Here is a 103,087-nt window from a genome sequence, read left to right as displayed (position 1 = left end):
CTACTTGTATTGCTGTAAAGGAAAGAGTTGCATCTATAAAATTTACTGGTGGATAGTTAAAACTATTTTCTTTTAAATCATATTTTATAAGATTAAATTGCAAAATAGTCTGTGGAAAGAGTACTGAACATCTGTAAAAGTACGGTTCCATCACTGAAATATTACTCTGTTACAAGTAAAACTACTGGTATTAAAATAATAATAATAAAAATATGAAGTATTCTTCTTGAGCAGTCCTATGAAATACACATGAAATGTGTTGCATTTTTGTGTTTTGTGAAAACATTCACAAAACACAAAATAAGAATTCAGATATGCAACAGAATAAACAAGTGAAACACTAAAATATCCCATTATCCCTGACTAGTTTTGAGTAGTGTATCATGTGTACATGTCAATATACAATGTGTATTTAGTTAGATTTATGCTCTCCCACTTGAACTTGCTGCTTGTTAAAACAGTTAAAGGTGCACTATGTAGTTTTGGAAAAGAAGTTCAAATTTAGAATTTGAACATTTACAATAATAATGACGTAAATACTACAAACTCAGAAATATTTATCTTTTCCATGATTGAATAAACAAGCTGTTCTCAGAGGAAAATAAGGTCCCCAGAACACTGTTTGAAGCTAGAAAGGTGGCAGGGTCCGCCACATAAAAACAAAGTAAACCAGTATGAAACTGTGTTGTCCTTTAAGGGTTTGTCAGTCATGAAGAGGGAAGGGTTTCAGTCATGAAACGAACAGAGTTTGTTTGGGCATACACAATCAGTCATGAAGATCTTTCTCTTCTGATTAAAATCTCTTCTCCAAAACTACACAGTGCGCCTTTAACGAAGTTCTTACATTTGCGGCGACCCGTGAAGGCAACAGATGAGTAACTCGTGATGACGCATTACGTCGCTCCGCCCCGCGTCGCGGACGCCGCTCTCATCATTCACAGCAGCTTTTTCCATTTTGTGTCAGAAAAGGCTTCAGTGTGAGCGTATTCACTTCGCATGAGCAGAGTTGGTGCTGTGGACGGTGTGTTGACCCGGGTAAAGAAGAGAAATGGAAACCGGTCTATCCTCAACCGGTGACACGAAGCTCGACCAGGCTGTCAGAGAGTGGCTGCAGTATGACAAGGTGAGCTGACAGCTAGCGAGCTAGCTTAATGTGGTGTAGCTGTCCTGGAGTTTGTCAGCCAGATACTTCAGATGTTACCTGGCGTTACTCTTATGTAACTGACTCAAGTCAGGTCAAACCAGGACTTCATGTGACTATTAAGATGCCTTACGAATATCAAAATATGTAGCGTTAACTCTCTGAAAAATAATGAATTAAAGGATTGTTTATAATATAAGAACAACTTGGAAGGATATCATGTAGACACGTCAAACTGCAGATGATAAGAATACAGGTCCCTATCCAGTCCAGTAGTTGATGTTAATTAGTTTTTAGTTTAACCTTTTAGTCAGTTCATTTGAAGACATTTGTCATCAGGCACACAAATAATTCACATGTAGAGGATCAAGTCTCCAATAATACATGATAATGAATGATGTCTGACTTGAACAACTGCTCCAAGATTCATTTTGTCCCCTGTAATTACTTCTGAATCGCAAACTAGAAACTTCTCATCAGAATATTTGGAAAAGGGTTTCAACTACCTGTTATTTTCATTGTCTATTAATTTGTTGATCATTTCAGGATTTGTCAATTAGTTGTATGGTCTATAAAATGGTGAAAAGTGTTGTTTTGTTTTGTCCACAACCCAAAGATATTCAGTTTACTGTCATAGAGGCATAAAGTAACCAGAAAATATTTACATGTAAGAAGCTGGAATCAGAGAATTTTGACTTCTTTTTGTTAATATTAATGTCACGATTGTCCTAAATAATTGTGATTCAAGAAATGTTAATGAAAAACACTTATTTTTAAAGCATCACAGATAAGACATAAATCTGTTTGGAGTTAAAATCCCTTTTAGTAAAAAACAAACAATCTTAAATTAGATAATAAATAATCATTTCTTGATCATTAATCAAGTCACTCATGATGATATTCATGTTTCATGTTTTTTATCATGTTCCATCATGAAAAAAATCTTATATTCTCCCATCTCTTAGTTGCCAAGGAGGAAAATCCTATTATTTTGTGCTGTAAATAAATTAAACAAAAGTAAAAGCTTGAGATGCCACATTTCCTTTCCCTCTCTCCTGTCCTTATCGCGAGGTCAACAGACTTCCTCCACACAGACTGATATACTGTTCTTTAGTAATTTCACAGAGAAAAGGCTCGGGTCACACATGACGTAAAAGAGCACAGACACACGTGTAATCACACTAACATGCATCCGGACATCTGACCAACACAAACAGAGTCATTCATGGTCTTAAAGAGACATGCGATGATACCAATCAGGTCACATTGGAAAAGGGAGCCTCGTTCATTAGTTTTAAGATAATTGCATTAGGGAACTCTTCCTCAGTTCTCCATTTGATTATGAAGCATATGTTTAGAAAATGGACACATTCATTCACAACAAATTGTTTAAAAGAGACCTGCATTTTAAATCACTTCTAAATCACTTGACAGAAAATGTATTGGTGACTTGCTTGATAACTTCATTTTCCTCATTTTATAAGCAGAACAGACTTAAATTAACATTTCTGTGTAATTTAGTGACTCTAAAACATATTGCCAAAGATTTTTACTGCCAGTATTTGTTAAAATACCTTTTATTAAAGTAAAACAGGCAAAACTTAACTGGTCCTAGCTTCTCAAATGTGAATAGTTGCCTTCTTTCTTTGTCTCCCATGATGGTGAACTGAAAACCTTGCAGTTTTGGACTGCAGGTTTGAGACTTGAGGACTTTTTAGTGTACTGGCATCATAGGGAACAAAAAACAAACAAATTGAAGAACGTTACATTGCAGATAGACTGTAGATACATGTAGATAATCAATGTGAGATTTATTCCTGTGCATAACAAAATGTGTTTGTCTTCCCCAGAACCCCAAGACAGTGTCCATGGTGCAGGACCTGGTGAAGGAAGGAGCGGTGGAGGCTCTGAGGAAATGTTTCTCCTCCAGGATGGAGTTTGGTACGGCAGGCCTGAGAGCTGCCATGGGCCCCGGCATTTCCTGTATGAATGACCTCACTATCATCCAGACCACACAGGTTGGTTAATGGATAAACTGCTACCGCACATCAAGTCACATGCAAAGTCAGACATCCACATTATTGATTCTGCTGTTTGAAGCAGTCGAGACTCTCGTGGTCGACTGCATAGCTCACATGCCACCATCCTGTTACTGGTCATTGTACGGGGGCTCCAGAGTAAAGGTTTTCACTGGTGCTGCTGATGATCCCTACAAAGTAATTTCAGAGTATCAGTACAAAATTTGTGCACCACTGTAATTGCAACACAACAAATGGCTTCATAAATACTGATAAAAACATACGTACCATAGACTGATACTGAAATCATCCTTGGAACATTTGCATGGTGGACTTGTGGCCCAACTCAAAACAGGATCGGTGCATCTTACATTGTTTGTTTGACACATCAGTGCATCAACTGTGAAGGACAGATAACACTTATCTTTTCACTCGTCTTCTTTCAATGAATCTGCGATATGACCAGAGCAAATGCTGTGTCGTTGCTGTAAGTTGGACTTACTTGAACTCCGTTTTTTTGGAACAACTCAGTGTGACCCTTGAGTCAAGTGTAGTGAACGGCAGCTCTTTCTCTGCAACTTAATAGGCTGTATTGAATTTTATTGTCATTTTATCCTCTTCTGCAGATCAGTAGATTCCTGCCTTTGAAATGCTGTTGGCAGAGACACTGCATCATCAGGGCATCTCTTCCTGCTTGGTTTATGATTCTGTTGTTCTTTACGAGTGTTTTTAGTTTAAAGTGTGCAGTCAAGTGTGGTAACTTGTATTTTAGTTTATTTGACTGGGATGATACTTTTGGCATTGAATTTCAATGCAACCGATGTAGTGTATAGAGGGCCTCTAGCCATAGCTAATATGCAGTCCTTGTCCCTGGTCAGGCTTTTGAGGAATAAAATACAGCGCTCTAAAACAGGTATAAAAACAAACAATAAACAGCCACTACAAACAGTGACTGAAACAACAATGAGGAACAATGACTGAAAATTAAGACTAAGAACTAAAAAAGGGAAAGATAAAGAAGTATATAAAATATGTATGATAATTGTTTAAAATATGGTACAGTAGGGCTCCATTTCCTGTTGGAAAGCACAGGTCTTTGCCTTTTTGAGCACAAAATCACATACCGATTCCTCGTCTGAAATGTGACACCGAGCGTTTCATTGTCAACAAAGGACCGTGCAAGAGCAAATACAGACACACGTAAAGACATCATGTGGAATTGATGATGATGTGAGCCTAGGGTTTACTTTCCCACCCTAATCTCTCTCTCACAAACACGCACCAATTCTTGCTTCCTCCTGGTGTTTCACATGATATACTATAATAATGATTAACGATTAAAAAAAAAATGAAACGAAAACAAAGAAATGCGACGAAAGCTGCTTTAATCATGACTTCCTGTTGCTGTTTTAAACCCTTTTCTTCGAGCTGTCTCTTATTTCATCAAGACTTTTCCCTCTGACAGGGTTTCTGTCACTACCTGGAGGAGAGCTTCGGGAACCTTAAGGAGCGAGGGGTGGTGATTGGTTATGACGCCCGTTCCCACCCTCCCAGTGGGGGCAACAGCAAGCGCTTCGCCAGTCTGGCTGCAGCTGTGTTCATCAGCCGAGGGGTTCCTGTCCACCTCTTTTCTGACATCACTCCTACACCCTTTGTGGTAATCACTTGAACTTCTGCAATTTCTTCATTTAGGGTTTTTGGACATTTTAGTCACAGATGATGTAACGCCTTAAAACGCCCAAAGTATCAGTTACTCATCGTCTTACTATTTTACATTTTACTCATGCTTAACATCGTGTCTGTAGGTTACATTTGTGAAAGAAACCAAATTCCTTGACCAGTTTGTCCGGTGGCAGGTTTGCTTGTGGAGCAAGTGACAGTGGGGGAGAAGCTACAGGGCAAATTCCATTCAAAAAGCACACTTTGCCTTCAAATGCTACAGGTTGCATAAGCATGTATGATTCACTCGGTTATACTCAGTTTAAACATGTGAAGGGGAACAATTCACATGACCCTGTGGTCATGCTACCCTACATGTTTGTATTGACCAAGAAACCATACACAACATACTATACTATAAAACATAAATATATTGCAGCCCACACATAGGTTTTATGTTGACACCAGGGTTTTCATGCTCTCTAAGGTCTCCCATATGTGAAATGTATTCTAGTTTAAATTTTATTTACTGCAAAAGTGGTTAAAATAACAGATATTGTGACACACCCCATAAGTAAAGAAGTGAAGAATAAAGCCAGGCCAGATGGGAAACAATACACCTCAAGAACTCAAGCAGGATCATAATGCAAGCTTTGATGATGACACGTTTGGTGTGACACTCCTCTGCATGTTGAAAGAACAGAATGTGGACATCATGATGCATTGAGTGAAAACATTAACACAAACACAGAAGTACCATAAGTAGAAATATTAGATATAACGGTCAATGATGGATTTATTGTCAGGTCAGTTTGACCTACACACCTACAAACATGTAAACTAACTAAGAGGAGGCAGAAGAGAGATGATATGAGATAAAAGTTACTGCCAAAAAATAGAATGATACTTTCATTGTACTTACATGTTTTTAGTGCTGCATCCTCATAGTGCATCATGATATTCACAATCTGTTTTTCAAACATGTGATGAACCTGTTTGATGAACCTCTTGCCCACTGTCACACCAAATGTGGAATCAATCAAAGTTTCAATTTGGAAATAACATGAGTTCAGGTGTATGATCACAGACAACACTTCAGACATTAATAACTTTTGGGCGTCTTCCCATTAGCATCAGAATCAGGATCATGCTCACTTTACATGACTCATCTTCTTTGTATAATAGTGGAGACAATAAGTGAAACACTTTTGATCTGTTTTCACTCACAAATACACAGTTTGTAAATCAGTTTAAAATGATGTTTTATTTCACCTGGATATTAAGTCCACATAAATGTCCTGCTGCAAGAAGTTTATAGTAAAGTAAAATGTTTTATAGGAAGGAAGTAGTGCAGTAGTAGTAGGTTTATGTTAAGGAGGGTTTGTGGGCAGCAGGAGAAAGATGCACATGAGCTGCTGTTTCTCACTTGAGTCCTTCAAAGTAATTGTTGGCTCATAGACTGAAGTGATCTACAAAAAGAAACATTTTTCAGAAATGCCACTTGATTACTAGAAACCACCTCCATTTCAACAGAAAAAAACAGGTTTAACTCTTTGGCTTTTGCTATACATGAAATGACTGCTGTTATATTTCTTACATCTGTCAACATTTCTTTGTCCTTTTTTCTCACATTGTGTGCAGTATACTGTATACTCTACATGGGCTAGTATGATGTTTAAGTGTTTTGGGAAAGTTAACACATTTCTCCCCTGTGTTTTCTGCAGCCTTTCACAGTTTCTCACCTGGGTCTGTGTGCTGGTATCATGGTGACCGCCTCTCACAACCCTAAACAGGACAATGGCTACAAGGTAGCACTTTTTAGTTACTCGTTTACTGCATGTTTGTCTGTTCTTTTTTTAATATATATGTATATATCGTGTTCAGTGAAACTAAGACCATAATTTTCAATTAGTTGATCAGGTAAAAGTAATCACCAACTAAAATAAAACTGACCAGTCATTTGCCAAAGTTCCAAACTTTTCCTGGTTGTTACCTTCAAATCTGAGAGTTTTCCTGGTTTTCTTTTTCTTTTTCTTTTATGTCCTCTATACAATAATGAGCTGATTTTGAAATCGGCTCATTATTTTCATTCAACCCTCATTGCTGTCCTCATTGCTGTCCTCATCGCTGTCCTTATCTGTCCTCTGCTGCTGTGTGCGTGTCTCAGGTGTACTGGGAGAACGGAGCCCAGATAGTGTCTCCTCATGACAAAGGCATCGCCAAGGCCATAGAGGAGAACCTGGAGCCGTGGCCTGAATCCTGGAACACAGAGGAGGCCCTGAAGAGCCCCCTGCTCAAAGATCCCTACCAGGACATCAACACACAATACTTCAAAGCCATCCAGAAACACTGTCATCACAGGTGCTCCATTGATAACTACCTATTCAGCAGTATATCTTTCAAAACACCCGAGGAAGAGACAGGCATGACGTACAACTGGACAAACTATATTCCACTGAAGATTGTAATCATTATATATGTTGTTGTTTTACTTTAAATGCATGCTTGAGATGCCATTGTAGGTCATTCTAGGACACACAGACACGCACACACTACAAAGTTGAAATTAGGACAAAACAAGGACAAAACGGACAGAAGAAAAATGCTTTGACTTAGGCTTCTTTTTTCACAGGGACATAAACAAGAGTTCAGAGGTGAAAATTGTGCACACGTCTGTGCACGGTGTCGGCCACGCATTTGTCCAGTCGGCTTTCAAGGCCTTTGACCTTCACCCTCCATATGCTGTCGAGGAACAGAAAGATCCAGACCCTGAATTCCCCACCGTCAAATATCCCAATCCTGAGGAGGGGGAGGGAGTCCTGGTATGTTCTCAATATTCACATCACATGCAGTCATATGCAGCATACACGGTGTGATTGGCTGAAGGTGTAATGTGTATATGTTTTGCAGATACTGTCGTTTGCACTGGCAGAGAGGAAGGGGGCCACGGTTGTGTTGGCGAATGACCCTGACGCTGATCGACTGGCCATCGCTGAGAAGCAGGAGAGGTAATAATACGATGCTGATTTCATCCTTTAACATGCCAACAGTGTAGAAGAAAGTAGATATGTGCCTTGTCATGTTTTCTGGCTCTCCTTTCCACTCTGAACTTGGAACACATACATATTTGATTGAGTTAATGAGGCATGTTTATGGAAACAGACTTCACCAAAAGAACAAATTGGACCCAGAGCAGTTGTTGGAGTTTAGAAATTTCACAACCTCTCCTTCCTCTCTCCCTCTCTCCCTCTGTGTCAGTGGTCAGTGGCGAGTGTTCAGTGGTAATGAGTTGGGAGCGTTGCTCGGCTGGTGGATGTTCCGCTGCTGGAAACAGCAAAACTCTGATGCTGCTGCTGTGAAAAGCCTCTACATGCTGGCGAGCACCGTCTCATCCAAGATACTGCGCGCCATCGCTCTCAAGGAAGGTTTCCACTTCGAGGTAACCAACTCAAGTTCAAGACTGCAATGTGTTACGAATGTGAAACTTGGAAGAAGCAAGATATGAAACACAGAACATGAAATGGGCAACATTCAAAGTCAAATGCACTGTGTGGATGACTTGATAAATATGGCTCACTTTCTCCTGGATTTTATGTCCTTGCGCGTCCAAACATTGCTGTGTTTCCTGCTACAATAAGCTGCCTTCAAATGCTTTCAGTAATAGTGATTCAAGAGAAAATGTCACCACTTTTTAAACAGGAAACGCTAACGGGGTTCAAGTGGATGGGAAACAGAGCCAGAGACCTTCTGGACCAGGGCAAGACTGTTCTGTTTGCCTTTGAGGAGGCCATAGGTATGCACACACTCACACAAACACACACAGAAACACACACATGGATGTTGTCCAGGGGCACAGTCTTAGGAATTTCTGTTAGTAATTAATTGTTCGTGGCATCATATTAAAAGAGTTTGGTCCTGTAATAATCTCCATGAGGTCACGAGCTGGGTTAATTTGATCTGCCTGATCTAATGTAAATTGACCTGAGATCAGGTAAAGGGCAACTTACAGTTTAAGTGAAAAAAAAGATTCTTTTGCCAGCTCACAAGATCTAAACTGGGGTGAGGGCCATTCAGACACATGGCTTCATAGAAACAGGCTAAGAAGAGCATGCGTGGAAAAAAATTCTGCCCTCCTAGAGCGACCAACCTGTATAAGAGCTGCATTATCACAGTATATGATATCAGTATATGTCATTTGAACAAATTTGTTGATTGTACACATTTTTAATTAAAATATGTAGAATTGTAACAATTATTTAAAGCAATAAATATGCAGAATACTCTAATCTATCTGAAAACATGTCTTGCCACTGTCTCCTCAAACAGTGGTATTAGCTGTATAGAAAGAATCATGCCAGGCATCATGGATCCTCGTAGTATAACGAGTGTAACCAGTCGTACCTTGTGGTTGAGCCACATCCCAAAGCCAAAACATTCTTCTGCTTCTTCAGAAGCGTTGTTTGTGGCCTCCTTCAGCAGCCTGAGGATGAATGTAGCAGCAACACTGATTATGTGACTCACGGTGTTGTAACCATGACGAACAGCCTTGGTTACGTTTTAAATGAATACATGAATCATTAAAATGCATGAGAATGCCACATGTAAACTGAGGATCCTGCTCTTGGGTGACCACACACTCGGTTAAAGGTCGTTTGGGGATAATATGACAGATAGTCACCCACAAAGAACATCACATCGTTTAGAGCATTCCCATATAACATGATTATGATGCCATAATTGGAATCGCGTGCCCTTGCTCGTACTGTTAGTATATCAGCAAGTGACCACAGAAGCTGGAATTTATACGTACCAGGGGTTAACTGAAAGTGTGTGTGCTTGTCTGTTTGTTTGTTTGTTTGTTTGTGTGTTTATGTTGCAGGGTATATGTGTAGTCCCTCTGTATTGGACAAGGATGGAGTCAGTGCTGCAGCCATCGCAGGAGAGATGATTTCTTATCTGGCCACGAAAAAAACAAGCCTTTCTCAACAACTCACTGCCATCTACACAGAGTAAGACACAAATATATACATGACACTCATTTGGCTATGATTTCTATTACTGAGATACATTAACTACAGACTCTCTCTCTCTCTCCCTCTTTCTACTCCTCACTGTCAGGTATGGCTACCACATCAGCAAGAACTCCTATTTCATCTGCCACGACCAGGACGTGATCCGCAGCTTGTTTGAGCGCCTGCGCAATTACAGCGGCAAGACGGACTCGTATCCCACTGAATGCGGTCGCTTCCCCATCTCTGCCGTACGAGACTTGACCACTGGCTACGACAGCAACCAGCCCGATAACAAGGCTGTAAGTAATCATATATATCCACTCAAACGATGGCAAATCCTCTGGCATTTTTGCTGTTTTTGTGCAGTTTTGATCCAATGTTTTGAGTATAGCAAGAATGTTATGTTGTCTCCAAATAGATATAACGAATATGAAAATAACCAGAATAATAAGTTGGTAGAATTGTTCTGCGTTCGGGGCCCTTTTCCCTTCAATGGCACCTTCACATTTCACAAAGAAGTTTTTGCAAATAGCGCATCGCTTTGTGACACCTACAGGGCTCTCACATGCTTAATTTGATGAAAAGAGGCCAAGGTTTACACTGTGAGCTCCTTGCTATCATAATTGTATCTGTTCCACACTCTTGTTCTATTTTAAAGCAACTCCAATTGATACGTTTACAATGTGAAAGCAATGTGAGAGTATGAGATGGGTCAGAGTAGTGATGAATCTACAGAGAATTATTACCTGAATTTGCAGCTCCCCACGGCTTTAGTGTCATTTATACTGATTTTCAGCTCACTGGCACACAGCTGTTTTGATCCACTCTCATCACATTCATAGTGATGTTCTGCTTTAGAAACCCACTGTACACTAACTGCTCAGCACCAAATGAAAGACCGACACATCTGGCAACTTGCTGGTAAACATATTGGAGCATTTAGCAGCTAAAGAGCCAGATATTTCCCTCAGGAGTTGGTAGAGACAAAAACAGAGATAAAAGAGAGTGAATATTGAACTTAATCGAGCGGCCAAAAACATGATTGCAAATAATGTTTGCAACTGTTTGCTTACTTAAAAGTTGATAATATCTCAGTGCTGTATTAAACAAAATGTTATTGTAGGAGTAACCCTGACATGTGGTGGTGTTAAGTTTAAAAAAGAGCGCTAAGAATGTATTGAGCAATGTGAAAAATGTTCAGTAACCCACATTTCCAGGTTCAGCTTTTTAAGTTACTTCTTGAAAAGGGCAGTCATTTTAAAAGTATACACAAAAACAAAATAATATGAGCTATATACTTGTATGCAAACGTATTTATGGAGAACTTAAGCTGTCCCAGAGCTTTCTTTTAGTTCTTGTTTTCCACCTAGCCATCAATCACATCTTCCTCTTGTGTCCCAGGTTCTTCCCACCTCCAAATCCAGTCAGATGATCACTTTCAGCTTCTCCAATGGGGGCGTGGCCACCATGAGGACCAGTGGCACCGAGCCAAAAATCAAATATTACACTGAGCTCTGTGCTGCTCCTGGTAACAGGTGAGTCACTGTTATTTAATTATAGAGACATCATTTATGCTGTAAAACGTCAGAAAGTCTTATTTAGTCAAACCAACTATCCGAAACCCAAAGATATTCAATTTACAATGATGAGAAACAGAGAAAAGCTGCATATCCTCATCTTGGATAAGCTTGAACAAAGAAAACATTCAATATTTACTTTAAAAAATATTTCCTATGGACTTCATTATATCATTTATTTCTTTGTCTCTGTTAAACAGTGATGTGACGCAGCTGAAGAAGGAGCTTGATGACTTGGTCGATGCCATTGTCAAAAACTTCTTCGAGCCAGAGAAGAATAAGTTGCAGCCCAAACCGGAGTAGCACTGATAACACATACAGTCGGGACCAGTTGTGACTAATATCTCTGACCAGCATTTCACATAATGTCTTAATTACTCCAGAAGGGATAAATGATTTCAGGACAGGCTTCATTGTGATTTACAACTAATTGAATGCACATTTTGGCACTTTGTGTTTTTTCCCAGTTTGGACCGGACATACTGCTCCTTTGATTTAATCTGTCTTTATTGTAACCATCTGCAGGGTTGACTACAACATCTAACTTCCACTTTGTCTGTTTTTGGGTTTAGGTTTTGCATCCAGACCCAGTTTTACACCCAGTAGTCACAATATATCACAGCTTCATGCTTTGAATTCAGTTTACCTCTGTGCTGGAGATTTTAAGTCACAACTGACTTTGTGTTTGTTTGAAATTCAACAGCCAGAGTCATACTTGTTGTCCGACTGTAGTGTTTAAATACACACACTGCTGTATATTCACTTGTAATAATTATGCATTCCACACTGCTTCAGCATCAACTGCAGTGCTGCTGATGTGAGGAGTTACACAAGAGTGTATTTGAGAACTGCTGATGTTGTAACTTGAATGGATTTTGTAAACTGCTGATAAACTTTGAATATGTAATATCTTAGTTAACAGTAAGGTATAACAATGAAAGTGACAGTTGAATATATGATGTCTGATGTGAAAATCCAGTCAATGCAGAGTTGCTAGATTGTAAAATGTCCAAGCCTAAAAGCTTAGAGCACCACCAAGTGGAGACATTGTGAATTAATTGTTTAAATGCACCCACAGCTTATTACTTGATATGAATAGTTGTTAACAATCAAAGGGACTTTTGACACCACAATTACAATTCAGACCTTTTTTTTCTTCCCAGTATTTAAGTCATCCTGACCATACTCAAGAAATGTGTAATTAGCAGCTCACCTATGTGCCTCGTATTCCAAAATACTGTGCTGAAAATACAATTTTACTCAATAAAAAACGGTTCCTAACGGTGTATGTGGAGACAAGTGAGGAAGGATGAAACACACACACACATGAGTTTGTGCAGCTATCCTTGTTAGGACACTGCGTTGACTTCCATTCATTAACCCTAACCTTAAATGAACAATTCATCCATCTACTCACCCTCATGTTGATGGGAGGTTAGGTGAAGTCTCATAGTCCACAAACATTTCTGGAGCTTCACAGCAAATGGCGTTACAGTATTCTCCGATCCCTGAATTAGATGGGGACTTGTTTTAAAACGTAAATAAAAAAGATTTTAAACTGTTATTTACACCACGACATACAGTCAAGCCCTTGCATCTACTTCAGGCAAGCTGCGCGCTAACAGTATTAGCTTAGCAGCTACAAAAATCCTGTCAACGCAGGAGTTTTGATCTGAAAAATCAATCAGACAAGCTGTCTGGAGCCATTTTAAGGTTTTTGGTGGTCTTTTTACATTTTAGTCCCCATCTACTTCAGTTGTTTAGGAGAACACAGTTTTGCTGTGAAGATCCAGAAATGTTTTGTGGACTACGAAGCTTCACCCGACTTTCCATCAACATGAGGCTGAGTAGATAATGACTGAATCTTCATTTTTGGGTGAACTGTTCCTTTAACCAAACCTCAATTCACATCTTTTACCTTAAACCAAACCAGGACCTCTGACATGATATTTTGCCTCATTTGGTCCCCATGAGGACTACAGGTCCTGACAAGGTCGGTGTTTATAAAGTCCGCAATAGGTTTAAAAACGCACACACATACACACCCTTGCATCTTCCGGCAGCGCATGCATGCAGCATGCACTTGTCATGCCGCATGTGGTTATAGAGAGGAGGGAGGTAGGGTCTGCCCTGTCTTCTATATTTAACTCTAAAGACAGCTCGGGCTGTGTGAAGCTCCCTCTCTTCATGTCTATGTGTTCGTGTGCGTTTGCTCTGATAAACACCACAACCTCCCTCGGTTGCACTTCAGCGCTGCACACATCGGACGGGACTACAGTGAGCAGGTAAGGAGACCGCCTGGATGAGGAGCAGAGGGATCATTCTGAGCGGATTCAAATATCTGGTGCACTTTGGTGTCTGCGCAATCTCGTGCGTAAAAATAACTTGATCCGTGCGTAAAATTGCAATAACCGGTAAAAAATGTGGCATGTGGGACTGTGTTTCTCGGAAATAAAATCTCACTCTTAACTTCCGCTGCTGCTCTGGTGCAGTGGACCGACCTATATTGTACGCTGCACTGGCCCAGCTGGGTTAAGTTGTGGATTTATTTATACAGCAAGGTCACAAATGAGGTACGTCAGCAGCCGCTTGTCGATTTATTCTGGATCCATAGCTGGTGCGATCTGTTTATCATCATACTGTAAACATGTCCCGCTTTAATGTTTCGATGGTGTTGTACTCTTTCCCTGCTAATTTTATATGCAAACTGTAATGCCACACCTCAGTATTAGTCATCATTGTCATTAGAATGTGTTTAGGTTCGTTGGTTACAGTATGGAGGCGAGGTGAGGTCAGCTGGACTCCCTTCTGGCTAAATATGATCTTCATACTTTAAGTGTCATGTGTTTGTGTGTCCTTGAGGCTGTAAAAGTCTAGGTCAGTGGTCAAGCCATGTGCTTCTGGCTGGGTAAACAACACCAGGTGGTCATTCTGTAGTATCCTCCAAATGACCCTGTGACTGCTTCACTGCGCTGTCTTTACAGATGATAAAGTGAAGCATACATCCAGGACGAACATCGAATCCTTAAAATAAATGTTTGCTTATTCCTGTTTTATTGATATCTTAATAAGATAAATGCAGCCCAAACATTCCTGTGGCCGCCTTTCTCATATTGGTGTAAGAAATATCCTGAAACTGATGTTTTGCAGGTAAAAGCAGAGGCACACAGCTGCCTCCGGCCACACCAGCCATGGAGGGACTCTACTTTGAAGTGAAGCCCAGAAGAGATGAACCCCCCAGGCCAGGAAGCTCTGACAAACCCTGTCCTAAATTAACCTCAAACCCCCGCTCATGCCCCTCACTTTCACATCTCACCTCCCCTAAGAAACTCCCCTCTGCTAGAAAGAGGGTTGCAGCATGGGGGGACAAGGTAGCGGAAGAAGGAGAGGACGAGAAGGAGGAGGAGGTACGATACAAACTGACATTGATCGGTTCTCTGCCGGTCCACCACCTCACCACCATGGCCATGCTGCCCTGGGTGGTGGCTGAGATCAGCAGGGCTCAGCCTGCAGAGGAGAAACTGGGTGCTGGGTTGCGTTCTGGAGGTCGTGGAGGTGGACAGTTGGACCCTTCTACCTGTAATCAGACTGTTTTTCTGTGTGCGTCGGCGTCATGGGTACGATGTGCGTCAGTTCTGGGAGAAGGAGTTGTCTGGGACCCTCTGACGCACACACTCTTGTTTGAATGTCGTCCTCACCAGCTGACTAAGCTGATTCACAACAGCCAGGAACCCAACAGCTTCGGCTGCCTGGTCAGGGACGCACCAAACTGTGCCTGCTATGTCTTCCAGTGCCAGGACAGCACCAAGGTATGTGTGTGTAATTAGTTGATATTATCTGGTTTCTTACTCCTCTATGACAGTAAACGAGACATTGGACGTCACATTGAGCTTTGGGAAACACTGATTGGCATTTTCCCCCATTTTCTGACATTTCATAGACCGAACAACAACACATTAATTAATCAAGAAAACAATGTAACATCGACAATGAAAATAATCAGTAGTTGGAGCCCTAATATACAGGTATGTAAAGGCACAAACAATAATGGAACAGATACACTCAACAATAACTTGGCTACAAAGGTGAAATAAATCAGCCAAATTGGAGCTCAGCAGAAAGGAGCTGTAGAGATAAGGTCTTTTAAATTAAGTGCACATTATGAAAAAGCTCTGTGCTCTGGCCCTCATCACTCCATGAGAAAATATTGAATATTAATTAGAAAGATTTTGTAGCAAAAAGAAATGAAGAAGAAGAAGAAGAAGACGTCCTGATCACGACAAGACAGGGGACAACTAAAAGAGCTCCATGAAGACTAATCCTCTGTTCTCCAATGGCGGATGAACTGTTCCAATAATGTAAAATGAATTCATAAATCAAGGGGAACGGTCTGTCAGGGGCCTCATTTACAAAAACAGACTTCTAATGAATTTTAATCTCGAGTATGACTGAAGCAGAAAACCAAGTATAAGTAGTTATTTATGAAACCTAATTTTGATGTGGAAATCATCGTATCTCCAAGCAAAGTCAAGACAGATTTATACTTGAACTTAGTCTCAAGATTATTTCAGACAGGTAACATTTGACTCATAAAACAAAAAACCCTAGGAGATCAAGAGATTAAATTGTGGGTTAACAAGCAAAGTGTGTCCCCACAGAACATTGTTCATAAAGCTCATGCAAAGTTCACCACAGGCTTTGACATGTATGCATCCAAAACTGCAATACCCATGCATAACCAGCAGGAAAATCACTTACGTCAACTCTTGTCTTTACTTAGAGATAAGATCATTTCTACGTCAAAGTAAGGTTTCATAAATAACTACATACACAGTACATGGCTTTCTACTGAAGTCATACATAAGATCAAAACTGATGATAAGTCAGTTTTATAAATGAGGCCCCAGGTCACTTCAAAACAAGAGACAACTTAAAGAGCTCCAAACAGTCACCAGAAAACCGCCTTTAAGTAGTTATTTATAAAAACCTTACTTTGACGTGGAAATGATCTTATCCCTAAGCAAAGTCAAGACTTGACGTAAGTGATGATCCTGCTGGCTATGTAAGGGTATAAATCATTTTTTAAAAGTTTCTCCTCTTGAGCAGAAGGTAAACATGAGAAACAGAGACCAGCCCAAAAACAATCTCCTCATCAGTATTTGTTATGACATCCCACCAAGAGACTGGATCTTGCACTGGCGTTATGGACGTCCTTGTACACTGTACTCCCTTTAACAACATGACCGCTAACAAACATAGAAATCCACACACTCTGCTGACCAACACGCTCCTGACCTCCAAACCTTTCAACTCTCCTCCACATGGTGTGCTCTGCCAGCAGCCTCTGTGCACACAAGTTGCAGCTGGTGTCCGAGCCAGGCCGGAGACATTTGATATCATCTTCATTGCACGCCATGCCCAACATACCAGAGACTTCAAACGGTTAGATTAAATTAGAGAGATGGAGACAAAGCAGGACACCAAACGGGAAACTGAATGAATCCAAGTCAAAAGACAGAACGTCAGCTTGAACTTGATCGAGGACTGTTTTTCTTGCTCTTCACATATAGGCTCACATAATAAACACCTGCATAGGCCAGCATGTACTGTAAATACAGTATGTGTACATACAGTACGTATCACTGCATCTACTGTAGGGGGTGTGAATGCACACATGCATCTTAACTTGAACTTGAGCATGTACACGCAAGGCTGTTTTATTTGTTGTGAGAACTGTGCAGGTATTTGTTCGGTGTGAACTCGCTTTACATTAACCAAGCAGGATGTAGAGCCATGTTACTATGGCAACCACTTCCTGTGGCCCAGCGCCTGTTGTGATGTGCTTGTCGTGTGTGTGTGTGTGTGTGTGTGTGTGTGTGTGTGTGCTCTTTCTCTCTGTCTGTTCAGCCCTTTTAAGAATGTGAGGATGATGTCAGGCCGACCACCTGTCTCTCTAGCTCTGTCACACTGGGCTTTGACACACACACACACACACACACTGACATGCTCAATGATTAAGTGTGCAAGCTTTGGGCAACACTTGTTATATACTTATTCAATGTTGTGAGTTCTTATTTAATACAATAAAGACGCAGGAAGGACAATAAACTAGAACGTTGTTCGAATACAGAACTAAAACCACACACACACCGCCAGATCTGTAAACATTTTACACAGGAAACACTGAACCGCACACACACACACACACACAAAATCACACTCCGCACCCGTGATCACTGTCACTTTAAAGCGGGGGAGGTGATGGGACAGTTAGCAGCAGCTTCATTTAGATCACAATTTCATCAAAAATGGGGCAGAAGGCGATGCAGGAGGAGTAAATCTTCATTCCTAAAATTACATTTCTCTGTATTGTATCGTAACAGGCACATTATGAGCCCATGTGAAATGAAATGTGTATGTTTAATCGTCCATGAAATTAAAAGTAGTTTACCAAAGTTATACAAATTTGTGCCAGTACAGCTTGATCTTAAAGGCACAGTAGCATTCGTCCAGCATAGAGGAGATATGGTACGAGACTATGACGATTCTTTGGGCTGTGTCATATTTTGAAAGGTGTTCTCAAGCTTAAAAGCATCAACGTGTTACAATTCTGGCCTTCTGAGTTTTAAGATTTCATCTCATGTCAGTGTTATTTGAATGTAGTGTCAGTGTGGTGCATATGAAAAACCAGACAGCCACCACTGCAGAGACCTGAATTAATCTCCAGCCTCACAATCTGCATTTTTGCAGGATTTGTACTTGTTGCTGCACTATTGATCCCAGTCACCCTTTTTATTGTAACCTCACCATTTTATTTTTATTAAAACCTTTATTTTACAAGGAATATTCCCAGTGAGATTCAAAATTTCTTGAACAAGGGAGTCCTGGCCAAGTCAGCAGCATAAAAATTTGAGCGTTACTGTGATTTCTGAAGTCTGCTAAAAAAACAACATTTGTTTGTGGTTTGGAAAAAAAAAAAAGTCATTACGGGAAAATGTATCATTATTGAGTTAATTTCAACCCTGCAGAGATGAAGAGATACTTCCTCTTCTGCGTCAGGGGACAGAAACCGTCTCAGGGTCTCTGTGGCTTCCCTGCTGCTTCTGGAGTAACAAAGTAACCACTGGGTGTCACCACAGAAGTGGACAAAGTTCACACTGTCGCACTGTGAACCCATTATGCATTCATTTGTGTTTGTTGCAGTGGTTTTCAATTTTGCTGCCAATATGTGTTTTACAAGCCAACTAATACTTAACTATGTAATTATTTGTTTATTAATTATTTGATTAATTATTCTAATTCTAAGTTTTATTATAACTACTTGATCACTATTCTGTGAGCAACCAGTCAGTAATGACTAAGGATATTTTAGTATCACTTTTTCCTATTTTATTGTTATCCAGACATTTAAAAGGGTCTGGTTCATTCAGTTGCACTTACAGTATAATACTTGGCCTAACATTAATCTGGCAATGAAAAGGCATTATTCACAAACAAAACAAACCTCTTATTTCCTTATGAGTCAGTGTTTACAAGTTGACCTCAGATTAATTGCTGGTTTGACTCGAGATTCATTTGACTGGTTGTGGTGAGTGAATGACTCATATCATGACTATTCTTATTTGGGTTAGGGTTATTACACACTTATTTTCCAACAATGTTAGATTTTTCCATATATGTGCAAAATTAGTTAAGACTGAAAAGTTCTGAGGAATTTGACAATTAAGTCTAATTTGATGTAAGCTAATCTTTCAACAGGCCACTGCTCCAACCTCATTATATATGTGAATATAAAGACTGTGATACTCCATTCTTCACTACTAACTGTTATATATATCACTATTTTTACTTGTTCTGAAATACTTTACGTTTTTCATTGTGGCTTTTGATTGAGTCCTACAACTGTTTAATCAGCATGTGGGACTGACTCACTGATTGATTCATTCAGTACTCTTGTACTTAAAGAAATAGAGGTAAATAACCTGAATCACTCTTCAATAGATTACAGGTGTCTGGCCTGATCAAAGAGGGAATGTAACTAAATACATTTAATCAATAATGTCATCTTGAGGTACTTGTACGTTACTTGAGTACTTCTGTTTTCCTGCTACTTCATACTTCCACTCCACTACATTTTGGAGGCACATATTGTACTTTTTACTTCACTACATTTGTTTGATAACTTCTTGCTAGTTACTTTGCAGATTGTATGCTGCATTAAAGCCAAAGTAGTGCATTTTTTTTTCATTAAGTTATTTTATTAGCATTCAGATTAAAAAAACAAACACTGATTTGAATAATCTGAAAAATCTGATCTATTTATCTGATATTTGGTTGACCCATAGTGTAGTATCTTACAGTACTAAAATGTAAATATACGTATATATTACTTTTCCCTTTTTTCGATTGCCAGAAGATTACTGATACTTTGTTTCAGTTAACCTTCACCTATATAATATTTTAACACAATATCTTTACTTTCACTTAAGTTGTTGGTACTTTTGGGTACTTTTATAACACTGGGCCTAGTTACAGTTTCCCTATTATTTCATTTGAAGACATTGAATCAGACAGTCAGTGCAACAGTCTATTGAATACAATATTCATTAGAAACTCCCACCATTCATGCACTTTGGTTGTGGAGTTTAAGACAAATCCCAGTTAGAAACTTCTGGGTCATTAACTATACCTTCCCAGAGCATCCCAGGGGCATTCATTCCTACTTGAATGAGCCTACTCATTCTGCAACAGGAAGTACTGTTTATGTTCAGATTCTGTCTACGGAGACAGTCACAATCTGAATCATGTTACCACCCACAAGTCTACCGCCTAAAGTTTGACTGACCCCGGACAGGAACTGTGTTTCCCCCCTTCTCCCAACACATTGATGGATCCAGCTGCATCAAGCTAGCCACAGTTAGCTGGAATAAAGTCGGAAGTTGTTCGTAGCCTTCAAAACAAAAGCATAAAATTGAAGTGTGTAGAGGATATCCATATGAAGTGATTGGAATTATCTTACTTTGAAATGGTTTTATGTTGTTTTGTGTTGGGCATGTTGACGCTTAACCGCAGGATCCTCGGCTTCAGGGAGCAAAATGAACTTTCCAATGAAATGATATTGAAGTGTCCCACACTGTCAGAAGAAGCGAGTTTCGGAGAAGCAGCCGCTCAGGTCTTGTTTGTGGAAAGTTTATGGCGGATGGGATGAAAGCGCGACTCCAGCGACTCAACCTGTTCAACGTCAAACAAGAACAGAAAGATGTAAGTGGAGTTTTGAAGCTGTGTCGGCGGGGTTTTGTTTAGTTTGCGTGCCATGCTAAGTGGACACCAAGCTAACGTCAACCGAGGTGGTTAGCGAGCATTAATGTTAGCCAAATTAGCGCAACCTGTTGTTAGCCAAGTTCAACAAGTTAGCTGTCGTTGGTCGCAACGTTAGCTACAGTACACGGCTCCAGCAGGAGAGTCGTTACACGTCTAATAACGTGTTGTTCACTCTTTATTGACGAAGAATTATGTTTTCACTGTAAAGTATGACACCACCCCTTCTTTAACTAGCTACCTGATGCACCCTGTGTCAAATGTGGTTGTTTGTTTGTCAGTGTAAGGTTAAATATCAAGTGAACTTCAACACAGACTGCTGCTCTTCTTCTTCCTATGAGCTGGATGTCGTGCCCGGTTACTGCAGCAGTTGGTCAAGAACCATAACGTGACCATAACTGGTCAAGACAGCATGGGTGGAAAATGTCATCACTGAATGGCTGCTGGTTGTTAATACTGAGGCTTTCTGAGGTTGCTACAGTTGACAACAGTATGATTTGAAGCCTCATGTAGTGTAGGCAGCTAGACAAAGTGTATTTATATCAGATAATGAGGAAAGTGTGCTTGAATGCTTAAAAAATATTGAAAAATATGGGTTTTAATTTGACAGGTAACTGGACATTGGTACTAGTATACTGTAAATAAGGTTTATTATTGATTATCAGCTTGTTTATGTGCTGCAAACCCTATTTTGTGTGTGCGTGTGTTTGTGGTTGAGGTTGAAGCAATATTGTCACATCTTCACTAGGGGCAGACTGATTATCTGCCCTGGCCGATTATCAGAGCCAATATTCAGCCTTTTTCTGATTATCTGTATTGGTGATTCTTCTGTCAGATTGCCATGAAATAAGCATATAAAAATAAGTGCTACTTTGGCTCTGATGCAGCATCCTCTCACATGATGTCCCGTCCACAGCAATCGGTAACACGTCACAATTAATAGCCTATAAATACAAAATATTCTGAATCTACAAAGTAACTAGTAACTAAATGTATCGAATACATTTTGTGGAGAGAAAGTATAAAGTAGCAGAAGATTGTACTTAAGAACAGTACTTCAGTAAATTCTCACATTTAGCTTGAACCAGCAAATGTTTGACATTTTTACTTAATAATGAATGAAAGGTTCAATTGATTGTTGGTGATTTATTTTCTTTCCATCCACTAATCCACTAGTCAATTAATAGTCTAATTGTTGCAGCTCTATAATTGAGAATGAAAAACATTTAGAACAGTCTCATTTGTATCATAGAAACCTACACATCCTCCTACCTCACAGTGTTGCTCAACATGGTTTCTGATACAGCGCCTTATCATTCTAGTCATTTGATATGTTTTATTTCCTTGACTGGATGGTGTTAAAGCTGCCGGTATCTTACTGACTGTCAGACTTTAATAAGTCTGAGTACATGAAAATCCAGTCTGCTTAGCTGTTGTAAGCCAAATGTAGGTTAATGTGACTGACTGAGTGAGCGAGCGTGCGAGTGAGTCATGGCGATATCACCTCCAGAGCCATTGTGTTTATGCCAGGATTTCACCCTTGGAATAGGAGGCAAGTCGTTTTGTTAGTCACATAGTCTGTCTCGAGCTGTCGCTTCAGCAGTTTCTCTCTTATCGTTAGTTTCACACACATGTCACCGTAAAGCCATGTTCACATTTCCAAGTCAAGGACAAAATACTCACATCTCACGTGTTTATTTAGCTCACATCACAATAGATGAACACTAACTCGTTTCAGCATTTTTTAAGTTTCTTTTTGGTTCTCTGATTAAGTGATTATGATATAGCTTGTGACAAGTGTTGGTAGTTTTTCAGCATGCTTTGACTTGTGGACTTGAGCTCATGTTGACTCAAGTCAGTGTTTTTATAATTTGCAACTTGACTTGATGAAAAAAAAAATTGATTTGAGAGTGACACCCTACTTGGACTCAAAAGTTAAAGACTCATGGCTTTACCTAACTTGAGACATGATGACTCGATGACTTGTCTATGTTTATTTTATCTTTTTGGTTTAGTTTCTTACTTTTATTTTTAAGTCTGGCTGTCAGTATTTCACTGTGTAAAAGTAATGGGGAAGGAGTATATTTTGTATAAGAAGAAATTAAGAAATAAATCGGCCTTTATAAAGTTATTTGTTATTTTTCAATTAGATTTATTTTACCCAAAATCAGTAATAATGATATAATGATACAAAGTCAATTAATTACATACAGGTTAGATAAATTGGCCATTTCTATCATTATTAGACAGGTATTGATAACTTGTCATTTCATGGTAGAAGCACAAAAATCAAGGAAAAATTACAAAATGACCTAAATCTGAGCAAGTAAACAATATCAGGAAGGCATTACGTTGCGTTTCTGAATTGGTCCCGGTGAGATATGAAATCGCGTGGAGGACAGAACAAAACAATGTGCAAATACAAGGTCACAGAGACGTGCACGGTGGAATCAAGGCGTAAGGACTCGACTCGACCTGACTTACTGTACCACAACTTGTGACTTGACTGGACTTCCCCAAGAAAAAATGACCGGTGACTTCCTTGAGACTTAGACCTAATGACTCAAGTCACATTTGTGCTAAAGACTGATAATTGCTTGTTTGAATAAAAGATGTTGCTTGACAGAAATGTTCCACCATCTCCAGATTTCCTTGTTAATAGAGTTGACATATGACTTCCTCAGATGAAACAACTGCCATCTGTTTTAACTTGGAAAGTACCCTTGTAGGCAGCATGTTGATTTGGACAAAAAACATTTTTTTAAAAGTGATTGGGGTTAATAATCACCCAACTTGTCCAAGCGAGACTGGTGCTTGGAATTGGAATTTTTCCTTTTCAGCCATACCCTCTTCTTGTAATCCCTTGGTCTCACATGCTTTCCCCTCCCTCTTCATGTGACACACTCTGTAGTAAAAACAAGCCCGTAAACTGGAGGTACCTTCCTGTCTCTATATAACTGACAGTCTGTCCCTCTCAGTTGTCAATCTGCTTTTTGTCTATTTGTCTAGCAGGCTGTCTTTTACCTTGTTCATTCAATTGCTTCATCTGTCATCCTGTCAGTCGTAGAGCTACAACTAACACTTAACCTCCACACTCTTTCAATCTGAGGTGAGAACATTGGGGTTATCTGTGAACCTCAGTGGCCTACTTTATTCTCAGCCAAGAGTTCATTCTGACTCAGCACAGCACAAAGACAACAAGCCCCTACATTGTGTCCCTGTTATCACATTTGAATGAGTTTATCATCTCTGCCTCACTTGTCTTTGTGCTGTGAAGTAGGTCCTTAGTCCTAATTGAGTGATGTCAGAGTGTTGGACACCCTTGTGGTTAACCAGTGACACTTCCTGCTCTACAACTGTCCCCCACCCTTCAAAAATGTTCCCTTTTCTCTCCTTTGCGCTCCATTTTCTGTCAGTGATGCTTATCATCTGTTTTATGGATTGGACTTTGAGCATCTGTGAGGCCTGGCTGTGCTCCATAAGGCACGAGATCCAGGCACATGATCGTGGGAAGTGCAGAAGCGGAACTTTTCGCTAGTTCATCATCATCGTTGTTGTTGTAGGCTGGCCGGTGTGTCACTGGGTTTTCAGGGACATTCCTCTGTAACTTCTCACTTGTACCTCCTAGAAGGCTTACTCCTATAAAAGTGCAATAGTCTGGATTTTACAAGTAAAATATCCATGTAGGCTAGTATGACCCATTTCAAATAGAGTGTTTCAAATAAGTATTTTTGATTTAAGTGGTGTGTGAGAAGTATTTTTCTTAAGGTGCAGTTTTTGTCCATTTTTTACTCATTTACTCTCCACATTCAGTTCAAAGTAGATACTAACTTACTTAATAATTCTAAGATTTCTTTACACTTTGATAGATCACTGGAGAAGCATTGATGTGTTTTATCTTGGGCTTTTTCATTTTTACATTGTTTTCATTGTTGATTAATCTGTTGGTTACTTTATCGAGTTGTTTAGTCTATAAAATTACAGAAAATAGTGAAAAAAGATCAGTGTTTCCCAATATAAATCCTCAATTGTTTTCTTAAAAAATACTCAAACCAATTAATCGATTATCAAAACAGTGATTTCTTTAATAGTTGATAACTAATCAACTAATTGATTAAATGTTGCTGATTCTTTCATCTGAGTCCCTCATCTTTATACACTAGATAGATGAGAAATGATCCAGATGTAGCCAAAGAGTAGAGAAAGCTGCACTGATGTAGGCAAATGTAAAGAATACATTTGTGTGTTTGGTTTTAATTTCACTAGTAGTTTTGTCCCTTATGGTCCGGGTTAGAGACTATGCCCTTCATATAATATCCTCACCTTTGGCCTCTTTGCTCTACTTGACAAACACAGAAAAGTTTATTTTGTTTATTGCTCTGAATTGCAGCTTCTCTTTTCCTGCAGGTACTTGTGTAACTTCCCTCTTTTTGAGGTCAGTACTACAGTAGTTCTATTTAATTCTTGCTCGGTGAGAGACACCATGCTTTTTCAGTGTTGTTCTTCTGTAAGAGGCCAAGTCTGTGGGTCACAGCCTGAGGCTGTGTCCAAGTGCCTTCCTGTCTGAGATCAGCCTCATGTAAGTGTTTCACTGAACAAGATACTGTGTGCTGCTGTGTGTTGCTGTGTGTCTACGGCAAAGGCTGCAAACCCTCTCTGCTCCCCTTCAATCCTTCTAATCCACCACTCCAAATCAGATGTTTCAGCCTTCGACAAATAGTCTAAAAAAGGAAGGAACTTGTGAGAAGGCATCTGAAAAGGAGAAGTATTGGAATAAAAAATCCAGGAATGGGTGCTGCTGGTTAGCTCAGTTGGTAGAGCACGCATCCCATGTACAGAGGCCCTGTCCTCGCTGCAGCGGCCCAGGGTTCAAGTCCGACCTGTGGCCCTTTGCCGCGTGTTGTGCCCCCTCTCTCTCATGCCATTTCCATACAATGATGGACTAATTTAATTAACCAAGAAAAATAATCAGCAAGCATATTAATTAATGATTGATAATTAATGGTTATGAAAATAATTGTTGCTTGCGGCCTTAAAGGAACATATACTGTTTCTATCCGTTTCTGCAGGAGAGATAAACAATCAACTGTTTATTTATTTTTTCAGAAAAGATGGCTGTGTTCTCTAGAGCCTGACCGATACTGCTTGTTTTGTCTTACCAACAGACCAAATCCTAAACAAATTAAAAGCAGAGATTTCGCATAATCAAGGAGCTGGCACTAGCAATAGTTCAATTATCAACGTAGTTGCCAATCAATTTTCTGTTGATTGATCCAACTATTATTTTACTAATTGTTGCTGCTCTATTTTCCTTTCAGTTTAACCCTTCACAAATTAAAATTAGAATTTTAACTATTGGATATTTTTGTATGGTGAATTGTGTGATATTATCTGTTATGTGGAATTATTTTATACAGGCAGGTTTCAACTGAAAAATGCATTTAGGACGGGTGTGACTGAATGAAATAGCAGAGACTATAACGTCACCAAGCTGAGCAGTTAAGGAGCTGTTATCAGCCAAACAAAGCAGAGGGAGTGACACTGGGGAATGGTAGGCTGAAATGAGAAAAGACCAGAGCAGTGTAATTAAGAAAACAAATTCTCCCCCTCCATCCAATAGAGAGAGGAGTGAAAGCAGCGGCACATGCAAGGACTACATGTATCTGTTGGTTCAAGTGTTTCGGAGAATCATGTAGTGAAAGCAGAAGGAAGAGGAAGGGGTAGATGTAGGGGGGCCAGCAAAACAGAGAGGCGTCTGTTGTCCGTGGACAGTGGACTCCACTCTGATGGCAGGATGATTTAAAACAAGTACACACTTGAATCTAGAGGGCTAAAAACATGGTGTGTGTGTATGCTGATGAGATTGTCAAGAGGATTGTGTCTCTGAGTCTATGGGTGAAAGCCGGCATAGAGAATTTTTAAATGAAAAATGGGCTAGAATATATCTTTTTAAATGAAAAGAAATTTAGCATTTCTGCTGCATGTAAGAAGGTTAAGGCAGGGTTGGGCAACACCATGGACACATGTCACTGGTGGATATTGGTGGATATTTAAGTCTTATTTATTTTAAATATCTCCCTCAAGCATTGAAGACATCAGAGTTGTTCTTTGTTATGGAGATATTTGGGTTTGGTTTACTGCAGATTTGGTTAGTCTTGATAGGGTTATTTTGGGATAAAAATCAGTCTACATTTTTTTATTTTAAAAGATATAGTCATGATATTTATGATTTACACTTTTTTACATCTTCTTCATTCAGATTCTTTTAAAAATATCAGTGAATGTGCCTAGTATGTAACAAGGAAAGAAACCCAGAAGGTGTGTTTATGTCTTCATCCATGTCATCCTTTGGGAATGAGACCCTTATCTTCAAAACATGGATGTTTTTTTTTTTAAAGCAGCACAATGCACTCAGATACTGCATTATGCAAAGTCGATTTTAGAAGCTGCAAAAACTCCCTCTTACCCTATGTTGTTAACTGTTTTTCATTAACGTTCTTGGTAGATTTTTGAACATTTAATGACACAAAAACTTCCGCAGGCACATTTTATACACTTGAGTTGGTGCATGCTGTCAGAGCTCATGCCGTTACTGTCATTCAACATATTTTATTGGTTGTTTGTGTCGGTAAACTGCTAAAACGCCCAGAGGTAAAATTTCTGTGATTCAAATTCATGTTGAAACTGAGCATACCAGAAGAGGACGAGCGCAAGTTTTATCTTATTTCTTGTTGATATCAAATGTCCTTAGATCCAATGTTTATCCATTTGTGAGAGGTTGAATCTGTCTTTTATGTAACACAGAAGCTTATAACTCCAGCCAGCCAACCAACCAGGTTACATAGCTAACTGGATAACAAGAAATTCAGCATGCATTAAATGTTTAAGGCTGAACCATCCTTAAACTTTGTAATTATATGCAAGATGTGTGCCACGTTTCCTGCAAAGTGATTGAGAAAGAAAAGAAAGCTAATCCTATCATCCCCTAAACAGGTTTTTGAGGAAATCCTGCAAACTAAAACACAGATAAACCCCCAAGACTAAAAGCATTACCTCCTTGGTAGAGGTTATACTGTATTTAGCAGACAGAATTATTAAGGTTAATGCTGTTTGGTATGTCACCTGGGAATTGATTGCAGAGTAACTCTCTAACAGAGGTATTCACATTCTTTACTTAAGTAATAGTAGCAATATAAAACACTATAAAAATGATCCTTTACTAATAAAAGTCCTGCATCCAAAAGTAAAAGTACAAAGTTACAAGCAGCAAAAAATATTGTAATTATCCAAAGTAAAAGTATGCACTTAACTCCTTTCAGAAAGATATCTTAATGTGAATATATTAAGGGCCCTACACACTCATGGTTCACTCACACAGGTGTTTTCACTTGCTGTCTGATTGAACCTTCTCAAACTTGCATCTCCCTCTGTCACCAGTTGCACCTGTTAAGGAAGGATGACTTGCACTTTAGTTATTCTTACAGACATATTTCACAGCAGACATTTTGATTTGTCAAGGCCGGAAAACACAGGTTTATTTAGTAACACTCATCATAGCTTCATTCCCCTTAGAGGATGTCCGGTTATTGTGGGTGCTTGCTCACTTTCAACACTTTAACTCTTCCCAACTTCAACCTGAGTAGAGGTTCAATCAGTCAACTGAAAACACAGTGTGCAGAGCCTTTAAATCGTCAGATTATTGCAATTCATTAGCATGTAAGCAGCATTTAAATGTTGCAGCTGCTTGAGGGGGCGATAATCTTTACTAATTAATATGTTGTTGAGTAGTTTAAATCTTTAGGAATGCATTATATTGTATACGATTATTTGTTTTTGATGTAAAATCTTAATCTGCTCAGTAGAAATAAATACAGCTGTCAGGTGAATGTAGGAGAGTATAAAGGATATGTCCCTCTGCATTGAAATGGTGAATTACAAATGGATCAAAATTGTACTGAAGTTCAAGTATGACTTCATGTACTAATTCATTTTCCACTACTGTACTGCTGTTTTGAAAAGAGAAAATTCAACGGTCAAACCGATTCATTACACTCAGGGAAGTTAGCTGACGCACGTATCCAGAGCAGCTTGCAATTGAGACAGAACAGAGCAGCCAGTGTGCCATGTAAGGCAGGTATTGTTTTGATAAAAGAAGAGGAGTGAGCACACCTCATGCCGATGCAAGACGCGGCAGGACCTGGCTGGAAGTGTTTATGTGAGACTGCAGATTTAGTAGCTGCTCAGGCATCTCACATCAATGACATCACTGATGTGACTCAACCTCTGCTTCTGCTTTGCTTGTCTACTTCCTCCTTTTTGTTCCTTGGTCTGGTGCAAGGCCACCATGGGTAGCAAACTGGGCCAACAATAGGAGAAGCATGTAGATGTTGGCAGCTTCAGGTTATAATCTAATTTGTATATCTGTCTAGCATAACATCTTTTGTCCAGTGTTTTTTATTTTTAAATAATAAAAGAGAGGAAGTAAGGCTCAAAACCCCACCAAGAACTGTTCTCCAGATTATCCCAGTTTATGATCTCTCTGAATAAGCAAAACTGGCTTACCAAGGATTTATAAAATATTACATAATTTAGTATTACTAACTCAATACACCAGTGGTACACACAATCACAAGACAACAAGTAGGCAAACTTCCTACTTAGACTTAACCTAGTTTATTTTCAGAGTGTTACTGTTATGTATTTAAATAGAGGAAGTGGACATAGATAGTAGCTGGGTAAATTTTGATGAATTTGTGATGATATTTTCATGTTTGACAAAGTAGAAATTACATTAAACTAGTTAAAAAAACGTGTTTTCTGTAAGAAAATGTTGGGCTTGATTCTGTGCTTTATGAAGAAATAAACACTAGTCCTACACTCAGGGACAATCAGCTCGAGCAGCCTTGAATCTCTTTGTCCTTTAGTTACAGTGTTGATGCTCTAACTGTTACCAGTATTATCAAGAGATAACAATTCAAAAGCACAGAGTGTGCTTGAGTGTCCCTGCAGTACAGAAGAAAGATCACCATGCGAAACACAATGTAGGTCATCAGTGTGCAGACAAACCACACTGACATTTACAAACCAAAAGGAACTTGTGGTGCAATGAGCTTCCACCAGTGGAGGTTTCTTCATTGTGTTGCTAATGCTTTTATTTTGAATGGTCATGATAGATGATACATTTTTGATATTAAATTTTCAGCTACTCTACACACACAGGGTTACAGGGTTATCAGTATAAATAAATAGGCGACATTGAAAGTTCTTGAATTTTTATATTTTGTGCAAAAATAGAGATTGAAGTTCTTTTGTTTACGGCCCAACCAATACTGGATTTTTGGGGACAATGAGAATACATGGGAGTAAAAAAATTCCGATATTGATAAATTGGCTGATAATCTTTTATACATAAATGTCCATGAACACACAGTTTTTGCAATGATTCATGTGTTTATCAAACATTTGTAACAAATATATGTGATAGAGGAAAGATATACAGCTTAACAATAAACTTTATTGTCAGAAATCAGTGCACTGAATCAAACTTCACTGGGAATTTGATAGTTATATATAAGCCCAAGCATTTTTTTTCTGCGTTGTGTTCTGTAAATAAAAACAGCTTTCATATTGGCATATAAACCTAAGATATGTTGGGTCCTTGAATTTGAGGGAATAGGGCCTGTAAAGTCTTTGATAGTCATTGAATTTGACATTTAAGAAGGTGTGGGAACCCTGTCCTGCCTTCCACAGTATCAGTATTTATGCTTTACCACGTTCAAACTTTGTGGTATTAAGCTCTTCAGTTTTGTGCTTTGTTATCGTATCCTTTTCAGAAGAACTCAGATAAAGATTAAACCATGATTGCGGTCAATCTGAATGGTTAGTGCCTGTTATACCTGTGTAATAACTTCTTTGTGCCTTAACCTCAGGCTTGTGAGCAAGTAACAAATGGAAAGCACTTATTTAGACATATTTTTGTGAGAGTATAAGTGCTTGGAAAGCATTTGGCTGAATAACAGAGAATAGGTTTATGCTTCAGAAGTGAATTTACAAGTTTGTTTGCAGACTGCTTTATTGCTGTGTAAAGATATTTTGAGTTACTGCCATGAATTTTAAGCCACAATCAAGCCAAGGGCGACCTCAAAAACTCAACAGATACATTATCGTTGGGTCTGTTGACCCAAAGCCATGTATCTCTAACCTCACCTAGCTTTTTTTTAAAAAAATTTTATAAACTTTTTATTTTTTCTTCTGTCTGCTTTTCGCTTGTCTGTCTTTAAAACTGGCACCATCAATGTGTCAGACTGTTTTAACGGTCGTGGAAACCCTCTGTGTTAGTCATGGAAAGAGTAGTTACAAAAAGGATTTCTGTGTGAGCGAGAGCCCTGAGTTACGGTACACTTGCTCAAGGCTGTCCTCACTCAACCCTCTATGTACGTTCACCTGCAGACCAGCCCAGGTTAAAAAGAATAGCCATATATCTGCTTCACGAAATGAAGAAATCAACCTCTAGTAAAATACTTGAAGGACCAGAAAATACATTTACATTTCATTTTGATTGATCATCTGGGAATGTTCTTTATCTTACAGAGCAATTATATTGTGTATACTTGCAGTGTGGGAATAATGATTTACCCTTACTTTAACAAAGGTATCCAGGAAGCTAGACGAGAGTAACAAAGCATTTTCTGCTGTTCTGCTCTGTTTCCGATGCTGCTTTTTTTTTTTTCTTCACCAGACGGACTTCCATCTGTGAAGCTGGAAAATCAGTGTTTACATAGATTATATAAACTACATTCACAGCCAAGTTATACCAAAGTATCAGACATAATCTCTTTATTCATTCCTGTTTCCTGACTAGAGTTTATAGATGGCAGTGAGTCTTTGTCTCTCAGAAGAAAGTGAACTTTTTCAACTCGCCATGTTGAGTTTTTTATAATGAACTGTTACCTTCTGACTGCTGGATTCATGTGGGAGTTCAGCCAGAGATGCAGAGAGACAGCGAAGCAGAGCAGTGGTCCTGTGGTCCTCTTTGCTATTATGTAACTGCAGTTTTTGATATCAGTGGGGAGTTGATATTAAAAGACACGTTCAGCTTCTGAGTAAATGTAACATAAAACTTAACTTCACAGTGCTGCTTGTTTCCTACTGTTAATTCCTTTCATGCATGCTAAGATGAAAGAGACCAACTGAGCATTTCCTTAAAAACAGAACATAAGTGTTATCTCATTTCCCCTGACATTGCATCATCTTTCTTTAACTGGTGCACAGTGAACTCCACGACACGTAGCCCTGATAACTCACTGATATCTGCTGTGCGACGTCTGGATCTTGACCCCATCTCACTGTATGTAACGCTTTAAATAGGTTATGATATAAAGAAGCATCTTTAAACATATGGCGTTTGCTATGTGAAGCAGGCCCCTGCCCTTCTCTCAAGATTTGGTTGCATAAAAATATACACATTTTTGAAAGCTATGCTGAATAATGTTTTTATATAACAATAGGGGAAATTAATTTGTATAATGTTTCCTTCTTTCTAATGAACCCACAGAGATTAATCATGTGACTCTGCAGTTCCCCTCAGCAGAGTTTTAGCATCTTTCTGCTCATTGTTTTGGCTTCGTGACCCACAACTTAACTGTTTTAGATCACTCTTACCAGTCATAGCCTTGTTTATGGCATTAACCCACTCTTAAGCTCCCTGCCCTGCACCAAACGACAGACGGACAAAGCTAGCAACTAGCTGGTGAAAATAGGAAAGTATTTAGCTGCTAAAGAGACAGATATTCTCCCCAAGAGATGATCTAGACCAAACAAAGTTAGAAGAAGACTGAATATTGGACTTGCATTCGCCAGGTTGTCACTCTGATTAATGCTAATGTACTAACGTGTTCAGCACAACCTAATGAGGTGATAATATGTCAGTATTGTGTTTACAGCCAAATAAATCAATTGCTGCAATGCTGCTTTAAGATATCAGTTAAGGTTGTTGTCAGTTCAGCACAAGCCATCTGCCTCTATAGTAAACAGTTGCAGCAAACTCTGACCTCATCTTTTTATTGAAAATGTACTGTACATGATTTAATATTTCCAGTTTCAATGATGATGGGTTTACGATCCCTCTGTGAGAGCACTTGACATGTCAGCTGGTTCGTATATAATGTGTTTTGGAGCACTGGAGTAATTATACAGTATTTTTGCTCTCTTTCAATATGTGTGTGTGGGTGTGTGCAAGTTTGTACCCCTGCTTGTGCATCTGAGTGTGTATACAAGTATTTTTAGTAAGTAGAGGGGTAAGTAAATAGGTGATGGAAATTGTCAAGGTTCATGTCTCTTCAGAGGAATAGTTTGTAACGGTTTTTTTCACTCGCACACAAACAGTGGCATTGCTTGCATGCAAAAAGCCCAAATACACACAACACAAATACGTTAAGATGGGGATGCTGGTAAACCTTCAGCTTTAAATACTTTTATAAGAAAAGAAAGTAGACATTACAGGGAAAAAATAGGTGACCAAAGTTTATGGGCAGTGAAGGAGGAAAAAGGGAAAGGAAGGAATCAAATAAAGGGAAAGTGAGTACAAAGCCTGCTTTGAGTCGGAAAGGTCCCAGTTCGGCTTCTTTTCAACACAGGAAGATATCACAAGGGCTGCTCTATTCCAGCGAACCATAACACACATTACACAAAATGGCAGGTTAGCTCATAATGAGGTGTGGCATCTACATTGATAAATGGAACATTTGTTGTTCGCAAGTGTTTATTTCAGTGTTAATACTAAAGCCATCTGTTTGTGGATCAGCATCAGTGCTGAGGTAGTAAGGCACACAGTCAAATACCACATTCAGAAATAAGTTATTATTTATTACATTGAGTACCTCTAGATACAGTCTTTTATTTGTGGCAGTGGATGTGATGGTAGTGCAAGAGAAATACTTTTAAGCACAGCATGGTAGGCAGCTCCTAAAAGAACAGCACCATTGACCAGTGTTACTGTAGATTTTTTACAAAGCATACTGCCAAGGCTTTGTTTTATTTAAAAAATTAATTAGCAAAGACTTAAACTTTAAAAAAGAAGTGTTTAAGTTTATTGGGTCCCAATCTGTGCATTGGTGCCATGTTTGCTCCACATTATCATCTTAATAAAAGTTGCAAACAGTGATGAAATTTTTGGACACATTGTTGAAGCAAATTCAAGTATTAAGCAGGTTTTAAATATAGAGCTTCAGATACTGGTAGTGGTCTGGCAAATGATGTGATCATACTCAGTAGTATAACAGTACATAGGCCACTTGATGATGATCTTTTAATTCAGTAGTTACAAGTTCTCATCTCCTCCTTGCTGTCCAACCAGGTTCCTGAGATCATCAGTACGTTGAGGCAGGCTGGCAAGAGCTCGGCCCGCAACGATGACATCACCATCCTCTCAAGCAAGACTTCCAGTGGAGGCAGCGAATCCTCTGAAACATGTTTTTCTTCTCTCTCCACAACGACAACCAACGCGGCACCTTATGTCGTCTCTCCGACAGCCTTTGCTAAGAAGTTTGAGGTGCTGTTTTGCGGTCGTGTGAGTGTCGCTCACAAGAAAGCCCCTCCTGCTCTAATTGATGAGTGCATCGAGAAGTTTGGCCAGTTGCATGGCTCAGGGACGAGTGATAAAGGAGGAAATAGTGGGGGATTGGTGGGTGGGCTGAGGAGGGTTTTAACCTTGCCATCCAATGGACTCACAAGTGGTGCTGTTGGTAATGGTGCTACAGGGAGCCCAACCACTGGGAAGCGTCCGGTCCTGTTTAAAAGAGACCCCAGCTTCCCCTGTCTGCAGGCCCTGGATGAGAATGGACTCTCACCAGAGATCTCTCACACCAACACTACCGACGCTCACGCCCACTCGACCGTACAGCCCACCAGCCTGCAGGAGAACAGGACCATGCTGTTTACGGTAACTTTCTTCAATCAACACGCAGACACAAACAATAGCGAGTATGCTCTAACACTTTGTGTCCAAGGCATACCTCTGTTTATTTCCCAAAATATCCATTATAACATGTTTTATCTTATCACCTTTATCTATTGATTCCAAATAGAATTTGGCAAAAACAAGTATATACTCATAAAATATTTGAGAATAATTGATTTCAAACTGTAAAATTACATAAAAGCAGCAACACATGCATTTAAACCAGACAGGTCACACAATTAAAATGAGGTAAACTGCTCCGCACAAGAAAGCGATCCATTCTCCCCCCTTGCTATCCTTCTTCACACTGGCTGTCAATCAGGGCTTTAATGTGTTACATTCAATTAATTCCCACCACCCGACGACTACGTGAACGGCAAAATACTGGGGTTCCCTGGAAGGTTTTTAAAGGATCTTTTTTAAGGTATAGAATTGATGTTAATTTTCTCCTGCAACTATTATGAAATAGCGCACTGCTTTTCTTCCTCACATCTTTGTTAAAAAGACTTTGTAGTGCAGTAAAGCACAGTTTGGTAAAACCCTAAATAACAAGTCCTCATACACAATTGCTCATGAAGGTCAGAGAGGGATTGCATAAAAGAAAGACAAAAAAAAGTCCCCTAATGACTCAGCAAGAGAAAACGCTGACTACAGCTCACAATGAGCTCGGTTACGCTCCCCTTGTTCGCCTTTATTTGACCTCGCTGACCTCCTGCCAACAGGAGTTTTCCTGTTTATCCTCTAGACAGGAAATGGTGATCGCTGGCACAGGAACCACTGTCAGGCCTGTTGCTGTCCCTCTCAGCAAATAAAGACGCATTATTGACACTGATGAAACATCCTGCCGCTGACAGAATGACCTCATCCTGGTGACATCACCACCTCAGTTTTGAAGACATAGACTAAACCCCAGAAAGAGTCTAGAGATAGTCTGATTATGTGATTTATGTTTGTTATGGAGTACAATGAGTGAGAACTTGTTCACAGAAAGAAAAGCTGTGCTCACAGAAGAAGACTTTTGATAGAACAGACATGAGATCATTTGCTTTTTGTGAACCTCTGAGTCCCTTTTGAGTTTTTGGAAGAGATAGTGACTCATTTCCTAATGATGATGGTATGAATGGGGATATCCCCTTCCCTGAATCAGAACTGTGCAGAAAATTCATTGGTACTGTTTAAAAAAGGAGAAATGAATCTGCCTCAATTGACAAATCAGATTATGAGAAGAATTTAAAAAGGACTAAAAAGAAGGGCTATAACTTAAGATTGACATTTATTTTCATGATTAATGTTTAATTAATGTGCCAAAAAAGTTGTCAAAATGCTCATCACAATTTCCCAACAGTGCAAAACCCAAAGACTTTACTATCATAAATCACAAAGAAAAGCAGCAAATTCTCGCATTTAAGAAGCTGGAGACAGTATATCTTTGCTTGAAAAATGACTGAAACTATGATTCAAATATCAAAATGCTTGGAATTAATTTTCTTAAATATTAATAATTAAAAACTATTTTCTGGTGCCCTTTATATCATGTTATCATTGATCAAGCCTCGTACTGGTTCACACAAGAACAAATTCACTGATACATATGATCAGCACATGATATCGTGCTATTAAACACATTTTTGATGTGAGTCAAAGGTAAAAAAAATTGAAATTTCAGTGTGAGAATTGGGACTTAAAACTAGTTAAGTCTCTGAGGGTCATTATTGCTGTCACAAACACACCACAGACCACAACACAGACACACACAGAGGCACATACAGAGTCTAACTTTTTGTGTTTGTCTTTGTTCTAGGTGGGCAGGTCTCAGATCTTCCTGGTCAGTCCGGACACTAAGAAAGTTGCCATAGAGAAGAGTTTCAGAGAAATCTCCTTCTGCTCACAGGTGTGAAGCACTCCCTTTCTTCCACATAATTTTCTGTTTAGGCTTGTGTGTCTTTTAAAACTGTACTGAATGGTGTAACAGCCTGATCTTTTCTTTCCAGGGTATTCGTCACGTGGATCACTTTGGCTTCATTTGCAGGGAGACAGTGGAAGGAGGGAGCTGCCACTTTGTTTGCTATGTCTTCCAGTGCACCGACGAGTCGCTGGTGAGAGATAGAAAATGAAGGAGGAGCATAGTCGAACATGGCCGGAAAAGAAAGGGACATGTTTTTTGCCGTATTTGTGTTGATTTTCTGCCTCCATGGAGAGCTTCTTTTAAACGTCACAGTTAACAAAGCAAAAATCCAAAAAACCACTTTTCTTTTGTTACAATGCATTCATTATACTTTCATATATTTCCATATCAGCACTTCCCATTCAGTGTTAATATTTGATCAGCCCACTCAGTTTAATTTAACACCTCGAAGGTTTCCTTTGGATTAAAATTTGAGCGCCAGAATGCATGAAGGTGATATTTTTCACCATTTTTGGTTTCTATCAATCAAGATTAAATTCTGCTCTAATTCTTTATACCTATAACTCGGGGCATCTGTGCTCCACTGAGTCATGATGTGCCAAACGGGCTGTCAGTTTGATGAAAAAGCCTCCATCATTAGATGGATGTATCCCACTGTGTAACAGTCAGCTGATACTGTGATTGGTTTATACCATATAGATGCTTCCCTTTAGTTCTTGAAATAATGACTCACTGATCCTCATCAGTAATTCCAAGTGATTCACTGCTGCCAGAGTATTCTGGACAACCCAAGGGGAAAAACAGTATATACTTTAGTTTTATCCTGCATATGATATAATATCTGCAAAGACCCAGATTTCCTACCTAGAATGGGAAACAGGGTGAATTTGCTCTAATAATGGTTCTCTATTGTGGATTACACCTTAAAAAGAGGCTAATGTGAATTGATGAATGCACTAACAACTGAATGAAAAAGGATTGTTGAAAGGCTGTATTTTGCTCTTGTAGGTGGACGAGATCATGCTGACTTTGAAGCAGGCATTTTCTGTGGCAGCCCTGCAGCAGAATGCAAAGACCCAGAGCCAGCAATGTGACAGCTGCCCCATGCAGCAACTCCACAGACTGTGTGAGAGGATAGAAGGTAGAAAACTGTCCCTGAACTCTGTTACAGTACACGTCGGAAAATTTAAATCATTTTCAAATTATAATTGGGTAGAGTTATTCTAATAGGTTGAAACCTCTTTAAATATTTTAGTATAGTGACAAAAGGCTGGACTAGCACTGGATCTCAATTACATGACATGTTTGAAATTCACGATATATGTTGTGCATGCCGACATTTCTTGAGAATGTGATCGATAAAAGAAGAATCAGGGCTGATATGGTCAGAAACGCTTCATATGTCAGCTGGACCTCCAACAGACAAAACTTACACACAAGAATTTGTCACAAAGACATCGGACATAAGTTTCAGCACAAGGATTTTAGAGAATAATCTTTACAACTAGTGGACGGGACACTGGTATTTTTCCTTGTTTGCTTGGGTACCCAAGTTTACATTCAAGTTCAGAGGTACTGGTTTTCATGTTGATACCAAGCAGCTCTTCAGAACCCTCAAAGAACTGAGAAAAGTAATACCAGTGTAAAACTCTGATAAATCAATCAGCTCCGAATGTAATGAGTTGTAACTCAGTCTTACACTGTCTTTTGAATCTTTAATCTTCACCTATTAATCACATGGTTTCGTAGTAGTGGTGGTAAAACTTTTGACAACCTACTCTGAATTCTTCAAATCATGAGTCCTAAAAGATTAGTATAAGGTTAAGACTTTTTCAAAAAAGCCTTTTAGTAGTTATGACTCTGGTCGAATTGAGTGGATATGCTGATAGAGGAAAAGTTGGGTTCATGTAATGGTCACAAATGTTTATATACCTTTAATTTATATAGACAACTTATAGATACTACATGTATAAGGATGTATTATGCTGCAGAATTATGTGACGAAGATATAAGGAATATGCAGTAAACCACATAAGAGTGCAGCTCCATTGCCCCTCAGTACCCTACATGCCCTATAAACACAGACCTACTATTTGTTTTCTGTTTCAGGTCTACACCCATCTAAAACCAAGCTGGAGCTTCAGAAACACTTGGCCACTCTGGACAACCAGGAGCAAGCTTCAGTCTTTGAAAACACTATGGTATGTGGTCTCAAGTTTACAAATCCATCTCAGTTCATTAGGACTTACTCACTGCCCAATCCCAAGTTTTTCATGTAGGGATTTTCTTTGAATGATACACTGATCCGTCTTTCCACCTGACTTACATATTTCTGCCACCTCATCTCTCTTTCCTTTGTGCTCTAATTCTGTCTCTCAACTCTTGAGTTTTCCCAGAAACAAGTGGATTTATTTGTTAAAGAACTTCTGCCAATGGATAACTTAAGTGTACCTATATACCTAGATTGTTGTACAATTAAAGATGAGTCTTGAGAGGTGAATGTCCTCAAATATTTCTCTATGACTCAGTTGACATCTGCTGGTGGTGTAGCTGAACTGCAACAGTGCTGAATGGGTCTAATCCGCAGATAACTGTATTTTATGTTACCAAATTAATGCTAGAAAAACAAAGAGGTTTGTTGTACAAATACAATATGCAAGAAATTCAATTTTACTCATCACATATAACCACTGTTGTAAGCTCTTTTTTTTAAAATCCTGAAAATCATAGCAACCTCCTGCACAAAATAGCAAAATGTAATCTAGTACAGCACTGTAATGTACTGCTATTTTCCCATCAAAAACTTTTAGAGTTGGACACTGTTTTTATGTCAACATCTAAAATACGTTCTCCAGACATCAGGGCCAGAGTTGAACAAAAATGTACTTATTATAAAAATTACATTGGGTGTGTGTGTGTGTGTGTTTCAGAGGGCTCGTCCTAAGAGCGATCAGGAAGAGAACGAGTTGGTGATGGTGTCTTTGAGGAATCTGTATGAGGAGAAACAGCGGAGCCATCAACACACACTATCTGGAGACAAACAGGTAACTTTTGCATATCTCAGTGCACACATATGCAGGACTGTACCAGCTTTCTCTCTCCTTTTTGTTACTGATTTCCTGTCTCAATCTCCTACATCCTATAAGTCTAAATATTTGATCCATTTCACTTACAAAGAAGACATAAGTGTCTTGTTTCGCTCTCATTGCTGTCTTGGCTTTCTGTAGGTGTATGAGGAGGCGGCTCAAGCCCCGGTGGAGGCGCAGCAGAGTAGCAGTCGGCAGCGGCTTGAACAGTTCAAGAGTCGGGCCAAGCGCTCTCTCACTGAGTCCCTGGAGGGAATCTGGAAGGTAACAGTGCTCCTTATTTCTCGGTTTGTATGCACTTGTGCATATGAAGTTATGTTCTTACTATTTGTTGTTTATGATATAAAATAGAACAATAGAAAAAAGGTATTTTAGAGAATGTTCTTAATTATTAATCCTTATATTTTGAGGAAATTACAAAGTTAGGGTCCTTGAATTCATGTCTTGGTTTCTGATCTTTGGTTTCATGTAAAAGACACATACTGTATATAACCATGGCGTGTGTCTTTTTTTGGCAGGGGAGCAGCAAGGCCAGAGCTCAGAGGGACAGCAGCATAGGAAGTGACAGCGGTTCTTCCATTTGTACGATCAACAGCAGCCTGGACCAGTCTTGTCTAGATGACCCCCTGCCTGCCTCAACCCAGCTGCGACCCACCAGCCCACTCAGGTAAACACACATGCCCACACACTGACTCATATCTTGGGTCAGAACAGTCAGTGCTTTAAAGGTCGGAGCATTTCCTTGTTTCACTTGATTTATGCTTAGGGGTTTTCATGACCCTCAATTCAAAGGGACAACAGAGAAGGATGTGACAGCTACTCTTTTATCTTCTTAAGATTCTTCTTTATCTTTTATCTACTGTCAACAGCAGTCAAGTACACTAGGAGCCATTTATAGACCAATGTCGGTAGCTTTAGGAAAATCGTCTGGACTTCCTATGAATTTGAAAGCTAGTTAGTGCATATTATAAACTAGACATTAATGCCGTTTAGATGGTCATTATATTGTGTATGTCTCCTCACATGCTTTTTCTCATTAATCCTCAGGTGCCACAACTCAACAGGAGACCTGAAGCGCCTTGACCCCTCTCTCTCCCTGTCTCCCTCCTCCTCCTCTTTACCCGGTGACTCACAGCCACAGGGCTTCCGCCGACGGGCCAGTACCTTCAGCCACCCTCCCACCCCTTCCTCAGCAGAGTACTCTCCGTTGAGCACACTAACTCACACGCCGCAGGACCAAACTGCAGCTACCAAGCCCAAGCTCGTACGACACTACTCCGTCAGCACCGACACTCCACACCAGAGCAAGTAAGCAGACTGTGTATGTGTATGTGTATGTGTTCAAATAGGTAGACCAGTAAGTGTTTGTTTGTATTCATTGTCAGTTTAAAAAAAAACGGAAAAGATTTAAATATCAGCATCTATGACGTATCTTTGTCAAAGGGAAACAAGACACTGTACATCATCTATAAAGAAACACACATTGGAGTATACAGCCATCTTACTGCATGAAGTATCTGAGTTCCTGTCAGAAAAGTGTTGCACCATCTCTTCAAATTCTATCCTAATTAAGGTTGAGCTTGGTATATAAATTTGCCATAGATTGATTGAACGTCAAATGGCACACGGTAGTACTGATGTAGTTTGGTCGATACCCGCTACTTTACTCGTATCTCCCAGCTCTGCTTTCAAAAAACATTTTTCTTTCCATTTCCCTGCTCTTTCTCCTCACCCATATTTTTCTGTTTTCATACTTTTTCAGTGTCTTTGACTCTCTTTTTCTTTCTCTTTGCTCTCTCTTTCTTTATCTGCGCCGTTCTCAGACATCTCCCAACCGACTCTTCCACCCTTCCACCCATTCCTCCTTGCCCTTCATCTCCCTCTACTCTTCCTCCTCGTCATCCTTCCTCACCTTCTACTGGAGCCCGGCTCAATAAAAGAAGGTGAGAATTCTGCACTGGCTTTCTGTTCGGCTCATGCAGTTTCTCTGTTTATTTGCATTTTTAATTTGTCATATCTTCTTTTGAGCTTCTTTTCCATGTTATTATGTAAGGCCCTGTTCAGACAGAGAGACACAAAAAGTGTCACTCATTGGTGCAGTTTGAGAGTTGATCCATTAAGCAACAAAAACACAGCCATATCTGGCTTTGAAATCAATGGATTTCAAGTGTATTTTGCATGTGTCTCTCTGTGTGAACGGGGCCAATGTTTCTCTTTTTTTAAATCTGTTTTCTGTTTTCTGTTATCTTTTTTCACTTCCATCTCTCCATCGCAGTCCTCTGGGTGGTCTGCGTGCTCGTCTCCACTCCTCTTCCTCTGTCCCTAATTTTCTGAAATTTCAATTTCTGGCCCCTGTACATGAGAATGAATCCCCTGAGCCAAAGAGCAGGTACACACTCGTACACTAAATAATCGCACCCACACTGATGTGTCCAGAACAATTATAATCTCCTGGTTTGTATATTATTTTAACTGATTTTTTTGTCTCTATTTTTGATACATATCTTTACTGTATATATGAATGTGTGTGCTACTACCTAATAAATGATTATGAGGGCATATTATGTAACCATTTCTGTTTATGTCCTTGTTTGTGTTTCAGGGATGTAGCAGCGCTGTCCAGTCCAAGTGCATCATATGAGGTAGGGGAAAGTCCTCTGCGCAGCCACCGCCACTCGTGGAGGCAGCAGATCTTCTTACGGGTCGCTACACCTCAGAAGAGCACAGAAACCAACGGTAAGCATGGATACATCGTTGATTTGAGCCCATGCAAGGAGAAACTAGTGTCTCTTGTAGGTGGACATTGACCATGACATTGTGTGTCGATTTCCTTCTTATTTATTCCTCCCAAAAAGAGTTGAAAGTCACCATGACACCTTGCTGTTGCACTGGCCCACTGTTCTTTCTGTTGTTCCTTTTGAGACAAGTAAAAATGGAGGTTTTAGTGTCAGTAATGGATCTGATCATTTGGGCAGTTATAAAGAAAATTTTATACCTTTTTATATATATATAATTTCCTTCGATTAAACACACAAACCTCGAGCCCACTGGAGAGAAAATCTTGGTTGGATGTGCTATATACTGTATATATATGTACTTTTTACATTTAAGATTGATATAGTGTTTGTCCATAATTACAGCGTTGTTAAACTGAGGTCCCATGTTAGCAAGAGGACAAAATGGATAACAAAGGCAAAATTGTAACAAATATGAAGGTATCATTGAACAATATTCATCATACTTGATATTAGTACCATCTACTTTGTACTTACTTACTGTACTGTAGAGTATAATATTGGCTTTACTTTCCAGCCATAAAAAATCGGCTAAAATAATGGAATTTCAATATTATTTATGACAAAATAAGGAAGATAATAAAGGGACTGCACAGCATTTTAAACATTATCCAAGCTAATTACAAATAAAAATGCTGACACCTGCCTGCAAAACTGAAACAAAACACACTCTTACAATGTTTCACACGAGACGCAAGAACCATGAAGCCGAGGTTCTGAAGCACTTAGCTGAGAAGCGCGAGCATGAAAAGGAAGTGCTGCAGAAAGCTATGGAGGAGAACAACAACTTCAGCAAGATGGCTGAGGAGAAGCTCAATCAGAAAATGGAGGCCAACAAAGAGAACCGCACAGCACTCATGGCAGCGATGATGAGAAATTCAAGGAGAAGGACAAGAAGCTGGAAGAGGTCCGAAAGAACAAGGAAACCAAAGAGGGAACTTCGGAAGACTGAAAGTTGCAACTGGGGGATTGTATAGGGTTTTTTACGTATCCAAAGATTGATTTATTTTTTCTCGACGTGACACCGCACAGGAATGTGCATCTACGATAGTATGATACAGTAAATGATAATGAATATGGTGCATATCTCTTTTGGATTGCCAAAATAACAAAACGTACGTGCTTTGTTTGCTTTGAAAGTTTGAGCGTGTCTGCAGCATGAAAGAGCTTTGACAGGTGAGATCGTCATCACACTAGGAATACTTTTCATGCTCCAGTTGTAAACCATAACATGTCCTCTTCTAAGGAAGAAGACAGTTCCAAGTCACGACACTTGTCTCCCAAAATAAGGACATGAGCATGTGCTGCGTTACGTGTGCTGTTATTAAAAACAACCACACCAGGTCCCGATTTGTACACGGTGGTGCAGCGACAAGGCCTTTCCACTTTGTGTCACTGTTTCATTTCATGTGAGTGTGCATATTGTGCATTTAGAAGAGGGGAAGGGAATGAGGGTAAATCACTTTACAACATCTCTCTCTCTCTCCTGTATGAACTTGAATTAGCTATTATCCCCTCCCTCCTGCCTGCTTCTTCTCTACCTGCTGTCTTCTTTCCCTTTATTTTTTTAAGGTGAAAATTTATAAACTGCTACTCATGTTCATGCAAGTATTTTTTGGGTTGCACTTTGAAGTCCTAACCAAACCACCAGTTTTGATGATTTGCTTTCTTCTAGAAATCCCAGTTGATTAACATTGTAAAGGAGATCCAGCTTATTTTTTTCTGTTTATTTACAGTTGAAAGAATTTTTAGTACTCAAAAACTGTAAATTAAATTCCTTTGCTAAGGGTAAATTGATACAGGGTGGCTCAGAAGGCAAAAGCCATTCTCAACAAAGCAGGTCACCCACTTATTGTCCAGTCTTAAGACCCAAATAACCAGGAGCCATTGGATTTCCATTGTTAGAAGACTGGTAGATTGACATGCACACAAGCTGTTGTTGCATCTTTTGCTTGTTTATTGAGTGAGCTAACATTTCTCTGTCTGATGCTATCCATTGATTTTTCCTTTTTAGGACTGAAATTAAATACATTTGTGGAAAAATCTTGAATGCCTTTGTGGAGTAAAATGAATCAAAAGTAGGTCTACATTTGGTTTGCCCTGTCAAATATTTCAAAGATGTGAAGGATACAAGTGGAAAATAGTGTTCGACATTTAGTGAAATATTGCTTTAACCTCAGACAACTTTGAAATATCAATCACCAGTCTTATCTTAGTGTAAGTGCACGCAAAAGCGTGTGTTTGTCTGTGCAGACGTGGGAATCGTGCATGTGCTTGCACGCCTTCAGATCCTGTGTTTTGATAATTATATGTAGCGTGTGTTTGTGTGTATGACAGAACAAGTGTTGACAGTTGAGATAGTTGGGTTGGTCCCACTGCTGCACTGTAACTCCTGTAAGAAGAGCAAACGAAAACTCCTTGAGGGAAATACATGATACACACATGCTCATTTAAAAACATGTTCATACATAGTACCTTTTAACTCAGCAAAACAAAGGAAGCAGTTTCTTTATTACATAATAATATACGAGCGTTTGGAAGGGATGTTTTGGTGTCCTTATAGTTTGGTTCAGTCAGGACTGCAACCAATGACTATTTTCACATGATTAATGATAATGACAAAATAATGATTCACATGATTAATCTATCAGTTATTTTTTTGATTAATCAATTAATCATTTGGTCTAAAAACTGTCAGAAAATACTGAAAATAACAGCTTTAATTTGTCCACAATGACGTCTTTAAATGTCTTGTTTTGTTTGAGCAACAGCCCAAAACCGAAAGATTCAGTTTCCAAGAGGAAGCTGAGAACTGTTTTTTTCTTGACATATGAGTTATTATGAGTTATTGTTTCATCTGTAAAATTAATCTGCCTGTAGCTTCTTCTGAGAAATACTAGTTTCATCATCCATTGTCGGTGACATTTAAAGCCTACTGAAGCCTTTAAAGAGGTATTGTATCGAGTCTACTAACGAAGTCAATCGTGTTAAAAAGCTCCAAAGATGTTTTTTAAATTGTTGGACTCTATGGATGTCAGTCACTTTTGCTTTCTTTTCTTACAGGAAACAATATTTCACCATTTTCTCCAAGGACTTTACAGTGTAATGCAGTTGAATACAATAGGCTATTGTATAGGCAATAACTAGTACATTTAGGACATGTATAATATTATTAGTATTTCATTGACACCGTTTAAGAATGTGGACGCATTGCAGAAAAATATTGTTAAGTCTCTGAGTAAGTGTTGGTGTCGGTCTAGACATGACCACTGTTGCATTGTTGCCTTTGTTTAGCCTGTGTTGTCATGAACCTTTCCAATATTGCCACATTACATAATTTTTTGTCAGTAGAGCTCCAACTATTCAGGCTGCAGTTGTCATTGCCAACCGCCTCAAACACCTCCTGCACTCAAAAATCACACCACAGCTTGACAGCTCAAACAGATCTTTTGTGTGTGTGTGTTATTTCAAGTAGTACCACCAGAGTAGAGATGTGACAGTCCCGGGGTTTTGCCAAGTGAGTTAAAGATCATAAACAGTTGCAACTTGTTGTAATTTGAAGTGGGAACTGGCATTGATCCTGAAACGTAAACAATGAAGTTTTCTATCACGGCGTGGTGGATCCACCTGCAGTGACACACACCACACCACGCCAATAATAATAGAGATGGCTGTTTTGATGTTGTTTTGACTTCCAGGCTCATACTGTTAAAACAGCTATGACTGAAATGTGTAGCTTCCATTTCTGTCCACTGATATAAGTAAAAATACAGCATTAAAAAAAATACTAACTTTCAAGTACTTCAATTAAATTACACTTAGAAACTATCGTGACAACTAAGGTTGACATCAAGAAGATGGCATTGGCAAAAAGGAAGAAAGGTCACTATTAGACCCCAAACACTGACTTCAAGGCCTAACAGGGTACGTTAGGCATTGTTACCATTACTGCAACTGAATGTAAATAGCTGGTAAAGCTAAGATGCTGCGCAGAAACAAATAAATACATGAAATGAAATGCATAAAATAAATGTTAGCCATTGTGTGCTGAAAGCCACTGGTTGCCGTCTATAACCGGATCTTTTGTATGTCAACACTAGGCGGTGCCAAAGTCTAAAAATGTCCACATTCTCAACACACTCGCAGCCACAAATCGTTTCCATACAATTCAATTAACACCTCTCCAATGCGGTCTCAGCAACAAGTGGGCATTGTAACCTTCTCAAAGTGGGTCTTTTTAATTACATTACACTGTCAGGTGTTTGTTTTCATTTGCACACGCTCCTCTGGATTCTGTATTTCGTTCTAATAAATGCTCCAGGAATGTTGGACTGATGTGACCTTTCTATCCAACTTCCCACTGAACCTGCTGCTCATAAAGGGACAAGCAAGGTTTAGGCCAGTCATTATTCACTTAGTTTCACTTTTAAAGTGACATGTAAGTCATTTCTCATCATGAATGAAATCTGCAGCTGGAGTTTATTTTGACAGTCAACTGCCATGAAGTGAGGGTAAAACGGTGCCTTTAGCAGGTCAGTGTGATGGGTTCTGTGCTGGCTGAATGCACTGCTAAGTTGGGTTGAGCTGGGCGTGTATTTATGCGTGTGCGTACATACATGAGGTCATGGGTGTGTCGACTGAGTGTTTGTGCGAATGTGTGTGTGCGTGTCATGGCGGTGTCTCAAGGTCATGTTGACAGTCCACACACAGACAGCGCCAGAGGAAAGCGCCAGCCTTGTTGACCCACTTTGCATTTTCTGTGCGAGTGTGTGTGTGCTGGGGACTTGGTTCTGGCCAAGTTGGAGTGTTTGCTCAGGGTGTGGATCATGCCACTTTGTGCAAGTGTGTGCGTGCATGCATGAATTTTTTTCACACCTAACAGCTAACTCTTCAGCAGTGTTCTGTTGAAGCATTGTAGCAGTCTGTGTTTATCTAAGTAAGACATGACTCCGTTAAGAGGCATTGACATCTGTGTGTGTGTTTCAGTGTCCTCATAGAGCAATATGTTTGTATAGTGACTCTGCTGGTTTCAGCATGTCTTGGAAAGTCTCCCTGACACAGTGACAAAGTCATATATAAATGTTGATGTCACCTGGCACAAAGGACACTATTGTTGTGTGTGTGTGCACATACATGTGTGTAATGTGTTGATGTACAGTGTGGAGGTTTGTATTTATAGTGCGTCTGCAGGATTGAAGGGATGGCTTATCTTGCATATTCCTCAGAAGACTTTTTGGAAAGATAAATATCAAATTTACATACCTACGTCAAGCAGAGGTATGCCTGTGTGTGTGTGTTTGCGTGCGTGTGTGTGTATGATAAAACTGAATTGTTATGTTCCTATGAACTGAAAGAGAAGTTAGTGCTATCTGGATAGTTGTTATGTCCTTCCTCTAAACAACACAGGGTATTTTGAGGTTTGGGATCCACCCTGTACTTTGAGGTGGAGTCACACAAACACTTTTTTTTTTTTTACTGTGTGTGCATTGACTGTGTCAAATATATCTATGTTTAGCATTTTTATTTTATTTTGCAAGAGTGTATGAGTGATTGATGTAAATTGAATCGACTTGGGCTTTTCGACTGTGGATCAGTTTAAGAAATGGTGTGATTAACACAAAATTTGGATTTTTTTTATATGAGAATGTTCATTGAATGTAATTATTGAACAGTTAGCTTTGTGTGTGTGTGCATCTTTTTATTTCATATCAGTATGTAATTTTCCTTTCTCCTTTCAAGCTCTGCCGTTTCACACAACTTGTTTATAAATGTTGTGATTAAAACGTACATTTATAATGTTACTACATGTTAATCACATGCTTAACATCTCTGTTGTTTTCTTTGCTATATTCTCTTATTTGCAGCTGCTATAAACACCTGATGTAGAGTAATTTGATATAATCTAATGTATTGTCATTGTCTTTCAGAGCGGGGGGATCCTTGTCTGGAGGGGGGTAGAGTGTGCGTGGGCCAGGTGGCAGCTGGAGGAAGTGAGGCCTTATCCATAAGGTTGGTGCCTGAGGAGAGGACGAAAAGGAGCAAAGAGGAGCTGAGGGAGCTCTGGAGGAAGGCCATCCTGCAGCAGATCCTGCTGCAGAGGATGGAGAGGGAGAACCAGAAACTACAGGGTGAGTTAGATGGATGAAAAGAGTCACACACACACATACACACGAGGAGCCTGCATAACCTTTTTTGCAAATTTTTCATGTGTTAATAAACAAAAGCTCAAATACAAAGCAGACAAGTGAAATGAATGAGCACTACGTTGTTGTGCACAGTGTTGCTGTTAAAGTGAATCATCCCACAATGCATACAACAGCCTCTTTGTCATACTTGTCTCTCAAATTGAGTTTAAGACTGTCTGCCAGGCGTCTGACGGCAAGACGGCTAAACACCTCAAATGTAAAGGCATGTAATCCAGAGACAATCAACTGTTCTTTTCCTCTGAAATTCAGTATATCAGATACTATCATCAGCGTTATTGAATCACAGTACATTTTAGCGCTGCCAGCTTCCGCAAGTTTGATTGGGCTTGGCGTCTGTCAGCATGATAATGAAAACAGCAGGCCCCGTGGTATCACTCACATAACAATGCAGTTGAATAACAAGTTGACTTGGCCTTTCTTTAACTCATCTCTGGCAACATGCCTTTCCAGATGTGTGCTCACACACAGGTAAGGATATCTTCTTTAAATATGAAGACCTACAATTTAACAGCTTATATAATATAGACATGTGTGTGTGCGTGCTTGTGTTTGCCAAGGGCGTGTCAAGGGCACCACCTCTTTCCTGACCCAGTTGGCATGTATCAACACACACCTAGCTATGCGCCACACCTAACTACCCTTGTATACAAAGCCTTAATTTTGCACACATGCAACACTTTATTCATCACACAGATAGAAGTGTTTGACAGTAAAATGACTCAATTTTGGAGAGAATGTGGGTCAATATTGATGTAAGAAAAACAAGTAAGGTCAGCGACCTAATTCTTTTCAGCCTCTCACACACACAAACACACACACACACACACTGTACTCATACAATACACACCAGCGTACATACACCATGTGGCGGCTGTCTTGTGTGTCTATAGTTTAATTATATTTTATTCCTCCCACAGGGTGCGCTCCACCTTTCTGTCCGTTATTTGTCTGGCTGGAGCTCAACTCCGTGTCCTCCATTCTTTCTGTTTATCTCTCTCACTGGTGCCTGGTTTATGGGTCAACTGTGAAAATGTGTGTGTGTGTGTGTGTGTGTATGTGCGCGCCCTTCAATCAATGCGTGTGTGTATCTTTGTTCTCTCTAGGGTGGGGTATCCTATCTTGTTGTGCGTTATCAGGGGCGTAGCGTTCTGGTGACAGAAAGGGAGAGAAGTGGAGAGTGGGAAGCGAGGAGAGGTTGGAGAGTGGGAAGACAGAGCCAGCGAACGAGTCCTGATGGACTAGACTCTGCCCGCTCCAGGCAGCTGATAAGACAGACAGCAGAGCCGCAGCCTCTCCAACAGCATCTATTCTTACTCTGGGTGTGTCAGCTACTGCTCCGTCCAAGTTTTCTTCCTCTATTATCGTGCATTCCAGGTCACTCCCGCTACTTTTCAGTCTTTGATTGCTGAGGCTGTGATATACAGTGCTTCATAACAAGTATTCTGGCCTCTTGAGATCACAATTTATCTGGTGCCAAGTTATTTTAAGATGTGTTTGTACTGGATTTGAGCGTGAGTTCTATGCAAAGCACTCTACTTTTGCGAGGCACTGGATTTGCATATTTTTAATTCGTTCATGAAAATTGTGGAGTTAGTATAACTGCCCCAGGTTACTTTTTACGAACCTTTGCTGATGTAAATACACTCCTTACAATCCCCCCTGTAGGCTGCACACCTAATTTCCCCTTTATTTCCTGGAAGGTGTCAGTGCAGTTTGGAGCAGGAAGTGGCCTACTGTCTCTTTCCTGTCCCATAGAGATGATGTCACTCTCGGCAGCTCTGCCAAACTGCAGCTGGTCACTGGGTGGACACCACACATTAGCGGAAAAGGGTGGGGAAAGTCCACAAAGGGGAAGGAGGGAGAAAAGAAAGAGGGGAGAGTGTGGTTGACAGATGAGACAAATGTGGGATTGAATGAAAAGAAAGAGTTGAGTGTTGGGAGGAAAACGAGAAAGAGAGAAAAAAGAAGGGGTTAAGAGATGAGGGGCGGGAGAGAGGAAGGGTGTTGTCAGAAAGAGAGGAACAGATGAGGGGCGCTGGGTGTGCCCTCACCTTCTTTGATCACTGGTGTCAACATGTTGCAACGGAATTCACAGTTTGTGTCTTTCTGTTTAGTTCATGGGCTGTGAATGTATGTAAAGTCCAGGGCCAAGGTCTCCCCTCGTCAATTTGACTACACAAAACAAAAACACGTGTTATTATATCACAGAAGGGGAAACGTGTTATAATAATTATGATAAGTGCCCCAGTCCGAAGGGTCTATCCGGCATTCCTTTATAATAGGATTTACTCCCCCATCTGTGGGCATGTACAAACTTCCAAATTACGATATGTTTAGATGTAGTAGAAGCTGGCGTGTTACATGTCACTGTATTCCAGCTGCGTGATGCATTGTGAAGCCCAGCTACAGGATGTTGTGGAAGGTCAACCTTCTGAGCACAGACCTACTGACATATAATTTATATTTTTATACTGTGAAAACAATGTGTTATGTGCAACAGGTTCCTTATTGTTATGAACCTACTGAACATTATCACCTTAAGGCTGTTAGTAAGGCTCTTAAGCAGTCTATAAACTATGATCTTTTAAGTTCTCATAATTGTCTTTTAATCTAACTCTAAAAGTGTTAATGATGCTTTTAACATAGTATAGTCTATATGAGTATAGTCTCATTAACACATTTTTACCTCACTTTTTACCTGTTAACTAGCTCATTGTTTAGCTGCCTTACTGCAACTTTACTGGTTTGGTTCACTCTCAATGCTCTCATAGCGTTGTTTTTGGTGAGCCATTCTGAAAACCCACTGTATACTACCTGCTCAATACCAAACTGTGAACATGCACAGTTAGCAACTAGCTGGTCAACATAGTGGAGCAGTCAGCAGCTAAAGAACCAGATATTTCCCTCAGGAGTAGAGACTGAAGCAGAGCTTAAAGAACGAATGTTACCCCTAACTTTTTGTTTAGTTTTTTTTTTCTTTCTTTTTTTCTTTGATACAACTGTACCTCAGATTTTCTCTTCCACACTGTTATGATTTGCTATGACAGGCTAGCTTGCCACAACAAAGAGTGTGTGAAAGTCTCAATCAGTAATGTATGAAAGTGCATGAGTGCAGTAGCTGATGTGAAGCGCATGTTGTCAGTGCGAAACTAAACCTAAGCGACAACACAAAAGGCATAAGAGCAAGTGGGGTTAAATAACTTTCAGGAGTACTGGCACCTCAGCTTTACCCAGCCGAGGACCTGCACACACACACACGCACAACAGGACCAAAACAGAGGGCACTGCGGTTTTCAATATTGCTTTACTGTCATGATTGACGTGTATTATCTGTGTATTTATTGCAGCCTCAGAGAGCGACCTGCAGAACAAGCGTCTGAAGTTGGACTACGAGGAGATCACTCCGTGTCTGAAAGAGGTCACTCTGGTCTGGGAGAAGATGCTGGGAACTCCTGGCAGGGCAAAGGTCAAATTTGACGCAGAGACCATACATGCTGCTGTTGCACAAGGTACATATTCTGCTCCACAAATACATATATCAGTACTACTTGGAAATGTTTGTTCTTTTTCAAAATCACCAGGTATTAGCAAATATTGACTAAAGCTTAATGTATAAAGCTCCAAAACTGATATACTCATTGCGTTGTAACTTTTGTCCTTATCATCAGCTTTTTTCCCCAAATACAGCAAAAGAAAAGAAGTTCGTGAGGTGTTTGTGCACACTGTGAAGTCAGTGTGTATTTCCCTTCGAAAACTTCACCCCCGGTGTCTGTCTTCCATTGTCAAGGTTTTCTGTTCTGTCCGTTTTCTAGTATCAGCATGTTCTGCACAGAGCACAGGAAGGTTATCTCTTCTGCCTTCGGCCTCAAACATAACAGGCGAGATCTAAAGTCCAGAACAGAAATGTACACAGGAAGGCTACTCGCCAGTGATCAGCAGTGCTTGAACATGATGAGGTGGTCTCAAGAGTAGATAACAACGCAAGTTGATGACACCACATTAAAACAGTGGTCACACCCATCTTATAGGAGGTCAGGATTAAAGCTGCAAGGTCACATGTCTTACAGTCTTTTAAAGCCTCGTTTCCACCAAGCAGTCCGGTTTAGTTCAGTTCGGTTTGTTACACTTTGGAGCAGTTATTTTTCCTTTTCAGTTGTCAAAAGTTCTGGATGGTACCAAAAGAACCGTTTTGTACCATCCTGGTTTTTCGTAGGCACCTAGCAGACTTTGTTTCAGTTGTCAGTCGGGCAGTAATGTACTGTAGAATACAGGTCACAGTGTGTCAGCTGATAAATGCAATAGCTTAATAAGATTTAAAGCCAGTCTCCCCTGTTGTTAACTGCTGGAAAAGTCAAAGCAGTTACCCCGAAGGCAGCCAATAACACACCTAGGTTCTAGGGTATTTTCCGCAGTGGAAACGCACAGCAAATCTGGCACTTAGATGCGGTTACTAGGGGTTACGTAGGGTTCAAATGGTACTATACTGAGGTACTTCATGGAAACTTTAGTGCTACAATTGAGCCATGAGCCTTACTAACTTGTAAGGTGAAAATGGCAGAGGGGGGTTCCTAGCCTTACTCCACCTACCTGCACTTCTTAAACTCACCAATAAACACATTTTAATTTGTTTGTTTTCTTTGTTTTTTAGAATAACAGTTTGTCTTTTATGGGGGGTTATAAGTTGGACTAATGTTGGCTTTGAGCTGTTGCCAGGCAACCAGTGGAGACCCCAGGGAGGTATGAGTTAAGATGTAACGCTATGTTAAACTGCAAATGATGGTGACATTTAACAGGCTAGCTGTTTCCCCCTGTTTCTATTATTTGTTGTATGCTAAGCTAACAGGCTAATGGCTATAGACTTACAGTATTCATCTGACAGACAAATGCTGTATGAAAGCCAATAAGTGCATTGCCCAAATTGATGAACGTTTTCTTTAAGCCCCAGTAGTTGCTCATAGCTGTGGTTGTGCTGTGCAGCCTTCAGGTTTGAATTTGCATAAAAGAGTGTTAACAGGATGTTCCTGAGATGGAGGGAATTTGCTCTAAGCAAAACTTACAAGTATAAACAAATATTCGAAATATGAATACAGTACAATATATTCTAAGTGCTATATCGTAGGCAACTGGACTTTTTCGTTTCAGAAACTCATACAAGAGACTTCTTCTTATTGGATGAGAAGTGAAACGTCTTCAAGAAACTGAAACAAGGCCAGTTGCCTACAGCACTTAGAATTACCATGACCTGCATGACTGAGAACCGTCATCAACATACATACAATATACAACAAAAGAAACACCAAATATCGGAGAGTGCTATGCAGGAGTCTGGGAGAATATTTGTGGTATATATTCTAAATCTCAACGCTCACACTGTATCATGTCACCATTTAGAAACATTTGGTTAACTAGCTCTGACAGTCTGGCTGATTCAGTCAAACTAATGACTGGGCTGACATGAAGGTATTTTTACAGTCATGTTAAGGGTCCTCTGAGTATCTCCACCCTCTGACAATTACACCATTGTGTACTCCTGAAGTCAGATGATTTGCATACTAAAGGCAAGAATCGCATGCTACTGCAAGAGATGTGTTTTTCACAACCTATACAGCTGTCAGTTATGGCAGATTAACATGCCGTACCACTGCTGCAATACTCCACCTCACTCAACCCCACCCTTGTCCTCTGTCATCTCCGGCAGGTGTCCCGAGGCAGCATCGAGGCGAGATCTGGAAGTTTCTCTCCGAACAGTACCTGCTCAGGCAGACGGTCCCCTCCAGGCCCCCCACCAATCACACGCCATACAAAGACCTGCTGAAACAGCTCACCTCGCAGCAACACGCCATCCTCATAGATCTGGGTAACTCGGGGACACACACATATTCATATTCACTGCACAATTTTTTTAAGATGCTTAGTCATGAAGCTTTTCTGCTATATGGAAAACAACCTGAAGCATGAATGAATGTACAGTACACCATGTGCTCAAACAGACTCATTTTCCTCTCACATGAGTATGTGTTTTGGTGCCTGTCACACACGTGCACACGCAAATACACATAACAAAGACATTTAATACAGAACATTTAAGATTTTACAGACAGGGAATTTGCAGGTCTTGAAAAGTCTCAGAGCTAAGTTCAGTTCCCTGAAAAAGTGGAGGAAAACTGAGGAGGTATAAAACAAATCTTAAATGATCTTTACTAAGAACAAAATGAATATTTATTCATATGTGCTAGTGGAGGTAAGTGAGGCTGTTTAATCCCTTTTTGTGGAGTTGCACTCAGCACCATTAGATCAGTAGCAAACACAGTCACTACTGCTTGCTACAGAAGCTAGAAACTCACAATGGGCAAGTGTCAATATTAGCAAAAACTTGGTTAAGAGGTCCAGTGTGTAGACTTTAGACGATTCTGTGTTTCAGGTGATTATACACTAATGAAAACATAATTCTGAATGTTATATTCCTTTTTTTAAAATTTCCTAGCCATACCCAATCTTCTCGCTGATGGTCTCTTTTGCATATATACAGTAGATCAAAATGAAGGATCAGTATTCAGTTGAGACTGATTCATAACCAGTTAAAAGTTCCTTTTAGTGCGTAAGTATCTTTTTTAAATCAGTTAATCCATCCGTAAATTTTAAATCTGGATCCACATCAATGAATTAATTATATTACTAGAAATTATTGATATATACAGTCTGGAAGTTACAGAAAAATTAGATACAGATATCAAAAAATGCATTATGAATTATTTTCTCTATAGATAACTGTAGATTTTATCATCTCTGTTAGATTTCCGCCTTTCTTTGACAAGCACGATTGTAAAAAGGTTAAAAAAAAATTCCTTCTATGTATTATTAAAAAAGTTTTTAACACTGCAGAAACCCTGTACAATGCACATTACAATGTCTCAAACCTCGTTATAACGCTTTCACCCTCAAATGTTCACAACACCTCCTACCAGAAAACCCACACACACATACAGTACCTACACCCCACCCACATAACACCCACACACATGCATACACACATCCACCCACACTACATCTATCCCTTTAGCACTTAACCTCCTGTGTATGTGCTGTTGACCCTACATCTTTCATCTGACTATCATGTTATTCACTCTGCATCAGGGTGTGGACGGAGGTAACACCACACTCAGTGACGGTTGGAAACATGGCCCAATATGAAGGTGTTATGTGCTCAAGGATAAAAACACAAAGTGTTTATGATACTGAAGCAGCAAAAAGGTCTGCAGGTAGAAAACGTACACCAACATGAAGCCGTCTACTTCACGTAAACAAGCGAAAAGTGCAGTTAAGGTGCGTTCACATACAGTAAGTAAGCCAGGAGGGCAAGTGTTGAGAATTTAGGGTTGGGTGGTGCACACAGCTTACATTCAGCACACAGAACAGACATGTACACCCACTCTTTCCTTCAGGCAGGGGAGGGAGTCGTGGCATTATGTTCGCAAAGATAAATCCCCCACAGCACATTCCACACATACACACTCACACCGCTGGCATTGTTCTTCTCCTCAGAGCTTTGCTGTCACACACTGTACGACAAGAAGTCCACAGCCCAAAACACACACATACACACACACCTGCCAGTAACCAGCCTGTCCATGCTAAGATTTGCTGATCCCAGGTCATTATGTTGTCATGTGTAAAAGGCAAAAGTCACCTCTGCCGTAACATGTTAAGCCACTGAAGGAGGGTATGTGTTTTTTGCATCAAGCAAAACATGTTTGTAAGTGTGACACCTTGGAATGGGTTGACACATGTCTGGTTAGCACCGAGTGCATTTAAAAAAAAAAAAAAAAAAATCAACAGCAAATTGTGAAGTCTCGCGTCCCTGAGAAGTCTAGCAGAGTTTGTGCTGCATCCAGACACGTGGTGCACACCCAGAGGCTTATGGATCATTTATTCAGATTCTTTCCAGGAGTGTGTCAGATAAAATCCAGTAAATCAAATCTATTAAAACAATGTTATTGTGTTTTTAAGATGTATATCAGGTTGATCTATCGAGTCTTTCATACTAAATACAAACAGTGCAGATGTTTTATAGTATAAATCATATCTCGCTCTTTTTTTCTGTCCCAGGTCGCACTTTTCCAACTCATCCATATTTCCAAGCCCAGCTGGGGGCAGGACAACTGTCTCTGTACAATATACTGAAAGCCTACTCGCTGCTGGACCCTGAGGTATCATTTAATTGTGGCTTACTTTCACTTTCCTTTTGCTGCATCTCTCTGCCTCACTCGATGCACTAAATTGAACTGTCAACTGTCTGTTAGGCTTAAGATTCCCCCCCCTTCCTTGTCTGTGCAGGCGTCAAGTTTGTTATTGTTATTATTGTAGGTGGGCTACTGCCAGGGCCTGTCCTTCATCGCTGGAGTGCTGTTGTTACACATGGGGGAAGAGGACGCCTTCAACATGCTCAAATTTCTAATGTACGACGTGGGCCTCCGCAAACAGTACAGGCCTGACATGATTATCCTGCAGGTACATGGAGTCTCTTTGTCGCACATATATAGCACAAATTACAGAATCTGTCACTGTCGCGTACACACCTTAATCTCAATCATTTCTCCCTGTTGCACACATAATTACATCAAAGAGATGTATATGTTGTTGCTTCAATCAGTCTATTCATCATTCATCAAATTTGATGCAGTTAATTACAGCGATCATCTTGTGTTTTCATGTTTTAACAAAGTAACGCCATGTGTTTGGTTGAGACGTGGTTGCTTATGACTGGTATGTGTGGGAATTTAGCTGGATTTAGACTTAATGCAAGAGGTTGACAACAATAATACCTTAGATACCTGTGGTGAAGGTTTTGAATTCAAATTAAGCATCAGATTTCACCCTTTAATAGAACTATTGCAACACTAGACAGATGTACTGTACATGATCAGGCAGTCTTAAGCTTGAATTATGCGCCCCACGGTTATTGTGTTTACATTCTTTTATTCACTTTGTGATAGAGAGCGGCAGTGGGAGGAGTCCTAACAAAAAAGGAGATTATTGCCGTGCAGTTGTTAGGTTTACATTCTTATGCTCACTGTGAGAAAAAGTGGCAATAACATAGGGGTGTGTGGCATATCATATTGTTATCATCATCATTGTTCATGATAATACAAGTATAATTTTTAATATGATACAAACAATTAATATTATAATAATGGCAATATTCAGACCTGAAGGCAAATAATGTACCATTATACTAGGTGTGTCAAATCAATCAAAATGAGCTTTTATTTTCAATCATGGACATCAAAAGCGGGATCTGTGGTTCTTTCAGTATTTCTCGGCCCAAAAATCCAGCAAGAAGAGCTCTCTTGCTGTTTTAAGCTTGAAACCAAAAATATTTTTCAGTATTTTGCCATTTTAAAAAAAAATGTTACTGTAGAAATACCCGGAAATATTGTGATATTTTTTTCTGGCCGTATTGCACACTCCTATGATCATCAGCAGAAGGTTTGCATTGAAAATAACTTTCCAGATGTGTGTCACAGCATCAGAAACTGGTAGAAGAAGAGAAAAAGCAGTGCCCTACATGTGGTTTCTCAGTAGCACGTCATGCCTAGGCTCCATAGCTCTGCCCTCACCCTTTAATATGCCACAAATCCAATTTTAAAACCATGTATAGAATAATGAAAGCACAAACTGCACATAATGTACACTCAACCACATGCTCCCAGTCAGACCAACATAAACAATCTGTGGTTTGTTGTTTATGTCAGATTCAGATGTACCAGTTGTCGCGGCTGCTCCATGATTACCACAGGGATCTCTACAGCCACCTGGAGCAGCAGGAGATCGGGCCCAGCTTGTACGCCACCCCCTGGTTTCTCACCGCCTTCGCCTCACACTTCCCCCTTGGCTTTGTGGCCAGAGTCTTTGGTAAGCTTTGAGAGTGGGCGTTTGTGTCAGTGTTCATAGACCACACTCTTGTTGTACTTGGTCACCACACCGCTTCTTGGCGGTGGGGGCTTCCACAGAGTTGTTTAGATTGTCTCCACAGTTAATTTTTCTAATTAGATCCTGGAGCCAGAGTGAGAGAAGGGGGGAGGAAAATAAGGAAACTATGATTGAAGGAGTTGGCAAAACAAGAGGAAATAGAGGATCGTAAAGTGGAGTTCATACAAGGAATCTAATGAGTTTGGCAGCAGGACAAAGAAGATGGGAGAGGCGTTGTATATTGTTAAAAATAAACTGAAGTTTTATGATAATAATCAAACTTGTCTCCAACATTAAACAGCAGTTTCTTCTGAATAACACTGCCTACACACAGACATATTTGAGATAAAACTTTTGTTGTCAGTTACAGGATGTAGTTTTCCTCTGAAGTCACCTTTTATCATTTGTGTAAATATCATCACACCCACAGCTCTTTGTATATGTCTTTGCCTTTATCTCCCTCATTCTTTCCTTACCGTTGTTTTCATGCCTAATTTCTTACACGGTGCTCAGTCAGTGAACCAGACTCACTGGCTCCTCGTGTTCATCTAAGCGTAACGCTTAGTGTGTGTGTGTGTGTGTGTGTGTGTGTGTGTGTGTGTGTGTGTGTGTGTGTGTGTGTGTGTGTGCGAGTGCGTGTGTGTGTGTATGTTGCAGTTAGAGGGCATCTGCATCACAGCACTGTGAAGTCTTTGATATCATACAGAATGTTGGGCTCCACACCTCCACTCCCATTCCTTAATCTGTTGCATGATCTCATGCAATCCTGCCTAACCCTTACTCCACCCTGATGCATTCAAAGCACGCAAACAAACACGCAGACACACACACACACACACACACACACACACACACACACACACACACACACCTACTCCACCTCCCCATTTTCACCCTGGCCTATATTTATGTTTGCTTAAAGTGGTTTGTTGACGTCAAAGCATTTATTATTTAAAAAATCCTTTAAGTCACCAATCAACACCGTAAGCTGCACTTTAAAAGCGTCTGTCATTAATAACTTTTGGTTGCATAACTGTAACAAAATCTGCCACGTCATGGGCCTTTTCCAACCTTGTTGTTTTCTTTATTTCTCTTTGTTCCTCTCTGATGTTTGCCCTACTTTTGTCCTTTGTCAGACATGTTGTTCCTGCAGGGGTCAGAGGTCATCTTTAAGGTGGCCTTGAGCCTGCTGGGGAGCCACAAGCCTCTGATCCTGCAGCACGAGAGCCTGGAGTCCATAGTGGACTTCATCAAGACCACGCTGCCCAACCTCGGCCTGGTGCAGATGGAGAAAACCATCAACCAGGTCAGAATAACAAACAGTAATACAATGCAGTGTGATTCTTTTATGGATCTTATTTATTGTAAATGTGGGGATCATAGTCAAGTCATTTAATAGACTTAAATCATATTGTTAACAATATTCTGAGAAGGCAATAAAATGTTTATCTAGTCATTTATAAACAAGAAGTCACAGAACAAGGCACATTCTTTCTTTAACCATGTTCTCGATCCTTTCCAACTTCCTGAGCATTTCTCTGGTACTCTGGACCTAAACCATTTGTTTGTACTGAAGACATAAATCTCTCTAAATGGGAATGGATGATGGATATATAGTTTCATTTTTAAGAAAGTCTAAATAATTTCCTGCAACTGTTGCGTACTGCAGTCTCTGTTAATTTGTTGGGGACCATTTCCCTCCAGATATTAAAGTGGTTCTGTGGTGGTTATAGAGGTGAGCTTCCTTAACGATACAGGATCGAAATTAAACAAAAAGAATGGTAAATGGAAATAATCTCTGTCCATACTGACACTCCTGAAAACAAATATATACTATACTACATACATATACATATACTAAATATAGACAATATAACATCAATTCCATCAGTGTATGAACTCAAATATTCCACCATCTCATCATAATCACCATCATCTCATCACTGAAAAGGGAGTTTCTGAATATCTTCACCCTGGAAGGGGTTTTTCAAAAGGTCTATTTTCAGTAACCTAAAGGGTCATTTATGTGTCAATGAGCAAAAAATACCTTTTAAGAAATAACTATTTATAACTGTACGTGGGGACAGGGCCTTGGTCTCTGGTTTAACTTGATAGCATCTTTCTTCAGACGCCTGGAGTATTATATGCAGCAGGACATCGACCCAGAATAAACTACAGTTCATGGTAATAAAGATACGTGCGGCTCATTTGTGTGTTTTCGGACAACAGTGGAGGTCTGAGGCACACAGGAATAAAATATATACGAGGCATTGGTTACACCATACAATACTTAGATATTAAGATTCATTTATTGTTGGTTTTGGTATTATTGTGGGATTCATTAACAATAAATCAAGTGCAGAATATCACCAGACTTATCATTTAATTTAAAATCTCATACAGCAGTGATTTCCACCCCCAAAGGTAGGTTAGTTAATTTTTTGGACCAGTGGCCAGGCCTCTTCTGGTGTGTCTGTGTATAAATACATGATGTCATTGTGTCATTAATACCGAAGAAACTATCGTACTTCCCTCAGTTCACTAAAGAAATGTGTCTCATCATAGTATGTGATTTTACAACTCACAGCAGTGATAGATATTTGGTTTTATGACTAAACAAGAAAACAGAGAGTGATACATTGCTTGAGTGACAGGTGCTACCACACCCTCTCCTCATAACAGCTGATGGGTGGAGTATCAGGTGAAGTCATTTAACCTTTAAACTCAAATGTCAGTGTTTGAACAAAGTGGAAAACTACCGTATAACAATAACATCAGGCTCACGTCCTGAATGACTCCAATAATTAAACATACCAGAGACTACTGCAGGGAACATAATGTTTTTATGAGTCAGATAGAACATTTACTATTTACGTGTACAGTAATGGACGTTGTCTTGAGATAGGAGGAGCTAATATGTGTTTGATGTGTCATGGACAGGTAGGGTGATATTATGCTTCCGTACACTTCAGTTAAGAAGTATGCATTCAACTTATAATTTACATGAGATAACCAAAGGGTGTTGCGTCATGCTCTAGTTTGCCGGTACTTTCCCTCAAGTGCCACTAATCACATCAGTTTGTCTATATGTTAACAGTGGTGTGAGTCACAGTTTCAGCAAAAAAAAAAGAAACAAAACAGGGAGTTTACTCACAGGATGTCTATGATCTATGAGGCAATAATATAGATTTTTTTAGATGAAGTACAACAGCAATCTGCTCCAAACACCTCAGGGGAAATACCTGTTTCACGCAACCTTTTGTTACTAGTTTTGGCTGTCATTCCTATCAGCATTGATAACATTGTACTTAACAGCTTAGGATGATGACTGATGATGATGTCAGATGATTTTATGTTAAGGTATCTTTGAGTTACAAAAAAACCCACAGGTTAGCCAAACTTGTTTTGAAGAGAAGCCAAAGGCAAATGCTGATGGCAGTACCTTATCATTACTACCTGTCTGATATAAACACTTTGGCTTCTGTACTTGCTATAGTTGAGAAATAAGGGGGCATAACTAACATTTCTGGTGTGTTCATATATTGCTTTTATTTACTTTTTTATTATTATCACACTAAACCTAAAACGATTTGGGAGATCTAACAAAACACATGTTTGGTCATAACTCCAGATCTAATATGCTAATTATGACAACATTTCACACAAATGTCTGCTGGGATAAAATGATGAAGTGATGGTATTTAATATCCAAAATGTCACAAAAGTAAAAAAAAAAATGTCTGGCCATTTCTAAGGAACAGTAGGGGAGATTGTGACCATATTTAACATTTAGGCCGATGCTGAATTGGTGACACTCTTCTCAGGTATCCACCTTAAAACTGTGGTGATTGAATGGACCATCTTTGCTGCCGGGTTGAAGATGTGTGTGCAGCATCACTGCAGCAACATCCATAATTAAAGCATTGTAGTCCAGCTCATTATTTCTGCTCATCTTGAACTTTAGGTGATTATTGTTGCACCATATGACAAGGCTCTCTGAGTCCTCTGCACCTCTTTGTAAAAATAGTCTTTAAGTGAAGACAGCATGTTTCTCACTGCGAATTACTCACTGCAAACATGCATGTAGAATATAGTGGTAACTTACTTTTTGCAAGTAAAAGTACACTTAATACCTTTTATTGAATTCCTTGAAAGTCTTTATTACAAAGGCTGTATTATATGTCTGCACAGTCATGGATGTAAAGTGCAACTTGACTGGTTTGCAGAGGCGTACAACCATGAGGCGATGAATTTAGTATCAAATAAAGGTCAATGATCAAAGGTGCTCTCTGCAGTCAAGGACCACTACCTATGCAAATGAGAGGGACAAATTCAAAGCACTCTGAGTCCTGAGTGTAATTAAAAAGCCTAGCTGACACCATTGCATTTCAGTTTAAAGCCAAAACGCTGATAAAGACTTTCAGCAGAAACAGTTTGTTGATCTTTCTTATCCTTACAGACTTTGTTGTAACTAAATTGTGTTCTTAAATATCAGCAATTATTTTTGTCTTATTTATTACACAGGTGTGACCTATAGATTGTCTTCAATAGTTTTGTTTTGTTTAATAAAGCATATACATGTAAATGGTCTCAATGTACAATGTTAGATAATCCAGCCACATTTAACGGTTTGGGTCAGTCTTTCTTCTAATAAGAGTGTTTTGTTTTGTTTTTTTAAACAAAGAGTTTCTGAACTGAGACGAGGTTCACTGTTCACTCTATTGGCTAATATGCATTTATTAATGTGGATCCCCATAGGTTTGTGAGATGGATGTCTCCAAGCAGCTGCAGGCCTATGAGGTGGAGTACCACGTCTTGCAGGATGAGCTGCTCGACACGCCCCCAACCCTCAACCAACACCAGCGAGCTGCACAGCTGGAGAGGACCAATCAGAGCCTCCGACAGCAGAACCTCGACCTGCTGGAGGAGCTGCAGGTACACACACACACACACACAAATAAAGTCATAAATTACCCTTTGTTTTCTTTTGTTCATGTTTAACCATCTCCCTCACCCACCCAGGTGTCACACGCTCGCGTCTGCAGCCTGGAGAGCCGAGTGGAGGCTTTGGCCCAGTCAGAGGTCCAGCTGAGGGAGCAGGTTTCTGCACTGGAGGAAGAGAAGAAGCAGCTAGCGAGCACCGTCACACGTCTCCAGGACCTCCTCAAAGGCCTCGGTATACACACCTCCCCTGATGGACACGGACTCTCTCCACCCTCTGAAAGACATGCAGCGAACAGGACTGTGGACTCCCTCCCCCACCCTTTGGCTCTTCCAGAGGGTTCTTAAACTGCACCTAATAATCTTCCAAATGTTAAGGTCAACCGGAGGAGGAGTCGGATGGAGTAGGCCCAGGAAGAGAAGGTCGTGTGAGACGTCAAGGCGGCTCACTACCTCGACCTTTGTCCTCTTCCCAGCTCGTGAATGTTTTACTAAAAAGAGGAACAACAGAAAAGGAGGAGAATAATGGGAATATAAAAAAAGGGGGATGTGGTTAAAAGGATGGCAGTATTATCCCGGAAGTGCCCTCTTCCCTCCCTATAGCAAATATAAATGAACATGTGATTTGACAAACAATCCCCGAAGATAGCACTGTCCCACTGGGCCTCTACTGTACAAACAAAACAGTTACATTTGCACCTGTACTTGTATGTTTGTGTCTTTGAATGTGTGTGAGTGTCTTCACTCGTGTTTTATGCTCCTGAAAGAGTGTGGATGTGTCGGATGCAACAAGGTTAAAAAAGCCAAAGAATGTCCAAAATAAAGGATAAGTCATCTAAAAATGTACATTCAGTCATTATCTACTCACCCTCATGCCGATGGAAAGTCAGGTGAAATTTTGTAGCCCACAAAACATTTCTGGAGTTTCACAGCACAAAGAAACAGCGTTGCAGTATTCTCCTAAACAACTGAAGAAGACTGGGACACCCAAACCAAACATAAAATGACAGCTTGTCTGGTGTTATGCAAGTCTCCAGAGGCCCAGAGATCCCGCGTTGATTACACACTTTTTTAAGATAAAAGCGTCACTGTAGCTGCTGAGCTAAAAGCCTTAGCATGCCCCTCATCTGAAGTGGGTGCACTTTTCAAATCTTTTTGGGATCCTGCGGCCTCCAGAATATTGCCAGACGAGCTGTACAGAGCCATTTTATATTTATTTATTTAGTCCCCATCTACTTCAGCTATTTAGGAGAACACTTTTTTCTTGTGAAGCTCCAGAAAAATTTTGTGCACATCGAAACTTAACCCGACCTTCCATCAGCACGGGGATGAGAAGATAATGACTGAATTTTCATTTTTGGGTGAACTTTTCCTTTAATGTAAAACGAACAAAGAACATGGTATTGATCATTAATACAAAGATGAAATGTTTCCAAAGAAAAAAAAAAGTATGTGTGACAAGAAAGTGAGATGAAGAGACAGGTGAAGAAATGACTTCATGACAAAATGTTTTGTTTTCCTGTTATAAAAGTCGAGTATGACAGAAGCTGAATGATGTCAGATCTTGTGTTATGGTGGTGCTCATATTCAGAGGTCAGAGGTGAACTAATTTTAACGTCTCCTCCATATTTTCAGTCTTCCGTAGTTCTTGTTTCCTGATCCTGTATGTTTCAAACTCCATTTAGTTACGGTAGTTCGCAGGAAGAGTAACACAATAAATCCAGTCCATTTCACATCCTGTTTTTTCACCTTTGAATACACGCCGATCCGTCTGTGTAGAAAGAGAATAGATGCGGTTTCAGCAGAAAGCTTTAAAAAAAAAAAAAAAGAAGCTGTGCCTTTCTAGTGAGGGGAAGTACAGACACAACAGATCAGTGACTTTAAATGGCTGAAAAACACACTTATGTCTGAAACTTCAAATAGGAAACCTCTGCTGTTGAGACAATCTGTCAACTATGAGTCATCTGCTGTATTCAACACACTGAATTCCTTCAAACTGAGCTGCAGCTCTGTGTGTATGTTAATGTGTAAACGTGTTACCGTGTGTGTGTGTGTGTGTGTCACTTCACTGATGGCAACAGATCTGTTGATTTAAACTGTAAAGATTGGTTGCTTTTACTCCAGACTCTCCTTGCACATGTGTTTTGTTTTAATTGATTATTTCTGTTATTGTTATTCTGTACTTTACAAAATACATTTCATATCCTCTCAGCACATCTGAGGCCAGTTTTTTTTTTTGTCTGTGTGTGTGTGTGTTCGCCTGCGTACAGTACGAACTCACAGGTGTCAGACTGTTAAAGATGGTGTAGATCGCACCCTCATGTCCAAACATGCCAGTCACTTTGAAAGCTATGGGCTTGATATAAGATTCCAGGCATACGGAAATGTGTATACTGTACACAGTATTTAAAACGCAGGCATGCATTTCTTTTCAGGAAGTTCTTGTGAGGTTGAAGGGACAAGCATGTTAGATCAAGTTGTGACAAGTTGTGACGCTAGTTAGTATTCATGTATATCTGTGTGTGTGTACACGACTGAAAAAGCAACAACAGCAGAACCTCTGCCAGAAAACTTATAACAATACACAATGAAATGAAAATTTGGCCTATGTTAGTTTTAGATAAAGAAAGGGCCTCTCAGGTCAGTGCATGACAAACTTCAGACACGTTAAAAGGGTCATTTAAATGTACGCTCCGCTGCAAATGCTCTGGTTTTTCCAGGTGATCATGTCTTTTTGTTTTGTTTGTTTTGTTAAAGCATGCATTTCCTCAAAGTCCAGCTCAGACTAACAGGAGTATACGATTACACAAGACTTTTTTCTCCTCGCATTCCTAAATCTGGTGAGGTCCTCTGAGTGAACCCATTAATCAACCAGCTGGTCAGGTCGGAGCCGCCTATTTAGGATGTTTCTGTGTGTGAAAAATAACTGATGACGGCCATGTCAGGTATTCTGTTTGTGTGTCCAACAGGAACAAACATGTTCTTCTTTAAAAAATGTTTATTTCTTTGGTAAAGAACAGTTTATACACTTTACTGTGCTGTTAAATCATGATAAAGCCACCAGCTTTTATTTTCAAACAAAACACTGAAGTGGAAAAAAAGGCTTCATATCCACACAGTCGCTCAAAGAGGTCAACATGAGCAAGCCAGGGGGTTGAGGCCTCTCTTGACACGTGTCCCAGTTCCATACTTATAGTATGGTGTGTCTGTAGTCAGTATTAAAGATATCAGTATACATAAAGAAGACATGCTCATTTTCAGGTTATACTTTTATTTTGGGTTACTACTAGAATAGGTTTGCATGCTTTAGTGTTCAGTACTTTATCCCCCCTGACTGTTTTAGCTCCTGTCTCTCAAGGTGGGACGACTGACGAGGCGTTTCAAGAGCAATGTTTTCTGTAGGAGATAGGAGCTCCGGTTGGTGACTTTTTTACTTTCAAGATCTTTAACATGCGTCTTAAATCTCCTTTAAGCTTCACAAATCCACATTTAAATATTAACAAACAATACTAACAATGTCAATTGACTGAATATAATGCAAAAAGGTTGCTCAGCTTTTTGTTTCACGTTCGAGCATCATCATTGAGCGTGGCAGGTTGTGCGGGCCAAACCTGCCAACTGGACTCAATTGCATAGACATAAAACAAAACAGAGTAGCGGAAGATGTGATGTGTGGACCGATGATGCTCCTCTGTCAGTCATCAAAAGCTCTAGAGACCCGCTTTATACAACCTGCTCAGCCCCAAACGGTGGACGGACACAGACAGTGACTAGCTGGTGAACACAGTGAAGCATTTAGCAGCTAAAGAGTGAACTTTTTCCCTGTGTTAAGTCTGTACATGACTGTTTGACCTATACTCATACTATACTGTGTAACTGTCAATCATTTGACAGTTGTTAAAAGTCATACTCTCATCTCTTTTCCTACATTTGCTGTCTGAATCTCTGTCACTGTCAAATGAAGGCAAAAAAACGTAATAAAAAACATATGTCAGCTTCATAAGTGCGGCTCTGTAAACAACCTTTGACCTGCCCTGCCCTGGATGAGGGTGAGACAAAAGACTTTCCCTGCAGGGATCAAACAAGAATCACATTGTTATTAACTGCAGACCATCATTAGCCAGTGAACTCTTGCACTGATTGCTCTGCTTTAAAGTCGCAGCTTAAGTCTTGATCCAAACTAAACACTCGAGCTGAATGGAGATTTCCATGGAGCAGCAACAAAGGGAGTCAAGTTCTCCACATGACACACAGAAGGCGGACACACCCGCCTCCACTAATGAGACTGATCAGCAGGTAAACTGCATGACTGCTTGATATGTCACCACGCCCTGCAGACCACCACAATCTGCCTCACTGAAGCTCTGTGCAGCTAATCTGTGATGATCTCTTGGGTGCTTATGTGGATTTTCATAACCCTTGACCAAGCTGCCCTGCCCATCTCATGTGTGTCTGTTAAAGGCTCAGTTGTCATGCAGTGTTGTAAGAGTGCAGATGTACAGTGTGTGTGTGTGTGCACCTGCTGTGTCAGAGCTCCTGCTGTTACAGGTTGAGAGGTCACAAGCATCTTGTCTGTTCAGGAGCGATGGGTTTATGCATGACTGTGGTCGAAACTGCATCTGTGGGCAGATTTTCTTAATTCTTTGGTTGAGTGATCAAAGAGGGAGCAGGATCACTCGTCACTGTACAGTGTGTGTGTCTACATGTGTGCGTGTGTGTGTGTTTATTTGTCTCTCTGCCAGGCCAAGCAGACTGCAAGAGGTTGTGTCGTTGCCTGGAGTTTTGTTTTATTTGACTTGGCATCTGCTTGCCCTTCCACACTCCACCTCAGCCCTGCCCTGCTCCACCCTGCCCTGTGCTCCACCACATGCCTGAATCCTCCTCCAGCCCCGATCCAACACACCCTGAGTGAGCCTGAGGGACGGCTTTTTCGAGCTGAGGAATTGGTAATTACATATTTTGATTATACATGAGTAGTTTGAAGCAGTATACGTACGTGGTATCAGATGTTATCAAGCTCTGGTTCCCCTTCAGCAGCTCTTAGAGGTGTGTCTTAAGCACAGCTGTGTTTTGAGCTTTATCAGCAAGCACACATGCACACAATGATAATGCTATCATGAAGATTTTTCAGGAATAACGTTCACCATCTTAGTTTAGTGTGTTAGCATGTTAACATTTGCTAATCAGCACTAAACTCAAAGGTCGATGGGATAGTTAGTTATGAAAAGTTAAGGAGACGCCAAACCACAAAAGTCAGCCTAATAGTAGCACTCGAGTAAAACAGTTTTTAAGTTTTTACTCAATGGTGGGACTAGAGGAGAAGTCAGGTGACTGGCAAGATAATTAGGGTTCATCCTCGGCCAACCTCGTTGATGTATTTTACTCTGGACCAAAGTGGTGGACCCACCATTGTCATATCCTCTGCTAGCAGAGTTAATTTTTTGCTAAGGCTGTGTCCCTATCAGCTCACCTTTACACACCAACAAATAACTGAAGTAATTTATATGTATGTAATCATTAATGATGCTTTGTTTAAGGACATATATGGGCACATTATGTGCAAAGACTGGTCAGTACAAAAGGTCTCAGTAACAGCTCATAAAGTGCTACCACAGCTCTAAACGTTGATAAGCAGCTACTTAAACTGAAGCACCTGGATAATTCAGAGTGATGGAGGCCATAAAGTCAGCTCCTGATTATACTGAGCCTGTGACAGCTTCATGAGGCTGCTTCTCTCAGTGTACCTTGAGGCTGACATCAGTCTTAGCAGTTGAACCTGTTGAACATTAAACTGAATAAATGTATGTTTTGTTTGAACAGTCAGGATTTGACATGAAGATTTTAAAGTTGTACTGGGATCGGGCTCATCAGTCTCGGTGAAAACCTCTGCCGCACAGGAAATTGTACATTTCATAATAAAATACAACAAGAGAGGAAACAGAAGAATCTAAAAAAACCAATGAACATTAAGCATTTCAGTATATTTATATTTTTTGTTGAAAATTCTTATTTCAACAAAATTCTTACAAACACAATAGATCTTGAACTCTCATGTTGCATATGTCCTACTTCTTTATTTCTGAAACATGCACAATATACTCATATGTCACGCAAGCCTTTAACAGAAGCATTTAAGTTATCCCCTTTTGAAGATCCAATCAACATATTTGAACGTTCAGGCAAGTTTATTCTGCACTGCCGTCTGTGTGAACGTGTCAGTCAGCCATGAGTTATAGATGGAAATTAATCATTAATATAAATAAAACGGATCTTTTACGAAGAAATGCCAAAGTCTTGGCAGGGAAATTGCACGTGTCCCACCCTGTGCATTTCAACATCACTGTCTGTGTCAGCCTGTGTGTGTGTGTGTGTGTGTGTGTGTGTGTGTGTGTGTGTGTGTTTCATCACGATGCTCAGATGTTGCAGCTCCACAAGTCTTAACTGCTGGTTAACATGTCACAGTTGCATAATGTTGTGTTCAATGAATGATGCACACATTCCACTGTAATCAAAGTGTAACTTTGTGCACATGTACGTGCACACGCCCGAGTAACTTGTTTCTCAATTTATCGAATATAAACACTTCTGTTTCTTTTTTTAGCTTCTGTTCTGTTTGATCAACAAGATCGACACTCCCGTCCTTACATCACGTGGTGACAAGAAGTGACCAGCTGCTGTACAAATAAACACCGTCAAGCATTTTGGAAATATATCTTATATATATGTTGGTCGCATTTTCAATTCGTCCTGCATGTCGTGTTGATTAGAAGGTGAGTGTTTGAGGTGATAAACAGTGTTGTAAATTAAAGGAGCAGATATGAAGATAAAAGTGGGTTTGAGGTTATGGCAGGCAGGTGGCATTACAGAGAGCAATGATTTATGACTGCTCGTATCTGAGCTGATTAACACTTGTGAAATCAAAAGTTATAAAAAAATATGATCTTTATTGAGCCAAACCCTCTATAATTATTTGACAATACAGGTTAGTTATTATAACCAATGAACAGGATACACATCCTGTTCGGTTAATATGCTGTTTCCTTAAAAGTAATAGAGTGTCTCCACTCTCAGAAAAAGTAGTGTACTAAAAATACTATTATGCAAAAAAGGACTGTAAGATATTAACAAAATATACTACACGAACTGTGAAAAGTATTTAACGTATAAAGAAAAAAGGACGTGCAGTTCTTAAAGCAGATTTACCCGGAAACGTGTGGACAGCCATTTCATAAAACAAAGACAATCAATGGTTTGTCCATGTCATCTGAAACAACGCATAAACAAGTTTTCTGACGCCCACAGCTTCATTTCAAAACTGTAACAAATGACTGTTTGAATCTGTTTCCTGATGAGACAACACTCAGGTTAAGGTTTGGGGTTTAGGCACAATAACGACTGGTTAGATTGATCATGAGTTAAAATGTAGTTAAGGTTCGAGAACAATCATGGTGCTTGAAAGAGCAACAAAACAAAAATCTGTATGTTGACCCTACTATGCCTCCTACACTGACTTAATGACTTCATAACAATGTCACCTGACTTCCTTCTTTGCTCCCGTCATAATCGAAACGGCCACTAGAGAGCTTTGTCACCTCAACGTGAATGTTTAGGGAGACTTGCTCAAGCAAGTGACACTGCTGCGGTTTTAATTTGTAAACGTATACTGCGAGAATAAATGTCGACGTGTTGATTACACAGAAACACAATGCAACTCTGAACCAACTTAAATGTTGGCAGTAATTCAAATATTTCCTGCAAGTGAACAAGAGAGCAATATGTATATTCAAGCTTCACTGAAACAATTAGGCAAACAAATTGCAGTTGTGATATATTGGCTCTCAAATCATTTGATCACAGTCTCTCTGCACATTCTTCTGTAACGGGTCGAAGTTCTTATCACGCATACAGTACACGCTTTATAAATACATACATACAGTAGCAACAACAGGAATATATGACTTTATCACATAGCCTATAGTTCTGTGTTTTAAAGGTTAAGCCAGTAGCCAGGACACAAGACCACAGTGTGCTGCGGAGCCTCCACCGGTGACCTCAGAGTGAGAGAGGCCCAGATTATGAAAGAGGCAGATTGTAGTCGTCCTGCTGAGTCACAGACTGCTAACATGGAACAGCAGGCTGAGCAGAGAAAAGACATCCTCACTGGAAAACTGAGAGGGATGATGTTACAGGATTTTTTATGTGTATGCGTGTGTGTGTGTGTGTGTGTGTGTGTTAATGTATGTGTGTAAGGGTGTTTCTGTTTGTTGTAGAAGGTCAGGCGCCACAGTTTGGGTGTGACCACCGCTGTCCTGTCAGCACATCGAGTGTCCACAAAGCTCCTCCCTTTACCCCCCGCTCTCTCTCTCTCGCTCTCTCTCTCTCTCTCTCTCTCTCTCTCCCTCACCTCTCTCACCCTCTTTCTTCCTCCCTTCCTCAGAGCCAGGGTGTAACCAAGACTCTACTTGTCAGTTATTCAGATCTGTAAAAGGAGAGGGGGGTCTTTGTGTGTGTGTGCGTGTGTGTGTGCGTGTGTGTGTGTGTGTGCGTGTGTGTGTGTGTGTGTGTGTGTGCATTCGTGGGTGTGTGTCTGTGTGTGAGCGACAGAGAGGCAGAGACAGCAGGCAGGTTTTCTTGAACAATAAAGCTGTCTGTTGGTTATTTCTGAACTCTGGAGAGGAAGCACTACTCCCTGCAGGGTGGGGAGACGATTCACAGAGCCCCCACCCAACATGCACACACACACACACGCATGCACAGTGCCCGCAAATACGCACACACATTGATCCAGAGAAACAAGTCGCACACACACACACACACACACACACACACTGGCTATCTTTTAGGTCTGTTTCACTGTCGTGCCCCACCCTTCTTGTACAAGAATTGGTAATTGTGTCATGGAAGGACTCATCTAAGATAAAGCGGGGCATTATTCCAGCTCAGCTTTGAATAACTGTGTAACGTCCCTCAGGCCTGTTCTGTATGCTGTGCTGTTCTCTAATTCTGGATCAAGGTGTGCTGTAGGTTGACTACTATGTAAGGAGTTAGAGGCAATCTTTAATTATAGTTTATACATACTGTTGCATTGTATATGTCTGTAGAAAGAGGCAGTGAATTACTGCAGCGACGTGCACTTAATGTTCTGTAACATGAATGTATGCATGAGCTAAAGAAAGACATAATGTCTCTAAATCTGGAGGTTATTTTGCTTTGATCTTGAGTAACAAGAAATAAAAGAAAAATCATAATTCAGATTGTATTTGGGATGTTTCTCGCTGAAATGCACTTTAGAAGTTGAACTTGTACCGTCCACCTTTAACATTGGCTACATTGACCCCCTACCTTCGACTATGAACCAGATATTTTCCTACACGGCTGATAATCTTAAACTCTGATGATTTAACCAAAAGAGTTTCATGCCAGTCGAATCTATTGAATTGCTACAACTGTGAGTCAGGTAACATCGTCTAATGGAAAAATGAACGGGACTTTTAGTTCAGGAACAGGGGATACCCAAAATTCTTCCTCCTTCGCAAATGTAGATCATCATCATTTTGTTTTATTCATATGCATGCAGAAATATGTCTTTCAAGAATCAGTACTTTATAGTAACACATGTACAGTGAAGCTATGCTAATGATGCTATTTAGCTAACGTTAGTCATTTAATTTGACATTACTAACATAAAGTTATGTATTTTGAGATGTAGTAGTTTATTATTATACAGGTCAGATATATTACATAAAACATACCTCCTCTACTCTAACTTCTACATGTGACAGTTCTTTAGGTGGAAATATTTGGGAGGAGATAATCTATGTAAGAATCAATTTATTGCGGTGCAATCTATTTTCATTTAGTGATGTTTTGATAAACACAACTATGGACTATGGGTTCAAATTAACTGTTTAGCTAACCCCGGCTGTTGTTAAATGTCAGTGTTGATTAATGTACACTGTCCCCTGTAAATAAACAAATAAAAAAATAACAAGGTTAAGTTTGAATGTATGAGCAGCTGGTGTGACCGCCTACAGAAGACACGTGTATTGACTGTTTCTTTCACTGATAAGCTTCTGGAAAAGAGCCGAAAACGAGACAAAGAGAATGACTGTCGTCTGACAGGAGGGGTCGTAGGTCAAATACAGGTAGGCTCAAGGTTTAAGGTTTAAAGTTCAGCTTTATTGTCATTATGCAATACAGGATTGCTCACCGAAATCCCCCTTCATGCTACACACAGAATGTATAAACGGGGGCGCGGCTGAGTACATAATCCTGGGGGGCCCTGGTGTTCAACAGTAGCGAAGATGTGGCCCCCAATCCAACCTCTCTGGTGTCTGTTCGTGAGGAAGTCCAATCTCCAGTTGCAGAGTGTGGTACTCAAGCTCCAAAGTGCTGAGCTTGAAGATTGTGTTAAAAGTTGAGCTGAAATTTGATTTTATTGAGTGTTAGTCTGTTTTATGGGTAGTAAATGGGTTCAGTATTTGCAGCAAAACAGACAAACATCCCAAACATGGGGCAGAGTTTTTGGGAGCTGTTTGCTGCTTTGTCTACGTGTGCTGTCTTTTTTCAATACTTCAAGGAAGTTCATTAGACTGGTCGAACCTGTGTTTAATGGGAGCAGCCAGCTTAATGGAAAATTAATTAACAGTAGAATGCACTCAGACACCCTCTAGGTTAACTTGGCATTTATGGCCACCGGAGGAGGTGTGGAGGTAATTTCAATTTGTAATTACGGAGAATTCTGTCAGAAGGTCGTTATCATGTTTGTCTGCCTGTTGGCAAGACGGCTCACCAATCAGATTCGATTGGGTGTGGTGAACACGCTGGCTTTGGACCAAGAGCCAATTTACTGAAGCAATGTTTGTGTCAATTGTCTTTAACAAACGAGGTAAGATTTTACAGTCATGAAGCTGGAGGAGATTTTACTTTTTAGATTGAAAAATGCAAATTTGTGGAAGTGAAATTTGAGAGAGGTCAAGGAGGCATATGGTTTATACTAAAAATCCAGATAAAAGGACCAATCCAAGAATTTTTTCTCACTTTCCCTAACATTGTGAGATATTGTGTTTCTTCAACATTTTCACTACTTTCTGAGGTAATACTGCATGGATCATCACAGATAGCTACGACAGTGTACAATGTGATGCATATCCAAATAAAATCCAGGGCCGGATCCAGCAGATTAAAATATGCTTCGTTTGATGTTGATAAAGCATGATTGAATTAAAGAAGACTGTTAGGCTTTGGCGGGGGTATGCACTCTACTGAGTGTCATTCTAGTCACAAATAAAGTAGAGAAAATAAACAAATAGGGAAAAAAGATAAGGCAAGAAAAGATAGGTAGAACGTTATTGATCCTGAAGGAAATTCTTGCCAGAGAATACTCAAATATACAGTAAAATCAGAATCAAACACAAAACTACAATAGACTAATAATAAAAAGCATAAAAGGAGTAAATGCTGACAGCAATGCCTAATAGAATAACAATGAAAATAAGTAAACTACAACAAATAAACTAAATATAAAAGGTAGTACAACATATGTACAAAACACTGATGGACCGATATGGATAAAGATATTTTTCATATTCCCTCCATGATCACATTCAAGAAATCATGATGGGTGATCTCTCATGGACAGAATCTACGGTCTGAAATGCGACAAATTAAAAACACTGACGAGTTTTGTTAACTATGTATTGAATGTATCGCTACAGAAATAGCCTCTCGCTTCTTGCACATTGAACATAATTTGTAGGGAGGCTTGACAGACACTGGCATGCTGATGTTTCAGGCTCTGCCCTCCTTCATCATTAACCTGGTGTGAGTGATCCTATCGAAAACTCAACTCCACCACACAAGCATGAATCAGCACTGTCACATCAAAACCTGCCACACTGCTAAATCACTTTCCACCGAAACTATAAGTGAGGTCTGAAACACGTTCATTAGTAAGGAGTGTCAAGCCTCCTGCCGTGGTTCAAAGCGAATCTGGTTTATCAATTGTCAACAAGCAACAATTATTAACAATTAGAAATAGATTTATGATGGCACAGCCAACTAGGGTGGACACACCTTGCCGTGATCCTCCCAATACACCTGTTTAGATGCCACAGGAATTTTGGAACCCAGCAGAGTTTTTCTGAAAAGGCGCTGCCAGTGAAAAAACGCAGATATGAACGATTACTTTGTTTGTTCTTACGGTGTTTTGAATGCGGTTACGCCATACTGTCTGCCTGTCTGGATATAGACAGAGATGTGATTGTTCCTCAGGGAGATGCTACTATTCTATAACATAGCCCAGAGTGAGAGTCGGTTGCCATCATCACACAAACACGCATAGTATTCTTCTAATGTATTGCCGGGGAAAGAAAACAGATCATTATCTCGCTCTGTCACGCTAATAGTTTATGGTAGCCATTTTTATGGAAGCCAGAGCTCCACACAGCTGCCTCTCAGCTGTCAGATAAGGCTGGAAATCAGCCAGAGATCATATTCTGACATTCTCCAAAATTCATTATCCCTTCATGTATGAGTGTTACTCAATCTGTTTAATAGGGATCAAGTGAAACCCAGCAGATGTTTAGACTCTTTGAGCGTCTTCTTCTCCTTTTTCTGATTCTTTGGCAGCCTGTCCTGCCTACCGGCGGGAAACAGAGGCACCGATACAGGTTTGTCGTTTATGATTTGTCTTAACAAAGCTTATCAGTCAAGAATCAAGGTAGAGAACAAAGAGAAAGGTGTGTCTCTTCTGTGCATTTTATGATGCGTTTTGATATTGTGAAATGGAACATTTTACATAATGAGCTGAGAAAAGCAGAGAAATACATGATTTTAAAACAGGGTGTGGAGACAACTTGTCACTTCAAATCCAGCGACCTGTCCAAACCACAGCTGACATCAGCATGCCAGGACATCTGCCATGCCATTCTGTCTATTTTACCTGTGTGTGTGTGTGTGTGTGTGGTGTGTGTGTGTGTGTCTTCTGCCAGCAGCATGCCCCCTCAGAGAAGGTCCACCCAAGTGACAATTATGGTTTATCTTTTATAGCTCGGTCTGAACACACCCTTGTGCCCGCAAGTCACGCCCTGGACGCAAGGGTGTGTGTGTGTGTGTGTGTGTGTGTGTTTGTATGGGAAGTTGTTTGACTCACAACCCCAGTTTGTGTCCTTTAGGCCTTAGGCCATACTGAAATATTTCAACTAGTGCTAGATGCACTGGCAAATTGTAGACATTTCAAACATTCATGAACCCCAGGGATCAATCCTGATGGGTTTGGTCATTCCTGGACTTTCTTTCCAGGGTCACCTTGCATTCACATTTGTGGTTTTTAGTGGAATATCTCGACAACTATTGGATGCATTCATGGTCCCCAGAGGATGAATCCGGATGACTTTGGTGATCCCCTTAAATATCTGGACGGACATTGGGACATTTTTCATAATTCAAGAACAAACATGTTTGATAAGCTTACGTTAGCATTCAACCATTTCCTAGATAACCAAACTGTTTGTTTTAATCCAGGTTTCGCTTCCCATCTTGAATAATTATGTCCAAGATTCGTGTGTTGATATTTTAGAAGTACTTCACACCTTTCCTGTCGTAGCATGTGACGCCATCAAACAGTAATGTTAGCTCTGAAGTTGTTGAATGCTAACATTAGCAGTTTCTAATACGAGCTAACGGGTTATCAAATATGTTGTTTTACCTTCAAATATGGCCCGATGTGTTTCTGGAATTTCACTATCCTTTGTTATTTTAGTGGGTGATTGATCAGGAAACGATGAAATGACAATTATATGTCAGATTTCCAACGTTGATATGACTCGATACGACATTTGAGCTTCCCACCCTTTTAAGTGTTCCTGAGCCCACGTGGTAATATCCTTTAAACGATCACGTTTCACAAAGTGGTGAACCTCGGCCCGTCCTTGCTCCTGAACAACTGAGCCTGTCGAGGACGCCCCTTTCATACTCAATTATGACACTATCACCTGTTACCAACGACCCTGTTAGTCTGTTAAATCTTCCAGACTGTTTTTTTTGGAGCATTGCACAACTTTCACAGTCTATTGTTGCCCCTGTCCCAACTTGTTTGAAATGTGTTGTTGGGATCAAATTCAGAATAAACAGTGAAGCTTGTATTTATTTTGTCAGCTTGAGCACTTTACTCCACAAGTCATGGTTCGGAGTAGTCAAAGTTGTCACACTCTGAACACTCTACAGTAGTGAGCAGTGTCTTATTTTACATGAATATATAAAACTGCTCCCTGTCTATATAGTTCCATATTTATGACATTTTATATGAAACATTAAATGAGTTGAAGTAACGTCTTTATAAAGACAACATTTCACCTACCAGTGCCAGAAGACTTTGGAGAAATACCTCCACATTCATCAATATGGCCTCTCTTTCCACCTACAAATGATTAGGTTATCAAAATGATTACACAAATTTATGTTTTGTGACACACTGATGTTGTAAACTTTCATGTTGACGTTATCTACAGTCACGGCTTCTCACCTGTAACTCCACCACCGTCCCCTCCACTTGCTGATGTGAAGTCACATCATAAATATGAAGTGAGTGTATTAGGACTGGGCTGAGACGTACATGTGAAATGAAATTATGACACAATATAATACATAAAAGTAACCAACAAAAAGTGCCAATCAACTGACTTTATTGCAAAAAGTGTCCCCTTGTAAAAAAAAAAAAAAGAAGGAAAGAGGAAACAAAGTAAAATATCCCGCTGTTCATGGGAAAGTGCAAGGAATAAAGTTAAAAATTAAAAAACACAAACATTGCAAAAAAGTTAATAAATGAATCACTTTACAAATATGAATCTGTGAACTACCAGGAAGCTATTGTAAAATGCCTATCATTTTTTAATTAAAACCGAGCGTGACAACAGTTAATAGCTCAATTAATCCACAAACAAATGACTAAGAGGTAGTTCAGTGGCGCCTGGAAGCCTCTCTGTGTTTAGTCTGTTTGTAACCCCAGATCAGTGGAAAACCTGTTGTTTTCCATCAGGCACTCAGATTTGGCAGTCAGTGGAAGGCAACGACGGCACACTGATTTTGTCTGATTATTCTCGTTCACGTTAGGGCGATGCCACAGCAAGTTGGGAACAAACCAGAGGACTTGAACTGACTTGAACCAACAACCGACTGACTGGTGAATGACCCTCTGCACGGCTGGTTCATCTCAAACAAGTATACAGCATATTGACCGAATCACATCAGATATTTAAAGATCAGCATCCAGCAAATAATTCATTTACAGAACGTGTTGAGAACCTTGTTAAAGAAACTGAAACAAGTCCAGTTGCCCACGATACAGCCGTTAAAATCTTCCTTATCCAGACATTTATCAACAGATTACTCTACTTATTTACTTTTGCAGCAGCAGGTTGTGCAGAGGAATGAAGGTCTTATGTTTCACTTCACCTGCGGGTTTTGAGAGGCCTGTAGTTCCAGTGAAATCATACCTGGCATCTGCCTTCTGTCAATCTCTCTGCCTTCCACAGAACTATGATCCCGCATCGCATTTTTCATTGTTGACGTAGGATTGTCGTGCCAGTGCCAACATCACACCAGTGCAGGTTTATTGTGTTATAATGCCTGTTGTGCTAAAAATTGCACCTCCTCATCTGTCTTTGAATTTTTAAGCTCAATTTTTCACCATTAAATAAAGACATGATATGTTCCTGCTGATCTGATTTGTTGTGAATCTGATGGTTACACACTTGGATGGTCTGGATGTCTCCCACAGAAGATATCTGTCACATTGTTGTGACTCCTCTGACTGACTAATCTCTCTGGGCAGTAAAAAAGTAAGTGCCGGTTGTTAGATGAAAGAAAGAAGAGTTAAGTGTAATCTAATCTTTGAAGTCAGTGCAGCTGTAGGTGGTAAAGAAGACTTGGTTTTTCAGTCTTGTGCAAACAGAATATAACCCAGGAGATGCAGGACAGCATTTTAACTGTGAGTGATGCTTTTTTACGTTGGTTGTGAACTCCGTGGAGGGGGTCAGTCAGTATTTAAGTTTGACCCAGCCCAGTGTCGGTATGTGTGTCTTTATGCCTTTAGGAGTAAAATGTTTCACGTATGAATGACCTATGTCTTCTCCTCCCTGTGTCAACTACAACTAGTCTCAGTAATGTCAGCCAATCTTTTTTGAGTTTTATCAAAATCTTTGTAAAGTTTATAACTAATTTTTCCCACATTAAATGAATCCATTAATAATGATAACTTTCCTTATGAAGCATGCTCAAAAAAAATACAAAGTGCTTCACAGTAAAAATTAATTAGTATAAACACTAAAATATACAAAAACAATGAGACTACAAGGCGACACAGAATCAATATATAAAACAGAAAAGAACTTAAATCAAGACTTTCTAATAAAGAAATGATTTAAAGGATGCTACAGATTTGGTTTGGCTGAGATGCTCAGTCCAAAGTCCAAAGCTGAAGATTAACAAATCGAATGGGTGGAACGACCAGGAGACGGCTGCCCAATGACTTTACAAGGCCTTAAAAGTTATCCACAAAATCTTAAATCTGTTCTAAAACTCACAGGAAGTCAGTGCATTTTGTATGAGCGAGAGGGAAGCAATGAATATATCACCAAGGTCGAAGTGAAGAAAATAACATTAGTCAAAGAGAAAGGAAAAGCATGGATCTGAAACTGTTGCAAATTATTTGATTTTGTTCATTGATTTAACTATTTCACTAAGATTTTAGATGAAGAAAGCATGATTATACTTACCATGGATAATTTATCATCAAACACTAGTTGAAATTAAATAAATCCTCCAACTTGCATCTCCTTTATGATTTATTAAGAATAATTCCTCAAGGGTCCAGACTGCGACCATCTATTGCATTTTCCAACAAATTTTAGAGACAGTGAGTCTAAATTTTATAACTAGAAGCACCTGTTCAACTGTGATTTGATTTTTTTTTAAATCATCATCATCATCATCATTGCAGCTGAGTCATCAAGATACAATGTCGGCAGTTAAAGTTTCTGCAAACCGCTGACATATTCACATTTGTATGTGTCACAGGTTACGTACCATGATGACGTTTCTACAAAATGTGTCATATCAACTCCACGTTACATTTACATCTGACTTTCATGTCAGGACGTGAAGGGGATGTTGGTGGAGTTTGAGGTGACGAGGTTCCCAAGCCGGTGATTGCAGCTTGAGTCTGCGTTTCAGCATTTGTAAGTGTTACACCACTGGATATTTTGAAGGACACCTCGGGACGATTTCCAGCTGTCTTTGTGGTGACCAAAACAGGTATTTTAAGCCAAAACATGATGTTTTCCTGACCCTAACCAAGTTATTTTGTACCTAAACCTAGCTCAACCTAAGCTCAGCATTGTGACAAGAGAAACATTGAAAGTTGAACTTAAAAAACATAAAGCCAACACATAGATGAGACGGATGCACATTCAGCCCACATTGGAACCATTGATGTGACTCCACTGTCACTACGTTTGTCTGTTCTAGATAATCCAGTCTGCAGTACAGACACTTAATTGACCGACCAAAGGATTACAGAGTAACACTGAGCTAAGAAAGTTTTTGTATCACGTTGCACGCTCCCTCTCTCTTGTCCACTTGAGTGCTGCCTTCGAATGTGTCGCTATGGATGTCAATTTAAGTGACACTCCACTATTTTGTGTTGGCGCTCCTAAAATGTTCGGTCTAGAGCAGCAGTGCTACGAGTGTCAGTTGTGTTTACCCACAATTATCATCAACATTATAAATAGTAATAATAACAACCTTATTTTATAGATCGCGCTCTCACACCATAGTTTCAAGGTGCTTCCTATAAGGCAACAAATCATAAAATCAAATACATAATCAAAGTGCTGCAGTTTTTGCAAGCAATTTTGTTAATTTAACATAAAATTCGATAAAAATGGATTGCAAGTTGCTCAACATCATCCGTCCCTCTGACACCATCAAGCCATCATCATCACCATGGTAATGTTCATCCTGCGCATCACAATAAGTCTCCTATCTTTATCTTAACGGAAAAAATGAACGCCAAACTTGTTTTCATACGCGTGACATGATTTTCATAGTGATAACGCTGCAGTCATCGTTTCAGCTCATTACTGTAAGTTGAAGTTCCAGATTGCAGAGTTCAAGAGTGCAAAGTTCAAGATCAAATAAATGGTGGACGTGTTTTTACATTTGAGTTTGTGTAAAAACACGTACTCTGAATTGAGCCTGAATCCTTTCTCTTAAGAATAATTGGCTCAAAAGTTTTGTTTCCTTGTGTGCGTTTCATTTTTGGCATTTCCTCATTCCTGCATTTCATCCAGGAACACTTATCATCATTTAAAGTGCATTTATCACATTTGACAATGACACAAGTGACAGGAAACACAATTATCTCGGATAAGTTTTCTCTAATCATGATCAACATTTTCATGCTTGAAAGAAACACTTGATCGGTCTGTCTGCTACGTGCTCTTCTTCAGGTGATTTGTTCCTATTTTGTTTTGGATGAGACCTCAGATACATATAACTTCACAGTTTTATTTAAAGGTTTTGAAACTACATAGAATGTCTCCTTTGCATCGGTAAACTGGAAGGAGAGCTTTAGTCAGCCATACAGTTGTGGGTACAGACACCTGCACCTTGACTGATTGGCAGAGGCATACGACCACGAGGAGGTAACTTGTGGAACGCTCTCTCAAACAAACACGGACACACATTCTGGCCTCCAATCACCATTATTCCCTCAGGGACAGATTTTAGTATTTGCATTGTGTCTGTAGAAAGTTGTCTGTGTGCATGTGTCTACCTGTCTCCATGTGAGTGTGTACATGTGTGTGTGTACATGCCACCACCACCTCCGGCCAAACTTGACATTTACAAACTGCACTCCTCCCTCTACTATCACCATACACGCACAAACACACACACATACAGACCTATGCAGACTACAATGTAAATATCTGTGCTGAACACAGACTGAAAAGGGTCATAAATACATACAAAAACTTGATAAAATAAATAATTCAACTATGTCGTTATATAGGTGAAATATATATTGTAGAAAACTCCATGTGACATAAATATTAAGAAAACAATCACAGATACTAAAATAAAAAATATATTTTACCTGTTAATCATCAAGTTCATAATATATATATATGTATATATGTATATATATATACATATAAGTTCAGAATATATATATAAGTTCATAATATATACATGTTCATAATATATATAGATAGATAGATAGATAGATATACATATAGATATTTATACTTTATTACAGGTGTCTGGTTTTACAGGTTTTAATTATATTCTAAAATTATGTCACACGTGTGACATAATTTCTCATTTTAAACAAGGGGTATTAACATTTTGCTGTGTTATTATGTGTCATTATTACAGCTTGTTTGGATTAAAAGAGTATTAATTTTGTCTTGTGGATTACATTTAATTTTTATATCCTTGAGCCAGAAGGAAAACTCCAAGGGTGTGTTCTGAATCATGCCGGGACTTGAGTCTGCAGTTCACAGTTATTCAACCAAACAAATATCTCTACTACAAATGCCCTCATCTTTGAGAAATGCAGATGCTGACCCGCATTAAAGCAAAAATAATATCAAATTTAAAACAAATGTATTCAATGAAAACTATTACTATATAACTATTACTATTACAGATGATTTACTTCAAACAGCACTGGGTTGAATCAGACTTTGTTGTGTGCTTGAAATCTTTTTTAATAAATAATTGTAATGATAGCAAAAATAGATTCATACATTTGGTTTATTATTCCCTCACAATAATTGTTATTTTGGTTTTATTCTTTATTTATTCTTTATTTATCAATGCTGGAGTTCGAATGTCTTTCCATACTATCTAAGAGGGAACTTCATTATAGTGATCGAGGGGTCCTCTGTCACTCTGTTCAGTAAAAGCGTGGACCTTTTCTCTGTCATGCGCACCAACAAACACGTGACCTAAAACATGACTTATTGTTGACCTCCAAAATGTCCCCTCTTGTCTCTAACAATGCTGCACACATACGCACACATTACTCTTTTACTTTCATTTCTTATTAACTTGAAGGAGTCGCAGCTGTTGATGCATTGAACTTTCATTATAGCTTTGTCAACCAGTCACGACTAAACAATGCTTTCTAATGTCTGTCCCGAGTGTGTTTAACGAGTCGTCAGTGAAGCGCCACATTTCTTGGAACGGTGACCAGTTTTGTGTGTGTGGTTCCACAGAAGAAAATTTCCCGTTCCTTTTCAACAGAAGACGGCATGACATAACACATACCACCTGAAAACAAATACACACATATAGACAAGTGAACGCTCACATGCACGCACACACTCAAACAAAAAAACAAACACACGCACGCACACACACACACACACACACACACACACACACACACACACACACACACACACACACACACACACAGTCTTACGAGTCACCACATTCTTCCAGATAAATACTTGTGAAGTCTGCACAATGAAACGTGCTCTATTACATTCAAGCAAACACAAATCACCTTATCAACAAGCAGAACTCACCGAGGATAAGTTGGTGAAACTGGACCTGTGTGAGGGCGGTGAGACATCTGTGACAGCAGGAGTACACTGAGGTCATGCTCTCAGTATTTTTGGGGGGATATATAATGGAAGGTTAGCAACTGGGTAACAAAACAGCAGGAGAGTTCAAATAAACACAACAGTGTGTTGATTCCCTGATTTTCTGGGGGCACAATTTGTAGAGAGGCGACAGAAAAGAGGAAAGAAACAGAGATGGGGATATTAAGAACATTTTAAAATTGCATTGATAGGACAGTAAATACAAAAAGCATTAATAATAAGCAAATAAATAGTAACAACACTATCTGGGAAGCAACTGCATCATTTTATCAACCCACGTAGACAATCAATACAGGCTAGGAGATTTATTTTCAAATATATTTTAAATTTCAGTCTGAAAGAATCTAAAATTCAGGTCTTGGACTCTCGACATCAGTATTTCTTAAAATCTGGTGTACATATCTCTGCCTGGGTTAAAAGCATGATGAGCACATGATTAAACACATCATCTGTTGCATAAAGTCTGTTTGTGCACATATATGAACTTACCATTTTACAGCTGAGGAACTCTGATCACCTGTAAGCCTGCAGAAGTCAGTGCGCTGAAAATGTGAAACTCTTCCTTGTTAAATATTTAGCCAGTGGGAGTTTACTTTGCATATTATGTACACGCCGGCTCATGCATGTTCATACATAGACAGAGGGACACAATCCAGGGTGTAACGTGAACATTTCTCGCTTAAACTTTCATGACTCATTCCTGCAGAAAAAACAGCAGAAAGACACATTAGGTGTTGATGTGTGTGTCTATTTGCAGACATACAGTATGACACAGTATATGTGTACATATGACAGAGTTTCATATGAAGCACTGTGAGTCATCGCTCATCATACAAGTATGCTGTAACACAGGACAAAAGGCATAAGGACAACATAAGAAAATAAATTCAAAGAAAAGAGGCTGTCTTTAATTCTACTGTCATTTCATAATAGTGGATGTTAACAAGTCTGAAAAACATTAAATGGGTCAGGGTTAGAACTAATTTCCTATCAAACCTCGCGATCCTTGATATTTTGCCATGAGGAGAGTTTTGGTTTGGTTTGCAGAGGTCTCTTTTTGAATCCACTGCTGATGTGTGCCACCTCAACCCAGCAGAGGTGGATAGGATTTCCTTTTCGCTGTTCATAATATTTACAGATTTCTTCCAAACCAAGGGTTTTCCAGAGAAAATGTCCCAGTCACTCAACAGATCTTTCTGTGGTGAGCTTTTTTGGGGACAGGAAACTACACCAGATGTTTGCTATTCTTGCCAACCTGATATGTTTCTACATAGGTGGGTTCGAATTTGTGATGGAAAGTAAAGCTCAGAAAAGAAATTGAGCATTTGTGCCTGTTTGGTATTTCCCTGGCTCCAAACATTGGGAAAGTTTTGCAAAAAATTGGTCATGCCGGGGTTTGCTTGCAGTGGGAGTTTGTGCATAAGATAATCTACAGAACTTACTGTTGACAATTCCTTTGAAAAGAAAAAACATTTGAAAGGTGTTTGTATTTTGTCTACGTGATATGTATCTTCCTAGGTGGGTCTGATTTTGATATTTGATTTTGGTCATCGTGTTGGAACGCAAAGATCAAGAAAGAAAGATAACCAATAAGAAACTCAACTCTGTTATGTTATGTTATTTTAAAAATGTAAAATATGTGTGTCTTGACTTGTATTAGATAAATTGTAATTCTGTGCAAATCTCAAATCAGACATCAAATACCGTTCTACCCAATCCCAAAGAGTAGCACAAAAAAATACAAAACAAATATGGCGGAAAATGCTTGCATGACAACCTACAGCACAGTGCAATTAGCAAAATGACACCTTGTATCTGACCTACATAATGTAAATTCTTGCTCCTTGTTCCTGTCTATAGGTTCATGGTGTATTGTGGAGTCAGCTTAAGCTTGTTCTCCCCGAGTCATTTTTTAACACAGAAACACGCCCTCCATCGTGCTCCCATCCACAGCTGTCACGCTCCATTTCTCCTATAGATGAAGCCGGTTAAGCCTAAGTGGATGTGTGTTCAGACACGAAAAGCTTACACCTACATTAATATTGAAACCATCCATGAAATCACAGCTGTCATATAATCACAGCCTTGCCCCAGCTCTGCAGCAGCACCGCCCTGCACTGCCTCACCTCACCTCGCTGCACAGAAAACATGGAGGCCGGGGCTGTAATGACAGATGCCAACGTTTGTGTGTGTCTCTGTGTATGTGTTAGATTAGGTTCTTACCTCAACCCACCTTATTTTTCCACAGAAATGTGAAGCGTGAGTTTATAATCCTGTACTTTTAGCTTATTTGAGTCATTCAAGACATTTTAAAGGAATCGAGAAATACCTGCATGTGCTACTGGAGCAAAAAGAGCAAAAGAACAGAAAAATTACAAACAATATCAGGGTTTGGCTTCAAATAACTACGTTACCACTGTTATTTCAGTTACGTACATTAAGTAAGTTATGTTGTGTAAATGACATAACTACGTTAGTAAGTTAAAATAACTCCCTGTTCACTTTTGGTTTCACACGAACAGAGGTCTCCTGGATGAAAGTCCTGCTTGCTCAACCAAACCATCCGTCCCCAACCTCCTGTATATGCAGACTTTTCGCTCCCCATACTACTTCACCTGAATTCCTTCTTTGGAAATTTTATTAGTGCCTGCTCTAGCTTGTCACTAATGAAAACAGGCCTGTAACATTACATACACATCAAGTTACTTACATGTTGAAAAGAAGAAAAGCCAGCTCTGAGTCAAGTTGGAGCCCTTCAGCAGCTATTAGCTCACCATGCACTAACAAAACAGAGTGTGACTATTATCTGCTGAGGACACCGTTACTAACCCTAACCCTAACCCTTAGCCGACCTCTTCAACTGTCGCAGCTGCTAGGTCTCCAAGCCAGTTAGCGGACCAACACATAAACTGCGGTAGTTGAAAGTTTGAGTCAAGCATATAGAGAATGCAACCAATCAGAGGTGGAGGAGGGCAAGTCTTGCAAGAAATGCGTTGGGATCCATAATAACATGGTGGAGCAGCTAAAGAGACAGATAATTCCCTCAATAGTTTGCGGAGACCAAAAACAGAGCCAAAAAAAAGAGTGAATAGCAAACTTTGATTCATCAGTTGGCCAGAAACACAACTCAAAATGAGTTATGATTTTGCGCCCTTCTTCTTGATATGTAGATAAGCAATTGTTTGCTAGAAAGTTCGACCTATCAACTAAACCATGTCAAATATGCCCCAAAGTGACCCAGAAAATCAGTTATTGCAGCTTTAAGTTTTGCATTTAGTTTATTTTTGTTTTTTGTTTTATTTTTTGGATGTTGAAAGTACTGTGTCACTCAGAATACGATGTTGGAACATAATTAAGTCAATTTTCTCAAGCATTTTTACTTTTTTGTTAGTTTACACCTGCCTGCCACGGATTTCTAGCAGTACAAACTCTTACACGTTAGATTATGTAATTATGTAATCGATCTTTTACTAGAACTGTGGTGTTTCCAACAGATATTGTAATAGTCACTTGCAGTTCAATAGTTGGTGTTGACAGGAATCATTTTAATGTGCACCTGTGAGCCAATCAGAAGAAAGCATTTTATATTGCGACGAGTGACGAATGCTGCACATTCAATTATTGAATCTGTTTTATGGTTTGCTCTGTAATTGTCTCTCCCTCTCTTGTTACAGCGATGCAGTAGGCTTGTTCTTTGTCACACCCTCTTCCTTCTACACACGCACACAAACAGAAGGCAGGAACTTGTTACCAATCCCCGTCGTCAGTCATGTTTATTATCATCGTAAAAAGAAAACAGGCTTACATTTTCAAATTTCAATATTTAACCTAGGAAGCACACAAACTGTAGTCTATTCTGTATTCCAGCACACCTCACTTCGACTTTTTTATGATATACAGTATAACCCTCATAAGTGTGTGTAAATCAGAATAAACTTGGTATTTATTATTATTATTACTATACATCTTCTTCTCATTCTTCTTCATCTTCTTTTCTTCTTCTTCTTAATTTATTTATTTATTTTTTACTCTTTATCTGTAGGCTACTTATGTCTGTCCTTGTGCTGCTGCAACAACCAAAGTCACCCTCTTGGGATCAATAAAAACTTATCTTATCCTTTTATTAAATATGAGGCAACCTTAGAGGCTGCAGTATATTAAAGGACCCAGTGTTATATAACTTACAGGAATTAATTAAACCCACTAGCATTGAGCTAGTTACTTACAAATATGTAAATATATTATGTCACAATATTGCTGTCTGAAGAGAGTCATACATACTACTTTTTAGTTACTTTCAATAAAATGCCCAAATATCCTATATAGAACAGTTAAATAGTTCACAACTTTTAAAATAAATGATTGGCCTTGGACACAGGGATGAGCAGGCAGATAAAGGGTCATCGTCTGATATACTATGAGATCCACTGCAAATAATTTTAGGCTGTTTCAATTTAAAAGTCTAAGTTCAAAAGCTGCCTTAAATATTTAAGACACAAACACCTTACATCAACCTACTCATCAAGATTAAATAGGAAACATGAGTGTTTGATGAGGTAAAGACTGAATTCAGTATAACCTTTATCATGGTTAGCATGTTCGTGATGTGTCGTTATTGTGGGGAAAAAAGAAAAAAAAGAACCAGAACTTCTCTCAAAATGTCTTAAACACGAAAAGCAAGTTTCCATAACATGTTTTCTTCAAACTATAGGAAGGGTCTCAGACAATGCATGCTGGGAAGTCAGTTAATTGAACTCTGTACATCAAGTTAAAAGTGCTCATGTTTATAAGTTCAGAGGTGGTCTGACTATCAACTTTAAATTGAATCAACTTATGTATAAATAATAAATGATGTAGTGACTTTTTACAGCAGTAGGAATAAATATTTTTAATTTCAGACTTAGTCATATGAAACACAACACACCTATAGCTTCTGTAATGTAGCCTGTAATGACATGACAAGACAAAAAACCAGGTTTATCATTCAGCTCATTGTCAAAAGTTGTTCCGAGTAGGCCTGCTTTCTTCACCAAACTTTTGCAACACACACACACACACACACACACACACACACGAGCTGGACCACCCCGCCCCGGTCCCGCCCAGCGGCCCGACCCCATGGAGAACAGACAGACAGCGGATCATGTGACAGCAACAGTTTCTAAACGACAAAAACGGAGAGACACACACTCACACACACAGCGAGAGAGAGAGAGAGAAAGAGAGAGAGAGGGAGTTTCGTAACTTAGGGAAGTTTCGTGGAGCCATCGATCAGTGGAGCGTCTTGTTTTTTTGCGCCTGGTGTCAGTGACACAGCGCAGAGCCGATCGTCGCCTGCGTCACTTTTTCAGCGGACTTGTCTAATTGAAGTTTCTCACTCTAACGGAGCTTCTGCCGTCGAGCAAGGCAGCAGTGAAACCACCGTCTCCCCCTGGAAGGAACAGACCGTATACATCCATCCGAGAAGTGAGTGTTTCTCCCGGTGACCCCGGCACACTGCTCTTATTTCCTCTCGGATGTTGTGTGGTCGGAGCCTCTAATCTCTGCCTGCTTCTCTCTAAAAAAAGGCTTCATGTGGCAGTGGACGTGTTGTGTCAGAGTAAACCTCGTTAAAAAAAAAAAGACCCAGAAGAAGTCCATAAAGTCAGAGTTGTGGGTCTTTTAATGGGATCAGGCTGATTGTGTTTGATTAATTGGGACCAATTAGTTAATTACTCAAAGATGTTTTCAGGAGAGTTTCTTGATTTTATTTTTTTTTCGTGGATGTCATGCTGTAAAAATGAGCCGATGACTAATGATCAGCGCTGTCTGATCACTGATGTAACCCCACTGAAAGGCAGCGAGGAGCCACTGCTATTTATAGCCCTCAGAGGCTTTTATAGGACAAAGTGTCGTTTCATTAATTAAAGCTAGAAAGTGGTCAGACAGACTGGTCAGGGAGGAAAGAGGGACTCTGCTGAGGTGATGTGTCTCAGTCTGTGGAGCTGGTTCCTCTCTTTCAGTGTCAATGACATTTAACAACCTGTGACCACATGAAGTGTGATTTTGATAGTCTAGATATAGAGATTCACTCAAATATTGAAGTTATTGTGATCAGCTGGGGCTCAGTCCAGCTGTTTGATGAGGAGATTCAGTGTTTTAGTTCCAGAAATGTCAAGAAAATAATGAAATTTGACATTTTTAAGCTCATATTTGATCCAAAGTCTAATATAAAACACACCAAAGCAGCAAATTCACTGAGAATTTAGCATTTTTGCTTGATAAAACAACTGATAGAGCTCATTGACAGGCAAAAACTGATTATCTCTCCTTCATCTCATTGATTTATTGATGTATTGCTTGGCTGGTGATCACACTGAAACTGATGCGTGATCAGCGTGTGTGAGCGAGTGAGGGATGGCTGTCAGTGTTGCTGCTGGTGTCAGGAGCTGAGTGACAGGTGTGTGTGTGTGTGTGTGTGTGTGTGTGTGTGAGTGAAAGATTCATTCAGTCGCACCTGAACTTCTTTGTCCTCCCGTTTCACTCCATCCTTTTACAACACACACATCTCTCCCTGTCTTTGCTCTGTGTGTGTGTGTGTGTGTGTGTGTTTCTCCGTCTCTGTCTCTCCCTGTTTCCTGTGCTTTGTTTCAAGGCTGAGGCTTGCGTCACACATTCCACTTGGCATATGAAGCCCTTATCCTGTTTAGAGCCTGGAGTGAGAGAGAAAGAGGGAGAAAGAAGGGAGGAGAGAGGGATGTGGATGTGGGGGGTGGACGGGTGGAATGAGGGCGACCTCTCTCTCTCTCTCTCTCTCTGCCTCTTTGTCTTACTTCACACTCTCGCTCTGTATAAAGTTTTTAAAAAAGAGGAAGAAGAAGAAGCGTTGACCTCCTTTTTATTTTTATGTATCTCTTAATTATTTGTCTCTCATTAGATCTGACACACACGCCCCGATACCCCACCCACCCCTACGCCTTTTTTTTTTTTTTTTTTTCTTCCTGAACCAACATGCTGATGTTATCTGGTGGAACAAAATGCGCAGGAGTGTGTGTACACACACACACACACACACATGCTGCTCAAAGGGCACGTCCCAGGGAACATTAGGGCTAAACATTAAACTCCTGGATGCTGAAGAGTTGGTGACTCTCCATTAGAAGTTAAGGGAATTAGGACACCTCGCTCCACAGACGGCCATAAACATGAAAAAGCTGTAACTCGTTACACAACTTCGCATGCGTGCCAGCGCACGCACGCACGCACACGGCCGCTTAACGCACACGCGCGCACGCACGCACACACTCGTGTGCAGAGTGTCTGTTGCTGCTTTTAAACCACTGGATTGAGCCACTGTGACTGCTCCCTCTCACCGCCGGCCCCCCTCCTCATGTTTGTGGTTCATTGAAGTTTTGTCATATTTTGGTCGAAACCCACTTCGTTTTCTTCCCCGTTTTCTGTCTCTGCCTTGTTCTTTCCACTTCCATTTTGACATAGTTTGGTCAGAGCGGCTGTTTTCTTTGCCCTTTCTCTCCTTCTATTCCCCCCTCTCTCCTCTCATTCTTCGGGGTAGGGAGGTGTGTGTGCGTGCATGTGTGTGTGTGTGTGTGTGTGTGTGAGGGGGGGGGTCAGACAGGAAACCGCAGGCCCCCTGCAGCAGCACCCCCCATTTGGCTTCGCTCTCCTCCTCCTCCTCCTTCTCCTCTTTACACCCCCCCGACCCATCACGCAGTGTGGAAATAATAACAGTCAGACTAAACTCTGAGGGCTTCCGCTTCTCTCCCTCTCTGGCAGCGCTCTCTCCTTCCCTCTGTCCTCGGTTGTCTGGAAAGCCTCAAAACGTCCCCCCCCCTTTGACAAGTTCGTCTCTCGGTGCGTACGCATGTGTGTCTTTGTCAGCGCTTGAAGCCCTAAGTCAACTCTGGTGTGTCTTTAAATGTGTGTTTGCATGTGTGTGTGATGATGGATCCTGTTTCCTCTCCCCCGCTGACGGCCCCCTCTGGCCTCCCCCCGAGGCCTGCAGCCCCACAGTCTGCTGGAGAGGAGCTGAGAGGGGCTACGTGCCTGCGTGTGTGCAAAGACGAGGGGATAGGAAGCCAAAATAAGAGGATGGAGGCCTTAAAGTGAGAGGAGTCAAAGTGGGAGCGCATGAGTCGTCATTAGGGGAGTTGGGAGAAGGAAGTGAGGTAAGGGGTTGAAATAAGGGAGCAGGGAGGTGCATTAGGGGGTAAACTGGTGCGAGTGGAGGGCAACGGAAGGAAAGGAAAAGTTAAACGCTGGAATATTAGCTCGCCACCTTGATGACTCACCTAATCATGGATCTCAAATTAAGAGTAATCAGGGCACCACCCGAGGGGTTTAAATAGGTAACAAGGTGTGAGCCAGGCTACAGGATGTGCAGGGGATGCTGTCTGAATATTGAGAGCAAAGACAGTCAGGTGTGAAACAAGACGCGAGGTGAGGAGGTAGAAGAAGAGGTAGAGGAAGGCGAGAGAGGCAGAGGCATTGAACTGAAGCTGTGTGTTCGTGTGTGTCTATTGCGGCGTGTTCTTGGACAAAGCTGTTGTCTGGAGGTTTCTGGTCTCTCTGGTGATCTCATCATCTCCAGCCTGTTGCCATTAGAGGGTGTGTGTGTGTGTGTGAGTGTGTGTGTGTGCGTGCAGCCCCGTTTCTGTGTGCGTACGTCTGAGCATGTGTGCGTGTCTGTAATAATTTAGCCCTTCAGTGATTTAGTGTGTGTATTCTGTCGAGCTAGCAGAAACTTGGTGTGCGGCTGTGAATGTGTGTGTATAAGTACGTGTGTGTGTGTGTGGTTGAGTCAGTAGCCAGGGACTCCAAGCCACAATATTTTCCCCTTCAGTCATGTTGTTTTATATCATTCATAGAGAGGGGAGAGAAAAGGAGCGCGGGGTGGTGTGCGGTTCAGATAAATACGGTAGTAAAGACAAGAGTGATGGCTGAAGACGAGGAGGTGTAGGAGAGGAAGAGTCCCCGGGTGGAGAGAGCTGGACAGAGAGGGGTGAAGGAAGTGTTTGCTGAGTGGGTTGGGGTTGAGTACACAGTAGCTCTTCTGACATAGAAGGACAATATTTGCAGACCACACTCGACACGCACAAACACACACACCCACATGTAGAGCGAGCGCCCAGGGAGAAAATACTCCACAACAGCTCAGGTAGGGCTGCTTATTTATCGAAAAGGTAGCAGAGCACACTGGCTCCTTCACTTACCAGTGTGTGTGTCCTTTGAGTTTTACAGCTGAGGGATCCGCAGTAAGCTGGAGATGCTCTGATGAAGCAGAGGTGCAACAGCTGTCTGATTTCAATAGTCAGTCAGATGCAACCAACAATTATTTTCAATTTATCACTTTGACTATTCGGATGTCAAATAAAATGTGAAAAATGCTCATCACACTTTCCCAGAGTCTCAAAATGATGTCTTCAGATTGCTTCTTTTGTCAAACCCAACAGTCCAAAACCCAAAGAGTCATTTTTGCCAGAAAAATGACTGAAATGATTGTTGGTTAGAAAGCAGTTTTCTTTCGGGATTAATCTACTAATCATTCCCACTGTAAAAACAAAACTCAATCTGTCAGAGGATCCATGCAACTAATAATTGTTTTCTACAGATTAATCATCTAGTCTATTAAAATGTTTAAAAAAAAAAATCACATCACAATTCTCAAAGCCAAATGTGACGTCTTTAGATTGGGCTTTTTGTATTGTTGGTTGGACAAAAGAAGCAAAGACTTCATTTTACTTTTGATAAAAAGACAAAGAAAAGAAACTGATGGACATTTTCAACATTTTCTGACATTTATATATAACAACTAATCGATTAATACAAAAAATAACCAGAAGCTGAATCAGCAATGAAAATAATCATTAGTTGCAGCCCTATTCTTAATTAAAGGTTTACTATGCCTATAAACAAACAGTCCTTGATATAAGCAGTACCAGTTTGCAAGAGCTACCATGAGCTTTAGATGTCTTTGAAAGTCATATGTTTACATTGATATTTATTAAAAAAAAAAGAGAGAGAGAGAAGTCAAAGAACGGTTATATTGTCAGTTGTGGTTGGGTGAGAACAAAAATAGCACGAGCAAGAACAAAGGACGAAATTACTAAAATTGTAAAAAGTGAAGCACCTTTAAACTATTAATAATTTGATTTTTAGAACGTCGAAAAGTAGTAAAAAAAAATTACAATTTCAGTTTCTAAAAACCCAAGATAACATCTTCAAATCCCCTGTTTTGACCAACCAGCATTTCAAAACCCGAAGATATTCAATTCACCGTCCCGTAAGACAAAGAATAGCAAAATTGAGAAGCTTAAATGAGGACATTATTGGTATTTTTTGCTTGAATTGCTGCTGATGAATCTCTCGTATAATCAACATTAGTGCAGGACTGATTCCTGCACAAACCAACACACTCCAGCTGCAGACTGCCTCCTCTCTCCTGAGGCCTTATGGTTTGTGGAGGTGTATACTGAGGAAGATGCTGCGCGGCTAAAATTACATTTCTTTCCTGTGATTGTCCAAACTTTCTGTGTCTCATTGTATTTAAGTTTTTTATGATGCACCCAAGGGCGCCAGGGAAAGTGTTTTTACCAAGGACGGGCTCCCCCACTCACCATCCTGACGATGACTCTCCCCCGTTCTCTTCCCAACTTTGGTAAACCTAAACCACCAGGCGTTCACCTCCATGCAGATTATAACAACCAACATTAATTATCTGCTGTTTCTGCTGCTGTGCGACCCAGATCTCCGTCACCATCACCCTGTGTGTGCTCAGCCCAGTGAATGTAGCCCACTAGAGTAGACGTCTCTCAGACACGCACGCATCAACTTGAGCTTCACGTGTGCTGGCTGACAGGTGAACTCTGAGAGAAATGGTATGTTCCCGCGACTCCATCTTTTCTGTCTTTCGAGGAATTCATACACTGAGCGCTGCAGGCGTTTCTTGCAGTTTCTGAGCAACGTGAACCCTACCTCTGTCCTGAGAGATAATTTTGGGTGTTGTTTTTCAGCACGAGCATACTGTGCATGCGTACGTAAGGTATGCTTGGCTCATGTGTTCACACGTGTTACTGAGCCCTGCAGTGATGAGAGAATTTGCATGTTATATCTCAGAGGTTGAGGGAGTCCACAAGGTGTATTTGGATTGAGGGATGTTTGCTTTTAGTCTTAGATGCTCAAATGTCGGATGTTTTAAGCTTCTTCCATATAAGGATTTTTATATTGTTGTGCTGCAAGGCTAACTGAGCTAACTAGGTAAAGGCAGCTACCGCTAGCAGCATTTATCAGTTACTCGCTCATATTGCTCTATCTTTAATATCTGGTCACTGTTTAGTATTTACTGTAACATTTCATAAATGGTTAAGAACAGGGCATCACTTTTTTTTTCAATTTAATCTGTTGATTATTTTCTCAATTAATCAATTAGTTTGGTCTGTAAAATGTTGATCGTTTTCTTCCCAAAGCCCAGTGTGACGTCCTCAAATGTCTTGTTTTGTCCACAACCCAAAGATATTCAGTTTTCAGTCACAGAGGAGGAAAGAAAGCAGCAAATATTCACAATTAAGAAGCTGAAATCAGAGAACCTATACTTTCTCCTTTCTCTTCTCAGTTAATTTTTAAGTCTCTTTCCCAACTCAGATACTGACACTTTGGGATTGTAGGTCAGGTCAGCATCTACATTACAGTGTGTTATAAACTAGTTAGTGAATATATAAAATATATACTAAATATACTTCTTATAAATGCTGAATAGAAGGAGTGTTGGCTAATATCTCTGGGTTTCTGACTGAGGATTAGACAAAAGAAACGTGATATTCCTATATTCCTATATTTTCTGACAATGCGTACACTTGATAATTGAAAATATTCAACAGAACAATGGACAGAGGTTTGTTTTTGTCAGCTGTACATGTTGGACTGTAACCTTGAGCTCTCCCGGCCTGTTGTCTGGTGCTTTCCATCAGTGACACTGTGTCCCTCATTTGTTTGCAAATGTGATTGATTATGAGTCAGAGATGTGTCTCTTGCAGAAGTCCTACTCTTTCATTCCAAGTAATTGTTGCATTGCTGTTTCAATAGCTGAGGGGAAATATTTAAATGGATAGTGGGGACTTTTTGATTTTTTTCAAACCCGAGCAGTCTTTGTTCATTTTGAATGTCATGTTTCCATGGGGAAAATACCTGTATGCTGTGACTTCGCTGTACACTGAGAAGCTTTTTCTGATTCTGTTTGTGCTTCATACCTTCTTTTATTATCACCTCTGTGTGTATGATTCACAGCCGAAATAGAACAACAGCTTGACCTCTAGTTGAACTACTGTACAATACAAACCCGGATTAGAAAACACACCCTTAAAGACATATGTACACACACACACACACACACACAGTCCCCACCTGACCACAGTCTCTTTGTTTCTTTGGAGCCGGGCAAAGGGCGAGGCTTCAGTCGTCATGTTCACACCCTTCCTGACCCAGCGAGCAAGCATCCTGCTCTCCTATTGGTCAGCTCCCCATCTTGAGTCTGTGTGTGTGTGTGTGTGTGCATACATGTGTGTGTGTGTGTGTGTGTGTGTGTGTGTGTGTGTGTGTGCGTGCGTGCGTGTGTGTGTGCTAGGGTGTGACGACCTGTGTTCTTGCCCATTTGTTAATAATTAAAGGCTGACTTGTCTCCAGACTGTGGACTTTAATCAGGTCACACACACACACACACACACACACACACACACACACACACACACACACACACACACACAGACTCCCTCAGGGTACATTCTTTGACAGTTCATGTTGCCTTAATGCTCTGGTGAACACACACACACACACACACACACACACACACACAGCCGTGCTCATAAACACACTCATTTAGGCACAAACACAGAGTCATCGCAGCTGCACCTGGCCATTCAAAGCCAAGGTAACTGGAAACACCTTTGAAACCTCACACGCTTTTCATCCAAACACTCAACAGGCCTCAGTGGGAGGTGTGTGTGTGTGTGTGTGTGTGTGTGTGTGTGTGTGTGTGTGTGTGTGTGTGTGTGTGTGTGTGTGTGTGTGTGTGTGTGTGTGTGTGTGTGTCTGCCTGTTCAGAAATGTTTGAGATCCTATCTCTGTCTAGTCTCCTACACTAGGTAGTTTTTAGCAACATCACACCTGTAACTGTGTCGAAATCTTGTAAAACGGGAAAAGTCTCGTAAAAATGGTCTGTAGCATTGTCTGAGCAGACTGGTGATTATTGTTTATTAACTTTTTTCACAAGCTGTCAGACAAGGTGATTTGCGGTGGACGTTACAAAATGAGAGAGGAGAAGATGTGTAGAATTGGACAGAAAAATGCGTTGACGCGCGGTAAAACACACACAAACGCTTCAGACACTTTTCAGCCACCTTTACTTAACTACAGACCCTCGTCTCGCCTCTGCCAGTGATTTACTTTTCATCGCTTCTCAAACGTGGTCGTAACAGTAAAAGAACAGAGATGTGGACAGTGGTGGTATGTCGGGGCTCCACTCGTTGCACTGGTGCGCCTTACTTTTACATTTAGGTGCACCAGCACATAATTAAGGTGCAACCAATAATATATTTTAATTTAATTTCTTAACACATTGTGTACATGATTGTAAACAAGAAAAAACGATGGAAATGTTGTCACACCCTTGAGGCCTGCATCCAATTCTGCGGGACAGGAACCTGTGCTTTACTTTCTGTTATATGCTACTTCATAAGTCTCCAGAGGGAAATATTGTGTTTTTACATACAGCATTTATCTGACGGCTACTATAGTCCCTAGTTATTTTGATTATGTCACATTTTAGGTGTTTATGAGCTGTTAATGGTTTCACCAAAGTCTCAAACTTTACCTTGTTTCACCATCGTAATCTTTTGTCCAAATGAGCTGCCAAATACAAATGAAAGTTTCTTGTAGTAGCTTCAGCTAGTACTGAGTACTTCTTCCACCACCGGTTTCATTTTTAAACCAGGCTGAACATAAAAACAAGTGAAATAACTTTTAAATGTGTTGTTTCTTAAATGTGTGTACTGATGACTGTATATGTGTGTTTTATTTTGTAGGAGCCTGGCCTGTGCAGCCATGCTGATGTATGATTACCCTCTGAAGACAGACATGGAGACGGTAAGACACGTGTGTTTGTCTAAAGGTAGCTTTGGGTGCTTGTGTGTGTTTGTGTGCTTCGATCATGCCTGAACATGTACAGTAACTCTGACCTACACACGCCTACACACACCTTCACACACGCCTGTTACGTGTCTAGACAGACTGGTTCCCACATTCCTGCTCTTCCTGGACAAACAGGCTGCCGTACAGTGAACATTTGCATACAATGGGTAAAAACACTGCCAGGCAGCAGGCTAATGAACACACACTCACACACACACACACACACACACACACACACACAGACGTAACGGTTATCCGCTCCCAAACAGAGCTGGGTTTAAATTTTTTGGCTGGCTGTAGTTGTTTGTGCGGCAGAAACGTGTTTTCCCTGTTTTTCAATGCAGAGCGGAAAGTTTTAACTCTCTGCTCTTTTGTCCCCCTTCCCTGCTTCCTTCTCCTGCATCCTCTCCCGCAGTCGTTCTACTCCTCGTTGGTGAAAACCTCTGAGCAGTACGGAGTGATCTTCTCCCATCCCACCCACCTCTACCACCCGGCGCACATGCACGCCTTCACCCAGTCTCCCACCCCCAGCAATCCCACACACACCCAGCTGGAGCCAGTGGACCTGTCAGTCAGCAAGCGTTCCTCCTCCACCTCTTCCTCCTCCTCCCCTCCCTGCTCCTCCGCATCCTCCCCGGCCTCCTCACGCAGCTCCCCGCCTTCCCCCTACAGCATTGCTCCCCGCGCCTCCCCCCGCTGCTCCCCTCCACACTCCCATCCTTACCCAAGCATGGTGGCTCCTCTGATCAGCTCGGGCTCCGGGGTCATCCAGGGGTCAGGGGTCATGGTGTCTCCGGTCATGGTGCCTCTGTCTGTCCTCTACCAGTCGCCGCTCCACCTGCATCAGCCGATCATGGTGAGCCCGCCTGTCGCCGGGGAGGACGACCACCATCGGAGCAGGGAGCACAAGACAGGTGAGGCCACGTTTATTGTTTTTTGAGCATAAAGGTGCGATATGTAATAATTGTCCAGCTGTTGTTGTCATACTCAAAACAAACATCAGCATATCACAGCTAACTGCTAGTGGCTCTGTGAGGTTGTGATTAGGCATAGCAGGGCTTTGAGCTAAATGCTCACAGCAGCATGCTAACAAGCTAACATGCTAATGCAAAACGATCTTAATTTATGTACGAGATAGTAACAATATATTCCTGTCAATACTGACCAGCTAACATTTGCTGATTACTCCGTATCTATTCAGTTCACTCTACGAAGCCGCTGGAGCTGCGAGGCGACGTCCACGACCTGCACAAGCCAATCAAAACAGAGCCCCGCCCTGAGCTCGTTCATGACGTCTACAGCGGCCAGGAGATGAAATCATCAGTCATCAGGATACCACACGAATACGGGTGAGTGACACACCGTCACACTCACACAGATTATGAAAGAAGCCTTTCATAAATTTCACAGTCTGCTGCAGCGCTTCCCCTTTAACGTAATATGGAAGTGAGTGTTGACCAGAGGCTTGTTCTCGACCAGATCCATAGCTGTTCCTGTTTAGATTTTTTTATTTTATTTTAGGTGGAGTCCCTAGACTAGGGCTGGGTATCGTTTGAAGTTTATTGTTACCTGAACTGAAATTGTTTTCTGATTTAAAAAAATCCCTTTTTCTTACCTTGTGCGGAGCAATTTTGAAATGAAATAAACGCGTGATGTTTATCGAGGAATCATTTTGTTTCATAGTGATCTCCCTGAAAGTGGTATTGGTTGTCAGCTTACATGAGGTCAAACAAGCCCCACCACAGAACTTTGCATAAAAAAACTGTACAGAATTATCAACAACTGTGATTTGAATCGGACCGAACATTCAGTATATAATCCCAACATCTCTGGTTCAAGTCCAACCAGGCACCTTTGTTGATTTCATGTAAACATGTATGTAACGCTGTGATCCGACACTTTCACTGAAGTTACATAGTGCAGAAACAAGGGACAGCTGTGACAGAGACACCATTCACCCTATCACAAGACACAGTACCATCAGTATGATTTTGAAGCTGTCATTTTAAGGTGAAAAAGTTACATAATGTTGCTTTAATTGTCTCCAGTCCAATTTGCCATTATTGTTATTGGTCACTATGGACGTAGGAAAGCATCTATCCATCAAATTAATTTGCATGCTCCTTTAAGAAGGTCGGTCAACAACAAGCTCAACATCAGCCTCTCCATCATTGTTGATGCAGCGGGAGTGGTGGTGAGCGGAAGTTAACTGAGAGCAGCTAAAAGCCACTTTAGAGATGAGTTTCTTAAAAACAGAGATAACACAGGACCAGTAACACCTGTCATGAGCAAACTGCCTGAACTGTGTGGGTGTGTCGGATTCCTTCATTCCACTGTGGCGTCTTTTATTCTGTCACTTCCTGTCACAACCATCGGCTCCTTCCCGCGTCTTCTTATCGCCTCTCAATCAGCCACACAGGTTCATATCAGCCAACCTAAGCTTGTCGCCTCCTCGGCTTCTCTTCCTCCTTCCTTCCCATCTCGACTTACTTTCCTTGATCAGCACTTCCTGTCATTTTATCGCTCATTGTCCAGCAACTCCCACTCCTTCATGCCCTCCTCTTCTGCCCCTGTTTCCTGTCTCCTCCGCCTCCTCCTCCTCCTCCTCCTCCTCCTCCTCCTCCTCCTCCTCACCTCCCCTTTTCATCTGTTTTATAAGAGTGGCTCTTCTCTTGCCAAGCAGGTCGGTTATACATGCAATAGTTGCTATCACAAGGCATCATTACTGAAATAATTGAACTCTTAAGGGCAAATAAAGGGTGTGTCCACATCTGTCATCACCTCTCCACTCAACTCACACATAAACAATGTAAATATACAGTTTGTGTACGGTAAATAGGTCATGTTTGCTCAGTGTGTACGATAATGATGGGCTGTGTGAAGTGGAGTGGCGTGTGCTTGTGTTTGTGCGTGGGAATGTGTGTGTGTATTACGGGGGATTTTCTGCACATTCCTTTATGCAGAGCTGATCTGTGAGGGATTCATATTTCAACACTCGACACCTGCTCTCAACTGCCACACACACCCACACTCTTTAATGATAGTGCAGAAAGACAACTCCTTTTTGTTTTCATCTTTGGCTGTAAAACGCTTGAAAACATAACTTTTCTCAGCAGTTTTCCTCAACAGTTTAAATGCTGAACGTTTGCGCAGAAAAGCTCTAATGCACAAACGCACACAGAGTGTTAGAAACCTAATCTGAGACTGTAAAGAGTAGCTGCAAAGTTGCATCTCCTACACAGTTTTGGACTTATTTTGAGCTGCACTTAGAAGATTTGCTTCAGATTTCACGGACTGAACGTGTTGAACGGTTAAACGTAAAACTCAAACATGAGAGAGGTGACAGGCAAAGGCGTGGCTGACTGGAAAAGGTGGGATGTGTTATTTCTTTAACTTCCGGACTGGTAGACGTTGTTATTGCAACGGGAGAGGAGCTGCAACCGAATTAAGCTTCAATGAAGATTGCAACATCATGAAGGAGGTGGTTGTTACTCGACACCAGCGCCCTCTCCTGGTCAAACCGATGAACTCTAACACAAGAATCTCTTCTCTGTGTCTCTCTCAGGGGGAACAACCCATCGGTAATAGTTCATTCGGGCACGCAGCATCCTCTCCCTGCTGAATCTCCGGACACACTGAAAAAGAGGCGAATTCACCGCTGTGACTTCTCCGGCTGCAACAAAGTGTACACCAAGAGCTCCCACCTCAAAGCACACCGCAGGACACACACCGGTAAGAGTCTTCATGTACACACAAGCTGCGGTACACAGTCATAGTTCTTGAGATCACAAGTTATTAATGTCATTATCACGGAATAACACACGTTGTTTTCCCGAGATAATGAGGTAATTTTCCCCAGAAAACAAACTTTGTTTATGTCTTTATGTCACAAGATAATAAATGTTGCTTCCCTTAGATAACGAGATAATTTCTCATGAGAAAATGTCTTCATGAGGTTTCTAAGTGACCCGTACATACACACTGCTCCGTGGGGCGGGTTTGGGGTACTCCTTGATCTGACATTTTCAGCTTAAATCAGTCTCTACATGCTGGCATCCCAGATAGCAAAATTGTACCAGGCACGTTCATCCGGCCCACATATCGCATGGGATGATGCCACTTAGGCGGCCCAGATCTGAGCCACAAGCATGGCCACAAGTCAGCCAAAAGCAGACTGAATAAACCGAGGGCCAGATCCAGCCCACCAGAATAGATGAACGAACTGTGGCCCACATTCGGGTCAGTTCTGGTTCATATGGTTCACTCTCAGCTGACATGTGGCCATGTTATGGCCTGCTTGTGGCTCAGATTTGGCAAACAAGTGCTGACTGCCCAAGTGGTATCATTCCACGCAGTATGTGGATGGCACTGCTGGTCTAATAAACATTAAGCTATAGCGAGTAAGAGGGAACAACATTTAGTTTCTTGTGATAACAGATATAATTTATCTTGTTTTCTTGGGATAACAGCTCGTTATCTCAAGCTCTCGAGAAAGATCCTATCTCAGGAAAACAACATTTGTTATTCTGTGATAACGACATAAATGACTCATGATCTCGAGAAAACAAATAAAATTGAACTATTTATCTCAGGGAAAATGGAGGAAATAATATCTTCGACCCATGATCGCTTAGGGCTTCTGGACCTTC

General features: G+C 40.3%; 4 protein-coding genes across 5 annotated transcripts in view; all 4 read left to right on the top strand.

Moving 5' to 3' along the window:
- The first annotated feature begins 900 nt into the window (after window positions 1-900).
- On the top strand, window positions 901-12,693 carry pgm2 (phosphoglucomutase 2). The gene is made up of 13 exons (XM_084376642.1): window positions 901-1,123; window positions 2,992-3,159; window positions 4,625-4,816; window positions 6,543-6,626; window positions 6,986-7,179; window positions 7,451-7,640; window positions 7,729-7,826; window positions 8,077-8,257; window positions 8,518-8,611; window positions 9,698-9,827; window positions 9,937-10,129; window positions 11,232-11,365; window positions 11,608-12,693. The coding sequence occupies exons 1-13, from the start codon at window positions 1,049-1,051 to the stop codon at window positions 11,708-11,710; spliced, it is 1,836 nt and encodes a 611-aa protein (XP_084232768.1). The 5' UTR covers window positions 901-1,048; the 3' UTR covers window positions 11,711-12,693.
- Window positions 12,694-13,586: 893 nt separating this feature from the next.
- On the top strand, window positions 13,587-65,796 carry tbc1d1 (TBC1 (tre-2/USP6, BUB2, cdc16) domain family, member 1). Of its 2 annotated transcripts, XM_084366432.1 has the most exons (21): window positions 13,587-13,692; window positions 14,558-15,216; window positions 34,080-34,664; window positions 36,484-36,573; window positions 36,674-36,778; window positions 37,597-37,729; window positions 38,698-38,789; window positions 39,519-39,632; window positions 39,816-39,938; window positions 40,193-40,341; window positions 40,722-40,982; window positions 42,277-42,410; window positions 48,397-48,597; window positions 52,023-52,184; window positions 54,374-54,532; window positions 56,782-56,882; window positions 57,040-57,183; window positions 58,428-58,587; window positions 59,781-59,950; window positions 63,403-63,579; window positions 63,667-65,796. In XM_084366432.1, exons 2-21 carry the CDS (start codon window positions 14,599-14,601, stop codon window positions 63,931-63,933), a joined length of 3,945 nt encoding a protein of 1,314 aa, XP_084222558.1. In that variant the 5' UTR covers window positions 13,587-13,692; window positions 14,558-14,598; the 3' UTR covers window positions 63,934-65,796. The 2 variants fall into 2 exon arrangements, with proteins under 2 accessions (XP_084222558.1, XP_084222559.1); XM_084366433.1 differs by lacking the exons at window positions 13,587-13,692; window positions 14,558-15,216 and adding an exon at window positions 20,470-20,668.
- Window positions 43,147-43,475, top strand: LOC311270775 (stathmin-1-B-like; the record flags this gene model as incomplete). Its single annotated transcript, XM_084375910.1, is given in 2 exon segments — window positions 43,147-43,336; window positions 43,339-43,475. Coding segments are annotated over 2 exon segments (273 nt in total). The 3' UTR covers window positions 43,422-43,475.
- A 23,645-nt stretch (window positions 65,797-89,441) lies between the features above and the next one.
- Window positions 89,442-103,087, top strand: part of klf3 (Kruppel like factor 3 (basic)) — a 15,818-nt gene continuing 2,172 nt past the window's right edge. The window contains exons 1-5 of the mRNA XM_084379405.1: window positions 89,442-89,726; window positions 98,333-98,393; window positions 98,854-99,352; window positions 99,640-99,787; window positions 102,004-102,170. Of these exons, the coding sequence (XP_084235531.1) occupies window positions 98,352-98,393; window positions 98,854-99,352; window positions 99,640-99,787; window positions 102,004-102,170 (856 nt within the window). The 5' untranslated portion in view covers window positions 89,442-89,726; window positions 98,333-98,351. The remainder of the gene's footprint in view (window positions 89,727-98,332; window positions 98,394-98,853; window positions 99,353-99,639; window positions 99,788-102,003; window positions 102,171-103,087) is intronic.

This window comes from Pagrus pagrus, assembly GCF_965226575.1.
Source record: "Pagrus pagrus genome assembly, chromosome: 2".
Lineage (NCBI taxonomy): Eukaryota > Metazoa > Chordata > Actinopteri > Spariformes > Sparidae > Pagrus > Pagrus pagrus.
This window is presented reverse-complemented; position numbering and strand designations above follow the sequence as displayed.

Bases quoted from the DNA above. Each gene is read 5' to 3' on its own strand.
- pgm2 (XM_084376642.1), top strand. From the start codon at position 1,049: ATGGAAACCGGTCTATCCTCAACCGGTGACACGAAGCTCGACCAGGCT. The intron at 6,627-6,985 runs GTAGCACTTTTT...TGCGTGTCTCAG, and splicing joins AACAGGACAATGGCTACAAG to GTGTACTGGGAGAACGGAGC. The intron at 8,258-8,517 runs GTAACCAACTCA...CTTTTTAAACAG, and splicing joins AGGAAGGTTTCCACTTCGAG to GAAACGCTAACGGGGTTCAA.
- tbc1d1 (XM_084366432.1), top strand. From the start codon at position 14,599: ATGGAGGGACTCTACTTTGAAGTGAAGCCCAGAAGAGATGAACCCCCC. The intron at 54,533-56,781 runs GTAACTCGGGGA...TTTCTGTCCCAG, and splicing joins CGCCATCCTCATAGATCTGG to GTCGCACTTTTCCAACTCAT. The intron at 57,184-58,427 runs GTACATGGAGTC...TGTTTATGTCAG, and splicing joins CTGACATGATTATCCTGCAG to ATTCAGATGTACCAGTTGTC.